At 34.1% G+C, this 103,892-nt stretch overlaps 1 protein-coding gene across 6 annotated transcripts; it reads left to right on the plus strand.

The window, feature by feature from the left end:
- Positions 1–14,274: 14,274 nt before the first annotated feature.
- On the plus strand, positions 14,275–67,020 carry LOC143253820 (uncharacterized). Of its 6 annotated transcripts, XM_076508234.1 has the most exons (22): positions 14,323–14,434; positions 15,921–16,029; positions 16,445–16,536; positions 17,441–17,512; positions 19,832–19,877; positions 23,940–24,053; positions 24,730–24,767; positions 26,931–27,014; positions 27,929–27,994; positions 29,552–29,583; positions 32,412–32,448; positions 33,450–33,584; positions 35,341–35,386; positions 44,330–44,420; positions 47,062–47,112; positions 48,139–48,229; positions 50,662–50,766; positions 51,268–51,464; positions 52,488–52,577; positions 53,414–53,516; positions 56,113–56,213; positions 61,310–67,020. In XM_076508234.1, the coding sequence occupies exons 4-22, from the start codon at positions 17,504–17,506 to the stop codon at positions 61,461–61,463; spliced, it is 1,590 nt and encodes a 529-aa protein (XP_076364349.1). In that variant the 5' UTR covers positions 14,323–14,434; positions 15,921–16,029; positions 16,445–16,536; positions 17,441–17,503; the 3' UTR covers positions 61,464–67,020. The 6 variants fall into 6 exon arrangements, with proteins under 6 accessions (XP_076364348.1, XP_076364345.1, XP_076364347.1 ...); XM_076508233.1 differs by lacking the exon at positions 15,921–16,029 and having other exon boundaries at positions 14,275–14,434; positions 61,164–67,020; XM_076508230.1 differs by lacking the exon at positions 15,921–16,029 and having other exon boundaries at positions 14,275–14,434.
- The last annotated feature ends 36,872 nt before the right edge of the window (positions 67,021–103,892 follow it).

Consider the following 103,892-nt stretch of genomic DNA (forward strand, 5'->3'; position numbering starts at 1 on the left):
GCCAGGTGGTTAAAGCACTCGACTTGTAAACTGACGGTCGCGGGTTCGAATCCCCTTCACACCAAAGATGCTCACCCTTTCAACCGTGAGGGCGTTATAATGTATCAGTCAATCCCACTATTCTTTGGTAAAAGAGTAGCCCAAGGATTGGCGGTGAGTGGTGATGACTAACTGCCTTTCCTCTAGTATCATAATGCAATATTAGGGACGGCTAGTGCAGGTAGACCTCGTGTAGCTTTGGGCGAAATTCAAAACAAACCAATCATTTTGTGTAAAGGTGTATCGACAAAATTAGTATACATAAATAGTGTAGTATTTATCTAACTGTATACACACACATAAATAAATATAACAATAATTCTAATACTATTAAATACATTATCAATAGGCATTTAAATATACACTATAAAACAGTAACGAACTTAATACAAAACAAAAACATTATAATGAGACTGAAAAAAACACACATTATTATTCAGTTACCAATGCTCCTTGTCATCTTTACGTTATTAAGAATAATATCTGTTACCACAGCAACCAGATTACGTTGACAAACCAACCAGCAACTAAAGATAACCGATTAAGTGTTCGGAATTGAGTGCTTGAATCCACAACATCTCAACTCTATTAGATTTTGTTTTGTATATATATATATTATACATACACACAGAAGTCAACAGCTTTATGTTACAGTAATTTTGAAGTATTACCAAGTTGTTACAGTCCATGTCACCAAGTTCATTCACTTCCATCTGATCACCGTACATTTTGAAGATAGTTCTGAAAAAGGCTTAATCGTAACACTTTTGTTTAACGCACACACTTTGTCCCCGCGTACTTTCCATGAATCAACTGATATTTAAGGATGACAGTTTACCAATGTTTATTTCAACATGACAAATGTACATAAATATATAAATGTCGTATGTAACAACTTGCTGGTATGTCTGTTTAAATTACCATGAATACTTATTCCACACTGTAACTGCTTGAAATATGTTATGATTGAACAAATATTTCGTGGAATAATTAGTTTATATATAATTTGTGCCATTTTTCTAAATTAAAATGATTTTTGTCTCAGTGAAAGCCTAGTAAAAATAGTAGCTTTCAGAACACATAATACCATGTCTCATATAAATTAATTATTTCCTACCATACACTTCCAAGTTAAACGAAACACAAGAAGGATTTGCCGGAAATTTAATGTTAAAGAACATCTTAAATAAGGAAAATGTCTTTGAATAATCCTTTCTAAAGTGAAACACCCAACGAACGAGTTTAAACAAAAACAACTCATCTTCCAAGTATCATGTTCGTGCAGCAACATTTACATTGGAGAAACTGGTTGGACCCTAGAACAGAGATTCAAAGAACACAAGGACGAAACTGGACTAACACATCCGGATAAATCGGCCTTGGTTGAACATAATTACAAAACAAGATATATCACAAACTGAGATTAACATACAAATTTAAACAAGAAAAATTAAAGAAGCCATTTATGTCAAATAACACTAGCCTAAGCACGACAAAATCAATGGTTTATACATCAGTGATCAGTGAATAACCAACATTAACCCTTGAAATCTGCTGTTGGCGTCACAATTTTATTGATAACATCTGATCTACCCATAAAGCTTTACTATATGACAACACTTAACTTTATGAGACACTGTTATAATAGAATAAAATTTGTTATGATTTAAAATTAATTTTTTCGCCAGTTGTTAAAATAAAAGGATTAGAATTCTTATACAGTAGGTATCTGTGACTTGTTGGCGATATATTCAAAGATAGACGAACATCATGCACGTCACTTGTTTGCAAAATTATATATAGTTAAACGTATATAAAAACAAATTCTTCACACTATAGAGATTACAGACATATCATAAACACTTATATATATATATATATATATAGTTCTCTTCTTATTATCAAAAGTTCACTTGGATCTATTCAATCACTTTAGAATTTGAGTTCTCAAACCGAACTAACTTTCTCTATTACTACCACGCTAGTATTTTGTGTGTGATTCATTTACAATGTGGTGCGAGTTACCTTAATCGCTTGGTCTTTTTCCAAAATATTCCCAGTTCCTTTTGTCAAAGCGTACTCGGGCTGATCCAATTACTTTAAAACCACACTTTGATAAAAAAATTATGATAATCATTAGGCCTAGCACTTCTACGACAATTATATTTACGCCGAACTTTTATTTTCAGTAACTTTACTCTCTTCTGCTATTGCCTGTCTGCTGTTTTCACTCGTTTCAAACTATTCCCATCTTTACCACTTAATCGTCTTCCCGTCTTCTAGAAATCTCTATATGCTCGACGTTAATGTATTGCACGCGGCTTCAACAGTTTCAACATCAATGAATTATAAACATAACTTCCTGCAATCGCCTGCTTTAACTCTTCATTATAACAAAAACTAAACATCAATAAAATGCCCACTCACAAAGTAAATTAACCAATTATGTCTAAACTAAACAGCCTTTTATATCATGACAAAATTCCTCTTTGTGACGTTGTATTCTGTTGCCTGGTACAATTACACATATGGCTTTTGCCATTGGCCTTAGTATTCGGAGACTGTCACCTGTTACAAGACGTCCATTGCACTTTGCTTATCCCGGCTGGGGTACAATTTGTTGCAGGTCTCTTTCTAGATGATCCTCATATCCCAAATTGATCCATATTCCTTTGTTTTTCTAATACTATTAACTACATGGGATAACTCAGTTTTGGATATTCTAAATTTACGATTTTTATGTTCTGAGCTTATTATGAATATTTTGCGTCGAACAACTTCCCCGGCAATAGTGAATTTATTGAATATAGATACATATAAATTTATTAGATCATTTAATAATATATTAAAATTGTGCACAACAAAAACAAAAAATTAGAAAAATTATAGTAAAAGTCGAAACATTTAAATTTGGATTTCATCGAATACAAATATATAGACATGCAAAATCTAAAATAATCTATCATCACCACATTCAAATTCTGCAAGAAAAAAAATCACAAAAATTGCAGAAAATTTCTAAAAAATCCACACCTGAACGAAAACAACAGTGGAAACAAAACCTAACTAATACCATTTTAAAACTGTTTCACTGTTGCAAAATTTTAAAAAAATTGTACTTTAAAACACACAGATAGAAAAATCTACATCAATCTGGTAATATTTTCGAACCTCATTGCAGATAGACCCCTTGTCTGTGACGTGGTTAATTAATTAAATAACCTAGGTCCGATATTCATAATGAAAATTACGTTAAACAATAAAGCGCGGCTTATTAATGTTTGAGTTCTTCGCTAGTTTTCGGCGCTAAAACCATAATATAAAATTTATATTTTGAATAACTTCATTCCAAGAGTCAATTACTTAATTCCATGAAACTAGACACGTTACTTTTTCATTAATACGTATAAAATTTAGAAAGAAATAATAAAGTTAACGAATGAAAACAGTGGGAAGTTAAATTTGTGAAAACCATATCAATACTAGGGAAATACGTCATACGTAAAGTTAAAAATAAAAAAAGCAACTAACATTCAAAGAAATCGAAGCTAACTCTTCGTCTTCCCATACGTAAGCCTAATTACGCTTTTCCCAAACAATAGTTTGTTTCGTTTCACAATATTCGAGTAAAATTACACAAACCGTCCATAATTTGAAAAGGATAATACAAAAGGTAATTAAATAAACAACAGCATCCACCGCCAACTCTTTGGCTACTCACCTAATAGTAGGATTTGATATTATCAAACATTTTCAATCCGTGACTACAAATCGTCTTTTAGCAGCAAAACATCATGCACCACAAACCTTCGAATCCAAGTCCGAGCATTGTAACCCAATAAATGTGAAATAAAATTAATTGCAATAATGCTTAAAAGTTAAGTTTTTCTGTATACTGTTACAACAGAATCACAGTGTAGATAACCTAAGCCTACACTAACCGGCTTTTAATTTACCAGCCATCACGAACTAAAACTACAGGAGTTACAAGACCATCGATAAAAATTTAAACCGAGAACAAAACTAATAAAATAATTAGTCAAGAAAGGTTTGTAATATCATGACGTGATTTCAGAGAATACATTCTGGATTAATAAACAACGCAATATAAAATATCACAAAAATGTTTTTCATTAAGCTTTTCGTCGACATAATCTTACTATATTAAACTTGTTTTATTTAACGAACAAAAGTATCATCAGCAATTGCATGTATATTGATGTCAGTGAACAAATTGCAATTATTAAAATATTTTTATCTTCAACTGTCTTTCTTTCATTTTAATTGAATATTATGATAAATTTAGAATATTTTTCTCGGTGATTATTAGTGTTCAAGGACCACACAAAATTGTGTTCTTTTTTATTTGTTTGTTTTTTAAACTACGCTTGTTCTGTCAATCAATACAGTGGCTACAAAATATTGTTGTAACGTATTGTATTTTTAGACGGATTATTTGATAAATAATTAAGCCACGCAATGATAACTAATCAGTTTATTTTTTCTAAATATATATAATGCTTCCTACAGGATACGTTTACTGAACGCCTGAGTTCCTAACCAACGTTGTAACAGACATACTGAGACAAAGGATACTTACACTTAACTGACAATTAAACGTACTTATAAAATGTACTCGCTAATTCATGGATTAAATTAACAGACCGATAACTTTCACTGCCGAAACTAATAGGAAACGTTCACTGATTACACTTTAACTAATAATTTACTAATTAGATACTTCTCTAACTAATCATACATTTATTGATTACCCGTACTTGTATCCTTATTTAACAAACCTTCTTGATTAATGTCCACCTTTAGGAAAGCGATAAGTCTGTGGACTTACAACATCAAAATTTCGGGTTACGATTTTTCACAGTGAACACAACATATAGGCCAATATGACTTTGATCTAAAGCAAATAAATCAAACCCAAATTGTTGATTATACCATCATGAGTGTACTAGATACTGCATCGTAAACACGACTAATTGCTCCTCTAGTAAATATTTAAATTAAAGTACTGAAAATACGGTTTACAGCAATATAACTTAATTAGCTATGGTCATTATTGGGTATGTTTTCTTATTTCTTAAATATGATTAAAAACTAATCCTAATTTCATTTATCTTGTAGGAAAGGCTAGCCCACACCACCTACCACCAATTCTTATGCTGCTATTTACCAACGAATAGGGTAACTAACCGTCACATTATATACAACTAAACGGACAAGTATGTTCGTTGAAGGGATCTGATCCCGCAAATGGCAGATTGTAAGTCAAGCGCCCTAACCTTCAGACCATGCCAGATCCCACAATATTTGAGAGTTAAAATACAAATAAGTTAGTCAAGACGTAGCCTAGTAGTATCGTTAATACTAATATTTTGATCCAGCGTTATAAGGAGTTTTTATGCATTACGGTTTATCTGACATAAACACCTACAGAACCGGGGTTGCAAACAAAAGATAGGGTTTACTCTTCCACTCGATTGTGACCCCTAAATGATCAACTACATGTGCAATAAAAGTAAATAAAAAACATTCTGTATCATAACTGTTCTTGTTACATGATAATTGCAGAGAATAGTGACAATACCTAATAGTTCAGATCTGACGATTCGTAAAATACAGACACACGTGTATGTAGAATGTTCTCGAATGCCCTAGTTTCCATTCGAGTAACTGGGTAGGATTAGAGAAATAAGAGGAAATGTACTGCAAGATCAAAGAGAGTTCTCTTGAGTTAGAATTAGTTCAGAATGTAGACAATGTAGAACACAATGAAATCAATCTTTAAACTCAAACTTGACAAGTGTACAAGATGAAAGACATCACCTCTACTGGATTATTAACTCTCCCAATAACTTGCTGAGGAGTTTGTGAGGAAGTTCATAACTTTAAAACTTTACATGGGAAACTTAGAACTGAAACGCTGCCTACTAAACTAAAGTGGAGAGAAAGGTAATTGAGATAGCACAGCATTATATTGATAATTACATACACACACATATGTAGGTAACATTAATCAAAGAAATTTTGGTTCCCTGACTAGAATCTGATTGTTCTGGACTTATTGGTTGGTTAGTGTTCATCGTCACCTTTCTTTATTGTGATCTCTGTAAGATGATACACAAAATCCGACTCTTCTGTAAACAACAGAAGTAAATACGTGGCAAGACAGTAAACGTACATAATTTTGAATGAAGAAACTGGATGTGGCTCCACCAATAACAAACCACCAAGATTTAGACCTTATGTGACTCCATTGAACAGTGAGATCCAAAATTTTCATCATATGTTCAACGACTCAATAAGTTTACATTGTATGCTACGAATGAGATTCTTTATTCCTGGATTGGCCAAGTCAAGGCTTTAGACCAGGATGATGCGTACAACTCTTATTCAATGGAAGAAGAAACATAAGAAAGAAACCTCGAGCTTTTTCCAGTTGTTTATAAACAATCAGACAAGGAGGAGATGGCATCACGTGTTAGAAACAGTTGGGATGGTGGGTGGTCCAGCAGGCTTGGTTTGGAGGATGGTGGATTGTTCAGTAGGTTTGAATTTCGCACAAAACTACAAGAGAACTATCTGCCATAGCCGTCCCTAACTTAACAGTGTAAGGCTAGAAGGAAGGCAGTTAGTCATTACATCCCACTGCTAACTCTTCGGCCACTCTTTTACTAACGAATAGTGGGATTGACCGTATTATTACAATGTTCCATGGTTGACAGGGCGAGCATGTCTGGTGTGATGGAGATGTGGACCCACTACCTCAGATTCCGAGTCGAGCGCCACCTAACCGCCTGGTTGATCACTTGATAGTGAGAAAACTTCAGGAAGTTTACCCATTTCTTTCCGAACTATCAGTTTATTTAAACAAAATATTTCTTTTACATATTACCCACTCGATTTTGATTGGATCCATAATACAACGACTCACAAGGGGATGTGTTTTATATCTGTAATACCTAGACTGCCATCAGCTCTAAGTGGTGGATGAATACACACCAGATTCTTGAATTTCAACAGGTGTGTGGGTGTAATGATTCTCTGATTTTACATGCGAAACACCTACGACTGTACTCCAAAATATACACAAGACTTCATATGTTAAAATGATGGTACATATGTGGTCGATACCATTAAAATAATAATATGTATACAGTGAATGTCAAGTTGTCAGGTTTCAAAAGAATAAGTCTACGTGTGAAAAACTTACCGTACACGTGCAGTGAATATGGAAAGGAGGTCAAATGTTGTCCTCGACTTTCACGACAACGAAATAAACAAACTGTGACTGTATATCGGGAAATAATGGGGAACATCAACGTTTATTTGATGTTTTTATCCTCTCAAAAACTTATTTTGTTTCAGTGTTTAACGTTAAAACTGATCTTGGACTGAGTTTAAATCACCAGGTAACCCAAGTCTGTGTTTTAGTACGTTTGCTGCCTTATAAAGGGCAGCACATCATTGTGAGCATTTGGATGTTTAAAGTCTCTTAATTAAAGTACTTCATATCTTCAACTGATCTCCACGAGTGTTGTATGCATAGTTGCGTGTGAACATACTGGGTGGTAAAACTCAAGAGTTTCCAGTATGTAAGTATATATAGAAATATTCCAATTTCATTATTTTATTTAAAATATTTAGTATTTTCTACTTCATTGTATTTAAAATGTTTTTTTCTATATATATTTCATTGTATTTGCTATCTAGGTAGTTCTGTATTAAATTTTATCTAAGGGGTTTTATTTTCTTTTCGATAGTTTGTTTCTTTATAAAATTTTGCGCAAAGTTACCCCTCCTAAAATATAACAATGATAAGGTAGATGAAAGGCCTCTAGTCATCATCACCCACTGCAAACTCTTGGGTTACAATTTTGAAACAAATAATAGAATTGACTGTCACATTATAACAACCCACAGGTTAAAACAGCCGAGTTTGAGACTCGTACTTTTCTCGTAATTTTACAGAGGACAAAGTTCAAAATACTTTACAGAATTATGGTTTTGGCTTGTCATTGCTTTATACTTCAACCAGATATATTTGAGATTTTTGTCTTCATTTTAAATTTGCAAAAGTCAAAGGTAAAGAAGAAATCCTTGAACCTAGTGACACTGCTTCCATAAGTCAACGGTTCCCAAATGGTGCGGCGCGAGAGGATGGCAGGTGTAACGGGAAGGTTCAAGGAAAATAAAAGATTTAGGGACATTTTCAAAAAATTCATGTGCCAAAAATGAATATGATTTTTTTATTTGAAGAGCATGGATAAATATTTTTCTGAAGTGAGAGAAAGAGCATTAAGTGAGGATGACGACGATCCGAGTCCACATTATGATCCAGAATCGTCTTCTTCAAAACCGTGTCAGCAGGTTGAACAGAGTGCTGAAGAAAGCTCGTTGAATTCGACACCAGTAGCAGGCTCAAACAAAACCTCCAAAAAAGAAAGTTTGTGGACAATATATGAATAGCTATCTGAATCTCGATTTCACCTGGACTGGAGATAAAAATGCAACTCAACCTCTGTGTTTGAACTTTAATGAGAAGCTTTCCAATGCCAATATGGTCCTAAACAAGATGAAAAGACATCTGTTGCCAAAACATAGAAATCTGACAACAAGGATGTTCGGTATTTTGAAAGAGTTTTGGAACAGCAGAAATTCCAACGATCATATTTTGAAAAAAACGAATGTCAGTCTCAAATAAGATGCAAATGGTATCTTACCAAGTGGCTGAATTGATTGCAGAAGAAACCACATACAATAGCTGAAAAATTGATTATGCCTGCTGACTGCTTGATTATGAAAACTTTGTTTGGTGATGATACCGAGCGAGAAGTTATGAATATTCCTTTGTCTGATAATTCAATTCGCAGAAGAATAGTTGATATGTCAGCTAATATTGAGAAGCGTGTTTCTGAAAGTATGAAGAATTCTAAATTTTCCATTCAAGTTGATGAATCCAGTGACAAAGTGGTAAAGCACAGTTGCTTGCTTATGTCAGATCCGTTTCCAATGACGAAATAATCACACAGTTGTTATGTTGCAAAGAACTTGAAAAACCTACCAGAGGACAAGATATTTTCCAAACCTTGTCTGAGTGTTTGGAAAATTTTGAGATTTCATGGGATACTTGTGTTGAAATTTGAACGAGTGGAGCCGGAGCCCCAACACTATAATAGGGAATGTAAAAGGCTTGGTGTCAATTATCAAAAATAAAAATTTGGATGTAATGTCAACTCATTGTTTTTTACACATAAAGGCATGAGTCAGCAAGGTCCTTGTAGCTGATTTGAAGTAGGTTCTAGATCAGGCTGTGCGCATCGTGAACTTCATCAAACTAAAGCCACTAAAAGCGCGGCTATTTGCTCAACTATGCAAAGACATGAAATCAGAACACCAATGTCTAATTCTGCGCAGTGAGATTCCCTGGCTATCTCGCGAAAAAGTTTTAACTCGGGTGTTGGAACTGAAGAGCGAGTTAAGAGCATTTTTGTAACAAGAAGGGAACCCATAGTACCACCATCTGGATGAGAATGAGCGGTGTAAAAAGCTGGTATATTTGGCCGATATCTTTTCCTGGTTGAATGTGCTTAACGCCAGTATGCAAGGCTGAGATGACAATATCCTTACGACTACTGAAAAATTAACTGCATTAAAAAAAAAGCTTCAGCTATGGCTCGGAAGAGAGAGGCAACATAACCTCGAAATGTTCCCGTTGGTAAAAAGTTTTAAAACAAGCAATGAATTGCATGGCATCATACACGAATATTTTGCAACACTGATATAAAAGATTGATCAGAACTTCTCATCGTTGTCTACAGAAAAATTCGACTGGGTTAGAGATCCTTTTGTGAATTTCAACTGTTCAGATCTGATATAAGACGAGGAGGAGGAAATAGCATGCATTTCGAGTTACCACACCTTGAAAATGAAACATGGGAGTATGTCACTGAAACATGGGAGTATGTCACTGAAACATGGGAGTATGTCACTGGAACATGGGAGTATGTCACTGAAACATGGGAGTATGTCACTGAAACATGGGAGTATGTCACTGGAACATGGGAGTATGTCACTGAAACATGGGAGTATGTCACTGGAACATGGGAGTATGTCACTGGAACATGGGAGTATGTCACTGAAACATGGGAGTATGTCACTGAAACATGGGAGTCACTGGATTCTTTTTGGATATACAACTAGAAACATTATCCATTCTTCTTCAGTTCTCCATGACATACTGTTGTAAACAGGGTTTTCAGCTCTGACAAATATAAAGACCAGAAGAGAGAAAGGCTTATTGTGTTGATGAGGAGATGAAAGTTTGTTTGTCTTAAGTTAGACTTAATATAAATAAGATTACCGCACAAAAACAAGCCCACACTTCTCACTGAATTTGTATATTTTGTGAATAAATCATGTTTTTATGTAGTTGCACTGTTTTATACTTTCTGGATGTCTCATGATCATATAATAATGTAGTTGTGTTTTATGTTATGAATATAGCTCTGTTAGGAGTTGATTTTTCGTTTTGAAGGCATTTTTATCAATAAACATTCAGTGTGGCGCGAGAAAATTTTCATTCCAAAGGCACGGCCCAGAGAAAGAAGTTTGGGAACCACTGGCGTAAGTAAACGCTAGAAGGGGGTGTTATTAATAGAGTTTAATTCCTGCAGTGCACAAGTAAATTTTATTTGCGTCAAACATTACCAGTAAAATTTTTTGTCATTTAAAAACATCCTTTTACGTAGACACTGACTGTCCTATGTGCACATGGTCAAAATATAACTAGCATGACGTCTAAAGTTAATAGTGTGTCAAGAATATATCTCTTTGAAGTATTTCTATGTGATTTACTTTACGCCCCTTTTCTCTGTCTTTAGTACTATTCTCTCTTTCTTATCAGAATCTTATTGAATAAGTTGCTGGGAGAGCCATGTTGCATTCGTTTATGGATGTTGGCATTTGTAGTTTTCTGTCTGGTTCCCCACTTCTTGTTTATGTTCAATTGATTTTTTATTTTATTTTTGTACATTAAAAAATGTACTTTGTTTTTTTGTGAATTGTTAATAAAAGTTTGATTTCAATTATTTTGTTTATTTTATGTTAAAGGATATAACATATACCAGTTTGTCCGTTGAAAACTGAATATGGGAAATAATTACAGTTCTGTGCAGTCCTTAATTATATTTTTCACATGTAATTTGTTATTAATAAATATGTGTGTTTGTTTTCCTCTCTTTCTTTTTTAACTAAAACTCTAATAATGAAAGTGGATTATATGTTGGATTACTATTGCTGTCACATAAGGTAAGTTTTATAAAAATACTGAAGAAGGTGATAATTAGAGATAGGCTTTAATTAGGGATAATACGGTATATACTCCTACAGGGTGGTACAAAATTATCTTTTCTATTTACAAATTTAATAACTATCTAACGAAACACAACCGCAAACTTTTAACATCTTGTAGTTAAACTCAAACAGTTTTTATTGTTATTTTTCACTCTAGATAGTAGTGTTATCCTGTAAGATTCCAACCGTGCAAGGAAAGAGTCAATGCGTCATTTGGCTTATAGAAGCCAAGTCAGTGACTGTAATGTAGCATAATTTTGGAGGCTAGTGTAGGAAAGAAGTATGGGGATATGTTAAGGCTGTTTTGTATTGCACACCAATAGCAAACATCACGGAGCTAAACATCAAGATAACGGACGCCATAGCCCCATTAACTGTGGATATGTTGCAACGAACTTGGACTGTAACCGCCCCTTTCTGCTCATGTATTCATCCAATCATTTCTTGAACTCAGTTAAAGTTTCCGCTTCCACCACCCTTGAAGACAGTTCATTTTAAAAGTCAACCACCTTTTTTGAAAAGTAATACTGTCTAAATTGCAGATGACTCCTACGCTACCAAAATTTGAACTTATGCTCCCTTGTTTTATTGTTTTCACTGTAAAATAAAAAAGCTTGATGGATCTACATTATTAATACTCTTATAATCATAAACACTTCAATCAAATCCTCTCTGACCCTTCTCTTCTTCATAAAAAGCAAGTTTAGAGATTTTAGTTTCTCCTTCTAGGGCAGTCCAACTATCCAAGCTATCATCCTAATGGCTCTTATTTGAACCTTCTGCAACAATTCAATTTTAATCTTCATGAACAGAACCCAAAACTGTACACAGTACTTCAAACGGGGTCTTACAAGTGATCTATACAGTGAAACAATAATATCCATTGTCTCGTATCCAATACTTCTATAGATGCTAACTAAAATCCTATTAGCCCTATTACTAGCTCCAATATACTGTTTACATGACTTAATTTTTTTTTTACTAAAACACCTAGATCCTTGTTTACGACCATAGTAATTAATGTATTCCCATTTAAATTGTAACAATAATTTGAATTGTGAAAACCTCTATGCATCACCTTACATTTTGGATAGTTAAACATCATCTATGATGTTCTGGTTCAATGCATCATATGATCTAAATCTCCCTGTAAGTCTGTAACATTTTTGACACAGTTGACCACCACAAAAATCTTAATGTCATCTACAAACTTCAATATTTTGTTAGTCATTCTAAAGTCAATATCATCAGTATAAGTCACAAACAGTAGAGGACACTGCACAGGGTCTTGAAGTACACATCTTTTCACTGTGATCCAGTCAGACCTAACTATATTTATTACTATTCTTTGCTTTATATTCTCCAGAAATTTTCTATTCAATTTAATAATATCCCCACCCATAAGTAATTTTTGTAAGGCACCTTATCAAATGCTTTCTGAAAGTCAAGGTAAACCAAATCCACGGTATTTCCTTCATTAACTCTTGCAGTAACATCCTCAAAGAACATTAAATAATAATTTTCCTCAATTGAACTATGCTGGCTCTTTGAGACCACATCAAACTTTTCAAGTGACTCTGCAATGCATCTTTAATCACACACTTACAAACCCTTTCAACTACTAATGAAAGACGAACTGGTCTATAATTACTTGAAAATGTTTTATCATCTGCTTTAAATATTGGACTAACATTAACCAACTCTCAATCTTCTAATACTCCTCTACTACTCAATGAAATGTAAAAATTCCTTTAAAACTCTTAGATAACAGTTATCAGGTCCAGGGGTTTTTATCGATTTTTCAGGTTGCATAACTTTTCACTTACAGTTTAAAAGCTTAAAATGATATCTTTTACATTAGTATTTCCCACATACCTTAACTGCTGTGTTTCAGACGTAATACTTGTTTCTTCCTTCATAAAAACTGAAGAGAATATATGATTTAATAAGTTTACCATCTCATAACATTCCGAGATTAGCTCCCCACTATCATTTTTATAAGCCTAATCGTCATCCTAATATTTTGTTTCATCATATACTTAAAGAATTCCTCAGTGTTTGATTTAACTATAGCTATCTTAGTCAATTCTCTTTCATATGCAGTTTTGCCCTTTTAACTTCCTTTTTAACCAACTCTCTTGATTTCGTATATCTTCCAAGTCCTTATTATTTCTGGTAAGTTTAAATTTCTTGACTTTGTTTTGCTGATTTCTAATATGATCTTTTAAACCTTTACTAAACCATAATGGCTTATTTCACCCCTTTGCTCCTCCTTTTTTTTTTTTTTTTTTTCCTGTAGGAGAAATATATGTTATGTAAGTACATCAATTTTTCCACAAATGCTTCTTACATCTGTTCAAGATCTCATTCCAACTCTTTGGTCCAAACTACATAACACATATTATGTCACATTTCATTAAAATAGGTTTTCCTGAAAGTTGGAATTAGGGTGCTATTCATCTTATTGAGTAGGTTTGTGCTGAAACCAGAGCAACACCTATGCAATTTTAAGTAGGCAGCGTGATGTAATCAGTAGTTAATATTAATTAATGGAATTAACTTTAAATCAAAACGAAGTCTGTAGTTTTATAAAATACATAAAAATCAGTGTTTGTTTGAATACTGTTTGTTTCCCTCTCTTATGAACTTGATTATATCTTGTATGTTCAAAGACCTAATTTTAGGAAATATTTTACATTTCTTTCATAGTACGAACACAAATAAATGTAATATCCGATATTTCATGTTGTAAATGTTTATTACTGCTAACGATATTTTATGATTCATTGTTGTAATTTTTATTATTCGTGCTAAACTTCAAATACATTTATTACCTAATGATTTTAATTGGAATGTTTTGTTTTAGCTTTTCATAGGTGCTATGGTCAGTCAACAGATGCAACGTCATATGCTTAGGCAAGCTAGGATATTAAACTCATAATACCATAATAAATAATCTTCATAATATTTCAAATAATGGGAATTTCTAAAAAAGAAGCTTATGAAGTGTTAGGGCTTTCTTCAGGTGACTTGTCTTAAAAAACTTCAAAATAGATTAAGTGTTTAGAAGTTTTATAAATGGAAAATTGTAAACGTCTTAGGCTTCACTCGATTGATAGTTGAAAAGTAGGCTATTCCACGGTTTACGTTATCCTGTACAGGTTCTAAATCTGAAAAGACATGACACTTAGGCTTAGTTTTAGAATTTAAATTTATCATGCTGTCATACGACAAAATCTTGAAATGGAATTTGGAAAGAATGTAACAAATAACTTAAGTGTTCCTGTTAGTTACTGATTTTATGGACTTTGGTATTGGGCTTTCATTTTTTCGTGTTAATATTATTAAATTGATCATAGGTCTTTTCAAAATAAAAACCATATTGTAATGTAAATGTTAAAAAAAAAGCGAACTGGTCAAAAAGTAAAACGAAAACAAAGGCCTGTAAATTATAATTTATGTCATGATATTACTTGATGAGGTTTGGGTTGAAAACATGTTTCATAAAAACTGTTAAGTTATATTTATTTTTTTAAGCTGTGTTATATGAACTAGCATAATTTCGACTGGTCATTTAGTAAACTATTAATATTGTAGTGTTTTTGTCAGTTAAAGTTTGTAATTATGTTTATTGCATATATTCTAATGAGCTTTGCTATGGAAGATTAATGTGATAATAATAAAGCAAATTTTCTTTCAAATAAGTTAAAATTATTCATGTATTTATATGCATGGTAAATTTGTAAAACACTGTCTGTTGATAATCTTTTGAAACTTCTATTAAGTGTTTAAAAGACTTGAGCCACTTTTACAAAAATTGCCAATTTCTGGTGGCAAGTTTGGAACATTTACCAGATGAGTTATTCATAAAACTTTGCTTACATTTAGAGTTAAGTTTCTCAGATTGAAAAGTGCAATAACACAGTCCAACTATGAAAATGTTTTGATGTTGATGAAGAAGATTCCAGAGGCAGTCTACTTTTGTTTGAGGCCATTCCATTTTGGCCTCAATTTACTTTGTAAAAATGGTTTTTAAGAGACATTTTCAAGTGTAAATGGGCTTACATCAGCCATATTTCTCTGAAAAAAAGAAAAATTTATAATACACGTGTAATTGAATATAACATAATAACATATGGATGGGTTGGGACTTATGGGCTACCCTCTAGATTAGTATTTAAAGGGAAATTTAGTGTTTTTTTTTTTTTTTTGTATTTACCAGGTACTGGGGTGAGCACACTTTAGGCTTAAGAAATGTGATGAAACTTGCATCAAATTTAGCTGAGTTATTGGAATTTGATTGTTATAAAACTATGAAAAAATTATGTATTGTTTGTTAACAGGTCATTATATTAACCACATGTTATTCTGTAAGATAGTAAAGTAAAAGTAGGAAACTATTAAGTAAACATGTGAATATTGTATGTTTCAAAGATGTCAGGAATTTTCATGAAATTTTATCAAAAAATATTCAGTTAATAGAATTTTTCCTTTTCACGGGTTTCTTCTAGAACAGGAAAGAAAGACCTTTTAGAATGTGTACTTCACATTTAGTTTGACTCAACTAGTGGTTCCATAATATCTAAGTGTGATCTCTCCTTGACAGCCCGGCATGGCAAGGTGGGTTAAAGCGTTCGACTCATAATCTGAGGGTCACGGGTTCAAATCTCCATCGCACCAAACCTGCTTGCCCTTTCGAATGTGGGGGTATTATAATGTGATAGTCAGTCCCACTGTTTGTTGGTAAAAAAGTAACCCAAGAGTTGGTGGTGGGTGGTGATGACTAGCTGCCTTCCCTCTAGCTAAATTAGGAATGGCTGTCACAGATAGCCCTTGTCTAGCTTTGTGCAAAATTTAAAAACAAAAACTTTGTTCTTGACTTTAGGTTCTAAGAGACTTAAAATTCAATATAAGACCGATAAACCCACAAAAAAATACTGCAGACATACCTATAGATAAGAATTATATTATTGAAAGTATATAATTGTTGTATTACATCTTTGTGATATATTTATGTGTATGTTCACTTTATTAGATGCCAGTGAAGAAATTATAACAGAAAAGTATAAAGAACTGGCTTTGCATTGGTATCCAGAAAAACATGGAAACACAAAAATTGCCAAGGAGGTAAGTGAAGTTTCATTACAAGAGTAATCAGGAATCAAGCTAATTTTCATTAAACTGTACCAGTTGTTATGTTTCCCAAGTTGTTTTGAAGTGTAAATTGTATAATAAAACCTATTATAAAATCAACCAGAGTGGAACATTTAAGATTTTTTTTTGTGAATTGATTGTTTCATGTTCATGTCAAGTACTTTGTTAGTATTCATGTCATGTGCCAATGAGACCTTTTGTCCAATGGCATTGCCAGTTAGGCCAGGTAGGATATGATAGGCATGTTGGTTTATTTTGTCCTTGATTGCATTTAAAATTAAATCTATCGGAAAAGGTTCAGAAGAGAGGATTACTAAAGACATTTTGAAAATGGCTCATTATTTTAATCTATTTTTTGTTGAGAGAAGAAAGATGAGAGATGACCTTGTAGAAGCTTATAAGGTTACTTGGAAGATCTATAAGGTAAAAGCTTCATATTTCTGTGGGCTGTACCATAGAAATGAAAGTACAACAGTTTGAGATAAGGAACAGATGTTGCTTCCTGAAGAATAATATGCGGATTTAAGGTTTCACTTTGTCTCAAGGTTTGGTGTATGGGGAAAGCAATAAAGGACTACATGGACCATTATTGTATATATGTTATGTACTAAATAATCAAAGATTTGTAGTAAATATACTCCAACAAAATTATTATGTTGAGAATACTTGTGTTGCAAAATTTATTTTCTAAAATTGCTGTCAACAAGCAATTAGAAAAATTATGAAATTGAGTTTAAATATTTCGTGATAGAGAATAAAAAAAACAAACTTAAGTCATAATATTTCTGGAATTCAGTCAGAACTGTGAATTACATATTAAAATTTACTTAATTGCTTTTGAGGGCTTTATTATGAATGTTTTTACAATTGGTTGCAGAAATTTGAAAAAATAAGCCAAGCCTATCTTCGATTGACCACTGACAGGGACATCAACAAGCCTATGACAAGGGTATGTTGTGAGTTCCAGTGGCAGAGTAAACATGTTTGATTACTTGTAAAAATTTAACAAAGTTCAACATGCTACTCTTTGTTATTGATATAATAATAATTATTGTATGAATTCTTTATCATAAACAGTTTCAAATGTATTGGAAAGATGTTCAGGAGAAACTGTTCTTTATCACAAGAAAAATGTGTTTTTAATAATACCACTTAGTTCAATGACATTGTCATATTACACAGTTGGATAGTGTGATTTTAATACGCTTGTAAATACTGCTAGACAGTCATTTGAATTGATGAATGAACAGTGAAATAAATCTATAGGTTATTATTAAAATCTTACCATGTTTGTTCATGCTTAGACATGTGTATATAGAATTTAGGATCCAATTTCTACTGTTATTAGTATTAGATATTTCTTTAAGATTTATTAACTTATGTTTAAATCGAGATTTTATTTGTTTTTTTTTAAAAGTACAGATTAAAGAGGGCACTCTGAAATAATTGCAAACAATGTGTCTATTGTAACAGTTTCAAAACTATTATGAATGCTGTATAACTGCTAATTAGATTATATTAACTTTGTAGTTTTTATATTTTTGTAATACTGATTAGTCCCCATATTATCAACATGGATACTGATTTGAACCATATATTGAGTAATTTTATCTTTATGTGGCTGTCAGTGGCATAACACTCAGTTTGAAAAATAACATAAAAAGTGGATGAAATTAATTTCCTTTGTAAAAGTAATAATTACTCGGAATAACTGTAATGGTGATATTAGGGTTAAGAAAGTCATTTACAGCATTTCATTTTCAGATATTGTGAAACATCAAATTTCAAAGTGTGATTAGACTGGAGTTAGATTTTGTTGAAATGTGTAATGTGTTTTTGGGTCATTCACATGTGCTCATCTACCCATATAATGAAAAACTGCCAAAGATTAGATCAATATCTCTAATAGTTTCTGATTCACAGCCCTGTAAAATTTAATTATTTTTATTTTTGACAAATTCATTTTCGGGCAACTTTGGCTGCTTAAAGCTGCAAGAGTAATGGTGGTAGAAGGTTGAAATTTGCTACACTGACTGAATTAATCTCACAGAATTCAAAAATGGTCTTAAATCAAGTTTATCTCTCTTAGGATTTGCATAGTGAAGCAGTAAAATCACCTGAAAACCCCAAATTGTAAAAAAACATTGGTTTATGTAATAAGTTTATGTAAGACTTAATATGATACAAAGCTGAATTGTTTTTTCTAATTTCCTATAACATATCGGTTGATAAATCAGCAATTGTTGTAATTAAAAGTCTGTTAGATCTCCTGTAAAAAAATTTAGCTGCATGCAACCTTTTATGAATTAGCTAAAATTAGTCCTGATTTTTAAAAATATTTTTGGAGAGCATGCTTCCAGACTTTGCTAACAAAACAATTACTAGATTGGTCAGTATTAGGTTCAAAATATTTTGATACATTTTGTTTTCTTTTATTAATTTTCATCCTTAAAAGCAAGGGTTTTATGTAACACTGATTGAACTGTATTAATGTTCACAAATAAGTGATGAAAGTGAGTCTATGACAGCTTGTAGGATTGATAATTTTAATAATTTCTGTCATTATTAATTTGTTCTTTGTCACAGAATAAGTGCCAGGCACATTTTTCAAGTGTTCTGGTTTTTAGCGAGTTTGACTCACAACGTTCAAGTTGTGAATTTGAATCTTTGTCACTGAGTGTTTTCATTGGTGTTATAATGTGGTGGTCGATCTCACTATTTGTCAATAAGAGTTGGAAGTAAATGGTGTTGATTAGTTGGCTTCTCTCTAGTCTGGTGGTACTAAGTTAGTGATGGCTAGCACAGATAGTCCTTTGGTAAATAAATTTGAAACTCAAAATGAACTAAACAAACTAAACATTATTCATATGGCTTATTTTATGTAAAATATGTGTAATGTATTTATGGTGGTGATATTCACTCGTACTTTTCTGTGTGATGGAATTATCCATGTTGACACTGAAATAACACCTATTTGGCTAAACACAGAACTTGGTTGGTATAAATTCTGAGTTATAAGTGACAGTTACTGGTCACTGTTATAAGTATTAATGAAAAAAAATGTTGGTGTTTTTATTTATCTATTAAAAATAATGTTTCATATTTAACATGTCAAACTGTTTTATTACCAAGGCTTGTTTCAGATTTCTGTCAGGGTTTTCCGTAAATGTAACTGTTTTTCTCTATTTTTCTTTCTCTCCCCTCTTTATTTAAATTAGATTTAAGTTGGAAATGTATTACTACATTTTTTTTATTTTTTTTTCTGAAGGACACCATGTTATCTTTATTTCAACAAGCCTTTTTTGGTGATAATGGTGAGTGAATTGTAATTTTATCTTAGTAAAAAGTTAAGTTTTTGAAAACCCATACAGTGTTAAAATTAGGGTAATTTGTGATTAATGTCTTACGTAGCTTGGCTGATGCATGTTGGGTAGAAACTTTCCATAACATTAAATTGAAGTACATAGCATTCTAGAATATTCTTTGTAGGTAGTGATTGTGCTGATAGACGGTATCAGATAACCATACATGTCTATTGTATAATGTTTGGGCAGGTCTTATACAACAACTAAAGTTAGAAATAATATTTTTAAAGTAAAAACTAAAGACATGCAGTTTTAAAAGGACTACTTTTGGCAGTATAATTTATTTGTTGATTATTGTAAATTTTTTTTCTTTACATTAAGACCATTTGATATGTATCTGTGATGAAGGTAAAACTAAGCCTAACTGGGAGTTAAAGGGATATATTCTAGTTCATGTTTTAACACTTACTAGTGGAAAGTTATTCATAAATAGCAAGCTTACAAAACAAAACCTAAGATGTAGTATTGATTATATGTCTTAATAATCACATAGTAGGTACATGGTCACTGTGTGTCCTAGTTGATTCTGAAGGTTAAAATGACTTCAAATTTGGTCTTATCACTTTTTTTTCCCAGTGATACATGGCCAAGTCATGAACTTAACACTTGTTTTTCTCTCTCATTTTCGGGTATTTTAGCCTTCGTATTGTCTTTCTCACGATTGGACTCGACTGGAGTTTAATCTTAGTACAATGTAAAACATAAACTTATATACTTTGTTAATTGATGAAATTTTCACAAACTTTTCTTTTATTCAACTGTTCACTGTACACAGAACATGTAGTTGATGTATTCTCAAATGGTTTGTCTCTCTTTTAAAAGTCATCATCCCAGAAGTTATATTAGTGTATCATGAAAGTAAAAGGTATGTCATGTAAACAGAGCAACAGGTGGACATTTTTGAATTCAGTGTGGCATTTTGATGTAACATTTCTCTCTTACAAAAAGATATTCAAACTTTGATTAATCAATGAAACGTACATTGAATTTTAACACCGGAAATATAAATTACAATATGCATTTCAAATTTGACATTGCTTTGTGGATTTCTATGCAGTTATAATTTCCTAATCAAAACTGACAAGCTGTTTGTGGACATGAATTCCCCTGTTACTGTTGTCAGCAAAGAGGTGACCTTTCCTATTCCTCCTCTGTTATCTAGTGTCTCTTTACGGTATAGGGTTACTCTCAGTTGAGGCTGCTTTTCTTAATAATCCAGGATATTCTGGAGAGGGGAAGAACTTTGCTTCTGTTTTTCCAGTGTCTTCTGTTACTAATTTCTCATGATACCAATTTGGATGAACCACCTCTTGCTCTTTTTTTCTTCAATTAGTTACTTTTATTTGTGAGATTTTTGGGCTTTTTTTGGTTACCTTTGAGTCTACTTCTGTCTGATGGCATAAAAATGTCAGTGGGGACTGGTTAGTTTCCTCTTACAACTAATATTGCTGGTTCATGCTAGAAGACTTGCTGCTTTTTTGCATGATAGGATAGATATATCTTGTACTCTCGTTTGTCTCTCTGCATGCATTGGCTTACCACTGCCAGATGGACGTATATTTTGATTCCACAGACTAAATCTGCTTTTGGATATGTGGGATTCCAGACCGGACCCTGTGATCACTTTGATCAGATTATAATTATTCTGTTTGTTGAACCTTTGCTCTTCTTCTGAGATATTTTTCTCTATCTCCCATAACTTTGTTGGAAGACTGTCAAGGGCCCCCACTTTAATTTGATGGTGAATGGGATTATATTACTGACTTTTAACTTGGTCAGGTAGTCAGCTTCTGTTTGTTCTTTGGTTTACATATTGCTAGGATTTATTGAGTAGCAATTCTTTGTTAGAGAAATGTTGGCATTGTGAATTGATCTCACCTGTTTGTTATTTTCCTTAATGGTGATGTCCTATAGCCTTACTTTGGTTCTTGCTGGTAGTGAGGGCACAACTACTCCTCACGTGTCCAAACTTCAGACTTCTGTTCCTTGCTTTATGGATATTCAAAATAGGCTTCTCCATCAGAACTGACTGTTACCAATAGCATTGTTGTGTATCTTAGGTGGGTATGATTTGTAGAAGTGAGGTTAAAACAAGTGATGGACTCGTAGTGTTTCTTCACTGCAGAGCAGTTTGTACCAATCAGGATTGTTTTTTTAATTCACTTTTCCACCTCATTATTCTCCCAACATGGGGATGGGAGTGAGAGTTCAATTACATTTATTCAGGATTTCATTTCCATTTATATGTTGTACCTGAGATGACAGCAGATTGGCAAAGATGTGTTGATCTTTCTCATGTCAGTAATTCTTTGATTCTCCCAGGCTCACAGTGGAGTCCTTTTCTTAACCTACATTGGCATTTCTCACCAGATTTGTTGATGACCATATTTGATGTTGTTGATGCTTTTCTAATGAATTCATCCTGCCCCTATCTACATTTTGTGCACAGAGGTCAGGCCAATTCTGCTCTTTAGGGATCTACCCCTTCATCTACACCATGTTTTCTGCAGGATCATATGGGTTTTTCAACAAGTTTTAAGCTGAGCTCAGCCAACTCCAATGCAGCTCCAGGCTATGGAATGGCAGTCAGGCTCTTACTTGCATAGATGGTTCTATTTCTATTGGAGGTGTGGCCATCCCTCAAATGTATACTTTCTTCAGGATGATCTCTCATGCAGTCCCTTTCATGTTCTCTGTGCAACCAATGTATCAAGAATTCCAATCCACTGGGTCATCTAGTTTCCTTCATCAGGAGCTACATCTTAATTCTTGAGTAGTGGTTCCATTAGTTCCATATTACCATTGGTGTATCTATATTATCCCTATGTTCTGAATTTAATTTTTTCATATATGCCACTCTTTTGGAATGGGATGTGAGTATATTAAAGGTCAGGATTTCCAGGGTATATGGACAGAAGATGAATTTTTCTTCCACACCCCTTATTTAAAACTTCTTACTGTCCAACAGGCTATGCTTCAAGGTCTAGATCTATTACAAGAGAATATTGTCATGATTCTTTCCATTAATTCCACATTGGTCTCTTAACTTTCCTGTCATGGGAGCATGTGGTCTCAACACCTTTGTTTTTGAAGTTTGGTTATTTCTCTATGAGGTTCACTCTCATCATATCAGCCTCCTGGGGTGAAGAATTTTATAGTAGGTCATCTGTCTCAGCCCAGTTGATTTCTCCCAGCTGAATGGATTTTTTATTGCAAGATTTTCTGATAGATTTGTTATCAGTTTAGGTCTCCAATGATAGATGCATTTTCCTTTCTTTTAATCTTAACTACAGGCATTTATTTGGTTTCTAGTAACTCATCTTTGGTCTTTGATGATAGATACTTCAGTCAAGATTGGATAGGTTGCTCCTTTGTACCTTCCCCCAATATTTATGTTACTCAAAGTTCTGACTACAATTCAATACTCTGCTTGAGAGTTATTGGTAACCCAAGATATGTTGGCCCAACCATGGTTTCTTCTTCTACAGTATCTTCAAGAGGGACTGATTCTAACCTTTCCTCTTTGGCTATTGTTGTTGTGGGGTAACCACGATCTAACATTCTACACCCAAACTGTCTCAAGCTCATTGAGATTTAACTTTTAAAGCTGTCTCGTGTGTGCCTTATGTAGAGTTTGAGCCCATTTCACTCAAACTTCACTCAAAAGATGTATATGGAAATAAATTCAGTTATTTTTCAACAGTGGCTGGAAGGAAAAAAAATTAAAGATTTATGTATTGAGATAAATCTGTTTATGTTTCAACTTATGCTGGAGAGAACAAATTGCATTTATTCTGAACTAACAACTTTTTTAGCTGGACTTGGGGTTGGGTGTACTTTGGGCATTTAATTGGGTTTCAAACTGGTATTTTTGATTTAATAAAGTAATATAATAAAGAACATGGAAATTTTATGTGTAGAGTTTTAAATATTTATACATTATGTATAGCAGATAAATGTCATTCATCTTTTATCATTTTCTCTTCTTCAATCCTTTTTTGGATTAAATAGGTTATGAAATGGATGATAGTGTTGAAGATACTTGGGATGATGATTCATCAGTTGAGAGTGAAATTGAAGCAGTCTCCAATGAATTAGGTCATGCAATTAGAATAGGAAATAATGGTAAGAGAATGTTTAAATTATAAAGTTATTTGAAGTGTTTATAAAGACATACGAGATAAAGTGCTCCACCATCTTTCATAAGTAAAGATAACATCATGAAGGTATATTCCCCTATATTTGTGTTGTCATTTTATAAAAAAAATTCCAGATAATTCAGCATGCAACAGGTTTTACATGAAGAACTGTCATTACAGTAATGTACAGAACAGTCATTTTCTGGAATTTCTTCTATGACTGTCAGAAACAGGACACAGACTTCATTTTCAAGAACACAAATTTTAAAGTTTACTTAAAGTCTTTGTAACAAGTCTTGTGTCATGAGATAATGCAAGAAAACCCTCAGCTCTTCCTGCAGTAGACATTAATTTACAAGTTGTATGATTAATGAAGACCATGTTTACTGCCCCAGCTCTTATGTAACATTCATTCTTTTGTCTTATGTATCAATGATGGGCAAATTCAGCATGTTTTATTCATGAATCATTGTTCTATGAGGTCATGAAATACTGTAAAATAACATTTTTCTTTAGGAGTACCTTTGTTCAATTAACCCTTCCACATGAATCTGCTCTTAATGAATAAAGGTGATTTTTGTAAAATGTACTTCAGAAACTGTAACAGTTTTGTATATAATTTTGAAATAACCAGAGAAGTAAAATTAAACAATATTTTTCAGAAAAAATGAAATCAACAACTATGAAAACCCACATTAAGGTATGTGATGAAACAGATATTCTAAATTATCTCCTACAGCATGAACTCAGAAATGTTAAAAATAAATATCACAATTATGTATGTGTTTGTTTTTTTTAGGTTTAATGACAGTTTTAGAAATATTTTCATACAAAATCTTGTTGGAGAAGAATGCAAAAGTTATTTTATGAGTTTTTATTATTATACTTTTCTTCTTGGGGAGATAAAATAATTGAACTTTATTTTTACACATGTATAATTTTTAATAGTAAGCAAACTGATAATTATAATTCAATAACTTGTACTGGAAGAGCTATTACCATTCTGTGGTGACAATTATAAATAGTCTCATTAATGAGTAACAGAGTATAAAAAGGTATTTTCAAGATGGCTGGTATCAGTATTAAAACTTAAACTAAATTACGGTACAATGTTTCAAGCTTTGTAGGTCATCTTCAGGTTAACGTAGAGAGTTTGCAGTTATCTTGAGAATACACTTTTATTTCAAGTGTTTCTCGTCATCAAGAAGAGTGTAAAAAAAAACTCCATGTTCATCCTGCTCTAGGCCATCCATTGTGTACCTTTGCTTCTAGCCCTATTGACCCTTATTATTATATAACACAGCCAAAATGTTAGCTTAAGTTTTCTTATAATGTGTTATTTTACTGCAAACATTATATAAGAAAATTAATGTGGTGGTATTAGAAGTAACAGTTTGGTAAGTGTTGTAATTCATATGTGGTATGTTTAATCATTATTTGTGCTAGATTTAAAAAAAAAATTATTATGATTAATTGGTCCCTTGGACACACATCCCTACATTTGTTTTTCATTCTCTTCTCTTCAAAATATAATGATAAAGGAGAAAGTGGATAAATTATCTAAGATTCTAGCCATCACTTACCAGTTTGGCAATTGTTTTCATTTATTTACTTGTGACTGTCAAATTATAATCATGATACATTTTAAGTTATGCATATGGAATGACCTTGTAAAATAAATACACAAAGGTTTTGTGATCATCGTCTCTTCTGAAAAATCACATGTATATGTTAATGCTCGTATATATCTTATTAGTTTTACAGAACTAAATCTCACACTCAATTGCTGACAGTGCTATCTTTGTCTCTAACATTTTCACATATGCAAGAAAAAAAAATCTGTACGTTCAGACTACTTCTGTAACATTTTAGCTTTGTTTTGTTTTGTGTTAACTGCAAAGAAAGATAAAATGAGTTAAAAAAATGGCTTATACAAAAAACAAGAAATTAACAGGTATAAGAAAACTGAAAATATATATAATGTTTATACACTTTTCATGTGATTTATCTAATATTTTGTATGACTTTAAAGAAACAATGGACAAAAAATACTTTTAGATACGTACGTACTTAAATTTAATGTTAAACATGTACATAGAAAATGGATTAAATGGAGGACATTTATTTAAGTACCATAACTTCATTATACATTACAATGATCAGTAATGGCAAAATACCACTAAGTTTCCCCCCATAAAGTCATGCACATTGTTACAACGTAGGTACATAAAGGTTACCTGTTGTTGTATGATTTTCACGAGCTCCAAAGGGCCTTCAGTTGGACTTGTAAGTTATGATTTTAAAACAGTGGTGGATAAAATGGTTCGTTTAAGAAAAAAATCTTCAGTTACATTTTCTTTTGAGTATATTCTTTAATTCTTTTCAACGTTGATATCTTACAGCGTCTGGAACTTATACTCTGTTTTTCCAGTAACTTCGGTAAATTTTGATTTAAAAAAATGCTGTTTAATACAGAATGAGATTACCAAATTGGATCTTAAAACTCTCAAAACCATATACCAGTTCAATAATCTTTGAAGCTTTAGTAATTATGAAATAAATAATTTACTTGAATCAACAGATTTGTTAATCATTTTAAAGCTGCATTGACTTATTAAAACATCAGAGATAATTTAAAAATATTAGTTCTCTTCCCCATTTAAGTATTTTATAAGGAAAAAACAACATAAAACAAATATTTTTAAACTTGAAAAGTGATATGGTGACCATGGAAAGAAAGAGCAGTTGGAAAATAATTCTTGAAGAAGACTTTATTTTTTTTCTTTATGAATAGCTGGCAGCAGAAAATTCATATACAATATATATAAGGATATGGATTTAATTTTAGTAATTGTTTTATCAGGAAGCATATAAATTAGCTGAAGATTTAATAGCTGAAGAAGAGAAAGATAGGAGGAAAGCAGAGAAAAGGAGAGCAAAAAAGAAGGTACTAATAACTGATGTAGTTGTACTTCATCTCTCTAACTTTGTAGTTGTTTAACAAACAGGTTTCTGTGCTGTGATTATCTCTCATAAAAACATCAAAGTAGACTACATAGAAAGCTTTTTTTTTTCCGAGTTTTTACATACAGTTGTTATTCCAAATAACACGTTCTGAATATTTATTTACTTTTCTGATAAAGTTTTAATTTTAATATGACATTTAATTTGTGTACATTAAATATGTTTTCCTTTTTTTTTATCATCACCCTCAAGTGACATGGTGGTTAGTCTGACAGCAGTGACACCAAAATTTACATATTTGACATTCTTGGTAGGCACAGCATAGATCAACCATTGTGTAGCTTTATGTTTAACAACAAATAAACAATCACTTAGGAGTTTTGATCCTAATCATTTCAGTGGTATACCTGACACAAAAATAGTGTATCTGCAAGATAACATGCTTAATGGTCTGTGATGTTTATTTTTTTTAAAGTTTTGCTTGTAAAGAGTCAAATATATTCCTTTACAATTGTTCTTAAAAACATGATTAACATTGGTTAAGGTTTTAGTTTGAAAAAATGTTCACTTTTTACTTGAACAGAAATTAAGATGAGAGTATGTAAACAGGTATACTTTTTAATTTGAACAGTAAGTAAGGTTTGAGTTAACAGTATGTGCTTTATCTGGACATGAGAATGAAAATCAGTGACAAGATAAATGTGTTTACTGGTTGAGAAAGGCTTAGTTGTTTGAGTCATTTAGTTGTAGTGTCAGCATTATTAGCTATAGTGTTGACAGTGATACGTAGTGTGGTTATCTTAATCTTGTTTTTACTGTTTATTTTAATATTTCTTATAATAAGCACACTTGTCTCTAACATTGTTATATTTACTTTTTTTGTGTATATTGTTCCAGCGGCGTAATGCAAAGAAGAAATTACAAAAAGAATTAGCTCAAAAATCTGACTCTAACAATCAATATGTAAGTTGTTAACATGAAATCATGTTGGTTTTTGTTGTTATGCAAGTTGTAATCTTAAAAGTTTTATGATTTTAAAATGATGGAAAGGCAACAGTATAACAGATCTGTTTAATAAAAATAGATCTGTATGAAAAAAAATTAATGCTATTAACACTTTACTTGAAGTTCATAAGTAAACTAAACATGAATTTGTTTCCTGTCAAGAATGTGAACTGGTTTGTACTGCTATGATGTGATGCTATGAAAGTGGCTAAGTAAAGAATAGTTTGACAGAGAAGAATTTGGTAAAAACAAGAAAAGATTTGACTTATAAATATTCATCTTGAAGTTAAACCATCTTACATTACGACTTAAAAACATTAATTGTTTTGTTAGGTTTACAGTGGTTTTGGTGTTAGGTAAATTAATTTTCATATACTGTGCAACTTGAGATTATTAACGTTTTATGAAGGTTATTAAAGAGGTTCTAAAAATAAAAATATTAAAACCTTTATTGCAAGTTCCAACTCTTTGGTAAATTTTATTAGGTATTATAATTGCGAACTGTCATATAATGCACTCTGAACCTGTTACAGCTGGAAAGCTGCACCCTGGTGTCAAATGCACACATATATTGCTATTTGCACAAATAAAGACAGTATTTCTATATATTTTGTATAATTTGTGAAGGGAAATGTAAAATCATATTTTGAACTTTGATCTCTGTACAGTTTGAAGATACTTTGTGAACATTACACTTAAAGAAATGTTTTTTAATTTGTCTGCCCATCCCAGTTAGTGTTTTTTATTTATTCAGAACCTGTTACTTCTCAGAAATAGATTTATCCATGTTTTGCTGGTTAGTTTTATTTTAACAACACTGGATGACTTGTATTACATGATGTTACAGCAAGTTCTTCATGATTTGATGGCTAAAGCTTAGCCATCAAAGCACAGAGAACCAACAGGTTCAGCTGGTTAGCTAAAACATATTCTTGTCTCTTGATGCTAATGTAAAAAAGGTGGTGGTGGGGGTTTATGAGTCATTTAAAGTAACTAGTGGAAATTTTTGTGGTGAAAAATGAAGGAGTCTAGCAACTACACTAAGCATATATCTTAATATTTGTAATACAAAATAAATATATATACTTGCAGAGACTTTTGTGTCTATAATATCTAATTTTGTGAATAGCTAATGGAGCTGGTATAATTCAAGAGCATGCAGGACATCATTGATTTCAGTTGTTATTTTGTATTTAGAGTAACTTAAGTTCTAACTGAAATGCAAAAAAGATAGAAAATGCTATTTGATATTATGAATTGTAAAAGAATCTCATGTATAGAAGTTTGAAACATAAACCATATCTTGTAAGGTTTTACAATCTATAGCAATGATTGATGTGTGTATGTTTGAAGTCTAAATCAGTAAAGTTATGTTGTAGTACCAATACAGACTGACTATAACAGTATTAAATCAAAAAGAAAAGATTTAATAGATTCAAGTGTTGTGAATTTTTATATTTTTTTGGAAGATGGTAGGAGTATATAGTTCTTAATTTTTTTTTTTTACTTTTTCAGGGGGAAGATATAAAAAATAAAGATGATAAAAGGTACTTTGATTTGCTCACTAATACATGTAATGAGTCCAGTTTCTTGATTGGTTAGTTTAACATCTGTTTTTTAACTTCTTTCCAAAACTCAGGTTAAAAAAGTAGTTTGATGTTTCTTTATACACTCTCTACATTTTGAGAATGGCATCAATAGAAAGTTTATATATTTTTTTCTTATATTTAAATTAAAACAAATGTAAAGACTAGTAGTTTAGTGTCATGGATACCATGTTTCTTTCTTTATTTCATGAGACATACACTTGTTTGAGTCAAAAACTTCCAGCGAAGTGAACTTTTTAAAGTGTTATTGTTTTTGTTTTTTTTATGAAAGAAGTTTGTTGTTTTCATGTATTACTGTTGTACAGTAGTTTGTATTGTAACATTATATAGTTTAGTATAAGAACTAAATTTTAAACCAAAAGTTGCATTTAATACTGAGGGTTAACTGTTGTTTTAACCTTAATATACTCTTCAAAACAAGAAACGCAAAATGGATATTTTTGTTATTTTAAAGAGAAATATATGTAATAATGTTACAAGCTCAGAGTATGTGATGTTACACGTGTTAAGGCACTGATTGTCAGACCAAAATGACAATAAAAGTTGTGCACTTTGAAATCGGAGGAAAACATCGGATTTTTCACCAAAACACATGCGTGTCCAATAAATTTGTTTGAGAGATCTGCAAGTGCAACATGTGCAAAATCCCTATAAAAAGTGACGGGTTCTCTGTTTCCATAGCTCAGTGTTAAGCCACCGATACGCAATACAGTTACGCCAAGACTGACTGAAGCACAACGCAACAATGCCATTGGTCGCTTGGAAGCAGGCGAATCGCGATCAGATGTTGCCAGAGCTGTGAATGTCCACCCAAGCACCATCACAAGGCTATGGAATCGTCACCAACAATATGGATCAACTTGTGATCGTCCACGATCTGGCAGACCTCGTGTGACCACGCCCGCACAAGATTGCTACATCTGATTACGTCACCTTTGGGATAGAACCACCACTGCGACGTCTACTGCTTCAACCATACCAGGGCTGCGTAGGATTTCTGATCAGACCATACGCAACCGTCTACGAGATGCAGGAATCCGACCTCGACGTCCAGTCAGAGGCGTCATCCTCACCCAGCAACATCATCAAGCACGGCTGCAGTGGACTCAGGCACATTGGGTATGGCCTCATTGACGATGGAGGCATGTTTAGTTCAGCGATGAATCACATTTTATGCTTCGTAGGCAGGATGGAAGGACCTGTGTTTACCGTTGCTTAGGTGAACGTTTTGCAGCAAACTGTGTGCAGGATGTTGACAGATATGGTGGTGGCAGCGTTATGATGTGGACTGCCATCGCCTACAATGCCAGAACAGACCTTTTGCACATTCAAGGGAATCTTACGGCTCAACGATACGTTCAACGAGATTCTTAGGCCCCATGTGCAACCCATCATGGTGAACGTCAACAACGTTTTTCAACATGACAATGCCCGTCCTCACGCAACCCGACTCACCACTGTCTTCTTGAGACACCACAACATCAACGTTCTTCCCTGGCCCTCCAGATCACCAGATTTAAACCCCATCGAACATCTTTGGGACGAGTTGGACCGACGTCTGCTACGGTGACAACCTCAATCGCAGACTCTACCTCAGCTTTGCAGGCTGAGTGGACAGCCATTCCACAGGATGTGATTCATCATCTCATCGCTTCCATGGGCAGAAGATGCCAAGCAGTTATTGATGCTCACGGGGGGCATACTCGTTATTGATGTTGAGTGACGTTAAACTTCACCTAGTGAGCGTGGACTTCGCCTTTGCAGACTTTGGATGTTCAGCAGTGAATGTGCAAAGTTTTACACATGTCATACAGAAGTACCCAGAATAAACTTGTTAACAATTTGTCTCATTTTTTGCCTTTTGCGTTTCTTTTTTTGAAGAGTATATGTTGTATTAACCACTTGTGAATCTGGAATTTTGTACTGATATGAGAAAAGGATATTCTCTTTCAAGCTTCATAAAGTGTACTAGTTTCATGTTTTAGATAAGTAGTGAAATATTCAAGTATTTCTTTTGTGGATCTTATAATACAGTTGGCACTGGGATAGTTGTATACCTTCAAATGTGACATCAAAGTCACTTTGAAGGAATGGTGTTGTTGGCTGTTTCCTGTTTTTGGAAGTACTTTCTCCAGAGACTGATCATCCTTGATAACTTTGACAGTGGGTTCAATCAACACTGCACATTCTATCATAACAAGTTTCTTTGCAAGGGTTGAGGTCCATTTTAGACCTCTGTATGCCAGCTTCTAAAACTGCAAGTAAGAAGACACAGAGATTCATTGGTGTCATACCAGGGGACTTAATGTGTTTCTGGTTTGTTTGGCAGTCTTTATCATAGAAACTGAATCTGGCTTTGATTCCTCATTTCTTACTTCTTAATTGACTGCACCAAGGAATGTCACCAGTTTCACCTTATGGACTTTTACTCTCTTGGTATGTAGGTTTGACCCTCTAGTCAGTGTGCTCAAACGTTGGTGTACGAATGAGAGTGACAGACAAATCCTACTATTTGGTCAGACAAGAATAGCCTAAGAGTTGGCATGGGTGATGTTAACTAGCTGTCTTCTGGTTAGTCTTCCAGTCAAAATGAGTGATGTCTGTACACAGATAGCCGTTTCTGTAGCTTTGTACAAAAGTTCTAAAATAAAATCATAAAGCAGAGAATTTTATTGATGTGAAAATATCATTATGTTACTGCTTAGTAAAATAACACCTAATTTATTTTCTGTTACATTTCAAACAACTAAAATTGTGACTTGTTCCAGGAATTATGAGTCGTCATCTTCAGAAAATGAAGAAGAGGTAATTATTTACTTCATATGTCTCCTGTTTTTAATCAGTTAACTTAGAAACAGCAATTGGTTATTTGAGGATGATGAATTTCTACGTTAATTTGAAAACCACCACAGAGAAAGAAAAAGGAAACATTTATAAGAACGAACATTACAAGACAAAAATTTTTTTAAAATTCATTTCTTAATGGTTGACTATGAATTATTTTATTAAAGAAGCACTGATAGTTGGATAAAGATAATTAGTTGTATTTTTGGGTCAGCATTAAGCTTATGAACATACAATACTTAAATGTGGGGTTTGATTCCCTGCAGTGTACAGTACTTGATTGGGTCATTGTGTTGTTTTGAGCTAAAAACAACCATAGTAACAGCAATAGTTGTTCAGATTATGTTGCTAGTGATTGTGTGTTCACAGTAAATGAATCAAATTCACTGTGCATTTAATTTATTTGTGTCATTCTTTGATAACATTTTTATCTCAGTGTTTCACCGAGATGCTGAAATGACAATTGTACAGAAAGAACTGGTTTTTAGGTGCAAATGATATAGAAAATTAAAGATAATAGTAAGGTTATTTTGAGTTATAACTTATAAAAGGGAAGACCTGAAGGCTATAATACATTGTAGAATACAACCTGATATTTATTAATTAACAGTTTAAACAACATGGCTAAGTGTACTGGAACTTGGATGGAGCTTACTTTAGTCATTTTATTTAACTACTTGCAGCTACACAAATAGTATTTTCATTGTAAAATATGAAGTTACATTTGTGGAGTCACTTATGGTTTTATTGCTTTAATCACTGTGATTCTAAATGATGCTACTGTAGTCTGATCTGTGCTTGAATTTAAACATTGTTTTTAAGTGGTTCTAAACAGCCTTAACTAACACTGAGTCAGGCCAGTTGTTAATGTAGACAGTACACAGGCTACTCTTATACATTGTTTTAGTGTTGTGTGTAAACAAGATCTTTGTTCTTACTTCTAGTTGGTTTGTGTTTTACAGGACTTGGATCCAAACAGTGCTTTTGTTGCTATAGCAGCAAGTAAAAATAGAAAAGCACGTAACTTAACACGGAATAAAACCAAAAGTAAAGAGCGGCCAAAACTTCAAACAGGTGTTGATGAAGAAAAGCAAAATGTGAGTGAGCTGGGAACGTTATTGTGTGTCGTTTGGATGTAGGATTAGTTGTTCTTCAGATAAACTGTTTTATTCTAAGCCTAACTTCATTGTAGGAAATGTGTCAAAAGAATGTTTTTATCTTTATTCTGCAGGTCATTCTCTGAACATGTGTTAAAATATTTGTGTATTCAGATAAGTTCTTTCAAGTATGAAATGTCAGACTTAATGAGATTATATTTAAATGCATAATATAATAATATTTCGTTTTTGTCTGTCCTTAAAATTCACATGCTCCATACTACCTGAATGTGCATGTGTGCACACTTCATTTTAATGCATATAAACTAAGGCTGATGTAAACGTACTTCAGTAGACATTTTGTATGACAGGATACAAAAGTGTATCAAAGTTTTTGAAAAAAAGATTTAACGTTAGGCTGTACAGTAACATTGTAAGTTGATTTATTAATAGCATTAAGTACAGTAAATTTTAATCTAAAATAATAACTAAAACAAAAAGCATATACAAGGTACAGTGTTAATTTATCTCCTTATCAAATATAGGCCATATTTAATAGAAGTTAATCTTATGTTAGGCTTAAGACATGTAGACTTGTATAAACTCCAGTGTCTATGATTAGAATTATTTTGTATTATTCTAAAATTTTCTATTCAAAGATACTAATTTGACTACAGATCTTTTGTGGGTCTCTGCTAGTACTAAAGTATTTCACAAAATAAAATGTTTGGACAACAGTAATAATAAAAGTACAAGACCAAAACAAGCATGAAATGAAAAATATATTTATTCAAACGTACCTGGTCATTCAGTTGGAATGTTGACTCTAAGACCTTGCTACTTATATCGTCACAAAATACTGCAAGCTTTTAGTAAGGTACTGAAATCTTTTGTAAAAAATCAAACAAAAAACAACAGATTCACATGTTTTACACATTATTTAAAATGATAAAATTAGATGAAGTAACTTTTATGTAAATGTAGCCAATAATATCTATGAATTGTTAGAAAGAACAAGATTTAAGAAAATTATGAGTTACTAAATAGAGATAGAGGTCCATCAGATATCTGTATACGAGCCTAATGGAACTTCCTGTGAGACTTGTGAAGAAATGTAAACTTATACACGGGTCACATGACCTAGCTAGGAAGTACGACACTCGTGTCTTGTGGGATAACTCCTGGTGGTGATGTTGTAAACATGTTATAGACTGAGGGTTGGCCTGAATTAAACATTTTTGGAATAGTGTATCAACTTTAATGTGTTATTTATTGAGTATTATTTTATGAAAATATCTGTATTCCATTTATGTCTGATAGAGAAATGCTGCAGTAAGAAACCATAGAATTTTTTTCAGTTTTGAAGTGCTGGTAGCTACATTTTTATATTGTTAACAGAACAGTACTCAGCTGAATAGAGATTGTATTTTGAGCAATATTATATTTTGGTATTAAACATTAACATGAGAACTATAAATTTAAGTACCTTTTCTAGTAAGGTGGTGATTATGATAAAGAGAAAATGCTTTTAAGTATATAAGAAATATAAATACTAATCAGTGTTTCTAAACATTAGCACATTATAAGGAAAATGGCTTAATGCATTTTATACTTTAAAGGAACTATGAAATGGTAGTGCTTATATGTAAAATAAATGATGAAAACAGTACCTGTTTGCTAAAGAGTATTATAAAGTGTTTCTTGTATTGGTTTCTAAAGTAACGAGTGTCATGAAACACTTTCTTCAATCTTTCAGGTGACTGATATTGATCCTGTTGTCCTTCAGAGTAGACAGTTAGCGAGTGAGTGTTTTCTTTATGACAGTTTTAATAATATGGGAACTGGGTATAATTCATTGGCTCATTTTGTACCACTTAGAATTATAATTGTCCCTCACCTTATTTTAGAGCACAAGAATTATCGTCATAGCTAGTATTCAGTTGTTTCTTAAACTCCAAGTAAACATATGAGAACAGATTTTTGTGCAGTTTTGGAATCAGATCTTGACAACAGATGGTTATTGCTGAAATTTAATGTTTATATATGTTTTTATGAGCTCTGTGTGGATGTTATTCTGTTAATGTCTGAAGTCTATTCATCAAAAAAGTTATGTAAAAAAATCTGTCTGCTGATATGATCACATGACTGACAGGTTGACAGAGAACTTCATGACTTGTTGATAAGTTGACAGAGAACTTCATGACTTGTTGATAAGTTGACAGAGAACTTCTTGACTGGCTGACAGGTTGGCAGAGAACTTCTTGACTGACTGACAGGATCACAGAGAACTCCATGACTTGTTGATAAGTTGACAGAGAACTTCTTGACTGACATAGAGGTTAGCAGAGAACATCTTGACTGACTGACAGGTTTGCAGAGACCTTGTCAACTCGTCAGTCAGTCAAGAAGATCTTGACAGAGAACTATATAATATACATAGTGCAGACCTAATTGAAGAAGTTTTTGAAGTAGTTTGTTTAATATATATAGTGAGGACCCATTTGAAGAAGTTTTTGTAGTAGTTTCTAAAATATATATAGCATGGGACCCATTTGAAGACATTTTTGTAGTAATTTGTGCCTTGTATAGTGTGCACCCATTTGAAGAAGTTTTTGTAATTTGTGCAGTATATGTAGTGTGGATCCATTTGAAGAAGGTTTTGTAGTATGTATAATATATATAGTGTAGATCCATGTGAAGAAGTTTTTGTAATAGTTTGTATGAGATATATAGTGAGGACTCATTTGAAATAGTTTTTGTAGTAGTTTGTAAAATGTATATTGTGTGGACCTATTTGAAGTAGTTTTTGTTGTAGTTTGTAAAATGTATATTGTGTGGACCTATTTGAAGTAGTTTTTGTTGTAGTTTGTAAAATGTATATTGTGTGGACCCATTTGAAGAAGTTTTTGTAGATGTTTGTTCAATGTGTATAGTGTGGGCCCATTTGAAGAAGTTTTTGTAGTAGTTTGTTCAATATGTATAGTATGGACCCATTTGAAGAAGTTTTTGTAAGTTTTACAATATATAGTGTGGATCCATTTCAAGAAATATTTGTAATTTGTGTAATGTATATATAGCGAGGACCCAGTTGAAGTTTATGTAATTTGTACAATATATATATTTTAATATGGATCCATTTGAAATTTTTGTAGTAGTTTGTATAACATATATAGTGTGGATCCATTTGAAGTTTTTATTTTGTGCAATATGTATGAGGATCCATTTGAAAATTTTTGTAGTTGTGAAATATATATAGTGAGGACCCATTTGAAGAAGTTTTTGTAGTTTGTAATGTATATATAGTATGGACCCATTTGAAGTTTTTGTAGTAGTTTGTAGAATACGTATAGTAAGGACCAATTTGAAGAAGTTTTTGTAGTAGTTTGTACAATACATGTAGTGAGGACCCATTTGAAGAAGTTTTTGTTGTAGTTTGTTTAATATATGTTCTATGGATCTATTTGAAGAGGTTTTTGTAGTAATATGTACAATATATATAGTGTGCACCCGTTTGAAGAAGTTTGTTAAATACATATAGTGTGGACCCATTTAAAAAACTTTTTGTAGTAGTTTGTAGGATATATAAAGTAAGGACCCAGTTGAAGAAGTTTTTGTAGTGGTTTGTGTCCACACTATATAAATTTTACATTTGAAGAACATTTGTTGATTGTATGATATATATAGTGTGGACCCATTTCAAGAAGTTTTTGTAGTAATTTGTGCAATATACATACTGTGGACCCATTTAAAAACGTTTTTGTAGTAGTTTGTACAATATGTATAGTGTGGATCAATTTGAAGAAGTTTTGGTAGTAGTTCGATAATATTTATAGTGTAGATCCATTTGAAGAAGTTTTTGTAATAGTTTGTACAATATATATATTGAGGACATATTTGAAAAAGTTTTTTGTAGCAATTTGTACGATATATATATTGTAAAGACCGATATGAACTAGTTTTTATAGTAGTTTGTAAAATATATATATAGTGTGGACCCATTTGAAGAACTTTTTTAATTGTTTTTTATGTTATGTATAGTGAGGACCTGTGTGAAGAAGTTTTTGTAGTAGTTTGTTGGTTGGTTGATTTAGTGTTTTATGGCACAAAGCAGCTAGGTTATCTGCGTCAAACATCCAGTAAAAAGGTAAAAGGAAATTCAGTAAAATTCATAAAAGTAAATTAACGTAAAACAAAACAGAGTTAAAAAATAAATAAATAGCATAAAACTAATGTTTACGTCTAGTCTACAACGTCAAAAAAAAACTACAGTAATTCAAGTTGTAAAGGACTTTCCGTATCGTGACTGTAATAATCATAACTTGCCAGGAAGACTAACAGGTAAGTATAAAAACCACTGTCAGTCACCTGAAGTTGACCTTTCCAGTCCTGGTTTTGAGTTACTTAATGTTACAGTTAGTTTCAAATTTAAAATTGAACAAGATGTGATTTTAAAAATGAGCCACATTAAAAGTAGTAAAGTATATATTAAAAACTTAAATGGCTTTAAAAAGATTAATGGCCTTTAAAAAACTAAAAACACTATCAAGGTGGACAGTGTCACCATCACCAATAACACTGTCTAATGTTACAGACAAACCTTGGGACAGAACATGCTTAAAATGGTGCCATCATTGTGAATCATAATGAAGACAAGAAAGTAAAATGTGGCTTATTGTGATCTGAGTGTTACACAAAATGCACACTGGTGCATCAGTTCCAGATAAAAGAAAACTATGAGTTAAAAAACTGTGACCAATGCGTAGTCTAGTCAGAACAACTTCCTCTTTCTGATTCTTACGGGAACAAGACGGCCAAAGTCCAATGTAGGGTTTTATTTGGAAAAGCTTGTTTTTGCATTGCTTACTCCAAGTCGACTGCCAGCTGGCATGGAGTCAAGCCTTGAGTACAGGACCATAGTCCATGTATGGGAGAGGCACAGTGATCATAATGCCAGAGCAGATAGACTTAGCTGCAGTATCAGAGAGCTCTTTTCTGCAAATACCAACGTGGCCTGGTATCCAGAAAATTGGATAGAAGTAGATGTTAAAAATAAATAGGCCATTTGGTTTTGAATATTGGCAAGAACAAGGTGTGAACCAACATGAAGTAATTCCAGGGCCAGTAGAGAACTGAACGAGTCAGTATAAATCCTGCAGTTTGAGTACTGCTTTGCTTCTATGTGACTTAGGGCAAGAGAAATGGCATAGAGTTCAGTAGTGAACAGAGAAGGTGTAGAGGGGATTCTGCACGCAACCACCGAACCACAACAAACTATGGGAGAGCCCACACAGTCACCTGATTTCAAACCATCTATACAAATAGGAATGGAAGTATGGTTCAAAAGATGTTTGGCAAATAGCAGACAGTATTTCCAATCAGGAGTGTCTACTTTTCTCAAATGACTTAAAGAAAGGTCACAGTTGGGGACTGTAAGAAGCCATGGTGGGACGGGCTGACCAGTGGATACAGCAGTGTTATCCAAGGACAGACCCAATTCATCTAACTGCTTCTGGATTCGAAGGCCAAATGGAGCAATGGCAGACCATCTGGTCTGAAAATGCATGGCCCATTGAGGAAGGAAAACACAACCCGAGGTGGGATGCTTTGGTAAGGAACAAAGTTTCGAAGCTTATAGTAAAGACAGATGCAAATGGCAGAGGTGAAAAGAAGGTTCATGAGACTCTATGTATAAACTCTGAACTGGGGAAGTGCAGAAAGCCCTGGTGCAGAGCCAAAGTCCTTGATGATGAATAGTCTAGCATCTTTAAGGCCGATGGTCTGGCAGAGCCATAGACCAGTGATCCATAGTCAAGTTTTGATCAAATAAGAGCATGATATCTCTTTAGCATAGAACGTCGATCTGCTCTCCAAGTGGTGGTAGAGAGGACACAGAGGATGTTTAGTGCTTTTGTACCTTTGACCTGTAGCTGCTTGATGTGTGGTAGAAAGGTTAGTTTATGGTCAAAGATAAGCCCCAAGAACTTAGTCTCAGAGACCACAGGCAGCACAACTTCACTGATATGGAGTTCAGGATCAGGGTGAATACCCCATTGATGGGAAAAGTGTCAAATCCACATGAACTCGGAATCTCCTGTCCATTAAAAAATTTTTAGTAAGAATGGGCAGATGGCTACGCAACCAATGTATATGGAGGTCTCGCAAAATGCCATACCTCTATGTTGTATCATAAGTCTTCTCAATGTCAAAGAATATTGATACAAGATGTCGTTTGAGAAAGGCTTCTCTGATTGACGTTTCAAGTCGAATCCGGTGGTCCATAGTGAAGCACTGTTGTTGGAACCCACACTGGGTGGGTGAGAGGAAGTTGTTTGATTCGAGGAACCAAACAAGATGAGCATTAACCATCGTCTCTGAGGTCTTACAGAGACAGCTTGTTAAAGCAATTGAACGGTAGTTTGGAGGAATCTTGGGATCCTTCTCAGGTTTGGAGAAAGGCAGGACAATAGCCTGACACCATGCATTAGTAAAAACATCATCCTGCTAAACCTGGTTAAAAACAACCAGAAGGATAGCAAGAGAAGCAGGAGATAAATGGCACAGCATCTCATGGAGTATCATCAGGTCCAACCGATGAAGGGCCAGTTTGAGTTCCACCAGTGTAAAGGGACAATTATAGTCATAGAGAGGAGCAGCTTGAAAGGAAAGAGGTGATTGCTCTGCCCAAGTCTTGATAGCTAAAAAGGTGGAAGAAGAGGCAGAAGTGCTAGATACCCGGCAAAAGCTTCCACCTAGAGTATCGGCAATGCTCTGGGTATCAATAACTTCCTGGCCATCAGAGAGCAAGATCGAGAGGGGGGACAGAGTGATATTTCCCACTGACCTTTCAAATCTTGTCTCAAATGACCTTGGAACTAGTGGCAGAGGATATGCTGGTTGTGAACTTAATCCAAGATTCCTTTTGGCTTTGATGTCTTACCCATCGAGCATGTGCATGGGCCCACTGGAAAGCGATGCAGTTAAAGAATGTGGGATATCTATGGAAAGTATCCCAGGCTCGTTTTTGAGCCTTCTGTGCCATGTGGCAGGCAGGATCCCACCATGGATGAGGATATAGTGGAAAAACATGTCGAGGTTTTAGGAATACATTGAGCAGCTGCTTATACAATACAGTCAGTTACTGCTGCCACACAGTCCTCTATAGATGGCTTACAGGCAATGGTAGGATCAAGTTCTGTGAGAGCAGTGAAAGAGGGCCAGTTTGGCTGATCCAACTATCATTGGGGCATGTGGGTCGGGTGGCATCGACCACGGCCAGTCTCTCTCAAAATTATAAGAAAATGATCGCTGCCTCGTGGATTATTGTCAACCCTTTATGAAAAATGGGAAAATATGATGGGGAGCAAATTGAGAGATCAGTAGCAGTAAAGGACTGACTAGGTGCATGGAAATAAGTAGAAGAACCAGTATTGAAAAGAGAAAGATTGTGATCATTGAGCATACGCTCTATAGAGCTACCCCTCCTATCAATACCAGCACTTCCCCAGAGGGGATGATGTCCATTAAAGTCCCCCAGGATGAAAAAGGGAGACGGAAACTGTTCAATGAGAGCATCAATGTCTGATTGATCACTTGTCTCTCCATGTGACAGAAAGAGAGAAGAAACAGCAATGGTATGACCCAAGGAATTACAGATGGCTACAGCCTCCAAGGGTGTGTCGAGTGGCAAAGACAGGGTGGGTACATACTGATCAACCAACAGTGCCACCATCCATGCACTTGTCCATCACACAGCTTGTAATTTCTGTATAAAGAAAACTGCCAAAAGGTGACTGTATCAGCAGGTTTCAGAAATGTTTTCTGTAAGGAGAGACAAACAGGATGATAGGAAGCAATCAGTGTTTTGATGTCATCCAGATTAGAATGTAAACCTCAACAGTTCCATTGTATTAGGGTGGCCATTTTTTATTAACATGTAGGCGAATTGGGTGGAGAACCCTTCTGTTTATGACCATGTCTTTTTTCCTTACTTTCCTTATTCGAGGGAGGTCTGTCGACCTCCATGGATCCTGCCCTGGATCGATTGGGCAGGTCTTTGCTGTTGGAAGGGGATTCCAGAGACTGAGGATGTGAATGAATGATTGTTTTGCATCTTGGGGTGAGAGAGGAAGATGGATCTGAGGAAATGCCTCTACCTGGAACCAAAGGATGTGGATCTTGGGGTTTGGTGAAATGTATATAAGGAACAGAGATTGGTGTTGAAGTTGATTCATTAACTTTTTTGACCTTGAAGGTCAAAAGACTTTATTTGTTTGGAGAACGATTCTTTAGAGGCACAGAGAGATCTCTTTGCACTCCCACAGTAGCTGTGGAACGAAGTGCAGCAGCATGTGTCCGAGATGAGGTGGTGGACAGCAATTTTTGAACCTCAGAATAGGTAATGTTATGAATCGTTTTCAAACATTGCACTTATTTTTCTTCCAACCATTTAAAGCAAGAACAAAAGTGGGATGGATGAGAGCCATTGCAATTGATGCAGTGAGGATCCATTTCACACTCATAGGCATGATGGTCCTTGCCAATGCAATGAGCACACGTCAAGGAGCCACGACATGACATCTTCGAGTAACCAAACCATTGACACTGGAAACATCGGAGAGGGTTTATAATGTATGGCCATACTCTGCAATTAAGATAACCTGCCAGAATGAGAACATTGGTCGGCACCATAATTCCATCTTTGCGAGTGGAGATATGCATCACTGCAGAAACTCCTTGAGTGGAGAAACCAGCGGGTATCTACGATTCTGGGAGGTTCTTCAAATCCCTCTCAACAATAACTCCTCATGATGAATTCAAAGTAGCATTAGGTGTAGCCTCTATATGTATATTCCCAATTGCCTTTGAATGCAACAGGAATTCACTGTGTTAAGATGTGGATGTTTCCACCAATATGTCATCAGATCGAAGCTTTTTTACTGACTTTGGAGAGCCAGCAAGTCCCTCTCGTCCCTTCTAAATGAAAAAGGAAAACATTTGCCCTAAAGGTTTGTCTGAAAGTGAGTGCAATAAAAGAAAATGAGGTACAACACGTAGTACGGATGGTGAGGATTGCTACTTAGAATCTTCAAAACGTGGTTGTTTACCTGTAGACTGTTTTTTTCACTATTTTATTAAGATTTTTAATTGGAGTATCTGTAATAAAGAAAGGGAAATTTTGGGGCCCACTGACCCCACACACCATGAAGCCCTACAAGGGAACTATACAAAGTCAAACAAGGACACTGCAGCAATGCCAGGGTTTCATGAGCACTATACCCAAACATCAGCATCAGATATAATGTCCACAACACATGTTGAGAACATCCAACACTGGTACTTGGTTGAACCTAGCCCAAGTGAACCAGCCGGTTGACCCAAGGGGGGCCAGTCCAAGGTCACCTGTCTACAGGAATTCAAGGCCAAAGTGGTGTGATAGGGTTGGACCCCTCAACCACCAGGATCCTCTCCTCCCCTTCACGGGTTGCCACGCAAGGCAAACACATAAGTGGATGTTTAGATCCCAGAGGAGGTAAACTGAAAGAACAGAACCTTCTCTGGGAGGTCCCCTCACCACATACACAAATCCACACTGAGAGGGAAGTTTGTACAATATATATATAATGAGGACCTGTGTGAAGAAGTTTTCATGGTAGTTTGTAAAATGTATATAGTGTGGAACCATTTTAAGAAATATTTGAAGTAATTTATACAATATATATAGTGATAACTTATTTGAAGAAGTTTTTGTAGTAATTTGTGCAATATATATAGTGAGGACCTATTTGAAGAAGTTTTATAATTTGTGCAATATATGTAGTGTGGATCTATTTGAAGAAGTTTTTTAATTTGTGCAATATATGTAGTGTGGATCTATTTGAAGAAGTTTTATAATTTGTGCAATATATGTAGTGTGGATCTATTTGAAGAAGTTTTTTAATTTGTGCAATATATGTAGTGTGGATCTATTTGAAGAAGTTTTTTAATTTGTGCAATATATGTAGTGTGGATCTATTTGAAGAAGTTTTTTAATTTGTGCAATATATGTAGTGTGGATCTATTTGAAGAAGTTTTTTAATTTGTGCAATATATGTAGTGTGGATCTATTTGAAGAAGCATTTGTAGTAGTTTGTGGAATATATATACTGTGAAACCATTTGAAAAACTTTTTGTGGTAATTTGTGCAATATGTACAGTGTCGATCCATTTGAAGAAGTTTTTGTAGTAGTTTATACAACATGTATAGTGAGAACCCTTTTAAAGAAGTGTTTGTGTAGTAATTTGGCAATATACATACTGTGGACCCATTTGAAGAAGTTTTTGTAGTAGTTTGTACAATATGTATAGTGTGGATCCATTTGTAGAAGTTTTTGTACTAGTTTCGTGGGACCTTTCAAGTCCTCTTATACGAAATAAAAGATTTCCTTAAAATCTACCAACTAGCACTTTGACAGTTGTAGTTTTAAGAAATTGAAAGTAATAAATGTTATAAGAACAATTTTAAATATGGTAAGATTAATTAACTTTATAAATATAAGAGAAGTGCACTTTATATTAACATTGTTTTATTAATTTGATTTTAAAGAGAGGTTGTTTTAATATTTTGAGAAAAGTGTCAAATTGTGGTGATTTATTTCTTAAGAAATGTTTAATTGAGATGTGGTTGTGATCTGTTGTCGAATAAATTACGATTAAAAGTTTGTGTATGAGCTTTGTCATTTTAGGTTATTTGTTTTTTATGTTTTCAGTTAGAGGAAATGAAATGGCAAGTTTAGGACGTTATCAAGAAGCAATACAATTATTTACTAAAGCCATAAAACTAGACCATAGGGATTATAGGTATTCTTTCATTTTTTGGTTAATTAATATTAATTAATATAATTAATATTTGAGAGTTCTGATGGAGAAAAAAAAATCAGTAATATTTAAAGTGAAAAGATAAAAGCTGAGAGAGGATTTTTGTATGTACATTCAGCTCTTTGTTGTGTTTTTTAAGTAATTGTAACTTCAAAACATATCTAATCTTGTTTGGCGCCACACTGTATTTGCAAAGAAATATTTGCATGCTCAAATTCTTTCACTCCCATGCACCTCTTGATTTCTTCTAGATTTGCCAACCTCCAAGAGTTGTTATTTTTCTGTAGTGGGATATTAGTGTGGTATTGTATTTCGTTACTTAACCTCCATTTGTATTTCATTACGTAACCTCCATTTGGATCTCTATCACCTTGTACCAGGTTTCATTAATCCCTTAAGGTATATTTCATTGTCTTTTTGTGGACTGTGGGCATTGTCAGTTATATTTGTTTGCCATTAATACTGCACAGACTTTAAAATTACACTTATATTCTCCTTTACCTAGATCATTTTTTCCTTCCCAAAACATTGATGGTGCAAGAGTGTAATTCCTTATTCTCTTCTGTTTACCTTCCTCCATTTACCACCTCTGTTCTTGATATGATCCACTTAAACTTCTGTGTCCTGTCTGTTCTTTTCATTGTTACATTGCCCCTATGGCTTCTTCCCACAGTAATTGTTCCCACATTTTCATTCCTTTGCAGCTATCCCTGTTTGTGATCTTCCTCCTTCCACCCTTATGAGTTGGGTTTGGATTTTAATTTGATTGGCTTTGTTCTTTCTTTTCTTCCTGTAATTTGTTCCAGATGTCTTCCCATCAGGTTAGGCATCTTACTTCTACCCTGGCATCCCATCTGCAACCTCTTCAAGCGCACATGTCAACAACTCTGAGTACTTCATCTCTCACCATCTGTGTGCGCAGTGTTACTATTTCTTCCTCGTAGAGTTATCATCTTCCACTTGTTGCTGGTTTTCAGACTTCACTAAGACTATAGCCGGATAATTATTCTTTCTCTTGTTCAGGACCTGAACCATGATTTGACCAGGATCCAGCTCTGTGGCAAGTGGTGCCCATTCAGGTATTCTTCAGTCTCTTAAAATTGCATTAACAAAACCTGCAAGTGTGTAAAGCTATATTGGCTTAGATTTCAAATTTCCATGGGCACAAAATATACTGTTTATTTATAATCACATAAACTTGATGGGGTTTTCTACAAGATTGCTTGTGGGTTATTCAAGATTTTTACTTCACAAATATGCCCATTAGAGACTGTCATGGACTTCTCAGATAAAACAGAAGGTGACTGCTGCCAAACCATGCCATTCCTTGATTAAACAGATCAACTTCAGTCTGCTTTTCAAAATAGGATTTTGTGGTCACTAATTGCACTCTCTGGTTTGAACATTCCTCCAGACTATACTGCATTTTTCTCCCTGTTTCTTACAGTTTAATATGAAAGTCCTTACCACCTTCTAGTTCCAAACTGATGGGGTGGTAGACCATGGAGGTATCCTCCCGAATGAGAGATATACAATATTATCAATAAAGACTCCACTCAGTTGAGAGTATAGTAATGGTATTCTTCTGGTGTGGGCAACAAGATATCCTCCAAATGGATGTTCCATCTCTCCATGGGTTTGTACAAAGGGATGTTGTAGTCTTGGAGTGAGCCATCATGATGACTGGGATCCCTTATTGTATTCCCCCACATGGAAGTCAATTTCTGGTGGTTGAGTTTTGGATTTAAAGCTGAACAAATCACTGTGTTTTTGCTGTTGTTGTGAATTTGGAATCTCTCATTCAACCCCCTCATTTTTATTATAGAATGTGGTTCACATCATGGTATACCTATGTTCTGTCTCATTAGGATGCTTTTCTCTCAGTTTTCTGCTTAGATCTGTCACATTTTTTCCAAAGCTAAATGAAGTTTATACCTGGTAAAGAAGTGTGTGATCTCCCACGTATAGTTCGTGTAAGTGCTTTGGATGCTTCTACTTTATACTTCACACACTCCCCTCTACCTATTCAGTGTGGAATTTAGCTACATATGTAAGGTACTTTGTCAGAAGGTATAAATTTCTGGTAGGTACTTACTTCCACCCACGTTTTCTTCCTTTCATATCCACTGTTAACTGGTGCTTGAGTTTCTGCCTAAACTTGAAGGGATAGTCAGGTAGGATAGTGTGTGGTGCTACTATCATACAACAATCAATTAAACCATGTGAATCATAGGGTGCGTGGGAGATAAAGGCTTGAGGCATGCAAAAAAAATTTTGGAAGTACAGGGTAGCATTGAATGAGAATAACTATGCACATGAGCAGAAATATGTACCTGTCGGAAATATATTTCAGTGTAGGAAGATTATAACATCTGTTAAGTTACACTTTATTGTGAGATTAGTAAAGTAGTACTTAAAATGTATTCTCAGTGAGAAATGATAGTCCTAGAAAAACAGGAAATGTTTTTACACTTATGGCCATATTTCAGGCTTTGGAGAGTCATTTTTTTCTGTTGGTGTGGATCTTATCAACACTGTTTCAAAGCTCTTTTTATTTGTTTTTAGTGATTGCAGTTCAACTTGCTTAGTGAAAGAAGAATGACTTTTTTCTTTTTTTCCTCAGGTTTTTTGGGAATCGATCATATTGTTACGACAGATTAGGTGATTATAAAAAGTAAGATATAAGTTTTGATAATCCTTATTCTTCAATCCTTCATGTATTAACTTTTCCTTGTTTTTGATTAGTTTATTGTCTTGTATTTGGTTTTGATCAGAAGTTCTAAATATTTATTGTTACTTTATCTGACTTATCATAGTGCTTCAGAACCTAAACGGATCTAACAAGTTCCTGCGCTTAATATACTGTACTGTGAATCTGTGGCTTTGCCAGCAGAAAAAGTCCTCTACACTTTAGGGCTGTGGGGGACATTATAATAGTTCACTATTCAATTAAAGGATCGGGGGTGTTTACTAGCTGCCTTTCCTCTCATCTAAATTGGATAAGTGCAGATGAGCCCTTGAGTAGTATTAAAAGGCTAAAACTCTAGTTCTTTGTGCATATAAATAATTAAAACAAACATTTAACTTCTTAGATATACATTTTCAAAACTATTTCTTGAATCTTTGTTTTCATGCTGTTGACAGTCTCAAAATAAAGTTTTAAAACTGTATACCAAAACATGTTAATCATAATATGTTTTAATTATCCCTAGTGTAGCTTTATGTGAAGATTCATGAAAGAAATGATGCTCCTAACAACATCCAGTGTTTCTTAATTATTTTCCAAATACTTGAGTTTGTTTTAAATAGTGATAAGTAAAGCTATTCTTTAGTTAACAATGTTGTGAATTGCATTAGACATAATTTTACTAACTTTGTTTCATATTCAGTTTAAAACTTAGATTGTAGGTTTTTTTAAGATCTCTTGTGTGAAATGGGTTAATTCTTATTTCACTTCCATGCTCAAATGGCATTTTTCACAAAATTTCTAATAGCAGAAGTATGAAATATACAATTTAAAATCCAGTTTTCTCAACATCGTAATAAATATTAGTAATTAAATTAATTATAACAACTTTAACAGACGTGTCAACAAATGCCTTTATCATTTAGAATGTAGATTGGTTCTTTGTATGTAAGAAAAATGACTTAATGTGAGTTCCAGTCTTTTTTTAGTAATGAAATTCCAATCATTTTGCAGAGCATTATCCGATGCTGAAGAAGCCATATCATTATCGCCTCAGTGGCCAAAAGGTTATTTCAGGAAAGGTCGAGCTTTGAGTGGTTTAAAGGTGGTGATATTTTTTATTTGTTTAAGTTCACTTGTATTATATTTAATTGAGGTCTGAAATGTTTTGTGAAAACAAATTACCCTTTAATGTCAAGGTTCTGTTCTGTGATTCAACAGTTCTTTGGGTTGATTCATTCTGGTAGACACAAATAATAGCAGATATGGATTTTTTAAAATAACAAACACTAGTATCAAACTGTTCTAGGGTTTGTCTTCATAGAGAAATCTGATGTTTTTTTTGTCTTTGAAGCATAGTGTGACTTCAAAATAACTTGTGTCAGAATTTTTTAAAAGTTCTTTCACTTTTTGATTCGTACAAAAATATCAAATATGTTTTGGTTGTAGATGTTCTCTTCAAATAAGAATATTTGTCATGTGGACATGAAACAGTTAGTCCTAACCAATCAGTAACAGTTATCAGTTAAGTTTTGATTCTTGCTGAACAAAGTGTAATTAATGGAAATACTATTCTAATATTTCATGTTACTCCTATCAATGAAATAGGTGTTGACCATGTACCTTTTTGGACTTTAAATCTAAAAATGTGTAATCTAACCATTTCCTACATGCCAGCTTGTCTTGAGGTCTGTTTTTACTTCATTTTCATGTTGTACATTTATTCTGCATTATACAAGAAGTAGTATTCTGTTAAAAAATATTAGTAGAAAATGTAATAAGCTTAAGAAATTGTTTTATTCACTTTGTTGCTTTGTACAGTTCTAGTTGTCCAGATATTTCTTTATGTGAGTAAAATAATCTTAAAATTTCCTTCCTAAATATTTGACTTCGTATGACAACCAACTTTATATATTTATCTATTTTATTTACAGTGAAGCTGACATAATATTTATTCTGTGCCAATGATTTTGAAATGTTTTCATTTCTGTGAAATACATCTGGAGTGGACTGCCTCATGAAACTTTGTAATGTTGACTATCTGTATTGGATGTTCATTCAGTTATTTCTGTTCTTTTTTTTATTCTACTATAATCCAAGATATGATAACGTTGTTAACATTTTGATAAAAGCAGCTGCAAGCTGTCTGTGGGTTACCATAAATATCAGTTGTGGAACAATATAGGACTCTCTCTCCAGGCCTACTTTTTTTTCCTACTTTTTGTGGTTCCCCAAGTTAAAAAGAAATTCTTCTCTCATGCTTTCATGTTTATTCTTGTTGTTGTTTTGTTATTGAGAAAAAACGATGTTGTTTCACATGTTTCTTTATAGTCTACCAGTGTTGTTATTTTATTCCTAGGACTTGTATATCAGTGTCAAAGGGAAGAAACCTCGTGCCAATATCTTGTGGTTATTGATGGCAACCTAAAGAAATTAAGGTTTGTAATAATATGATATTCTGGGCTGTTTTGCCCAAAGAGAAAGAATTGAGGACTGACTTTGTCCCTTTCTCTTTTCGCTGAATTCATGTTGGAATTTGCCCAAAATATCCACCCACACTAAGGTACTACTACCGAAGTTTAAAATTGTAAATGACAGTTAATCTTCACACTATAAAAATGTAGAATAACGAATGACAGTAAAGACAGACTTTGGCTTTATTTAATATTCACATTACCAAAATATAGAATTATAAATGACAGTAAAGACAGACTTCAACTTTACTCTGTATGACACTTTAATTTTCACACTATCAGAATGTAGAATTATAAATAACAGTAAAGACAGACTCCAGCTTTACTCTGTATGACACTTTTTTATCTTGTTCTTGCTAGATAAAACATTTTATTGAAGTTATCTTTGGTAAAGAACATGATACCACAGCATTAGGTTAAACAAAATATAAAAACAGGCTTTCACAGATTGCGTGTACTAAGCTTGTGTGATGGGTAACGTCATGATGGATCCACAAAACGTCTCAGGTGGTTGTATTTTTTTCTCTTTCTGTAGAGTTATGATGTATTTTTATATAAAATATTCCTTAGGTTAATGTGTACTTTTTCTGCTGGTAGACCTTATCTTGCCACCTAGAGTGTTGTTTACAACTGAGTCTTAATTGTATTTTTCTTTGGCATGTTTAGTATGATGTTGATGTTATGTTAGTATGTATATCTCTGTTCAAGTACTAATGTATTTTGCTACAATATAGAGATGGTGTACATGGGTTGCCTTACATTTTGAGTTGACTATACTCAGCCAACCTTACTACAAACTTTTGTTGGACCACCAGGATCGTTTATCTGCACTTGAATAGACTCATTCTTTTCAAAATTAGTTATTGGCACAGTTGGAAATTCTACTTGTTTGTAATATGTTAAACTTGAAAGTCGTTATAGATAAGAAGTGTTCTAAACTAAGTTTATGAAAGGAATAAACTTGTAACAAATGTTTTGAAATAAAAACCAAAAATAAGACTTAAGTGCAGACTGAAAGGTAAAAACTTGTGTTATATATCAGTTTACTTGTTATTACTTTCAGAAATATATAGAAGCTGAGGAAGTTTTTGAGAAAGTTCTTAAACTAGACAAAGATTGTAGCGACGCAGTTGAAGAATTACAGAAAATTCGATCAGTACAGATAATAGTAAGTAACAGTTACTTGTATAAATGTCTTCTAATTTACCCTAATTATTCAAGTTTAAAGTACCAACATTTGTTTATTGAATCCTACTACCTATCCCAAAAAATATTTATGAAAATATTTTATAGAATGATACAGATATATCAAGATAATTTCAATTTTTTTTGTAAACTTGTGTAAGACTTGGATTAAAATGGTGTTTATTTTAAACAACTTTCAGTTATTTTGTTTTTCTTTAAGTCTAATTTTTCTCATCTTACCTGTGGATGAATGCTTATGTTTCAAGGCCTTTTGTCTGCTGATTCCTATATTGAAATCTTTTAAATATTATCTAACCTAAAAATGTAATTAGGCTTAATATCTGGTGTGATAAATATTGTATTTTGTAGTTGTATTTTTTTCTGGATTTATGCAAGAAGGGATACTTGTATCTACTTACGTTTTTTTTTCACTTTACTTAGTAATTGTGTTTACTTTTTACTGATTGTTTTTATTTCTTCTCAGGAAATGGGATTTACAGAGGCCCAGGCAGATTCTGCTATTTCTCGTTACAGAACAGTTCAGTCAGCTCTCGAGGCTCTCTTGTCTCAGAGCAGTGGTTGTGTTAATGCAGCCACAGGTGGAGTAGACTACGAAAATGAAGATTTGGTTATTAACGCTTGTAAGCCTGTTACCAGTCAGACAGCTGATGAAAAGATGGAGTTAGTGGTTTAATTTATACACTTGTCAAAACGAATTTCTAAAATAAATAAATCTGTTGAATTATGTGTAATGTTAGTTACGTGTCAGTGAAGTGAAGTTGGCTAGTAAACAAGTACAGCACCGTTTTGGAAATATAACTTAGTTATTTCCAAAAGAGGTGAAGTTTTATTAGAGTTATATTTGATATTTCATCCCAAACCTCTGCTTTTATGTCATTGTATGGTTGATTATTTATTTCAAACAAAATTCGGCATTCAAAATAAATTATAAAGTTTTAAAATAGAAATGTGGTTCTACAGTTTTCATAATTAGAACAGTAAACTTGTGTGTTTTTGGTTCTCTTGCCAGCAACTTTGCATTATGTGTAGCAACTGAAAAGTTGCCTACATTATTTAAATCATGTTGTTGTAAGAGTTTGTTTTCAGTGACGTATCTTCTAGTATTAGTTTTTTGTTGTTGCTGGTGAGTTGGTATTATAGATATGTACCATTTATATTAAAAAATGATTACAATAAATTTATTGTTTCTGCTCATCTATCAAGCTTCTGCCATAATCCTCCTGTAAATTGTAAATATATAAGGGTGAAGGGGACTTATCCCCCAGGTGATCAGTGCTTTTGGTTTTAATCTCATTATTTATTTGAAATTACAAAGAGTGTTGAAGTAATCCTTATCGAATCTTATCAGTAATTTTTATTTTCTTAGTAAGTTTAATATATTGATAAGTTCAATTTATTATAGGTTTCCAGAGGCTTCTGGTGACCATAGTACATATTATGTTCTGATAAGAAGAAATATACAGTTATAATTGTAATTTAGCTTAAAAAATGGGAAAACCTGTTATTTTAAAATAATACATCTTAGTATTGTAAATGTATTGGAGTGTAGGGGACATAATCCCCCCTTCCATTTACTTTTGTATTAAGGTTAGAAGTTCTTTGTTGTACAGAAGTTTTTTTACAAAGTACTGAGAAAACTATAGTAATGAGATTGGTTTTCTTTGTATCTTTTGTCTCTTTTAGTCCAGGAAATCCAAATGGTTTTACATCTTTATGGGTTGGTAATGTACAGAAGGAAGTTACAGACAAGATGTTGCTCAGTTTCTTTTCTAAGTAAGTATTAACATCAGAGATGGTTTTGTTTTCATTTATTGGTCAGGAGCTATTTTTATTGTGTTTATAAAAAGACACAACGTAACTAAGATTTAATTTGTTTAAAGTGAATGTATAAAGTTCTACTTTTAAGCCCAGTGATTAGGACACACAACATGCAATTTGTGGATCATGGGTTTGAACCCTGTCACCAAATATGCATATCCTTTTAACTGTGGAGGTGTGATAATGTGATGATCAGTATCACATTTCATTGATAAAGAGTGATGCAAGAGTTGGAAGTGGGTGGTGGTAACCAACTGCTTTCCCTCTAGTCTAGTAGTTCTCAACCTTTTTGTGCTCATGATACACTAGGAAAATAATGTTAACTTTACAGCACAGTAGTTTGACTCCACACCCAAAAAGAGGACAGTTTTTCTGAATAAAAATGGGGCTGTTTTGAAGAAAGTAAAATTTAAAAGAGTAAAACTTATTTGAACACACATCAGGAAGTGTGTGAAAACAAAACAATGAAGTCATGCAAATGTCACCTCTCCTACGGAAACTGAATAAACATGATTATTTTACACAGTCAAGAAAAAGCATACTTGATGCCTTTCATACATTTACAAAATTTCATGGTACACTCTTTGAGAACCACTTTTCTTGTCTATCACTTCTAAGTTAGGCAGACAGCTAGCTAAATACAGAACTAAATAGTTTTAACACTGATGGCTAGCTAAGTACAGAAATAAATAATTTTAACACTGATATTATGTGTAAGATGTTCAGAATGATTACTTTATAAAATGGCACACAAATTGTTTGATTTTCACAGGTATTAAAATTTGTTTTAGATACGGAACAGTTTCAAGTATACGGATTCTACCTGAGAGATATTGTGCGTTTATCAACTACAGAGACAAGCAGTCAGCTGGCAAGGCCATGCAGTTTTTACAAGTTGGTATTTTTAATTCATTTAATTCTGAAGCAATTTGACACCCTTGTTAATTATCACTTGTTGATTTTTGTTTAGTTAGTTTTCTGAAGCAAATTGACACATTTGTTAATTATCACTTGTTGATTTTTGTTTAGTTTTCTGAAGCAATTTGACACCTTTGTTAATTATCACTTGTTGATTTTTGTTTAGTTAGTTTTTTGTACATTTTTAAGTTATTTCAAAGCGATTGTTTGAAATAAGTCAGAGTTATGAGATTGAGGAAGAGATTTATTAAGTACACACTAAAATTAATAATAGCTTAATAAATACTGTTCTGCACCAAAATTGTGGTGGATTATAAACAGGTTAAGCAGAGAAAAACAAGTGTTTGAAGGTTTTCAATACATGGTTAGTTAACAACATAACTTAAAACTATATACGTGCTAAACATATCCATGCAGCAGAAATATGAAACAGAAAATAAAGCAAACAGAATATTGTTGTTAATCGTTTTCAGTTTAGTATTAAGTGAGTTTATTTAATAGTTTTATCTTTTTTTGTGTTAGAAGTATGTTTTCTCTCCCCAGTGGTAAGTCTGCATGCTTATTATACTATGTAACACAAATTTTGTTCCTGGATAGTATGTGTTATTTCTTAATTGCTTATGTTGTAAAAGTACAGAAAATGGCCATTATTCCCTTCAAATTTTGCTTTTGTAACCTGGATAATGAAATTTAGAAATTAACCTATTTTATATGTAAAAACAGGTAAATTTGCTCATTTTCATTCACATAAGGTTTGAATGAAACAACATATGAATCAAGATTTACATGTATTTGTACTAAAGTTATACAAAAATGGACAAAAATGTTTAGAAATGAGTAGTTTTTTTAGATTTACGACTGTAATGTAAACCACTTTCACGTATCAGCCCCCAAATATAGTCTCCCATCATGTTTTCCTTATACTCTCCCAGGTCACAAAAGCAAAGTTTGAAGGGAAATATAATTCTTTTTCATTTACTTTAGGCATAAGCAATTGGAAAATAACACTTTCTGTCCAGCAATAAGAAAAAGTAAACATTTTGTTACACTGAAAACACGGTTTTGATACCCATGGTGAGCATGAAACAGATAGTCCATTTTGTAGCCTTTTTGCTTAACCACAAAGAAGTTATAAAAGTAGCATTATGCTATTGATGTTATATGTTGTTTTTAAGGAACTTGAGTACGAGATTATCTTTAGCTTTGTTATGTTTCTTATAAATGTGAACTAGGATTCTGGTGTGGTCTTGTGGTTAGTATAATGGTTTGGTGATGCGACTGTATTGATACATCATCAGATACAATACAGTTTATGTATCTTGCAAAATTTAAGAATCTTTCAGTAAACGTTATAAGTTACTTGTACAACAAAAATCAAAATTTCTAATAAAGTATTTTTACTAAAAATTAATAATTCACTAAATGAATATGAGTGTGAGTAATAAATGTTGTCTTCATATCTTTTATCAAAAGTGTTACAAATTAACAATAACAATACTAAATGTTGTCTTCATATCTTTTATCAAAAGTGTTACAAATTAACAATAACAATACTAAATGTTGTCTTCATATCTTTTATCAAAAGTGTTACAAAGTAACAAATTAACAATAACAAAATGGATATTAACTGTTTTATTATATTCTAATTCTAGCTGCCATTTAGTTAATCAAACCTGATAATTTGGCAAAAACATTGTCAGTTGTGAAGTACTTAAATAAGACAATGCTAGTAACATAGATAATAAATTGCAGACAAAACTGTTAAGTTTTGTAACAAACCGTTGGTTAAATGTTTGTGTCTAGAAACATATCCTATTGTAGCATTAATATCTAGATATTTATCATATCAACTGCTATGGTGAGATATGCTTCCTTAGATAGTATACCCAGACTTAGAATATAAGATTCTTAATTTGTTTTACTTTCTCACAAAATCTCAGTCTGTATTTTGAGGGCTGAGACTGTGTTATAAGATTTAAGGTCAAATCCTGCTATTGTAGCTCAAGTGTAGTTGGATGTAGTTGACTAGTTGCCTTCCCTCTAGTGTTCCAAATTAGGAACAGTTTGCTCAGATAGGCCTTGTGTATGTAATTTGCTTGGATACCTGACACAAAAATGAAATTGAATATGTTTGATGAGAGAATCTAACTTAACAAAAGCTTTCAGATACACTTTTTTTGTATGTTATCTATTTTTCCTGCACCATGACTTCAGAGCAAGCTATCCACAGCTAAGAACGTTTTTGTAAATCATCTATCACTCATGTAACTGTTAGCAGAAGTCAAGGCTTCATACTGATAAACTTTCAGTCCTTTCACAATACATTATTGCCTAAATGACAGCTCTGAAAAGATAGGTTTACAGCTTGAAGTTGAAAAGTAGAGGACACTGTGTGTTTTGTTTTTTCGCACACACCAAAAGTATGATATGAAAAGGAAATTAGAATGTTTCAATTTTGTAAGGTTGATTACCATTTTCTGTTTGACAGACTAATTTCTCTCCTTTTGTAACCTTGTAAAACTTCCTACTTAAATTTATCAACTCTCAAATATGTTTCTCATTTTACTGTCAGGGAAAGGAACTTTGTGGACAGTATCTTCTAATTCGATTTCCTGACAATCCTGTAACTATGGGACAGCCAGGTGTCACCGTTCTGAAAAAGAATAGAACAGGGTACGTATCTGGCTACAAAAATCAATCCAGGAAATACCATTAAAATGGCACCAGGGAGAGACCTTTTAAGTTTGAATGGGACCATACTTAACAGTTAACTAAATTGGTATATCCAATATTGTAAAGAACTATTGTATTATTTATAAACAAAACTGATATTTTAGAAGGCTTTACAAACCAATTAAGTTGAAAACTAGACTTCCAACTATGCTGTAAAAGTTAGTGTGTTTAATTTAGATGTGCAAAAGGGTCCACTTCATAATTTAAAACATTATTTAATTATGTTTTTGTTTGATTAGTCTTTGACTGAGAATTTTTATGTTTAATATTTAATATATTTTCCTTTCTTTTTTTGGCTGCTTTACGGTCTTTGTTTTGTTTTGTCATCAACGATTGATGTCTTTACTTTACAAATGTGACGTGTGAACATGATTACAGAAATAAGAAACCAGAAACTGAAGACTGTTTCTGTCGATTGTAATATTCTGTGGGAAAGATTAATAATAATTAAGCTTATTAAGAAACTTTTGAAATTTAACATATGGATTATTGTAAATATTGTAGTAAATTTTAAAATCTTTTGAGCTGCTCATTAAATGAAGAAATAGCGAAACAGATAAGAATTATAATCGAGCCACATTATATGAGATGTACGTCTTGTTTTGAGATTTGAAGTCAATGTGCTACTGAGTTCAGCATCTTGCTAAGAATGAAATTAAATAATGTTTTTTAGGGGTTTTGCTTTTATTTGTGGCAATTCTGCCAACGGATTTAACCTTTGATAATTTTGTAGATACTGCTGCTTAATTTAAAAATTAGTTGTAAGATTTTGCTAATTTATTTTTGGTACTACAGTGGTTATGGCTGGCTGGTGCTGATCTTTTAAAGATGTAACTGTTTAGCAAGATTCCTTTTTGTCTTCCTCTGCTGCTAGGTTATTTTGGTGGCTTCTTGTGGTTTTTCACTTTTTCAGTGTAATCACTGTATAAGATACTGTAGCTTGTGAGAATATTATTGCTGTATAAGATATTGTAGTTAGTGAGAATACTGTTACTGTACAACATGTGAGCTTATTTTTTCCAACTCCCTTGTAATTCGTGTAGGTTCTGTAACTAGTTACCATGCCAGAGAGTCAACCTTAATTCATAGAGTGGCAAACAAAATAAACCTGTACATTACACAAATATAGCACTTGCACCAGCTGTTGTATCTCATACACTGAAAGGGTTAATTTCCTCAACAAATTTCAGCATCTTTCATGTACTCCTCAAATATTGTAACATTTTAACGTTATTTTTTTTTCTCCTCTGGATACCAGCTGATTTCTGTAAACCCTTTTACCATCTTTACACAATATTCTGCAAACCTTTTCTTGCCATCATTACACAACATTCTGCAAATCTTTTTTTGCCATCTTTACACAACATTCTCTAAACCTTTTTGCCATCTTTACACAACATTCTGCAGACTTTTTTTGCCATTGCTACACAACATTTTGTAAACGTTTCTTTTGCCATCTTTACACAATATTCTGTAAGCCTTTTTTTTTTACTTTATTTATTTATCACAAATTTTAGCCATCTTTTTTAACATTATTTAGGTACCAGAACATAATAATATTTTAAAAACTTTATTGTAACTTTTCAGTACAGAGCTAAAATGTGGGGAAACATTAATAAAGATATAGAACCCTAGGCCGTTAGTGCCCGGATAAAACCCTAACAATAATGCCAGTGACAATGTAGACCTTATAACACACACACACACATTATTTATTGGAAGAGACAATAAAATTATATTTTAAAAGAAAACTGTTAGTGTTTCACAACTAATTATCTAGTCAGTTGTTCAGGAAGGAACCCTGTTTTTAAGGTTCAAGTTAAAAACTCGTTTTTATAGGTAGAGTATGAGATGCAGCATAAGTTATCTAGAGGATTAGTTAGTGAACTCTATTAACGTGGCTTTTCTTTTTACACAAATGACAAATCTCTTTTTTCGTTTGTAAAAAAAAGAAACTTATGAATTACATTTTACCTCCAAACACTTGAAGTTCAAAGTAGAAGTGAGAACTTGTTAATATGATCATTTGAATGGTATTACTTTTTCTTTCCTGTTTTCTTTTTCTTGTGACTCAGAAAATGGTTATTAGATATATAATTGGTGAAGGCCATATCTTTTGTCATTTATAACGGTTTGTGAATACTGATATAATATTAGTAACTGATAATGTAAATTTGATGAAAGTGTTACATTGTCCCAATTGTCATGAGATTTTTCTCCTTTTGATGTGATATTTGATTGTACTGTATTCCAGGATTTAATCTTCAGTTTTGTACTTATTTTTTTTGTTTGTTTTGTGAAATTTCCCGGTTTTCACTTGTATTTTATGATGTCTCAGTTAAACCCTGAGTGATAGTAAATCTTGTGGAAACAGACTTGAAATTGAATTAATACAAATTTTTATGTTTGTTAGTAAAATTTAAGAGTGAAGTAAAAACAGTTTTTTCTTTTCCTTTTGTTCTTAACTTTTTATTAAGAAAAACATAAAAATGTGATTTGTATTGTTTCTCAATTGGTTTATTTGGGATATTTGTTAATGTATTGGTATTTGTTAAAAGTGTACAGTTTGTATGCCAGGGAACATTCTTGTACTGGCTAATTAACAAAATAAAAATATCTTTCAAATTTATATTTTCTATAAAGATCAAGGCACCAAAATAATTTATATGTAAGTTTTAAAAGATGAATGAAAAAATTGGGAACTAAACCTAATAATGAGTGTCGTAAATCAGTAACAAGTACTTAACATGAAAAGAACTGTGTTTTATTACTGTACTCTGTGTTGTTGGTTGTTTTTGTTACAAAAGTTTTGTAATGGTTGTAGAGGTCATGCATGTTTAATGATCTACTTTGTTTTGCATGAAGCAGTAGAACTGATACAGTAACTTTAAAGGAAAACATTTTGTAATAAATATATTTGGATACTACCTGTTATAATTTACTTCTTGACAAAAAAGTTACTTGTTAAAATATGTTTTATTCATTTGCTTTCTGGAAATTCATTGCCTAGTCAACTGCTACGTTTTTTATTTGTTTTATATCGGTAAGTAGCAACGTGGTACAAGAATCGTATGTATTTGGTTGATTAAAAGTTTATTTTCTTATTTCAACAGTCCTCTTTTTGCTCGTGTTTAATATTTAACACATGAAACAATAAATGAATAATAAATAACTACACAATACTGTAGGTAGGAGAAGTATTTTAAAATAAGTTCAGTTTAGAACCATAAATATATGGATCATTATTTGGTTCCTCTGTTTCCGTAGGTTCTTGTACATGAAACGAACTAATATATATATATATATATGATGTGACTGTGAAAATGCCCTAACTTTGATCTTTCTGTTATGAACATGAGAGGTGCATCTGATAGTGGTGCCCGGTAATATACTGGTTACCATTCATTAATCACCCGAGTCTTCTAACATCTAAGTGGTTACCCATTTCCACATTTTGATTAGAATGAACAATATAATATTAATTTCTGATGTTGTTTGTTGTATCCATTCCTGTACAAAAATATGAAAGTATGTCCCATACGTTTATGGTACCCGTGGATAACGTATTATACATATGTCAGTTCTTTGGTCCACAAGCTACTTTTTGTCCATTCAGTGATAAACTATTTTTTGTATTATTATTACTGACTTTAGTAAAGCTTACTTTTTCTAGCCTTATTGGTTTTCATTTACATTTAATAGTTTTCAAAACACAGACACTTAATAATTAATTGTCCCTACCAAAATATACTGTAAAGTTTATCAATGACTGGAAAATTATATTTGTGTAAACATAAAAGTTTCTCTCTAAAAATAAAATGAAATTTGGAAGAAATAAGTGATGATAAACATCCCACACAAATGCATTATGATTATTGTGTGAAGAATTGATTGAAAGTGTACACCTCTGGGGAATCATTAGCTGTTCTCTGTTAATGTTGACCTCATTTGAACACAGTTCAAGAGGTTTATGTTGTAGCATTGTTTTAGTATAGGCTCTAATGAACACCACACATTCAACTTTTGTGTAGCTTCTAAATTATTAGTGTGTTGTGAGTTTCAGTCCCCATCACTGAACATGTTTGCCCTTTTAACAATGGGGAAATTAGAATGTGATGGTAAGTCCCATTTTTCACTTGTAAAGGAGTAGCTCAAGAGTAGATAGTGGATAGTGTTGACTGGCTGCCTTCCTTCTAGTCTGTAACTGCTAAGTGAGAGACTGCAAACACAAAATAGTCCTTGTGTAGCTTTGCGTGAAAATCGAAACAAATGCAACGAAAGTACAAGTTTGTCTATACCTTTTACGTAACAAACACAAGTTATATGTAGGTGTAGGCTATGGTAAAAATATCGAGACACACATGAAATAAGAAATCATCTTTTTTTTTTACCAGTAAAGAATTAATCTCTCTTATATGTGTATCAGATAACTGTATGATTATTTTGTGTTTTCACAAAAATATCATTATGGGCTTTGTGATGAATATAAAATTTTGAGATTATTTGGATGAAAGTATTTTACTTCTGATAGACAGCAACATAAACATCTATCATGACCAGAACCTAATGTCAGTGGTCATGTCTAATTGTTCTCTTTATTGCAGAATATATATATCTTTTTGCTAGCTCCATAGGACAGTAATAGTTGGTGGACACTGCCTGGAGCTGTATAGGGCAGAAGTGGTTGGTGGGGAAGATTGGGAGTTGCATATGTTATAAATGGTTGATGGCAGTTGTTGTGAAACACATAGGGTAGAAATGAATGGTAAGAATTACCGTTTTGTATGATAGATATACCAGTCGACATCTGTCAAAGGGCTTTATAAAGTTAACTAATGAAATGTCCAACAGTCCATTATATAAAAATTATAAAAAGTATTTTTGTTCCAGACGTTTTCCATTTGTCTGATAACAAGAACAGAGTGAACTTGCTGTATATTTAGATAAGTGCTGTAAGAGTGTGTTGTGGGAACTACAAGTTTGACATTTGACTGTATGTGGAGACTTTGTTTGTAAGATGTAAACCTAACCCCCAGGAGCAAGCCAGAGACCAAAAGGAAGGTGACAGGACCAGTGCAAGACGGTGAATGCTATTTCTGGAGGACGACGGGCTGTGTCTTTGGAAGCCGCTGTATTCATAAACACATCAAGGAGCACGAAGGAGTCGATAAAAAACCTTGGCAGGCTTAATGAGGGGCCGTCCACATAGCGTAAACATGACCATATGTGTATAGTACTAATGTATAATTCCATTGTTAAAAAAAACAATTAGTTGAATAAATAATCAAGCAAATGTTTGCTGTTATACACACACACACACACACACACACATGTAGTTCCATTACAATGTGTAGTTGTAGGTGTGTGGGACAAATGGCATCTATTTATGGAAGAACATACGATAAAAATATATGATTCCATTATATTTTTGAAAAGCACTCGTGTATTGATAAACAAAACTTAATGGTTTTGTAAATTAAGTTTTATATGCAAAGTGAGAAAGTTGGAAACTCTAAGCTGTGTTATGTGGCTATAGGGATTTGGGTGTGGAACTGGTAACATGTTGGTTTTTATCTTTGTAGATTCAGTCTGTTTAGTAGAGACACTTAGGTCTTGAACATCATACAAGGAGACTTTTATGTACATTTCAACCTTTTAAATGTAAATTGATTTGTAGAAATGTTTTGTAAGGGTGCAAAAAAACATGCAGTTATTAGGGCTAGTTGTTTTTTATTTTGAGAACATAGTGAATAATTTTAAATTTGTAAACATAGAACAGAATGAATAAATATGTACATATAAAGCTGCCAGGTAATTTCACCATTAAAAAATGTTTCAAGTTGACATTGGTTTTAATTTTTAGGTAGCTTGTTAATATCCGAGGTAAATGCCATTTGTCCTATTAATGATTGTTAGAAACGTTAAGTTCAATAAAGAGCGCTATAGCCTCAGAAGTCATATTACCCATAAGCCCTTTTTTGTCTTTCTTTCTCATCCAAGGGGGTTTGTGGATGGGTACCAGAGCCGTGAAATAACTGGGTTTGAAATAATTTGTCAAGCACTCTGGTGGAACTTCTTGAAGATAATAATTGCTCAGATATAACTTTGTTGTTTATATTGTTTAATTCTTGAACTTGCTTGTTGTTGTTGTTTGGTGATTCATATTTTGATTTACTCAAAAGTATCGATTAACTTGTAGTAGAAAATAATTTGGGTGAAGTATTTATTGTTGAAATATCTGATTGACTAGCATGTTCCACCTTAAAACATTTGACGATGTGCTGGATAAATGAGAGTTAGAACCTAATTTATTATTCTCATGTTATAAACATATGTACAAAGAAAAAGAAACACTTTGTATATTATCCAAATGTAGGCTTGATATAGTTGTTTTCTTCAGTGACAAGCAAGGCATTATAAGTTGCAATAGCATTGAGCATCCTGGTGACTAGAATGTTCAGAAAATAGTATATGCACAACTACAAGTACTGCCATAGTTTTATTGAGGTTGTGTTTTTAATGTAATATGTTTGCTTTTTGCTTTGATGAATATTGGTGATTTAATATGTGTTCTGTTTTCAGGTGATTAAACTTGTCTTTAGTAATTTTATGTATTGCATGTTCTGTACAGAAATGTCATTTAACAGTTTTTACGTAAACCTCGTGATAAAGAAAAATGTTTTAGCTAATCAAAAAAGGAAAACACAAAATGTCGACTATATTATTCGACTATTATTCTTTCAGATTCTTATTTCCTCTAATAATGGTTGCATGTTTAAAAACAATTTGTTGACTTTGTGATCAGAATCTATTATAGTAGCTGCTGTGGTATTTATACTGTAAAGATACAATAATGAAATGTAATATTTACAGTAGTGGTTGTGGGAAAACGTATACCAATATTTTAACCTCTTTAAATGTTTCGGGTACTAGAGTGATTTGACTAAACCCTAGTGCTTTCTCTATATTAATTAAATCTTCTTTTGCTATATTACAAATTTTTTAGACAATATATTTATGAATCTTTTAATTTCAAGAAGTTACGGAAGGATATTTTGACTGTTTGTTGTTCTGTGTAATTCACCTTATGTTTCCAGTCTATTCTTTTATGTAGGTGTTTCCAAGGTGGTTTATTTGTTCCATTTATAGAGCAGGTAGTGAATAATTCTATATACGTACTTCTCTTCACTCTTACGTCTTCCCCTCTGCATAGGATGTGTTTGATTAGAAAGATTTTAATGACCGATAAACCAATATATTTAAAACTTCTGTTTTTTGTAGCAACATTTTTTTATACTACTTTAGAAACCTTGGAAGTTGAAGTGTTGTAACATAACAAAGTGTATTGTATGTATTTTTTACTAATTATTTGTAATACGTAGAATATTCTGAAGAGAAACTCAACATGTTTATGGGAAATACCTTGAGACACCACGTTGTTCTTTTGGAAACACTGATTGTTAAATATCACGTCATGGATAAAGAGAATTATAAAGCTGTTAAGTGATTCAGTTACTTAAGAATTGGATGTTTCTATACTTATTTACAGCAAGGACTTGTGATTTTTATAGAAATACTAAAAATGATTGTGTAGTTATGTTACTGCTATGAAGACAAGATGGTGTTAAGTGATTGGTGTTGCTTATCCAACTCCAGACTGTAATAGTCCTAATGTAATGTAATTCAAATATTTTGAATTTTATTCACTTTTCAATGTTTTTTTACAAAAGGATTATTATAATTTTGAACCACTTAGGGCTCTATTTTTAAACAGTTTATTAGAACCAAACTTCATGTGTAAATGTAACAGTAAAACAAACTCATGTTTGTGTGAGAACATAGTTGTAACTACATTGCTTATGGTTTTTTTAAAATTCTTTAGGTGAAGAAACGTTGAGTACCGCGCATGGATAAAGATGTAAATAAGGTTTAGATTTTGTGGAGTTCTTCAAATGGTTACATCAGGATAGAATGTTAGTAGAATTATACGCGAGATTAAAAATAAAAAAAAAAATACTTGTGGATATTTTATATTAGTAGTTATTAATTATAGTTTAACGACAGGAAAATATGAGGTTGGCAGTTTTAATTGTAGTATACGTTAGGTTATTCTAAGCCTATTTTAGTTCAAACTATATGCGTGTGATATAAACAACTAATAGTTTTGTACAAAGATATTTGCTTCCTCTGTTTTTGTTTCTTTCACTGTACTGTAATCTGCAACTTTAAGTCTCTTCTAATTTATCTACATGCCATTTATTCTATAAGCTGCTTTTATAATCAAATACAGAAATTGTTTTTGTATTTGTATCTTAAAATGTGTAACTCGTTTCTATTTGTAACAACAGCTGTATTCTAGAGTTACAGAAGAATCAATTTTTAGAAGTTGTGTATTCGTGTTTGTACATCTACAATTGCTGAAGTATTTCTTTTATTACAAATTTTACGTTAATATTGTCTATCTTTGGAGTACTGTTTAGTTTACTAAATTCCAAAGCCCTAGCTTCTGAAACCTCTGATTTGTCGTACTTCGCAGTTAGTCTGTTGTCAGTTGGCCCGGCATGGCCTAGCGCGTAAGGCGTGCGACTCGTAATCCGAGGGTCGCGGGTTCGCGCTAAACATGCTCGCCTTCCCAGCCGTGGGGGTGTATAATGTGACGGTCAATCCCACTATTCGTTGGTAAAAGAGTAGCCCAAGAGTTGGCGGTGGGTGGTGATGACTAGCTGCCTTCCCTCTAGTCTTACACTGCTAAATTAGGGACGGCTAGCACAGATAGCCCTCGAGTAGCTTTGTGCGAAATTCCCAAACAAAAACAAAAAACTGTTGTCAGTCACTGAAACCTCTAGGTTGTCATAATTATTTTTTATGGTAAAGCTTGATATATATATATATATATTTATTTTTAAGCCTAACGTTACCCCAAAGCAATAAAGCGATAACGTATATACCAACAAGTTAAAAATTAGTTGTTTTTTTTCCTAAAATTTTTGTTCAACAATTCCAGTCTAGTGGTGTGGTAAAGAATGCATGTTTCGTTTAGTAATGTGATTGTTACTGAGGTATGATGGTAAAGATGAGTTAGGCTACAGATCAAAATTTTATGTATGTAAAAACGGCTCGTTTGGGTTGAGAACATTTTTTTACGTAGAGGAGCGAGCAACGTTTCGACCTTCTTCGAAATACATATATATTTTTCTCTACAAGTGGGTTTTCCCGACATCACAGATCAAAATTTTGTTTAATAAGGCCCAGTTCGAGTCATAATAAGCATTACATTTGAATGTTACTCGGAGCTCGATTCTTGTGATGCACACAGCACAGAAAGTCCACTGTGCATTTCTGAGCCTTCCAGTTTAATAAGTGTTTTTCAGCTGGCTTGAAGAGTGGGAAAAACATTCGATAGTTTGGTAACAAACTAAGTGACGACACCTGTAAACAGGCAAATTAAATACGAGTTTATTTATCCTCGTAGAGGATAAAACCCTTGTATTCGTTATTTCTACGAGTCTTGAGAAGCAAAAGCAGATAATCACTTTTAATTCTAAAGTGATTGATTCACTCAAGGGTAATTTGTACTAAGATGTTTTCGGGTACGTGATTGTGACCACCCTGTTGGAAGAATGGTTAACTATTCCCTCTCACAAGTAACAGCCGCTTTATGTAACAACCGTGACATTAAACCTGTCTCATCTGTTTAGTCACTGCTTAGCTTTTTTGGTAGCAACTTTGACTATGATTAACGTGGTACTTCTATAAATAGTTATTCCTGAAAAAGACCGAAACGTTTGAAAATAATTGTTTTCTTTTAAAGATAAGTTATCATCATCATGAGAAAATAATAGAATAAGGTTTTATCTCTTCTAAAACGTGCAACCGAAGTTGCTGATATTCGGACAGTGGGCATAAGACACAGTAAAGACAATATTGTGTATCCTTATTTTAACCACTGGTTAACATCCCGTCAGAAGAGCTTAACTTAAGCCTCATGTGTTTTAGGGTGAGGTTTAGTTTTTTGTTGTTTTTTTATCCTCTGGTTGAGGAAAGTTATGTTCTTCCTAACGTATGAGAAGATTGTATAACGACGTTAAAGTTCTTTTAAATACGAAATTATAAAAAAAAACGACAAATGTGAGCGTTTAGTACAACTAATTGCTTGTTTTTATATGTACTAATGCATCTTTATATAATTCTGCTTAGTAAGTAAATTCTATATTCTGTATTATTGTTACCAGAAAATGTGCACATTGATCGTTGAATGTAGTTATTTTCTTGTGTTTCTTCTGTGTCAGTGTAGCGAAGGTAATGCAGATGATTGAGGTTAACTAAAATTTGTTAATGTATAATTGCAAAATCCGCTAATGTCTTTCATTGTAGGAATAACAATTATTTTAAAATAATTTTGTCGCATACCACTGAGAGACTTGAAGTTGTTCATATACAGCATTGATAATGTTAAGCTTAAAATTATGACTTATAGTTTTAGCCTTAAAGTTATGTGTTGTATAAGAAGGAAGTGAAATAATGAAAGTTATCGCGACAACTGTAATGTTAACCCTAAAACTATATAAGAAGGGAGAGTGACAGTGAAAATAATCGCATAAGACACTTTATAAAAAAAAATACTGCAAAAAGCAGTGCTGCACAGTTTTGTATTTTCGTGTATTTGTAATACTTTATTTCAAGTGCTGTACGTTGATCATATGATTTAACTTCCTTAAAGGGGTACAATAAAATCATTCTAAAGGTGCCTGTCGGCGTATTTCGTTATTGATGTTTCTGTGAGATAATAGCTTGCTTTTGTTCTTCAGGGCTAGTATAAAATTTGAATAAAAAACACGTCATGTGGTTTATGTTTTTCTGTTAGTAGTTGCAACAGATCTGCAGGACATAAAGGTGTAGACAGGAATAGCTAGCTAATTTTAATACAGTATTAGTTTGAACTTGCCTTTTACCCAGAAAATTGTGGTATTTCTAAACTTCGTAACTTAACTAGTTGAGAAAACGATAGAGGGCGCATCACGTATGTAGAAAGGAATGGACTATTAATGTTAAGATACAAAGACGAATGACCTCCTCTTCCCCGGATGGGTCAGTATTCAGTTCAAGGGCTCACAATGTTGAAATCTGGGAGTTCGATTGCCGTGGAAGTAGAACCCAGATAGCCCACTGTGTAGTTTTGTGCTAACAACAACTGATTAGTGTCTAGGTGTTTAGCCATTTCCTACATTACCAGTGAGAAGATCCTAATTCTGGACTGTTGCTTCATGATGTAATGTTCTCTCAACTGTTGGACACATTCATGTAATTCACTTGGATTATCGTAGTCAAGTACTTGAACTTTAACTCCAGAAAGTATTCGGGGACGATGACTTGCTAGGGCTAGTTTGAACAACTTCAGACCACAGAAGTTTATTCGTATAATAAGTGTGGAACGGGAAGGCGTGAAATCTTTTTCTTTTCTCTTGGAAAGATACTTGACGTACGATGTAAAGGTGGCATTTAATTTGAAGGTCGCGAATTTTTTGCTTTTAATAAACGTAACCTTCAGCCAATGACAAATCGAAAGAAAAACTTGGAGGGATGTTATTTGGATGACAACAAATTACCTCCATTTTTTTCAGCTGCTTAAGTAAATGTATACTTCATGGAATTTCATAAAATATCCCATTCGTACAACTGTAGATGACTTCTGGGTAAACTGTAAATTTCAATAGAAACTTGTGAATACAATTTGCACGGATTTAGTTCACAAATAGTTATCTCCTTCACGGCATCAAGGGAGTTCTGACAGACCATTACGTTGTTTGTGGTACATTCAGTCACAAGTTTAATTTAGTGATATCTCCAACATACAATGATAGCCATCTTCTCTCTCCGTAAACCACAAAACCTCGTGCCTTGCATCCCTTTATAATTACAGACTGTTAGATATTTATGTTACTGTATAATAATGCAACCGTCCAAGAAAATGTAAATTTGAGGTAAAAATTGCAAATTACCACACTTTACTAACTTCTGTGTTTACTTTTTCCAGCTTTAAGACTTGTAGGTTATGTTCTATGAATGATTGGTGCTTTCTGTCAGTATAAGCACAGTGCTGTACACATGATATACACTGATGACAAGTTTTATAAGATCCAGTACTTACACTGATGGCACGTTTGATCAGATTCAGTACTTACACTAATGACACATTTGATCAGATCCAGTACTTACACTGATGACAAGTTTGATCAGATTAAGTGCTTACACTGATGACAAGTTTAATCAGCTCCAGTTATTACGCTGATGACAAGTTTTATCAGATCCAGTTCTTACACTGATGGCACGTTTGATCAGATTCAGTACTTAAACTGATGACAAGTTTGAGCAAATTCACTACTTACACTGATGACAAATTTTGTGAGATCTCCAGTACTTACACTGTGACAAGTTTTGTCAGATCTTCAGTACTTACACTGATGACAAGTTTGATCAGATCCAGTACTTACACTGATGACAAGTTTGATCAGATCCAGTACTTACAAGTTTGGTCAGATCCAGTACTTACACTGATGACAAGTTTGGTTTGATCAGATCCAGTACTTACACTGATGACAAGTTTGATCAGATCCAGTACATACAATGATGACAAATGTGTTCACATCCAGTACTTACACTGATCAAGTTTGATCAGATTTAGTACTTACACTGTGACAAATTTTCTGAGATCTCCAGTACTTACACTGTGACAAGTTTTGTGAGATCTCCAGTACTTATACTCTTGACAAGTTTGATTAGATTCAGTACTTACACTGATGACAAGTTTGATCACATCCAGAACTTACACTGATGACAATTTTGTTTAAGATCCAGTACTTACACTGTGACAAGTTTTGTGAGATCTCCAGTACTTACACTGTGACAAGTTTTGTGAGATCTCCAGTACTTACACTGTGACAAGTTTTGTGAGATCTCCAGTACTTACACTGATGACAAGTTTGATCAGATCCAGTACTTACACTGATGACAAGTTTGGATCAGATCCAGTACTTACACTGATGACAAGTTTGATCAGATCCAGTACTTACACTGATGACAAGTTTGATCAGATCCAGTACTTACACTGATGACAAGTTTGATCAGATCCAGTACTTACACTGATGACAAGTTTGATCAGATCCAGTACATACAATGATGAAAAATGTGTTCAGATCCAGTACTTACACTGATGCAAGTTTGATCAGATTCAGTACTTACACTAATGACAAGTTTGATCAGATCCAGTACTTACACTGATGAGAAGTTTCATCAGATTAAGTACTTACACTGATGACAAGTTTAATCAGCTCCAGTACTTACGCTGATGACAAGTTTTATCAGATCCAGTTCTTAAACTGATGGCACGTTTGATCAGATTCAGCACTTACACTCATATCAAGTTTGATCAGATTCAGTACTTACACTAATGACAAGTTTGATCAGATCCAGTACTTACACTGATGACAAGTTTGATCAGATCCAGTACTTACACTGATGACAAGTTTGATCAGATCCAGTACTTACACTGATGACAAGTTTGATCAGATTCAGTACTTAAACTGATGACAAGTTTGATCAGATTCAGTACTTAAACTGATGACAAGTTTGATCAGATTCAGTACTTACACTGTGACAAGTTTTGTGAGATCTCCAGTACTTACACTGATGACAAGTTTGATCAGATCTACAGTACTTACACTGATGACAAGTTTGATCAGATACAGTACTTACACTGATGAAGTTTGATCAGATTCAGTACTTACACTGATGACAAGTTTGATCAGATCCAGAACTTACACTGATGACAAGTTTGATCACATTCAGTACTTACACTGATGACAAGTTTGATCAAATTCAGTACTTACACTGTGACAAGTTTTGTGAGATCTCCAGTACTTACACTGATGATAAGTTTGATCAAATTAAGTACTTACACTGATGACAAGTTTGATCAGATCCAGTACTTACACTGTGACAAGTTTTGTGAGATCTCCAGTACTTACACTGATGACAAGTTTGATCAGATTCAGTACTTACACTGATGACAAGTTTGATCAGATCCAGTACTTACACTGATGACAAGTTTGATCAGATTCAGTACTTACACTGATGACAAGTTTGATCAGATCCAGTACTTACACTGATGACAAGTTTGATCAGATTAAGTACTTACACTGATGACAAGTTTGATCAGATCCAGTACTTACACTGATGACAAGTTTGATCAGATCCAGTACTTACACTGATGCAAGTTTGATCAGATTCAGTACTTACACTGATGACAAGTTTGATCAGATTCAGTACTTACACTGATGACAAGTTTGATCAGATCCAGTACTTACACTGATGACAAGTTTGATCAGATTCAGTACTTACACTGATGACAAGTTTGATCAGATCCAGTACTTACACTGATGACAAGTTTGATCAGATCCAGTACTTACACTGATGACAAGTTTGATCAGATCCAGTACTTACAATGATGACAAATGTGTTCAGATCCAGTACTTACACTGATAACAAGTTTGATCAGATTCAGTACTTACACTGATGACAAGTTTGATCAGATTCAGTACTTACACTGATGACAAGTTTGATCAGATCCAGTACTTACACTGATGACAAGTTTGATCAGATTCAGTACTTACACTGATGACAAGTTTGATCAGATCCAGTACTTACACTGATGACAAGTTTGATCAGATTCAGTACTTACACTGATGACAAGTTTGATCAGATTCAGTACTTACACTGATGACAAGTTTGATCAGATTCAGTACTTACACTGATGACAAGTTTGATCAGATCCAGTACTTACACTGATGACAAGTTTGATCAGATCCAGTACTTACACTGATGACAAGTTTGATCAGATCCAAGTACTTACACTGATGACAAGTTTAATCAGATCCAGTACTTACACTGATAACAAGTTTGATCAGATCCAGTACTTACACTGATGACAAGTTTGATCAGATTCAGTACTTACACTGATGACAAGTTTGATCAGATTCAGTACTTACACTGATGACAAGTTTGATCAGATCCAGTACTTACACTGATGACAAGTTTGATCAGATCACCAGTACTTACACTGATGACAAGTTTGATCAGATTCAGTACTTAAACTGATGACAAGTTTGATCAGATTCAGTACTTACACTGATGACAAGTTTGATCAGATTCAGTACTTACACTGTTGACAAAGTTTGATCAGATTCAGTACTTACACTGATGACAAGTTTGATCAGATCTCAGTACTTACACTGATGACAAGTTTGATCAGATTCAGTACTTACACTGATGACAAGTTTGATCAGATTCAGTACTTACACTGATGACAAGTTTGATCAGATTCAGTACTTACACTGATGACAAGTTTGATCAGATCCAGTACTTACATTGATGACAAGTTTGATCAGATTCAGTACTTACTATGATGACAAGTTCGATCAGATTCAGTACTTACACTGATGACAAGTTTGATCAGATCCAGTACTTACACTGATGACAAGTTTGATCAAATGAAGTACTTACACTGATGACAAGTTTGATCAGATCCAGTACTTACACTGATGACAAGTTTGATCAGATTCAGTACTTACACTGATGACAAGTTTGATCAGATTCAGTACTTACACTGATGACAAGTTTGATCAGATCCAGTACTTACACTGATGAAGTTTGATCAGATTCAGTACTTACACTGATGACAAGTTTGATCAGATTCAGTACTTACACTGATGACAAGTTTGATCAGATCCAGTACTTACACTGATGACAAGTTTGATCAGATCCAGTACTTACACTGATGACAAGTTTGATCAGATCTAGTACTTACACTGATGACACGTTTGATCAGATTCAGTACTTACACTGATAACAAGTTTGATCAGATTCAGTACTTACACTAATGACAAGTTTGATCAGATCCAGTACTTACACTGATGACAAGTTTGATCAGATTCAGTACTTACACTGATGACAAGTTTGATCAGATTCAGTACTTACACTGATGACAAGTTTGATCAGATTCAGTACTTACACTGATGACAAGTTTGATCAGATCCAGTACTTACACTGATGACAAGTTTGATCAGATCCAGTACTTACACTGATGACAAGTTTGATCAGATTCAGTACTTACACTGATGACAAGTTTGATCAGATCCAGTACTTACACTGATGACAAGTTTGATCAGATCAAGTACTTACACTGATGACAAGTTTGATCAGATCCAGTACTTACACTGATGACAAGTTTGATCAGATCCAGTACTTACACTGATGACAAGTTTGATCACATTCAGTACTTACACTCAAGTTTGATCAGATTCAGTACTTACACTGATGACAAGTTTGATCAGATTCAGTACTTACTATGATGACAAGTTTGATCAGATCCAGTACTTACACTGATGACAAGTTTGATCAGATCCAGTACTTACACTGATGACAAGTTTGATCAGATTCAGTACTTACACTGATGACAAGTTTGATCAGATTCAGTACTTACACTGATGACAAGTTTGATCACATTCAGTACTTACACTGTGACAAATTTTGTGAGATCTCCAGTACTTACACTGATGACAAGTTTGATCAGATCCAGTACTTACACTGATGACAAGTTTGATCAGATACAGTACTTACACTGATGACAAGTTTGATCAGATCCAGTACTTACACTGATGACAAGTTTGATCAGATTCAGTACTTACACTGATGACAAGTTTGATCAGATCCAGTACTTACACTGATGACAAGTTTGATCAGATTCAGTACTTACACTGATGACAAGTTTGATCAGATTCAGTACTTACACTGATGACAAGTTTGATCAGATTCAGTACTTACACTGATGACAAGTTTGATCAGATTCAGTACTTACACTGATGACAAGTTTGATCAGATTAAGTACTTACACTGATGACAAGTTTGATCAGATCCAGTACTTACACTGATGACAAGTTTGATCAGATTCAGTACTTACACTGATGACAAGTTTGATCAGATCAAGTACTTACACTGATGACAAGTTTGATCAGATCCAGTACTTACACTGATGACAAGTTTGATCAGATTCAGTACTTACACTGATGACAAGTGTGATCAGATCCAAAACTTACACTGATGACAAGTTTGATCAGATTCAGTACTTACACTGATGACAAGTTTGATCAGATTCAGTACTTACACTGATGACAAGTTTGATCAGATCCAGTACTTACACTGATGACAAGTTTGATCAGATTCAGTACTTACACTGATGACAAGTTTGATCAGATTCAGTACTTACAATGATGACAAGTTCGATCAGATCCAGTACTTACACTGATGACAAGTTTGATCAGATCCAGTACTTACATTGATGACAAGTTTGATCCGATTCAGTACTTACTATGATGACAAGTTCGATCAGAACCAGTACTTACACTGATGACAAGTTTGATCAGATCCAGTACTTTCACTGATGACAAGTTTGATCAGATCAAGTACTTACACTGATGACAAATGTGATCAGATTCAGTACTTACACTGATGATGTTTGATCAGATTTAGTACTTACACTGATGACAAGTTTGGTGAGATCTCTAGTACTTATACTGTTGACAAGTTTGATCACATTCAGTACTTACACTGATGACAAGTATGATCAGATCCAAAACTTACACTGATGACAAGTTTGATCACATTTAGTACTTACACTGATGACAAGTTTGATCAGATTATGTACTTACACTGATGACAAGATTGATCAGATTATGTACTTACACTGATGACAAGATTGATCAGATTATGTACTTACACTGATGACAACATTGATCAGATCCAGAACTTACGGTGATGAGAAGTTTGATCAGATTTAGTACTTACACTGATGACAAGTTTGGTGAGATCACCAGTATTTATTCTCTTGACAAGTTTGATTAGATTCAGTACTTACACTGATGACAAGTTTGATCAGAGGCAGAACTTACACTGATGACAATTTTGTTTAAGATCCAGTACTTACACTGTTGCAAAGTTTGATCAGATTCAGTACTTACATTTATGACAAGTTTGATCACATTCAGTACTTAAACAGATGACAAGTTTGATCAGATTCAGTACTTACACTGATGACAAGTTTGATCACATTCAGTACTTAAACAGATGACAAGTTTGATCAGATTCAGTACTTACACTGTGACAAGTTTTATCAGATCTGCAGTACATACACTGATAATAAGTTTGATCAGATGAAGTACTTACACTGATGACAAGTTTGATCAGATGAAGTACTTACACTGATGACAAGTTTGATCAAATGAAGTACTTACACTGATGACAAGTTTGATCAAATGAAGTACTTACACTGATGACAAGTTTGATCAGATCCAGTACTTACACTGATGACAAGTTTGATCAGATCCAGTACTTACACTGATGACAAGTTTGATCAGATTCAGTACTTACACTGATGACAAGTTTGATCAGATTAAGTACTTACACTGATGACAAGTTTGATCAGATTCAGTACTTACACTGATGACAAGTTTGATCAGATTCAGTACTTACACTGATGACAAGTTTGATCAGATTCAGTACTTACACTGATGACAAGTTTGATCAGATTCAGTACTTACACTAATGACAAGTTTTATCAGCTCCAGTACTTACACTGACGACAAGTTTGATCAGATCTCAGTACTTACACTGATGACAAGTTTGATCAGATCCAGTACTTACACTGATGACAAGTTTGATCAGACAGTACTTACACTGATGACAAGTTTGATCAGATCCAGTACTTACATGACGACAAGTTGGATCAGATTCAGTACTTACACTGATGACACGTTTGATCAGATCCAGTACTTACATTGATGACAAGTTTGATCTGATTCAGTACTTACTATGATGACAAGTTTGATCAGATTCAGTACTTACACTGATGACAATGATCAGATCCAGTACTTACACTGATGACAAGTTTGATCAGATCCAGTACTTACACTGATGACAAGTTTGATCAGATCAAGTACTTACACTGATGACAAATGTGATCAGATTCAGTACTTACACTGATGATGTTTGATCAGATTTAATACTTACACTGATGACAAGTTTGATCAGATCAAGTACTTACACTGATGACAAATGTGATCAGATTCAGTACTTACACTGATGACAAGTATGATCAGATCCAAAACTTACACTGATGACAAGTTTGTTTAAGATCCAGTACTTACACTGATGACAAGTTTGATCAGATTCAGTACTTATACTGATGACAAGTTTGATCAGATTCAGTACTTACAATGACGACAAGTTGGATCAGATTCAGTACTTACACTGATGACAAGTTTGATCAGATCCAGTACTTACACTGATGACAAGTTTGATCAGAATGAAGTACTTACACTGATGACAAGTTTGATCAGATCCAGTACTTACACTGATGACAAGTTTGATCAGATTCAGTACTTACACTGATGACACGTTTGATCAGATTCAGTACTTACACTGATGACAAGTTTGATCAGATTCAGTACTTACACTGATGACAAGTTTGATCAGATTCAGTACTTACACTGATGACAAGTTTGATCAGATTCAGTACTTACACTGATGACAAGTTTGATCAGATCCAGTACTTACACTGATGACAAGTTTGATCAGATCCAGTACTTACACTGATGACAAGTTTGATCAGATTCAGTACTTACACTGATGACAAGTTTGATCAGATTCAGTACTTACACTGATGACAAGTTTGATCAGATTCAGTACTTACACTGATGACAAGTTTGATCAGATTCAGTACTTACACTGATGACAAGTTTGATCAGATCCAGTACTTACACTGATGACAAGTTTGATCAGATCCACTACATACAATGATGACAAATTTGTTAAGATCCAGTACTTACACTGATGAAGTTTGATCAGATTTAGTACTTACACTGATGACAAGTTTGGTGAGATCACCAGTACTTATACTCTTGACAAGTTTGATTAGATTCAGTACTTACACTGATGACAAGTTTGATCACATCCAGAACTTACACTGATGACAATTATATTTGAGATCCAGTATTACACTGTTGACAAGTTTGATCAGATTCAGTACTTACACTGATGACAAGTTTGATCAAATTCAGTACTTACACTGATGACAAGTTTGATCAGATTCAGTACTTACACTGATGACAAGTTTGATCAGATTCAGTACTTACACTGATGACAAGTTTGATCAGATTCCAGTACTTACACTGATGACAAGTTTGATCAGATCAGTACTTACACTGATGACAAGTTTGATCAGATCCAGTACTTACACTGATGACAAGTTTGATCAGATTCAGTACTTACACTGATGACAAGTTTGATCAGATTCAGTACTTACACTGATGACAAGTTTGATCAGATCTCAGTACTTATACTGTTGACAAGTTTGATCACATTCAGTACTTACACTGATGACAAGTGTGATCAGATCCAAAACTTACACTGATGACAAGTTTGATCACATTCAGTACTTACACTGATGACAAGTGTGATCAGATCCAAAACTTACACTGATGACAAGTTTGATCAGATTCAGTACTTACACTGATGACAAGTTTGATCACATTCAGTACTTACACTGTGACAAATTTTGTGAGATCTCCAGTACTTACACTGATGACAAGTTTGATCAGATACAGTACTTACACTGATGACAAGTTTGATCAGATTCAGTACTTACACTGATGACAAGTTTGATCAGATTCAGTACTTACACTGATGACAAGTTTGATCAGATCAGTACTTACATGATGACAAGTTTGATCAGATCCAGTACTTACACTGATGACAAGTTTGATCAGATCCAGTACTTACACTGATGACAAGTTTGATCAGATCCAGTACTTACACTGATGACAAGTTTGATCAGATTCAGTACTTACACTGATGACAAGTTTGATCAGATCCAAAACTTACACTGATGACAAGTTTAATCACATTTAGTTCTTACACTGATGACAAGTTTGATCAGATTATGTACTTACACTGATGACAAGATTGATCAGATTATGTACTTACACTGATGACAAGATTGATCAGATTATGTATTTACACTGATGACAACATTGATCAGATTATGTACTTACACTGATGACAAGTTTGATCAGATTTAGTACTTACACTGATGACAAGTTTGGTGAGATCACCAGTATTTATTCTCTTGACAAGTTTGATTAGATTCAGTACTTACACTGATGACAAGTTTGATCAGAGGCAGAACTTACACTGATGACAAGTTTGTTTAAGATCCAGTACTTACACTGTTGACAAGTTTGATCAGATTCAGTACTTACACTGATGACAAGTTTGATCACATTCAGTACTTACACTGATGACACGTTTGATCAGATTCAGTACTTACACTGATGACAAGTTTGATCAGATCTCAGTACTTACACTGATGACAAGTTTGATCAGATCAGATTCAGTACTTACACTGATGACAAGTTTGATCAGATGAAGTACTTACACTGATGACAAGTTTGATCAAATGAAGTACTTACACTGATGACAAGTTTGATCAGAGGCAGAACTTACACTGATGACAATTTTGTATAAGATCCAGTACTTACACTGATGACAAGTTTGATCAGATTCAGTACTTACATTGATGACAAGTTTGATCAGATTCAGTACTTACACTGATGACAAGTTTGATCAGATTCAGTACTTACACTGATGACAAGTTTGATCACATTCAGTACTTACACTGATGACAAGTTTGATCAGATTCAGTACTTACACTGTGACAAGTTTTATCAGATCTGCAGTACATACACTGATGACAAGTTTGATCAGATGAAGTACTTACACTGATGACAAGTTTGATCAGATCCAGTACTTACACTGATGACAAGTTTGATCAGATTCAGTACTTACACTGATGACACGTTTGATCAGATTAAGTACTTACACTGATGACAAGTTTGATCAGATCCAGTACTTACACTGATGACAAGTTTGATCAGATCCAGTACTTACACTGATGACAAGTTTGATCAGATTCAAGTACTTACACTGATGACAAGTTTGATCAGATTCAGTACTTACACTGATGACAAGTTTGATCAGATTCAGTACTTACATGACGACAAGTTGGATCAGATTCAGTACTTACACTGATGACAAGTTTGGTCAGATCCAGTACTTACACTGATGACAAGTTTGATCAGATCCAGTACTTACACTGATGACAAGTTTGATCAGATCCAGTACTTACAATGATGACAAATTTGTTCAGATCCAGTACTTACACTGATGAAGTTTGATCAGATTTAGTACTTACACTGATGACAAGTTTGGTGAGATCACCAGTACTTATACTCTTGACAAGTTTGATTAGATTCAGTACTTACACTGATGACAAGTTTGATCACATCCAGAACTTACACTGATGACAATTTTGTTTGAGATCCAGTACTTACACTGTTGACAAGTTAGATCAGATTCAGTACTTACACTGATGACAAGTTTGATCACATTCAGTACTTAAACTGATGACAAGTTTGATCAGATTCAGTACTTACACTGATGACAAGTTTGATCAGATCTCAGTACTTACACTGATGACAAGTTTGATCAGATCTCAGTACTTGCACTGATGACAAGTTTGATCAGACACAGTACTTATACTGATGACAAGTTTGATCAGATCCAGTACTTACATGACGACAAGTTGGATCAGATTCAGTACTTACACTGATGACAAGTTTGGTGAGATCTCCAGTACTTATACTGATGACAAGTTTGATCAGATTCAGTACTTACACTGATGACAAGTTTGATCAGATCCAGTACTTACACTGATGACAAGTTTGATCAGATTCAGTACTTACACTGATGACAAGTTTGATCAGATTCAGTACTTACACTGATGACAAGTTTGATCAGATTCAGTACTTACACTGATGACAAGTTTGATCAGATTCAGTACTTACACTGTGACAAGTTTTGTGAGATCTCCAGTACTTACACTGATGACAAGTTTGATCAGATACAGTACTTACACTGATGACAAGTTTGATCAGATACAGTACTTACATGACGACAAGTTGGATCAGATTCAGTACTTACACTGATGACAAGTTTGATCAGATCCAGTACTTACATGATGACAAGTTTGATCAGATTCAGTACTTACACTGATGACAAGTTTGATCAGAACCAGTACTTACACTGATGACAAGTTTGATCAGATCCAGTACTTACACTGATGACAAGTTTGATCAGATCAAGTACTTACACTGATGACAAATGTGATCAGATTCAGTACTTACACTGATGAAGTTTGATCAGATTTAGTACTTACACTGATGACAAGTTTGGTGAGATCTCAGTACTTATACTGTTGACAAGTTTGATCACATTCAGTACTTACACTGATGACAAGTATGATCAGATCCAAAACTTACACTGATGACAAGTTTAATCACATTTAGTTCTTACACTGATGACAAGTTTGATCAGATTATGTACTTACACTGATGACAAGTTTGATCAGATTATGTACTTACACTGATGACAAGATTGATCAGATTATGTACTTACACTGATGACAAGTTTGATCAGATCCAATACTTACACTGATGACAAGTTTGATCAGATTTAGTACTTACACTGATGACAAGTTTGGTGAGATCACCAGTATTTATTCTCTTGACAAGTTTGATTAGATTCAGTACTTACACTGATGACAAGTTTCGTGAGATCTCTAGTACTTATACTGTTGACAAGTTTGATCATATTCAGTACTTACACTGATGACAAGTATGATCAGATCCAAAACTTACACTGATGACAAGTTTGATCACATTCAGTACTTACACTGATGACAAGTTTGATCAGATTCAGTACTTACACTGATGACAAGTTTGATCAGATCCAGTACTTACATGATGACAAGTTTGATCAGATTCAGTACTTACACTGATGACAAGTTTGATCAGATCTCAGTACTTACACTGATGACAAGTTTGATCAGATTCAGTACTTACACTGATGACAAGTTTGATCAGATCCAAGTACTTACACTGATGACAAGTTTGATCAGATTCAGTACTTATACTGATGACAAGTTTGATCAGATCCAGTACTTACATGACGACAAGTTGGATCAGATTCAGTACTTACACTGATGACAAGTTTGATGAGATCTCCAGTACTTACACTGATGACAAGTTTGATCAGATCCAGTACTTACACTGATGACAAGTTTGATCAGATCCAGTACTTACACTGATGACAAGTTTGATCAGATTCAGTACTTACACTGATGACAAGTTTGATCAGATCCAGTACTTACACTGATGACAAGTTTGATCAGATTCAGTACTTACACTGATGACAAGTTTGATCAGATTCAGTACTTACACTGATGACAAGTTTGATGAGATCTCCAGTACTTACACTGATGACCAGTTTAATCAGATTCAGTACTTACACTGATGACAAGTTTGATCAGATTCAGTACTTACACTGATGACAAGTTTGATCAGATTCAGTACTTACACTGATGACAAGTTTGATCAGATCCAGTACTTACACTGATGACAAGTTTGATCAGATTCAGTACTTACACTGATGACAAGTTTGATCAGATCCAGTACTTACACTGATGACAAGTTTGATCAGATCAGATTCAGTACTTACAGATGATGACAAGTGACAAGTTTGATCAGATCCAGTACTTACACTGATGACAAGTTTGATCAGATCCAGTACTTACACTGATGACAAGTTTGATCAGATCAAGTACTTACACTGATGACAAGTTTGATCAGATCCAGTACTTACACTGATGACAAGTTTGATCAGATTTAGTACTTACACTGATGACAAGTTTGATCAGATTCAGTACTTACACTGATGACAAGTTTGATCAGATTCAGTACTTACACTGATGACAAGTTTGATCAGATCCAGTACTTACACTGATGACAAGTTTGATCAGATCCAGTACTTACACTGATGACAAGTTTGATCAGATTCAGTACTTACACTGATGACAAGTTTGATCAGATTCAGTACTTACACTGATGACAAGTTTGATCAGATTCAGTACTTACACTGTGACAAGTTTTATCAGATCTGCAGTACATACACTGATAATAAGTTTGATCAGATGAAGTACTTACACTGATGACAAGTTTGATCAGATCCAGTACTTACACTGATGACAAGTTTGATCAGATTCAGTACTTACACTGATGACAAGTTTGATCAGATTCAGTACTTACACTGATGACAAGTTTGATCAGATTCAGTACTTACACTGATGACAAGTTTGATCAGATTCAGTACTTACACTGATGACAAGTTTGATCAGATTCAGTACTTACACTAATGACAAGTTTGATCAGATCCAGTACTTACATAATGACAAGTTTTTTCAGCTCCAGTACTTATACTGATGAAAAGTTTGATCAGATTCAATACTTACACTGACGACAAGTATGATCAGATCCAGTACTTACACTGATGACAAGTTTGATCAGATTCAGTACTTACACTGATGACAAGTTTGATCAGATTCAGTACTTACACTGATGACAAGTTTGATCAGATCCAGTACTTACACTGATGACAAGTTTGATCAGATCCACTACATACAATGATGACAAATTTGTTCAGATCCAGTACTTACACTGATGAAGTTTGATCAGATTTAGTACTTACACTGATGACAAGTTTGGTGAGATCACCAGTACTTATACTCTTGACAAGTTTGATCAGATTCAGTACTTACACTGATGACAAGTTTGATCACATCCAGAACTTACACTGATGACAATTATATTTGAGATCCAGTAATACACTGTTGACAAGTTAGATCAGATTCAGTACTTACACTGATGACAAGTTTGATCACATTCAGTACTTAAACTGATGACAAGTTTGATCAGATTCAGTACTTACACTGTGACAAGTTTTGTGAGATCTCCAGTACTTACACTGATGACAAGTTTGATCAGATTCCAGTACTTGCACTGATGACAAGTTTGATCAGATACAGTACTTATACTGATGACAAGTTTGATCAGATCCAGTACTTACATGACGACAAGTTGGATCAGATTCAGTACTTACACTGATGACAAGTTTGATCAGATTCAGTACTTACACTGATGACAAGTTTGATCAGATTCAGTACTTACACTGATGACAAGTTTGATCAGATTCAGTACTTACACTGATGACAAGTTTGATCAGATCCAGTACTTACACTGATGACAAGTTTGATCAGATTCAGTACTTACACTGATGACAAGTTTGATCAGATCCAGTACTTACACTGATGACAAGTTTGATCAGATTCAGTACTTACACTGATGACAAGTTTGATCAGATTCAGTACTTACACTGATGACAAGTTTGATCAGATTCAGTACTTACACTGATGACAAGTTTGATCAGATTCAGTACTTACACTGATGACAAGTTTGATCAGATTCAGTACTTACACTGATGACAAGTTTGATCAGATTCAGTACTTACACTGATGACAAGTTTGATCAGATCCAGTACTTACACTGATGACAAGTTTGATCAGATCCAGTACTTACACTGATGACAAGTTTGATCAGATCCAGTACTTACACTGATGACAAGTTTGATCAGATCCAGTACTTACACTGATGACAAGTTTGATCAGATTCAGTACTTACACTGATGACAAGTTTGATCAGATCCAGTACTTACACTGATGACAAGTTTGATCAGATTCAGTACTTACACTGATGACAAGTTTGATCAGATTAGTACTTACACTGATGACAAGTTTGATCAGATTCAGTACTTACACTGATGACAAGTTTGATCAGATTCAGTACTTACACTGATGACAAGTTTGATCAGATTCCAGTACTTACACTGATGACAAGTTTGATCAGATTCAGTACTTACACTGATGACAAGTTTGATCAGATCACCAGTACTTACACTGATGACAAGTTTGATCAGATTCAAGTTTGATCAGATTCAGTACTTACACTGATGACAAGTTTGATCAGATCCAGTACTTACACTGATGACAAGTTTGATCAGATCCAGTACTTACACTGATGACAAGTTTGATCAGATTCAGTACTTACACTGATGACAAGTTTGATCAGATTCAGTACTTACACTGATGACAAGTTTGATCAGATTCAGTACTTACACTGATGACAAGTTTGATCAGATCTCAGTACTTACACTGATGACAAGTTTGATCAGATTCCAGTACTTACACTGATGACAAGTTTGATCAGATTCAGTACTTACACTGATGACAAGTTTGATCAGATCAGTACTTACACTGATGACAAGTTTGATCAGATTCAGTACTTACACTGATGACAAGTTTGATCAGATCCAGTACTTACACTTATGACAAGTTTGATCAGATTCAGTCCTTACACTGATGACACGTTTCATCAGATTCAGTACTTACACTGATGACAAGTTTGATCAGATTCAGTACTTACACTTATGACAAGTTTGATCAGATTCAGTACTTACACTGATGACAAGTTTGATCAGATTCAGTACTTACACTGTGACAAGTTTTATCAGATCTGCAGTACATACACTGATAATAAGTTTGATCAGATGAAGTACTTACACTGATGACAAGTTTGATCAGATCCAGTACTTACACTGATGACAAGTTTGATCAGATTCAGTACTTACACTGATGACAAGTTTGATCAGATTCAGTACTTACACTGATGACAAGTTTGATCAGATCCAGTACTTACACTGATGACAAGTTTGATCAGATCCAGTACTTACACTGATGAAAAGTTTGATCAGATTCAATACTTACACTGACGACAAGTATGATCAGATCCAGTACTTACACTGATGACAAGTTTGATCAGATTCAGTACTTACACTGATGACAAGTTTGATCAGATTCAGTACTTACACTGATGACAAGTTTGATCAGATCCAGTACTTACACTGATGACAAGTTTGATCAGATCCAGTACTTACACTGATGACAAGTTTGATCAGATCCAGTACTTACAATGATGACAAATTTGTTCAGATCCAGTACTTACACTGATGAAGTTTGATCAGATTTAGTACTTACACTGATGACAAGTTTGGTGAGATCACCAGTACTTATACTCTTGACAAGTTTGATTAGATTCAGTACTTACACTGATGACAAGTTTGATCACATCCAGAACTTACACTGATGACAATTTTTTTGAGATCCAGTACTTACACTGTTGACAAGTTAGATCAGATTCAGTACTTACACTGATGACAAGTTTGATCACATTCAGTACTTACACTGATGACAAGTTTGATCAGATTCAGTACTTACACTGATGACAAGTTTGTTAAGATTTCAGTACTTACACTGTTGACAAGTTTGTGAGATCTCCAGTACTTACACTGATGACAAGTTTGATCAGATCACAGTACTTACACTGATGACAAGTTTGATCAGATCCAGTACTTACACTGATGACAAGTTTGATCAGATTCAGTACTTACACTGATGACAAGTTTGGTGAGATCTCCAGTACTTATACTGTTGACAAGTTTGATCAGATTCAGTACTTACACTGATGACAAGTTTGATCAGATTCAGTACTTACACTGATGACAAGTTTGATCAGATTCAGTACTTACACTGATGACAAGTGTGATCAGATCCAAAACTTACACTGATGACAAGTTTGATCACATTCAGTACTTACACTGATTACAAGTTTGATCACATTCAGTACTTACACTGTGACAAATTTTGTGAGATCTCCAGTACTTACTGTGATGACAAGTTTGATCAGATACAGTACTTACATTGATGACAAGTTTGATCAGATACAGTACTTACATGACTACAAGTTGGATCAGACTCAGTACTTACACTGATGACACGTTTGATCAGATCCAGTACTTACATTGATGACAAGTTTGATCAGATTCAGTACTTACACTGATGACAAGTTCGATCAGAACCAGTACATACACTGATGACAAGTTTGATCAGATCCAGTACTTTCACTGATGACAAGTTTGATCAAATCAAGTACTTACACTGATGACAAATGTGATCAGATTCAGTACTTACACTGATGACAAGTTTGATCAGATTTAGTACTTACACTGATGACAAGTTTGATCAGATCTCAGTACTTATACTGATGACAAGTTTGATCAGATTCAGTACTTACACTGATGACAAGTTTGATCAGATCCAGTACTTACACTGATCACAAGTTTGATCAGATTTAGTACTTACACTGATGACAAGTTTGATCAGATTCAGTACTTACACTGATGACAAGTTTGATCAGATTAGTACTTACACTGATGACAAGTTTGATCAGATTATATACTTACACTGATGACAAGTTTGATCAGATCCAGTACTTACACTGATGACAAGTTTGATCAGATTTAGTACTTACACTGATGACAAGTTTGGTGAGATCACCAGTACTTACACTCTTGACAAGTTTGATCAGATTCAGTACTTACACTGATGACAAGTTTGATCAGATCTCAGTACTTACACTGATGACAAGTTTGATCAGATTCAGTACTTACACTGATGACAAGTTTGATCAGATCCAGTACTTACACTGATGACAAGTTTGATCAGATTCAGTACTTACACTGATGACAAGTTTGATCAGATTCAGTACTTACACTGATGACAAGTTTGATCAGATCCAGTACTTACACTGATGACAAGTTTGATCAGATTCAGTACTTACACTGATGACAAGTTTGATCAGATCCAGTACTTACACTGATGACAAGTTTGATCAGATTCAGTACTTACACTGATGACAAGTTTGATCAGATCCAGTACTTACACTGATGACAAGTTTGATCAGATTCAGTACTTACACTGATGACAAGTTTGATCAGATCCAGTACTTACACTGATGACAAGTTTGATCAGATTCAGTACTTACACTGATGACAAGTTTGATCAGATCTCCAGTACTTACACTGATGACAAGTTTGATCAGATCCAGTACTTACACTGATGACAAGTTTTGATCAGATCCAGTACTTACACTGATGACAAGTTTGATCAGATCCAGTACTTACACTGATGACAAGTTTGATCAGATCCAGTACTTACACTGATGACAAGTTTGATCAGATTCAGTACTTACACTGATGACAAGTTTGATCAGATTCCAGTACTTATACTGATGACAAGTTTGATCAGATTCAGTACTTACACTGATGACAAGTTTGATCAGATCCAGTACTTACACTGATGACAAGTTTGATCAGATTCAGTACTTACACTGATGACAAGTTTGATCAGATTCAGTACTTACACTGATAACAAGTTTGATCAGATTCAGTAGTTACACTGATAACAAGTTTCATCAGATTCAGTGCTTACACTAATGAAAAGTTTGATCAGATCCAGTACTTACGCTGATGACAAGTTTGGTCAGATCACCAGTACTTATTCTCTTGACAAGTTTGATCAGATTCAGTACTTACACTGATGACAAGTTTGATCAGATCTCAGTACTTACACTGATGACAAGTTTGATCAGATTCAGTACTTACACTGATGACAAGTTTGATCAGATCCGGTACTTACATTGATGGCACGTCTGATCAGATTCAGTAGTTTCACCGATAACAAGTTTGATCAGATTCAGTACTTACACTAATGACAAGTTTGATCAGATCCAGTACTTATACAGATGACAAGTTTGATCAGATTCAGTACTTACACTGATGACAAGTTTGATCAGATCCAGTACTTACACTGATGACAAGTTTGATCAGATTCAGTACTTACACTGATGACAAGTTTGATCAGATCCAGTACTTACACTGATGACAAGTTTGATCAGATTCAGTACTTACACTGATGACAAGTTTGATCAGATCCAGTACTTACACTGATGACAAGTTTGATCAGATTCAGTACTTACACTGATGACAAGTTTGATCAGATCCAGTACTTACACTGATGACAAATATATTTGAGATCCAGTACTTACACTGATGACAAGTTTGATCAGATTCAGTACTTACACTGATGACAAGTTTGATCAGATTCAGTACTTACACTGATGACAAGTTTGATCAGATTCAGTACTTACACTGATGACAAGTTTGATCAGATCCAGTACTTACACTGATGACAAGTTTGATCAGATTCAGTACTTACACTGATGACAAGTTTGATCAGATCCAGTACTTATACTGATGACAAGTTTGATCAGATTCAGTACTTACACTGATGACAAGTATGATCAGATCCAGTACTTACACTGATGACAAGTTTGATCAGATCAGTACTTACACTGATGACAAGTTTGATCAGATCCAGTACTTACACTGATGACAAGTTTGATCAGATTCAGTACTTACACTGATGACAAGTTTGATCAGATTCAGTACTTACACTGATGACAAAGTTTGATCAGATCCAGTACTTACACTGATGACAAGTTTGATCAGATACAGTACTTTTTTTGATGACAAGTTTGATCAGATACAGTACTTACATGACTACAAGTTGGATCAGACTCAGTACTTACACTGATGACACGTTTGATCAGATCCAGTACTTACATTGATGACAAGTTTGATCCGATTCAGTACTTACTATGATGACAAGTTTGATCAGATCCAGTACTTACACTGATGACAAGTTTGATCAGATCCAGTACTTACACTGATGACAAGTTTGATCAGATTCAGTACTTACATGATGACAAGTTGGATCAGATCCAGTACTTACACTGATGACAAGTTTGATCAGATCCAGTACTTACACTGATGACAAGTTTGATCAAATGAAGTACTTACACTGATGACAAGTTTGATCAGATCCAGTACTTACACTGATGAAGTTTGATCAGATTTCAGTACTTACACTGATGACAAGTTTGGTGAGATCTCAGTACTTATACACTGATGACAAGTTTGATCAGATTCAGTACTTACACTGATGACAAGTTTGATCAGATCCAAACTTACACTGATGACAAGTTTGATCAGATTTAGTACTTACACTGATGACAAGTTTGATCAGATTCAGTACTTACACTGATGACAAGTTTGATCAGATTCAGTACTTACACTGATGACAAGTTTGATCAGATTCAGTACTTACACTGATGACAAGTTTGATCAGATCCAGTACTTACACTGATGACAAGTTTGATCAGATTTAGTACTTACACTGATGACAAGTTTGGTGAGATCACCAGTACTTACACTGATGACAAGTTTGATCAGATTCAGTACTTACACTGATGACAAGTTTGTCAGATCTCCAGTACTTACACTGATGACAAGTTTGATCAGATTCAGTACTTACACTGATGACAAGTTTGATCAGATCCAAGTACTTACACTGATGACAAGTTTGATCAGATTCAGTACTTACACTGATGACAAAGTTTGATCAGATTCCAGTACTTACACTGATGACAAGTTTGATCAGATTCAGTACTTACACTGATGACAAGTTTGATCAGATACAGTACTTACACTGATGACAAGTTTGATCAGATCCAGTACTTACACTGATGACAAGTTTGATCAGATCCAGTACTTACACTGATGACAAGTTTGATCAGATTCAGTACTTACACTGATGACAAGTTTGATCAGATCCAGTACTTACACTGATGACAAGTTTGATCAGATCCAGTACTTACACTGATGACAAGTTTGATCAGATTCAGTACTTACACTGATGACAAGTTTGATCAGATCCAGTACTTACACTGATGACAAGTTTGATCAGATCCAGTACTTACACTGATGACAAGTTTGATCAGATCCAGTACTTACACTGATGACAAGTTTGATCAGATTCAGTACTTACACTGATGACAAGTTTGATCAGATTCAGTACTTACACTGATGACAAGTTTGATCAGATCTCAGTACTTACACTGATGACAAGTTTGATCAGATTCAGTACTTACACTGATGACAAGTTTGATCAGATCCAGTACTTACACTGATGACAAGTTTGATCAGATTTAGTACTTACACTGATGACAAGTTTGATCAGATCCAGTACTTACACTGATGACAAGTTTGATCAGATCCAGTACTTACACTGATGACAAGTTTGATCAGATTTAGTACTTACACTGATGACAAGTTTGATCAGATTAGTACTTACACTGATGACAAGTTTGATCAGATTCAGTACTTACACTGATGACAAGTTTGATCAGATTCAGTACTTACACTGATGACAAGTTTGATCAGATCCAGTACTTACACTGATGACAAGTTTGATCAGATCCAGTACTTACACTGATGACAAGTTTGATGAGATCACCAGTACTTACACTGATGACAAGTTTGATCAGATTCAGTACTTACACTGATGACAAGTTTGATCAGATCCAGTACTTACACTGATGACAAGTTTGATCAGATCCAGTACTTACACTGATGACAAGTTTGATCAGATTCAGTACTTACACTGATGACAAGTTTGATCAGATTCAGTACTTACACTGATGACAAGTTTGATCAGATTCAGTACTTACACTGATGACAAGTTTGATCAGATCTCAGTACTTACACTGATGACAAGTTTGATCAGATTCAGTACTTACTATGATGACAAGTTCGATCAGAACCAGTACTTACACTGATGACAAGTTTGATCAGATCCAGTACTTTCACTGATGACAAGTTTGATCAAATGAAGTACTTACACTGATGACAAGTTTGATCAGATCCAGTACTTACACTGATGACAAGTTTGATCAGATTCAGTACTTACACTGATGACAAGTTTGATCAGATTCAGTACTTACACTAATGACAAGTTTGATCAGATCCAGTACTTACACTGATGACAAGTTTGATCAGATCCAGTACTTATAATGATGAAAAGTTTGATCAGATTCAATACTTACACTGACGACAAGTATGATCAGATCCAGTACTTACACTGATGACAAGTTTGATCAGATTCAGTACTTACATGACGACAAGTTGGATCAGATTCAGTACTTACACTGATGACAAGTTTGATCAGATCCAGTACTTACACTGATGACAAGTTTGATCAGATCCAGTACTTACACTGATGACAAGTTTGATCAGATCCAGTACTTACACTGATGACAAGTTTGATCAGATCCAGTACTTACACTGATGACAAGTTTGATCAGATTCAGTACTTACACTGATGACAAGTTTGGTGAGATCACCAGTACTTATACTCTTGACAAGTTTGATCAGATTCAGTACTTACACTGATGACAAGTGTGATCAGATCCAGAACTTACACTGATGACAATTTATTTCAGATCCAGTACTTACACTGATGACAAGTTTGATCAGATTCAGTACTTACACTGATGACAAGATTGATCACATTCAGTACTTACACTGATGACAAGTTGGATCAGATTCAGTACTTACACTGATGACAAGTTTGGTCAGATCCAGTACTTACACTGGTGACAAGTTTGATCAGATTCCAGTACTTACACTGATGACAAGTTTGATCAGATTCAGTACTTACACTGATGACAAGTTTGATGAGATCTCCAGTACTTACACTGATGACAAGTTTGATCAGATTCAGTACTTACACTGATGACAAGTTTGATCAGATCCAGTACTTACACTGATGACAAGTTTGATCAGATCCAGTACTTACACTGATGACAAGTTTGATCAGATTCAGTACTTACACTGATGACAAGTTTGATCAGATTCAGTACTTACACTGATGACAAGTTTGATCAGATTCAGTACTTACACTGATGACAAGTTTGATCAGATTCAGTACTTACACTGATGACAAGTTTGATCAGATTCAGTACTTACACTGTGACAAGTTTGATCAGATCTGCAGTACATACACTGATAATAAGTTTGATCAGATGAAGTACTTACACTGATGACAAGTTTGATCAGATGAAGTACTTACACTGATGACAAGTTTGATCAAATGAAGTACTTACACTGATGACAAGTTTGATCAGATCCAGTACTTACACTGATGACAAGTTTGATCAGATCAAGTACTTACACTGATGACAAATGTGATCAGATTCAGTACTTACACTGATGATGTTTGATCAGATTTAGTACTTACACTGATGACAAGTTTGATCAGATCTCAGTACTTACACTGATGACAAGTTTGATCAGATCCAGTACTTACACTGATGACAAGTTTGATCAGATTTAGTACTTACACTGATGACAAGTTTGATCAGATCCAGTACTTACACTGATGACAAGTTTGATCAGATCCAGTACTTACACTGATGACAAGTTTGATCAGATCCAGAACTTACGGTGATGAGAAGTTTGATCAGATTTAGTACTTACACTGATGACAAGTTTGGTGAGATCACCAGTATTTATTCTCTTGACAAGTTTGATTAGATTCAGTACTTACACTGATGACAAGTTTGATCAGATCCAGAACTTACACTGATGACAATTTTGTTTAAGATCCAGTACTTACACTGATGACAAGTTTGATCAGATTCAGTACTTACACTGATGACAAGTTTGATCACATTCAGTACTTAAACAGATGACAAGTTTGATCAGATTCAGTACTTACACTGTGACAAGTTTTATCAGATCTGCAGTACATACACTGATAATAAGTTTGATCAGATGAAGTACTTACACTGATGACAAGTTTGATCAGATTCAGTACTTACACTGATGACAAGTTTGATCAGATTCAGTACTTACACTGATGACAAGTTTGATCAGATCCAGTACTTACACTGATGACAAGTTTGATCAGATCCAGTACTTACACTGATGACAAGTTTGATCAGATACAGTTTTTATACTGATGACAAGTTTGATCAGATCCAGTACTTACACTGATGACAAGTTTGGTCAGATCTCCAGTACTTATACTGATGACAAGTTTGATCAGATTCAGTACTTACACTGATGACAAGTTTGATCAGATCCAGTACTTACACTGATGACAAGTTTGATCAGATTCAGTACTTACACTGATGACAAGTTTGATCAGATCCAGTACTTACACTGATGACAAGTTTGATCAGATTCAGTACTTACACTGATGACAAGTTTGATCAGATTCAGTACTTACACTGATGACAAGTTTGTTGAGATCTCCAGTATTTACACTGATGACAAGTTTGATCAGATCCAGTACTTACACTGATGACAAGTTTGATCAGATCCAGTACTTACACTGATGACAAGTTTGATCAGATCTCAGTACTTACACTGATGACAAGTTTGATCAGATCCAGTACTTACACTGATGACAAGTTTGATCAGATTCAGTACTTACACTGATGACAAGTTTGATCAGATCCAGTACTTACACTGATGACAAGTTTGATCAGATCCAGTACTTACACTGATGACAAGTTTGATCAGATTCAGTACTTACACTGATGACAAGTTTGATCAGATTCAGTACTTTCACTGTTAACAGGTTTGTTAAAATTTCAGTACTTACACTGATGACAAGTTTGATCAGATTCAGTACTTACACTGATGACAAGTTTGATCAGATCCAGTACTTACACTGATGACAAGTTTGATCAGATTCCAGTACTTACACTGATGACAAGTTTGATCAGATTCAGTACTTACACTGATGACAAGTTTGATCAGATCCAGTACTTACATGATGACAAGTTTGATCAGATTCAGTACTTACACTGATGACAAGTTTGATCAGATCCAGTACTTACACTGATGACAAGTTTGATCAGATTCAGTACTTACACTGATGACAAGTTTGATCAGATCCAGTACTTACACTGATGACAAGTTTGATCAGATCCAGTACTTACACTGATGACAAGTTTGATCAGATCCAGTACTTACACTGATGACAAGTTTGATCACATCCAGAACTTACACTGATGACAATTATATTTGAGATCCAGTAATACACTGTTGATAAGTTAGATCAGATTCAGTACTTACACTGATGACAAGTTTGATCAGATTCAGTACTTACACTGTGACAAGTTTTGTGAGATCTCCAGTACTTACACTGTGACAAGTTTGATGAGATTCCAGTACTTACACTGATGACAAGTTTGATCAGATTCAGTACTTACACTGATGACAAGTTTGATCAGATTCAGTACTTATACTGATGACAAGTTTGATCAGATCCAGTACTTACATGACGACAAGTTGGATCAGATTCAGTACTTACACTGATGACAAGTTTGGTGAGATCTCCAGTACTTATACTGTTGACAAGTTTGATCACATTCAGTACTTACACTGATGACAAGTGTGATCAGATCCAAAACTTACACTGATGACAAGTTTGATCACATTCAGTACTTACACTGATGACAAGTTTGATCAGATCCAAACTTACACTGATGACAAGTTTGATCAGATTCAGTACTTACACTGATGACAAGTTTGATCAGATTCAGTACTTACACTGATGACAAATTTGATCAGATCTCAGTACTTACACTGATGACAAGTTTGATCAGATACAGTACTTACATTGATGACAAGTTTGATCAGATACAGTACTTACATGACTACAAGTTGGATCAGACTCAGTACTTACACTGATGACACGTTTGATCAGATCCAGTACTTACATTGATGACAAGTTTGATCCGATTTAGTACTTACTATGATGACAAGTTCGATCAGAACCAGTACTTACACTGATGACAAGTTTGATCAGATCCAGTACTTACATTGATGACAAGTTTGATCCGATTCAGTACTTACTATGATGACAAGTTCGATCAGAACCAGTACATACACTGATGACAAGTTTGATCAGATCCAGTACTTTCACTGATGACAAGTTTGATCAGATCAGTACTTACACTGATGACAAGTTTGATCAGATCCAGTACTTACACTGATGACAAGTTTGATCAGATTCAGTACTTACACTGATGACAAGTTTGATCAGATTCCAGTACTTATACTGATGAAAAGTTTGATCAGATTCAATACTTACACTGACGACAAGTATGATCAGATCCAGTACTTACACTGATGACAAGTTTGATCAGATTCAGTACTTACACTGATGACAAGTTTGATCAGATCCAGTACTTACACTGATGACAAGTTTGATCAGATCCAGTACTTACACTGATGACAAGTTTGATCAGATTCAGTACTTACACTGATGACAAGTTTGATCAGATTCAGTACTTACACTGATGACAAGTTTGATCAGATCCAGTACTTACACTGATGACAAGTTTGATCAGATCCAGTACTTACACTGATGACAAGTTTGATCAGATTCAGTACTTACACTGATAACAAGTTTGATCAGATTCAGTACTTACACTGATGACAAGTTTGATCAGATCCAGTACTTACACTGATGACAAGTTTGATCAGATCCAGTACTTACACTGATGACAAGTTTGATCAGATCCAGTACTTACACTGATGACAAGTTTGATCAGATTCAGTACTTACACTGATGACAAGTTTGATCAGATCCAGTACTTACACTGATGACAAGTTTGATCAGATTCAGTACTTACACTGATGACAAGTTTGATCAGATCCAGTACTTACACTGATGACAAGTTTGATCAGATTCAGTACTTACACTGATGACAAGTTTGATCAGATCCAGTACTTACACTGATGACAAGTTTGATCAGATCCAGTACTTACACTGATGACAAGTTTGATCAGATTCAGTACTTACACTGATGACAAGTTTGATCAGATCCAGTACTTACACTGATGACAAGTTTGATCAGATCCAGTACTTACACTGATGACAAGTTTGATCAGATCCAGTACTTACACTGATGACAAGTTTGATCAGATTCAGTACTTACACTGATGACAAGTTTGATCAGATTCAGTACTTACACTGATGACAAGTTTGGTCAGATTCTAGTACTTACACTGATGACAAGTTTGATCAGATTCAGTACTTACACTGATGACAAGTTTGATCAGATCCAGTACTTACACTGATGACAAGTTTGATCAGATTTAGTACTTACACTGATGACAAGTTTGATCAGATTCAGTACTTACACTGATGACAAGTTTGATCAGATTCAGTACTTACACTGATGACAAGTTTGATCAGATTCCAGTACTTACACTGATGACAAGTTTGATGAGATCTCCAGTACTTACACTGATGACAAGTTTGATCAGATTCAGTACTTACACTGATGACAAGTTTGATCAGATTCCAGTACTTACACTGATGACAAGTTTGATCAGATTCAGTACTTACACTGATGACAAGTTTGATCAGATCCAGTACTTACACTGATGACAAGTTTGATCAGATTCAGTACTTACACTGATGACAAGTTTGATCAGATCCAGTACTTACACTGATGACAAGTTTGATCAGATCCAGTACTTACACTGATGACAAGTTTGATCAGATCCAGTACTTACACTGATGACAAGTTTGATCAGATCCAGTACTTACACTGATGACAAGTTTGATCAGATTCAGTACTTACACTGATGACAAGTTTGATCAGATTCAGTACTTACACTGATGACAAGTTTGATCAGATTCAGTACTTACACTGATGACAAGTTTGATCAGATCCAGTACTTACACTGATGACAAGTTTGATCAGATTCAGTACTTACACTGATGACAAGTTTGATCAGATTCAGTACTTACACTGATGACAAGTTTGATCAGATTCCAGTACTTACACTGATGACAAGTTTGATCAGATTCAGTACTTACACTGATGACAAGTTTGATCAGATCCAGTACTTACACTGATGACAAGTTTGATCAGATTCAGTACTTACACTGATGACAAGTTTGATCAGATCCAGTACTTACACTGATGACAAGTTTGATCAGATTCAGTACTTACACTGATGACAAGTTTGATCAGATCCAGTACTTACACTGATGACAAGTTTGATCAGATCCAGTACTTACACTGATGACAAGTTTGATCAGATTCAGTACTTACACTGATGACAAGTTTGATCAGATCCAGTACTTACACTGATGACAAGTTTGATCAGATCCAGTACTTACACTGATGACAAGTTTGATCAGATTCAGTACTTACACTGATGACAAGTTTGATCAGATTCAGTACTTACACTGATGACAAGTTTGATCAGATCCAGTACTTACACTGATGACAAGTTTGATCAGATTCAGTACTTACACTGATAACAAGTTTGATCAGATTCAGTACTTACACTGATGACAAGTTTGATCAGATCCAGTACTTACACTGATGACAAGTTTGATCAGATCCAGTACTTACACTGATGACAAGTTTGATCAGATCCAGTACTTACACTGATGACAAGTTTGATCAGATCCAGTACTTACACTGATGACAAGTTTGATCAGATTCAGTACTTACACTGATGACAAGTTTGATCAGATCCAGTACTTACACTGATGACAAGTTTGATCAGATTCAGTACTTACACTGATGACAAGTTTGATCAGATTCAGTACTTACACTGATGACAAGTTTGATCAGATCCAGTACTTACACTGATGACAAGTTTGATCAGATCCAGTACTTACACTGATGACAAGTTTGATCAGATTCAGTACTTACACTGATGACAAGTTTGATCAGATTCAGTACTTACACTGATGACAAGTTTGATCAGATTCAGTACTTACACTGATGACAAGTTTGATCAGATTCAGTACTTACACTGATGACAAGTTTGATCAGATCCAGTACTTACACTGATGACAAGTTTGATCAGATCTCAGTACTTACACTGATGACAAGTTTGATCAGATCCAGTACTTACACTGATGACAAGTTTGATCAGATCCAGTACTTACACTGATGACAAGTTTGATCAGATCAGTACTTACACTGATGACAAGTTTGATCAGATTCAGTACTTACACTGATGACAAGTTTGATCAGATCCAGTACTTACACTGATGACAAGTTTGATCAGATTCAGTACTTACACTGATGACAAGTTTGATCAGATCCAGTACTTACACTGATGACAAGTTTGATCAGATCCAGTACTTACACTGATGACAAGTTTGATCAGATTCAGTACTTACACTGATGACAAGTTTGATCAGATTCAGTACTTACACTGATGACAAGTTTGATCAGATTCAGTACTTACACTGATGACAAGTTTGATCAGATCCAGTACTTACACTGATGACAAGTTTGATCAGATTCCAGTACTTACACTGATGACAAGTTTGATCAGATCAGACTTACTGATGACAGTACTTACACTGATGACAAGTTTGATCAGATCCAGTACTTACACTGATGACAAGTTTGATCAGATCCAGTACTTACACTGATGACAAGTTTGATCAGATTCAGTACTTACACTGATGACAAGTTTGATCATATTCAGTACTTACACTGATGACAAGTTTGATCAGATCCAGTACTTACACTGATGACAAGTTTGATCACATTCAGTACTTACACTGATGACAAGTTTGATCAGATCCAGTACTTACACTGATGACAAGTTTGATCAGATTCAGTACTTACACTGATGATAAGTTTGGTCACATTCAGTACTTACACTGATGACAAGTTTGATCAGATCCAGTACTTACACTGATGACAAGTTTGATCAGATCCAGTACTTACACTGATGACAAGTTTGATCAGATCCAGTACTTACACTGATGACAAGTTTGATCAGATTCAGTACTTACACTGATGACAAGTTTGATCAGATCCAGTACTTACACTGATGACAAGTTTGATCAGATCCAGTACTTACACTGATGACAAGTTTGATCAGATCCAGTACTTACACTGATGACAAGTTTGATCAGATCCAGTACTTACACTGATGACAAGTTTGATCAGATCCAGTACTTACACTGATGACAAGTTTGATCAGATCCAGTACTTACACTGATGACAAGTTTGATCAGATCTAGTACTTACACTGATGACACGTTTGATCAGATTCAGTACTTACACTGATGACAAGTTTGATCAGATCTCAGTACTTATACTGATGACAAGTTTGATCAGATTCAGTACTTACACTGATGACAAGTTTGATCAGATTCAGTACTTACACTGATGACAAGTTTGATCAGATTCAGTACTTACACTGATGACAAGTTTGATCAGATTCAGTACTTACACTGATGACAAGTTTGATCAGATTCCAGTACTTACACTGATGACAAGTTTGATCAGATTCAGTACTTACACTGATGACAAGTTTGATCAGATTCAGTACTTACACTGATGACAAGTTTGATCAGATTCAGTACTTACACTGATGACAAGTTTGATCAGATCCAGTACTTACACTGATGACAAGTTTGATCAGATTCAGTACTTACACTGATGACAAGTTTGATCAGATCCAGTACTTACACTGATGACAAGTTTGATCAGATCCAGTACTTACACTGATGACAAGTTTGATCAGATTCAGTACTTACACTGATGACAAGTTTGATCAGATTCCAGTACTTACACTGATGACAAGTTTGATCAGATTCAGTACTTACACTGATGACAAGTTTGATCAGATTCCAGTACTTACACTGATGACAAGTTTGATCAGATTCAGTACTTACACTGATGACAAGTTTGATCAGATCCAGTACTTACACTGATGACAAGTTTGATCAGATCCAGTACTTACACTGATGACAAGTTTGATCAGATCCAGTACTTACACTGATGACAAGTTTGATCAGATCAGTACTTACACTGATGACAAGTTTGATCAGATTCAGTACTTACACTGATGACAAGTTTGATCAGATCCAGTACTTACACTGATGACAAGTTTGATCAGATCCAGTACTTACACTGATGACAAGTTTGATCAGATTCAGTACTTACACTGATGACAAGTTTGATCAGATCCAGTACATACACTGATGACAAGTTTGATCAGATCCAGTACTTTCACACTGATGACAAGTTTGATCAGATCCAGTACTTACACTGATGACAAGTTTGATCAGATCCAGTACTTACACTGATGACAAGTTTGATCAGATCCAGTACTTACACTGATGACAAGTTTGATCAGATTCAGTACTTACACTGATGACAAGTTTGATCAGATCCAGTACTTACACTGATGACAAGTTTGATCAGATCCAGTACTTACACTGATGACAAGTTTGATCAGATTCAAGTACTTACACTGATGACAAGTTTGATCAGATCCAGTACTTACACTGATGACAAGTTTGATCAGATTCAGTACTTACACTGATGACAAGTTTGGTCAGATCCAGTACTTACACTGATGACAAGTTTGATCAGATTCAGTACTTACACTGATGACAAGTTTGATCAGATTCAGTACTTACACTGATGACAAGTTTGATCAGATTCAGTACTTACACTGATGACAAGTTTGATCAGATTCCAGTACTTACACTGATGACAAGTTTGATCAGATCCAGTACTTACACTGATGACAAGTTTGATCAGATCCAGTACTTACGGTGATGACAAGTTTGATCAGATTTAGTACTTACACTGATGACAAGTTTGGTGAGATCACCAGTACTTACACTTGACAAGTTTGATCAGATTCAGTACTTACACTGATGACAAGTTTGATCAGATCCAGAACTTACACTGATGACAATTTTGTTTAGATTCCAGTATCGAATTACACTGATGACAAGTTTGATCAGATTCAGTACTTACACTGATGACAAGTTTGATCACATTCAGTACTTAAACAGATGACAAGTTTGATCAGATTCAGTACTTACACTTATGACAAGTTTGATCACATTCAGTACTTAAACAGATGACAAGTTTGATCAGATTCAGTACTTACACTGATGACAAGTTTGATCAGATCCAGTACTTACATGATGACAAGTTTGATCAGCTCCAGTACTTACACTGATGACAAGTTTGATCAGATTCAGTACTTACACTGATGACAAGTTTGATCAGATCCAGTACTTACACTGATGACAAGTTTGATCAGATTCAGTACTTACACTGATGACAAGTTTGATCAGATCCAGTACTTACACTGATGACAAGTTTGATCAGATCCAGTACTTACATTGATGACAAGTTTGATCAGATTCAGTACTTACACTGATGACAAGTTTGATCAGATCCAGTACTTACACTGATGACAAGTTTGATTGTGAGATTCAGTACTTACACTGATGACAAGTATGATCAGATCCAAAACTTACACTGATGACAAGTTTAATCACATTTTGTTCTTACACTGATGATAAGTTTGATCAAATTAAGTACTTATACTGATGACAAGTTTGATCAGATCCAGTACTTACACTGATGACAAGTTTGATCAGATTCAGTACTTACACTGATGACAAGTTTGATGAGATCCAGTATTTACACTGATGACAAGTTTGATCAGATTTAGTACTTACACTGATGACAAGTTTGATCAGATCACCAGAACTTACACTGATGACAAGTTTGATTAGATTCAGTACTTACACTGATGACAAGTTTGATCAGATTCAGAACTTACACTGATGACAATTTTGTTTAAGATCCAGTACTTACACTGTTGACAAGTTTGATCAGATTCAGTACGTTTACATTGATGACAAGTTTTGATCAGATTCAGTACTTAAACAGATGACAAGTTTGATCAGATCTCAGTACTTACACTGATGACAAGTTTGATCAGATCTCGCAAAAGTACATACACTGATGACAAGTTTGATCAGATCCAGTACTTACACTGATGACAAGTTTGATCAGATGAAGTACTTACACTGATGACAAGTTTGATCAGATCCAGTACTTACACTGATGACAAGTTTGATCAGATCCAGTACTTCACTGATGACAAGTTTGATCAGATTCAGTACTTTACACTGATGACAAGTTTGATCAGATTCAGTACTTACACTGATGACAAGTTTGATCAGATTCAGATACTTACACTGATGACAAGTTTGATCAGATCTCAATACTTACACTGATGACAAGTTTGATCAGATCCAGTACTTACACTGATGACAAGTTTTAATCAGATTTAGTTCTTAACACTGATGACAAGTTTGATGAGATTCAGCACTTACAATTCCGGATGACAAGTTTGATCAGATTCAGTACTTACACTGATGACAAGATTTGATCAGATTAGTACTTACACTGATGACAAGTTTGACTCAGATCCAGTACTTACACTGATGACAAGTTTGATCAGATCCAGTACTTACACTGATGACAAGTTTGATCAGATCACCAGTACTTACACTGATGACAAGTTTGATCAGATTCAGTACTTACACTGATGACAAGTTTGATCAGATTCAGTACTTACACTGATGACAAGTTTGATCAGATCCAGTACTTACACTGATGACAAGTTTGATCAGATCCAGTACTTACACTGATGACAAGTTTGATCAGATTCAGTACTTACACTGATGACAAGTTTGATCAGATTCAGTACATACACTGATGACAAGTTTGATCAGAGTACTTCAGTGATGAAAAGTTTGACTAGATGATCCAGTACTTAGAACTGATGACAAGTTTGATCAGATTCAGTAACTTACACTGATGACAAGTTTGGTCAGATCCACCAGTACTTACACTGATGACAAGTTTGATTGAGATTCAGTACTTACACTGATGACAAGTTTGATCAGATTCAGTACTTACACTGATGACAAGTTTGATCCAGATCCAGTACACACTGATGACAAGTTTGATCAGATCCAGTACTTACACTGATGACAAGTTTGATCAGATTCAGTACTTACACTGATGACAAGTTTGATCAGATCCAGTACTTACACTGATGACAAGTTTGATCAGATCTCAGTACTTACTACTGATGACAAGTTTGATCAGATCCAGTACTTACACTGATGACAAGTTTGATCAGATCCAGTACTCTTACACTGATGACAAGTTTGATCAGATCCAGTACTTACACTGATGACAAGTTTGATCAGATCCAGTACTGTACAATGATGACAAGTTTGATCAGATCCAGTACTTACACTGGATGATAAAGTTTGATCAGATCAAGTACTTACACTGATGACAAGTGTTTGATCAGATCCAGTACTTACACTGATGACAAGTTTGATCAGATTCCAGTACTTACACTGATGACAAGTTTGATCAGATCTCAGTACTTACACTGATGACAAGTTTGGATCAGATCCAGTAATTTCTTACTACTGATGACAAGTTGATCGTGATCCAGTACTTACACTGATGACAAGTTTGATCAGATCCAGTACTTACACTGATGACAAGTTTGATCAGATTCAGTACTTACACTGATGACAAGTTTTTTGTGAGAGATCCAGTACTTACACTGATGACAAGATTTAGATTCAGATTACAGTAGTACTTATTCAGTACTTACACTGATGACAAGTTTGATCAGATCACCAGTACTTACACTGATGACAAGTTTGACAGTCAGATGACAGTAAGTACTTACACTGATGACAAGTTTGATCAGATCCAGTACACTTACACTGATGACAAGTTTGAATCCAGATTACAGTAACAAGTTTACAGATGATGACAAGTTTGATCAGATTCAGTACTTTACACTGATGACAAGTTTGATCAGATCACAGTACTTACACTGATGACAAGTTTGATCAGATTCAGTACTTACTTACACTGATGACAAGTTTGATCAGATTCAGTACTTACACTGATGACAAGTTTGATGAGATTCAGTACTTTTACACTGATGATAAAGTTTGTGAGATCTCAGTACTTACACTGATGACAAGTTTTGTCAGATCTCCAGTACTTACATTTGATGACAAGTTTGATCAGAGACCAGTAATTACACCGATGACAAGTTTGATCAGATCCAGTATTACTTACATTGATGACAAGTTTGATCAGATTCAGTACTTACTATGATGACAAGTCTGATCAGAACCAGTACATTACACACTGATGACAAGTTTGATCAGACTATAATTTCTTACATTTGATGACAAGTGGATCAGATCCAGTAATCTCTACCATGAGATGATGTTCGACTAGTGATCCAAAGTACTTTACACTGATGACAAGTTTGATCAGATCCAGTACTTACACTGATGACAAGTTTGGATCAAATCAAGTAATTCCCACACCAATGACAAATTTGATCAGATCTTGGCATTTACACTGATGAAGTTTGGATCAGATCTAGTACTTACACCGATGACAAGTTTGGTCAGATCTCAGTACTTATACCAAGATGACAAGTTTGATCACATCTCAGTACTTACACAATTGACGGACAAGGACTGTGATCCAATACATACACTGATGACAAGTTTAATCATACATTTAGTACTTACACTGGATGACAAGTTTGATCAGATTAGTACTCTACACTGATGACAAGATTGATCAGATTAGAACTTTTACTGATGACAACATTGATCAGATCCAGAACTTACCTTGATGAGAAGTTTGATGGTCAGATTACCCACAGTTACACTGATGACAAGTTTGGTCAGATCACCAGTATTTACACTCTTTGACAAGTTTGATCAGATTCAGTACTTACACTGATGACAAGTTTGACTAGATCCAGAACTTACACTGATGACAAGTTTTGTTTAAGATCACAGTGCCTTACATTGATGAC

The sequence above is a fragment of the Tachypleus tridentatus genome, chromosome 6 (genome assembly GCF_004210375.1).
Source record: "Tachypleus tridentatus isolate NWPU-2018 chromosome 6, ASM421037v1, whole genome shotgun sequence".
Lineage (NCBI taxonomy): Eukaryota > Metazoa > Arthropoda > Merostomata > Xiphosura > Limulidae > Tachypleus > Tachypleus tridentatus.

Excerpts from the sequence above, each read along its gene's own strand:
- LOC143253820 (XM_076508230.1), top strand. The coding sequence starts at position 14,386 with ATGGGAATTTCTAAAAAAGAAGCTTATGAAGTGTTAGGGCTTTCTTCA. Across the intron at positions 27,995-29,551 it reads CTGACTCTAACAATCAATAT|GGGGAAGATATAAAAAATAA; the intron begins GTAAGTTGTTAA and ends TTACTTTTTCAG. Across the intron at positions 32,449-33,449 it reads CTTCAGAAAATGAAGAAGAG|GACTTGGATCCAAACAGTGC; the intron begins GTAATTATTTAC and ends TGTGTTTTACAG.